General features: G+C 39.4%; 1 long non-coding RNA gene and 1 pseudogene across 1 annotated transcript; both read right to left on the bottom strand.

Annotated features, from left to right (window-relative positions):
* Positions 1–6,778: 6,778 nt before the first annotated feature.
* LOC131400834 (aldehyde dehydrogenase, mitochondrial-like) lies at positions 6,779–8,613 on the bottom strand (annotated as a pseudogene).
* Positions 8,614–37,253: 28,640 nt separating this feature from the next.
* LOC131400832 (uncharacterized) lies at positions 37,254–129,386 on the bottom strand. The gene is made up of 4 exons (XR_009217467.1): positions 129,325–129,386; positions 125,115–125,613; positions 45,233–45,400; positions 37,254–37,850 (listed from the first exon to the last, which is right to left on the bottom strand). It is a non-coding gene; the product is annotated as an uncharacterized LOC131400832 (long non-coding RNA).
* Positions 129,387–144,179: the final 14,793 nt, after the last annotated feature.

Here is a 144,179-nt window from a genome sequence, read left to right as displayed (position 1 = left end):
GACAGCCACAGACTGAAGGAAATTTCAAAATATCATCCCAGTCTCCCCAAAACCCTAAAAATCAATAAAAATAAGCAGACTAGCTTCAAAGTAATACTTCTCCCCCATATTTCCTGGTCTCACAAAGGAATTATATGTTTGCATATATTGTAATAATCGTTCCCATATAATGTTGAAATTTGGTTACAGGTAGGGAATAGGAGGCATCATATAAGCCAAATACCTCTTTGAAAAACAAAGATTTCTAGGAAATCGCTTCTCTGATACTTAACAAAAACAAAGGAAAAAACAGCAAACAAATCGATGAGTCTAAACCAAACAAAGAAACTAGTACATTCCAATGCCATAAACTTCATAAATTGATAGCAAAGGAAAGAAACAGAATTGCCAACCAAACCAACAGGGTGTGGCAAGGCTCTCCACTTAATTTTTCCCCGTCCCTCAAATACTAAATTGTGCATCATCAAAATCGGGAATTCTCACTCATATGCCCAAATTTGGAGAGAATCTAACTAAGCTGTATCACTATCTTTTCCCTTTTTTAACAGGGGCACAGTGGAAAGGCCTGCTGGAGAGAAATAAGCAAAATAGAAGGTAAAAAAGGCTAGTTGGATGAAGTAAGGCCTCCAAAGATACAGGTTGAATTGGAGAACAGATCCAAAGTCTATGGTATCCAGCCCCTCCCCTCATGTGAATGGGCCATACCTCTTATCTAGGTGGAGGAAACCTGGTTCATGGCGTTTAACAAAATATCAAAAGCCCAGGGATTCTAACTAAAACACACTCCCTTACTGAGCCCCCATCCTCCGCCATGTCCCTAGATGATAAAAAGAGATTAAGCACTAAATGTCCAATTTTCAACTGTGGCTTACAGTACAAACCACATTGATCTCAGATATATATACACACACAAAAAAAACCCTTAATTTTTCATATTCTCTTTCGTCTTAACCTAAGAGAAATCATGGGCTCATTTAGGAAACAATAACTCTGTGGTAAAGAACGTTGATTTAAATTGTAACAATTCCTTTAGGTTTATTTCATTATATTTTAATTTTGTTAATTTCAGGTGAAACTAGAATTAATTATATTTAACAAATGGCTTGAATGGTATAATCGTACTTTAAAGTATTTTATACACTCACCTTTCTTTCTATATCGGTACACAGAATAATATTTGGAATGATGGTCACTAATGTTAATATTGATTCTTTTTAGATAGTGAGATTTGAGTGATTTCTTTTCCTTTCTTGATTGCTCAAATGCTTTATAATCCGCAAGCATTAATTTTACCCAAAGAAGTGATGTTAAAAAATATATAAACCAAGTTACACATAGACCAAATTGGGTTTCAATTCAATTCTATGAATATTTTTAAGAGCACTTACTAAGTACCAAGTCTAATGTTAGGCCCTGGGAATAGATTGGCAAACAAAATAAACACAAGCCCTGCCCTCACTGTTCATGATCTGTTAAGGTTTTTACTTCATTCGGATCCATTCATCTGAAACCATTTGGACCTCAGTCTCCACAGATGACAACGTTTAATGGCAACTTCATAGAAGGCCTTCTTTGGGCTAGATTTATGAGGAGGCCATGCAGACAGTTACCTTTAAGAATAGCAACATTTTGGGGGCGGGCCCGGTGGCATAGCGGTTAGGTGCGCGTGCTCCGCTGCTGGCGGCAGCACCAACACACCGCTTGTCAGGCCATGCTGTGGCGGCGTCCCACATGAAGTGGAGGAAGATGGGCACAGATGTTAGCTCAGGGCCAGTCTTCCTCGGCAGAAAAAAAAGAGGATTGGCAGATGTTAGCTCAGGGCTGATCTTCCTCACAAAAAAAAAAAAAAAGAATAGCAACATTTTCATTTCAATATCAAAATCATTTTAATCCACTACATTTTGCACAGAGTGATTTGGGTACTTGAAGGAGGGTAGGGTTGGGGGAGAAGCTAACCATGAATTCACATCCCAGCTCCAGCACTTAATGCCAGTGAGACCTTGATGTGTCACTTAATCTGAGCCTCCATTTCTTTTTCTGTAAAAACTGGCAACATAAATGTATTGTTATAAGGACACTGTTAAGTGTTGAAGTATATAAAGTACTTAGAACAGCATCTGAAACACAATAGAAACCAAATGTTAGCTATTGTTGTTTTTAAAATTGCAATACTCCCGTCAAAAATCGTGATTTATTGAGCTAGATTCTGCCATCATTGTGGGTTCCATTGTCATCACGGTGGTCTAAAATTCACAAAACCATTTCTAAACTGTGTGAGCAGATGATGAAAACATTCAAAAGCAGGGAAAGTTCTTTCTGGGGTTAAGAAATTACCTAAAGTAAATTAGCTCTTTAACCTTTTTGATAAATGAAACTCAATGCAGCCATATTACAAATGATTAAAGGCATAAAATAAAAGGTTTGTATTCACCAAATTACAAGGTATTATTACCAAAGTACAGAGTATGTGTTTGATTAGCCTTGAGGCAAGAAGCTTGAAGTATCTTAATTGCTTGTTACTTTTCCTCCACCTTCTATTGATAAACTTGAAGATAAAAGAGGGTAAATTTGATTTACTCAGGCAAAGAGAACAGATGTTGTATGTTGTAAATTTTGCTAAAAGCCACTAAGATAAGAGATGGCATTTACATGGTTGTCTAACTATTTTCAATTTAATTTATGTGGTACAAGTAGAAAAATTAGGAAAGCTTTGCTTCTTCCTGCCCAGTACTGATTAAATCAATCTGAAGAATCCCACAAAATTAATCACCCCGAGACAGTGTTCTTTATGGCTTCTAATGTTATTGTGACAAGAAGACTACGAGTCATAGATTTCTAACAGAACCAGAGAAGAAATCAAGAAAATAAAAGGATACATAAAATAAGTGAGAAGAAAAATAATTTATAGATTAGATAACCACGACTTAGAGTTAAAAGTCACAACTATTAGCTCTCTGGAGGAGAGAATATCCTTGCCAGTTCAGCGACGAGTTGTCGACTATATACAGCTTGAAGGGGAAAAAAGGTATGAAATCAGCAAAACATAACACACAGCGAAAGAGAACTTTTAAGAGGATGTGTTGGTTTTATCGTAATGGGAGCTTTATGAGGGACTCCTCTGTTCCCAAAATTGCCATACTCAAAAATTCTCCTCAAAGGCAAGACTATCATCTACAGGTTTCACAGTTACAAGAAAAAAGAAAAGCAGTTATTCTTCCTTCAATTTAGGCCCAGACAGAAAGACCATCCTGCAATGTTAAACACCCAAACAGGAGCAGGTCAAAGGGATGCAACACAACTGAAGTTACTCAATTCACACCAGGAGTTTGATATTGCAATTTTGTTCTGTAGTCCTCTAGGAATTTTAGAAACCCAAGGTTGTAATTAACTTTGCTCTACGTCTTAGTTTAAACAGTTGAGAAAAATAAAGTGGAAGCTGAGTAAGAGGTCAGGCCAAGCTTTTATTACAAATGCAGATGTAATAATACTAATACTAATTGCCATTTGTAGAGCACTTGTAGGCTCCAGGTATGGGGCTAAACCCTTTACATACATTATTTATTTATTCTCCCATAAAATTCCTAGGAGGTAGCTATTATTTCTGTTTTACAAATGAAAAAGCATAGGATCACAACAATTAAGTAACCAGAGGTTACACATCTACAACCTCGTAATTCTATCCTCCACACTTCCATCCCTCAGGCCCTGTTCTCCTTCTGGCTAACACCTTTGGAGGCCTACCTGCCACTGAAACACTCAAAGAGGAATAAACTTATAAAAGCAACATTCTGTAAAGGGGGTTTTCTTTGCTACCTATTTTTATCCATTCTGTGTCCAGGAATCTCAGCTTGTATAGTCTCTTGGTTCCTCCCAATCTAAATGACTGTTTATAACAACTTCTAGAGGACTTAAAGCAGGGCTTTGTTGAAAACAACAACAAAGAATGGATCCCCACTGTGGAATGAAACAGTTGATAAACAATCAGTTGAGCAAGCAAAATTATATAACAAACCACAAATGGAATGTTATGGCTCCTATTTTAATTCCAAGTCCTTCCACACCATTAGCAAAGGTGGATGAGAAAATCATCTTTGATCCTGTCCATCTTTCTCTTGCCATGTCACCCAGGTTCTGTGGATCTCCTTTGGCCTGCCTCACACATTTCTGGTACCAGACCAGTTTTCACTGGGGTGAGATTTTACTTTATATGCACCTGCAGTAATAATTGCAGGTGTGCTCAATCTCTGTCTGGAGTCGCTCAAAGACCACTTGAAGTACTAAATCTTTATGGGACACCTTCATTGTGCTCTGCAAAGAATGCCTGCCACTAATTAATTAATCCCCACCACCTCACCCGAACTGGCTTCCCTCTGGGTCCTCTAACCTCCATGTCCTTGGCATTCTGCCTGGCAGCCAGCCGTGCGAGGGGTGTCTGTGGTTCCAGTTTTTTCTAGGGAAGAGTAACTTGTTGACAGAGGTCCGATGTAAAAGCCACTCCCTCAGTGGGTCAGATTTCACATGCCAGAGTACCTCCTGTGTAACACAGCTGCCCAGATTTATAGTTTTTTAAACATTTACCCCCCACGATCTTCTGGGTTTCCCTTCTTGGCCTCCCATGGGTTCCTACTTTAAATGGTCTTCAAGATGGCATAAGATTTAAATCCAACCCAAGTGTCAGAAAACCTCCTTAAACTTTGTTAATTACAAAATAGGGAAGAAGGGAAGAAGGAGCAGAAGGAAGAGAGCGAGCAGGAGGGCAAAAAGAAAGAGGTAGAAGAGGGGGGAGTTATCCTTAGAGAAATACAAACATCAGGAGTAAGTCAGAGCCAAATGTGACTCTAACAGCACTGCCACTCTGCTGTGCCTTGCCAGCCCAGGAATAGCTCCAAAGTCATCTCTGCATCAGGTCAGTGCCTCTGACATCCATCCTGCCTTGAGGGTCCCTCTACTCTCACATCAGCCTAAAGCTCCCAAGTACCCTAAGCAGACCTTCAAGTCCAACATCTGAGTCTAAAGGCATAGCAGCATGGCACTTAAAATTGCTGTCATTTGACTTGAAATCAACAATCCAAAGAGGCTTATGCACCCCTATGTTCATTGCAGCATTATTCACTATAGCCAAGATGTGGAAGCAACCCAAGTGCCCATCAACAGATGACTGGATAAAGAAGATGCGGTATATATTGTGTGTGTGTGTGTGTATATATATGTATATGTATATACACACACACACACACACACACACACACAATGGAATACTACTCAGCCATAAAAAAGACAAAATCGTCCCATTTGCAACAACATGGATGGACCTGGAGGGTATTATGTTAACTGAAATAAGCCAGACAGAGAAAGACAAACACTGTATGACCTCTCTTATATGTGGAATACAAACTAACACACGGACAGAGAGAACAGTTTGGTGGTTACCAGGGGGAAGGGAGCTGGGGGGCAGGCACAAGGGGTGAAGGGGCACATTTATATGGTGACTGACAAATAATAATGTACAACTGGAATCTCACAATGTTATAAACTATTATGACATCACTAAAAAAATACATTTTAACAAGAAAAAGAATTGCTGTCATTTGGAACCTCATGAAAAATATGAAATTGGTGGTTTTTAAATCACAATTTAATTCTAGGCCTGATCATCATTATAAAGATTAAAATTATCCAATTGATTTTACTTGAGATTTTTAACAATGAAATTAGACAGTAGAAAAAAATTTGAGATATAACTATAGGAAAAGAAAGGCAAAATTATCCCTATTTACAGCTGATACGATTGTATACCTAGATAACCTAAGAGAAGAAACTGGAAAACAAACAGAATGAAAGTGGAGTATAAAATTAACACACAAAAACCAACAGTTATCCTACACACAAAACAACAACCATAAGTCAACATAATGGAGGACAAGACCCTGTACACAAGAGCAGCAAAGAGGATAAAACGCCTGGGAATAAACTTACCAAGAAATGTACAAAACCTATATGAGAATGACTTTGAAATAATCTCAAAGGAAACAAAAGTAGACTTGAAAAATGGAAAGATATACCATGTTCTTGGAAAGGAAAACTCAGCATTATAAATACATCATTTACCCTAAATTAATCTATAAGTTTAATACAATCCTCATAAAAATATCAATAGATTTTTTTGAAGGGCAGCATTGTTGTTTTTGTGTGTGTGTGTGTGAGGAAGATCAGCCCTGTGCTAACATCTGCCAATCCTGCCTTTTTTTTTTTTTTTGCTGAGGAAGAGTGGCCCTAGGCTAACATCCGTGCCCATCTTCCTCCACTTTATACGGGACGCCACCACAGCATGGCTTGCCAAGTGGTGTGGCAGTGCGCGCCCGGGATCCGAACCTTCGAACCCCAGGGCCGCCGCAGCAGAGCATGCACATTTAACCGCTTGCACCACCGGGCCAGCCCCAGGGCAGCATTGTTTTTAATGTTTTAGTCCAGAATACAAAGCAAGTCACTAGCTCTCACTAGTTGCCTCAATGTTAATACAATTTTAAACAATGGCTTTTTCTTCCCCCATAAAGGCAAGTTACAGAAGTGTATCAGATGAACAAGATGAGACATTGGAATCTATTTTTGAAAAATCACCCTGAAAGCTAGTAGTACTCTTCACCCCACGCCCACCCTATCTATTGATTCAAATTTCTTGATCCAAGAGATTTTGTGGGAGAATTTCTCTTTTCAGACTTTTAGCACGCAGGGTCATTTTTCTTGGTTTTGTTGCTGATCTCATTGAACTTGCCATCACTGGATGAGTAAGGAAGCTGGCGTAGTTCTTTACGAGTCCTTCTGAGGAACTTGGACTGTGACGGTTTTCACTTCAGTGTATGCCTGTAGACCATACTCTCCCAGCTCCCTGCCATTCCCAGACATCTTGTAGCCACCAGATGGTGACTGGGCCCCAAACACATCATAGCAGTTGACCCACACAGCACCAGCCTGAAGGGCTCCGGACAGATACCTGGCCTTGTCCAAGTCCTTTGTGAAGACAGCTGCAGCCAGCCAGTACTTGGAATTGTTGGCTCTCCCAATGACTTCCTCTATGGTCTTGAACTTCAGGATCTACATCACTGGCCCAAAGATCTCCTCCTTTGCCATGGTCATGTCATCTTTTTTTTTGTGTGTGTGAGGAAGATCAGCCCTGAGCTAACATCCATACTAATCCTCCTCTTTTTGCTGAGGAAGACCGGCTCTGAGCTAACATCTATTGCCAATCCTCCTCCTTTTTTCCCCCCCAAAGCCCCAGTAGATAGTTGTATGTCATAGTTGCACATCCTTCTAGTTGCTGTACGTGGGATGCGGCCTCAGCATGGCCGGAGAAGCAGTGCATCGGTGCGCGCCTGGGATCCGAACCCGGGCCGCCAGTAGCGGAGCTCGCGCACCTAACCCCTATGCATGCCACAGGGCCGGCCCCACGGTCATGTCATCTTGCACATCTCCTAACACAGTGGGCTGGATGAAGTGGCCACGGTCAGCAGCCACCCCTCCACCACACAGCAGCTTCGTCCCCTCCTCTTTCCCAAATTCGATATAGCCAAGGACCTTCTTAAACTGAGTTTCATCCACCTGTAGCCCCTGCTCGGACTGGCTGTCAAAGAGGTTCTCGACTACATGAGACCCAGCCCAGTGACGCTCAGCTCCACAAACGGTATAAACATCCTCCTGCACAAAGGTCCAGGGGCCCACACAGCAGCACTGGCCCTGGGTGAAGAATAGGGCAAAGTGGGCCTGCTCCACAGCCCAGTCCATATCAGCATCTGACATGATGCTTTTGGGGCTCTTTCTCCCCAGCTCCGGGGTCACTCTCTTGAGGTTACTGCTCCTGCAGCAACCTGGATTAGGTGGCCAACCTCCTTAATCAAGTTGGCCACATGGAGGATGGTGAGTGGAGTCTGCTCAGCCACATTCATCACAACCATGTTTCCAGTCACCAAGCCTGGGCCCAGTTTCCATGCTTGCATCAAGAGCGGCAAGTTCCACGGAATGACCTGTCCACACACCCCCACAGGTTCACGGCAGGTGTAGCTGAAGAAGTCCCCATAGATGGGAATGGTTTTCCCACGGTGCTTATCAGCCCAGCCGGCATAATAAGCTATAGAGACATTTGAGTAGTGTAGGTATCCAATCCATCAGGCAGGAGTTGACGTAGTGCTTGCCGTTATCCAGAGTCTCCAAGGCTACCAGGTAGGTCCAGTCCCGCTCAATCAGAGCAGCCAGGAGGTTCAGCGGCCAGCCCCTGTCGGATGCATCCATGCGGCGCCAGGGGGAGCCCAGCTGGAAGGCCACCTGGGCACCCTTCACTGCCCTGTCTTCTTCTTTCTTGTCCCCTTTAGCTACCTGACAGATGACTTCCCCAGTGGATGGATTGATGCTGGGGAATATTTTCTTGCTGACAGCATCATGCCACGCACTGTTTATGAAGATCTGGTTGTAGAAGACCTCGGGCTGCTCACTGCGAGCCGGCATGGCCTGGGTGGCGGCGGCCAACAGGAGCCGGCGGCCCAGGTGGGGCCCGAGGCCTGTGGTGGCGAGCGCAGCGGCACACAACTCGCTGCAGCAGGCACGGACGTGTGAGGCGGCCATGGGCGGCGTGTCAATAGATCGTTTTCTTTTTTTTAAATTTTTTGTTTATTGCAGTAACATTGGTTTATAACATTGTATAAATTTCAGGTGAACATCATTATACTTCTATTTCTGCATAGATTACATCATGTTCACCACCCAAATACTAATTGCAACCCATCACCACACACCTGTGCCGCATTATCCTTTTGGACCTCCTCCCTCCCCCCTTCCCCTCTGGTAACCACCAATCCAATCTCTGTCTCTATGTGTTTGTTTATTGTTATTATCTACTACTTAATGAAGGAAATCACACGGTATTTGACCTTCTCCCTCTGACTTATTTCACTTTGTGTAATACCCTCGATGTCCATCCATGTTGTCACAATAGATCTTTTATGAAGTAAACAAGCTGATTCTAAAGTCTACATGGAAAAATGAAGCAAGAATAACCAAGAAAACTCTAAAAGAGAAGAATGAAGAGGTACTGGCACTACAAGATATCTTGGCAGCTATCAAAAAACTGTTGGATCTACATTTCACATAGTACACCAATAAACTCTAAGTGTATCAAATGTTTAATAAGCTTTAAAACCATTCAAGTGCTAGAAGAACATGTAAGAGAATTGCTTTATAACCTTGGCATGGTAAAGGCCTTTCCAACTATGACTTAAAGTCCTAAAGCCTAAAAGAAAAGATAAAAGTCAATGAAATAAAAATTTTTTCATGGAAAGAAAGTGTGTAAAGTCGAAAGACAAATAATATTAGGGAATTTATTTGAATCATGCCACTAAGTGCTAATCTCCATTTTATGTTAAAAAAAAAAAAACTTCTAGAAATTGGAATTGAGAAGATTAATATCCCAATAGGAAAATGGACAAAAGACATGTCTAGTTACAGATGAAAATGCATGACCCTTAAACATGTGATAATAAGCTCAATCTCACTCATAAGATCCAAAAATTTGACAACAGACACAGTCTGTTGGCAAGGCTGTGAAGGTAATTTATACATGGCTGATTAGAGTGCAAAATGGTAAAACTCCTATGAAAAATGATTTGGCACTATCTATCAAAATTACAAATAAATTTGCCCTCTAGCCGAGCAGACCCACTTCCAAGAATTCATTTACAGGTATACCTGCACATAGAAGAAATAACATGTGTACAAGATTATTTTCTTGGAGCATTGTTTGTAATACCAAAAGATTGAAAACAATCCAAGTGTCCAACAAGAGGATGCTGATTCAATAAAGTATAGTACATTCACACGATAAATGACTATGCAATCAGGAAGCTCTCTGTGTACTTATTCAGAAATATTCCCACCATATACTATTAATGTATAGTATAGTATAGTAATGTATAGAACAGCGCATATAGCACACTACCTTCTGTGTAAGAAAGAGGAGAAAATAAAATATATTTGTAGCAGCATAAATACTGGAAGAACAAATAAGAAACCAAAATAAGTGGTCATTCACAGGGGCAAGGGTGGGGGTTAGGGAAGACAAGGACAGGGGTGGGAACACAGATCCTGAATGTATACCATTTTATATTGTCCTGAATTTTGAAGCATGGGAATATACAGAAATTTAAAGGCAAAATTCAATAAACAATATTTACTAACTTTTTTAATGTTGTGCAAGATTTCTTTGGCTTTGTTCTGTTTCATCTTTAATTTGCTTACAAAAGACAATTTTAACACTTCCTTTTTACTTAATTCCCCCAAAATGTCTTAACCTTCCATAAGAAACCACATTTCGGGGGCTCTCTTAGCATAGTGAAATTTCCAGCCCTTTTGCCTTTTCTATAAGCTGGCCCCAAACCATTTACCCAGCTTCAATTCCTCAAATATACCCTTCATTCCAGCCAGTATACCAGCTATTTATACATGTGAAAGAGTCTCATAGCAGTGGAAAAGAAAAAGGGTTAGAAGTTATGAAGATGAGACAGAGCCAAGTCCAGATAGGGAAGGAATGTCTAAAAGGAGAGCCTGTATTAGGACAGAGCAGGTGCAGGTTCTTAGATATTTGTGACATGGGCCCACAGACCCTTCAACAACATTAACCACCAGGACGTATTAAGCCAACATATTCTGTATTGGACTTGATCTCCGTTCTTCCACTTAGGAAAGATCTTAAAGCTAAGAGCCTGTAGATAGTCTTTATGAACCCCATTACTTCAGTTTGTGGCATATTGCATTATTGGTCCTCAATTCCACTCCTTCCTGTATCTACACACCTTGGCCAAGTTACTTAACAGTCCCTCCCACTAGAGGCACAGTGAATTTCCCCATGTCATTAATGTTGGCCTTGGCCATAAGACTTGGTTTAGCCAATGGAATGTGGATGGAAGTGACTGTGACTGTTAAGCATTTTGGCTCACCTCTCTTGTACTTCTGCCATATACATAAGAACATGCCCCAGCTAACCCACTGGTCCAAGAAAGACGAGACACATGTGGAAAACTGCAGTCTGAGTCAAGCCCAGACAAGCCAAGCCTTGAGTAGCAGCTCCTTAGCTAATATACAGACGTATGAGCAATAGTAAATTGTTGTTTTAAGTCATTGAGTTTTGAGGTAATTTGTTGTACAGCGTCATTGTGTAAAAACCCTATGAATAGCAGCAGAGCATTGTCTGATAGAGCGCCAGAAGCTGAGAGGATGGCGCCAAAAGACCGGGCAGGGTTCCACTCTGCAGTACACATGGTCGCTAGAGTTGGAATTGACTCGACTGCACTAACAACAACAAAAATCATTGTGGCAAAAGCTAACTGATACGTCTGATTAATCTGGTTCTAGAAACATATAAAAATATGGTTTCATCACATTTGTACACTCATTCCATATAAAAAACAACTTTACTCACCTATTGGCTGATACTTTGAGTTCTTTTTTAAAAGAATAGAGTGTTTTATTTCACAATTAAAAATAAATGTCTCAAAATATATGTTACAAACAAAATGTTATTTGGAGGTAACTGTTATGGGCTTAATTGTGTACACCCAAAATTCAAAAGTCGAAGCCCTAACCCCCAGTACCCCAGTACCTCTGAATGTAACTGTATTTGGACATAGGACCTTTAAAGAGGTAATTGAGGTTAAATGAGGTCATTAGGGTGGGCCCTAATCCAATATGACTGGCATCCTTATAAGAAGAGGAGATTAGGACACAGACACAAACAGAGGAAAGACCATGTGAAGACACAGGGACAAGACTGCCATCTACAAGCCAAGGAGAAAGGCCTCAGAAGAAGCCAACCCTATTGAGACCTTGATCTCAGACTTCTAGTCTCCAGGACTGTGAGAAAACAAATTTCTGTTATTTAATCCACCCAGTCTGTGGTATTTGTTATGGCAGCCCTAGAAAACTAATACAGATTTTGGTACTGAGAAGTGGGGTGCTGCTGTAACAAATATCTAAAAATGTGGAAGTAGCTTTGGAACCGGATAATGGGTAGACAATGCCTTAAACTTCATACTTCTACAGGAAAGTGCACTGAGTAAAAATCTGAGGTGCCAGGAACGCCCCTCTTGTGGCACAGGGGAATCGAGATCTCTGTTCCTACCATGCCTATCTTTCCTCAGGCTCAAACTCCTGAGCATGCCTCAGCCTTGGAGGCTAGAGGTGGAGAATGGGGAACTCGCCCAACATTGGCCAGTCAATAGGGCACAGCATAGGGAAAGGTACCAGGGCCGGCTGTCTGAGGGGAATGTTTGAAGAACTTGACCTCCCTCCTAGGGTTACCATATAAAATATAGGATACTCAGTTAAATTTAAATTTCAGATAAACAACTACTATTTAAATATAAGTACATCTCAAATATTGCATGCAATATTCTTATACTAAAAAAGTATTTGTTGTTTATCTGAAATTCAAATATAATTCAACATCTTGTATTTTTATTTATTAAATCTAGACCCATCTCCCTCCCCTTCACTCTTGCCCAGGATTGAAGCTATAATAAGAAACAGTAATGGGGTGGTCTCAGGCAGCCGCTGGTCAAGAAAGTGGGGCAGAAGAGAAGAGATGTCCCAAAACATACACTTCTCATCAACAGATGAATGGATAAACAAAATCTAGTATATACATATGTATACAATGGAATTTTATTCAGCCTTAAAAAGGAATGAAATTCTCACAACATGGATGAACCTTGAAGACATTATGCTAAGTGAAATAAGCCAGACACAAAAGGACAACTACTGTATGGTTCCACTTATATGAAGTACCCAGAACAGGCAAATTCACAGAGACAGAAAGCAGAATTGAGGTTACCAGGGGCTGGAGGGAGGGGGAAAGGAGAAGTTGTTGTGTAATGGGTTCAGAGTTTCTGTTGGGGAAGATAAAAAGTTATAGAAATGGATAGTGGGGATGGTTGCACAGATAAAATGTTATAGAAATGGATAGTGGGGATGGTTGCACAACATTGTAAATATACTTAATGCCACTGATTTGCACACATAAAATGGTAAATTTTATGTCATGTATATTTCACCACAATTTTAAAAAATGTAAAGAGAATCCTTGAGGCTCCTTGCCATTGGCTGGAGCAATTTTTCCCAAGCCATTCAGCCGTTTTTCAGTAAGGGGTAAACACCAATTGAGGGCTACTGCATTATTTTTTAATGATTTGCATTAGGTATATATGATTGGATCATAAGCTCCTTGTTGTTACAAAGTCATGCTTCTTTATATCTTCCTCAGTGTAATACACATAGATATTGAAAATTACATGTTAAAATAATGAATGCCTTTGGCCATATATTTCTTTTTGGTCAGAACAAATTAGTTTATGTTAGGAAGTTTCCATATATTGAACATTTTTTACCAATGACTCATTATGACTTCTGAGTGGCTATTCTGGACCAAGTTTTACTATTCAAACAGATTTTAAGACGTTACATTAAACTGGTTTCACGAAGTCCATATCACGCACAAAATCCCAAGCCCTTGTTAACCTGCTTGCTGCTATCACAGTGGTAGTTTACAGAGCAATAAAGAATTTATATATCAAATACTTAAGAGATCAATGTCTACCAAAAGAACTTAACAAGGACCTTGAACCTGGAAAATAATACCTACAATGTTCCTGAAAACATTGATCATTTCAGTATTCAAGTAATAATTTCTCACTGCTCTGTGAACCTGACATCAGATAAAGACACCAGTGAAATAAGTTTATTATATTTTGTCTTAAATCTGATAACAGTATCCCCTAACATAACCACTGTCAATATAACTTACAAGAAGAATTTATCAAACTGTATTGACAAATGGAGAAACACTGGATGAATTGTCAGAAGATTTTGTTTAAGCACTAAATGAGTCCCTACCCACTTATTTCTCAGTTTCCACATGCATAAAAAGGATATAAAAGTATCTGCTTCACCGACCTCACAAGGTTGTTTTGAGAGTCAGATAAGACAGTAACCTTGAACACACCTTTGAAACCTATAAAGTACAATACGATGCATGTTGACATTACGAATTTCAGGAGTGAAATTGAACTTATCCCAACTACAGACAAGGAGCTGAATTGTCAGCAAAACTTTTGCATTAAAAAGTCCAACATGATGTCTAATCCTTAGGAAATTGAATTCATATTTCAGAAAATATGTTAGATTCCAGGGCAATAATTAATAGGATGGTAAATGGGATCATGTGTCTAGACCAATTCCCAGGGCTTATTCAAAAAAATCACTGAAGTAACCAACATTTGGTTTGGGAGTGTTTGAAGAGAGTATTTGACATATTCAGCAGATAAGAGGTACATAATTTTCTAGAGATGAAGTAAAAACTCTCATTTAAAAAAATGTGTGAAATAATGAAGTCATCAGATAAGTTGTCAACAAGCTTGTAAACTGCATAGTGTCCCTAGTAGAGACAGCTAATATCTAATGAGATCTTTCTCCTTGGTAGAATGCAGATACCAGGATAAAGGTCATGCTCATTAGAAGTCTGAATATTCCAGTTGGAAATAATTTCTGCTAACTGAGCCAAAAATCTTAACTGGTTCCTAACATAATTGTTTTGCTTTGGCCTCATCAACATTAGATTCTAGCCAACTAAACTGAGAGTCTCCCTCCTTCTCCATCGACCTTCAAGAATATAAGCAAGAGGCTCTCCTTTTTTGAGAGTATGACATGAGGATGCAAGGGCAGAGGCAGAAGGAAACAGCCTATAGAGTAACAATTTCAACTTTGAAAAGAAAATTACAAAGCTCTTGGACTTGTTCAATTTTTAGGGGAAAAAAAGACATCCCCAGACTCTACTAAGGAAGCAAAGAACATGGTCTAAAGGATTTGGAAATTATATTTGTTTACACTGAAAGATAAATAAAGAGGATTGACATATCTCAACTTTGGGTGTTCTTAGTGATTCTCCAATTTGGTTACAAAATTAAATTAATTTACTTCAATATTCTCAGGGTTAAAAGATTTATTCTTAAGAAGCTCTCTACTTGAAATTGTTATTGTTGAGGACGGATTTAAAATGCATTAGGTATATTCGGAAAACTAAATGGAAAAATAACAACACTAATTGGGCTGACCCTCCTGCCTTCAGAAAGTTAAGATATATGTTTGACAGGTAATTAAATGCAATATTCTAAAATGGGACTGAAATCAACAGAGAAACTCTGCAGAATACCAATAGCAGTGTGGCTTACATTTCTCTTACCTTCTTTTGACTCCCACAGAATGTTTTCCACTAAAATGGATATTTGAGCCACTGTCAAAATGAAGAGCCTCTCTTTGGGAAGAATGCATATTTTGTATGGTTAGAGAGGCAATTTGATACTCAGGAAAACATGAATTTTAACATTTGGTAGACATGGGTCCAAATTCTGGTTTTGTCACTTACCAGCTCATGATGGTAAGTTATTTAATCTCTCCAAGCCTCAATTTTTTTCCTCTATAAATTGTGGAGAATAATATGCAAGACTGTTAGGAGAATAGGAAATTTTGTAAATATTTATATAGCCCATTACAGTGCTGGAGCATAGTATATACACAATAAAAGTTTGTTGAGCTGCATATATAGTAAGAATGTCAATCTCTGAAAGAGAACATCATCATTGCAAAGATAATAGCTATTATTTTCCTGAAAAGGATGTAGTTAACTTCTATTGGGACTATTCTTAGTGCTAACAGCTTTCACACACAGATCTCACTTTGCTCTTAGCACTCACACCCAACCACAAGCAGGTTTAATCCACATCAGTCTTCTCTTTAAAAAGGGTTATAATGGTATCAAACATTGAAGGTTTTGATTGGATAACTCAAAGGATTTCCCACCTGCTGTGATTCTTATTGGCTGAATGGAAACAATAAAACGGCTACATGGGGGCCAGCCCCGTGGCGTAGCGGTTAAGTGCGCGCGCTCCGCTGCTGGCGGCCCGGGTTCGGATCCCGGGCGTGCACCGACGCACCGCTCCTCCGGCCATGCTGAGGCCGCGTCCCACATACAGCAACTAGAAGGATGTGCAACTATGACATACAACTATCTACTGGGGCTTTGAGGGAAAAAAAAAAAAAAAAACGGCTACATGTGGGTTGACCTACAAAACTCATTTTCCAACAACAAAAAAATGGACATTTAAAAAAAAGAATATCATCTCCAAATGGGAGAAGAGAGTTGTTTTTTCAATCACATTATTCATTTTCATCCTATTGTATTTCTTTAGGACCACTAGGAATAATATTTGCAAATAGAATGAAAAAGGGATGCCCATGTTACATTTAAGGGCTTGGAGAATGCTAATGAGATTTTTTTAACTCTAAAAAAAACCTCATAGAAATAAAAATATATTAAAAGAAAATCCACAAAAAATAATCAAGATAAATGCAGAAAAAAAAATCAAAGACTGAGTACATATTGTAGTCCAATGAATCAGTCTGCTTGGGTTTAACAACAATAAAAAATATATATATGGCCTATTTGTGGTGATTTCCTTCAGTTTGAGCATGGACAAATTTTCTCTCCACTAAGAATGGGTTCTTTTATTCTCAGTTTCATTCAAGTAATAGTGGACTCAACTTTTCCTTAGTATTGTGGGATGCCATGCTGTGGAAATGGCTTCAAATAATGAGCACTGGGGGGGTGAATGAAATGCTGCTCATGTTTACACTGGCACACAGGCACAAACAAAAGCCCCAGCACACCAGCAGCATTCTGTTGATCTGCTGATTTTCTCCAATATGATTCCTGCTGAGACACAATAACAAGGGAAAATAACAAAAAGTCAACTAAAAGATCTGTTATGGGGATAGGGAAGAATGTCTTTTTAAAATAAGACCATAATATGCTCATATAGTGCTGAAATTCACCCACACTTGTCAAAATAATTCATGAAGATGGAGTTTCAAGTCTATTCAAAATATTGCCACAGGGAGCTCTACTGGTGCATGTCAAATAATAGAGTCCAAGGGCGTTAGGCAGTCTAAGGGAGATGTTCGTTACCTATGCCATCCCTTCTCCCCACCCTTCTTACCCACCACCCGACTCAAGGGTATTGTTAGAGGCAGCCAATAGTAGGTCATGTGGCCAGAAATGGACAGCGTTCATAACGCATATGTAGTACACACAGGAAGAGAGTAATTTTACGACTTGTGAGCTTCACCACTATTCCTCTCATTTTTATGAAACAATAGCAATTTTTAATTTATGAGATTTTCTATCAGAAGACTGAAATCAACACCATGTATCTAATTGGCCTTCCTATCCCAGGGAACCTTAATTTTGTATAAGCATTTATCAGAGATTAAATTCCATAAACTTTAGGAAAAGGGAAGGGAACAACTTAATCTGGGATTCCCTTAATTAGTTGTAATGTTCTATATTTCTATTTAAAATCTGACATCAGAGCCTCAAAATCACTTACCATAATGAAAAGTATAGTAGATATTGCAGTTATTTGTTCTGGTATCTTAGTAATGAATCAAGAGCATTTCTGCATGCCATGGTGCTGGTAGGTACATTACAAAAAGAATCTAGGCATAGGGAAATGGCTGGCCTCAACCTCCAAATTGTTAGGAGATGGAATAAAAGTGAAAGCAACACAAAAAGCCCTGTAATGAATTTAATGACACTCAAATAGCTTGGTCTCTGCTGGATGCCACTGGCCTCGCTCTAAATGTCCTATTGATGCTGCTCACAATACCGGTACCAGTAGCATTACTTTTACTGACAATTTTCAATTTGCCGTGACTCTTTGGACCGATTCTACCACCCAATCACTGCAATTGAAGAGTTGGAACAAAGGTAAGTTAATGGCTCAAAATAATCTTTAAAATTTTATTTAAGTTCTTCTTCCTCTACTACTATGACTCCCCCGTCCCCCCTCCCCAATTCATATCCTACTTTCTATATTTGTGTATTATGGAAGAAATGTTAAAGAGAATGGAAGAATTAGGAAGATGAGAGAAATTCGGTAACAGTTTGTGGGCCCTAAGGCCCAATACCAGAACCTGTGATATCATTCCACCAAAGACATGAAGATTGGAAAAGACTCAAAAGTAAATTTGTCAGTGAGGCCACTTTGGGGAAGAGTCTTGACCTTAGATGGTAGAATTTGAATTCAAACACTCCTAAATGAAAAAGCAATGAGATCTAAAGGAAATGGAGTTTAGAAAGGATTATGGTGAGTCGATTAATCAGAAATCTTTCCAGTTGTGATGGACATAAATCTAATACAAGATGCCAAAAATAAATGGTATTTTTAAATTATGTAATTCAAAAGTCCAGGGAGACTCTAGCTTCAGGAATGGTTTGAACCAGGGGCTTAAACAATGTCTTCAGGACTCCATCTCTCTCTACCTCTCCATTCTTCAGCTCTCTTTTTCTCAGGAGGGTCTTTCCTGTCTTTCATTGCAACAGCTCAATTGTCCCAGCAGAAGAAAAAGAAAGCTTCACCTTCTCAATATTCCCAATAAAAACACCCAGGTTTGAGTTCCACTGATCAGGACAAGGTCATATAGCCAATCCCTGTAGTGAAGGGAAGTGTCGTGGGGAGAGGCATATTGGCCCAACCCAAACTTCATGGTCTGAGAGTTTTCCAAAGGAAAATTGAAGTGCCATTACCTCAAAAGAGAGGAGTGGACACAGGGCAGAACAAAGCAAAAGATATTCACTACAGTAGGGCTACATGCTTAAGGAGGAAATGTAATCTAGGTATGCACAATTTGGTTAATATAACAGAAATTGCTAATTGTCCCCCAATATCCATTTTCTCTTTCTTTGTTTTGGTAATAGATTCCCCAAGTTTTATTTGGTACACCACCCTTACAGCTAGGTGTAGCTGTCTGACTAAGTTTAGGCTGATGGGATGTGACAGAAAGTCAGGTGCAACTTTCAGATCACCTCAGAGATAAAGATGTTTCCAGGAACTTCTTCTCTCTCCCTTCTTGATGTCTGAGAAAGCCACAACTACAGCTGCCACCTTGGACCAAAATCTAGAAGCCACATATTGAAGATGGCAAAGTTGACCCAGTAGCCTGAGTCACTGAATGACCTGGTAGAGCAGAAATGTCTACCCAACCTAAACTACCCTTTGGACTTTTACCTGAGACAGAAATAAGCACCTTATCCGTCTATCTTATATGTCTTATTCAAGCCACTCTATTTTGGGGTCTTTTTGTTTAACCTGTACCCTAATTAATACATTAAAAGACTTAGTAAGGCAAACTTCTAGAGAAAAATGGCCAAAAGTATTTTAAAATAATGGACCCATAAGGGTTTGTGAGTACATTTTATTACATATATGTAGCATTTTATGTAACCACAATACTAGGATATATAATAAGAGCATATTTCTTAATCTTTATAACATTAGATCCTTACACAAGTAAAAAGATAACAATAATTACCTCTGAGTGGTAGAATTAGACATGATTTTTACTCTCTTCTTCATGCTTGTCTTCATTTTGTAAATTTTCTAAAATCAACTTATAATATGTTTAAAGTAAAATAGAGGTTATTCTCAATCTTATAAACAGGAAGGAAATGGCTTTTCCAAGGGAATTCTGTTCGGGAAATTAAGGTACATTTGCTGCTCAGTGAGAGATGATGGAGGAGTGGTCAAGAGCCAAGCACATAATCTCAGATACTGTGGTAGATTGCAAAAATGGCCACAAATTCTTTCCATTTCTGTAGCAATGTCTTTTTGCAATGTGACTTTGCAGCTCCCTCCATCAAGAGGTGGAATCTGTTCCTGTTCTCCTTGAAATCCGAGCTTGGCCACGTGACTTGCTTTGGTCAACAAGACATTAGCAAATGTGCTGGAAGCTGAGACTTGAAAAGTACTTGCACACTGAAGCTTGCTCTTTCTTGCTGTTCTTGGGAGCCCTGAAAACACAACACGTGAACAAGCCTAGGCTAGCCTGCTGGATGATGACATGTGCCCACGTTATCCCTATTACCCCAGACGACATCAAGCCAACCACCAGACGTGAATGAGGCCACACTAGACCATACAGGCCTGGTCATGCTGGCCCAGACCAGAAGAGCCACCCAGATGATCCACAGAACGGTGAGAAATAATCACATTTGTTTAAAGCCACTAAGTTTTGTGCTTGATTGTTATGCATCCTGTGAAATACAAGATATCCTCTAGTTTAATCGTTTTGAAGAGTAAAGTACATGATGTACAGGTTTTATTAGTAAAAACGATGAATTCACCAGTGAATACATATCATTACAGTAGCCCCCCCTTATCTGCAGGGGATATGTTCCAAGACCCCCAGTGGATGCCCGAAAATGCAGATGCAAACCTTATATATACTATGTTTTTTCCTATGCATATATACCCATGATAAAGTTTATAAATTAGGTGCAGCAAGAGAGTAACAACAATTAATAATAAAATAGAACAATTATAACAATATAACGTAATAAAAGTGGCCATAGATGTTAGCAACCTCAGTATATGATTTTTTTTCCTTTCCTTTGGTTGAGAACTTTTACCTTTTCACTTGAAAGAAGTACTTTACAGGCTTCTCTCAGGCATATCCCGAGAGTATGAATTTCCAGCATCACTATTCCTGAGCTTTGGGGCCATTATTAAGTAAAATAACGGTGACTTGAACACAAGCACTGTGATACCATGACAGTCGATCTGATAACCCAGACAGCTACTAAGTGACTAACAGGAGGGTACCAGCAGCATATACAGCGTGGATATGCTAAATAAAGGGATGATTCACAGCCTGGGCGCGTCGGAGTGGGATGGCTCAAGATTTCATCACGCCACTCAGAACGTGCACAATTTAAAACTTATGAATTGTTTATTTCTGGAATTTTCCATATAATATTTTTGAACCACCATTGACCACATACAACTGAAATCACAGAAAGCAAAACTGGATAAGCGAGAACTGCTGTATTTGAGTTTATTTGGCCTAAATAACAGGAATTAAAAATTGAAAGCAACATATAAAAGCAATAATGAATAATGAAGGCATTCTTAAAGTTACAGGTTCAAGTAGCATTATGCAATATTTTTCACTCATAAAATTCTCAGGAGAAATGTAATGGGCAAGAGAATCATAGATGTTTTGAATTGGAAAGGAATTTACAGTTCATAAGATTCACGCACATTTCTTTACAGCTGAGGAAACTGAGACTTAGAAAGGTGAATTGGTTTCCTATGTTTTATACAACTTATGTCAACTCCAAAAAAATGCATCTTTGCATTGTGAAGGCTACTTGATTCTAATCCCAAATCATAAGGCAATTTCACAACCTCAGAGAAAACAGGTTTAGGAATTTTGAATCAGTACCCTGCCTGACACTTAGTAAGAGTTCACATATGAAAATTGCAACAAGCAGCTTATGGATGTAACAAAGTCACAGCTAGTCCAAAGAGCACTCTACAAACATTGACTCGGTTCTAAAATAGCACCCTTGCACTCTTCCTCCAAAATATAGCCCCCCAAAGTCTAGGGTAGACAAAATTCTGAAAGTCAAGGATAGATATATACTTATTGGCTATTAGTAACAACAAGAACTTTGCTAAAGCCTTAGATTTCTTTTCTGCCACATACTCCTGATGAAAACTTTGCTATAGACTGAATGTTTGTATCCCCTAAAATTCATATGTTGAAACTGATGGTGCTCAGGGCAAGCTGCCCCAGGAAGCACCACTCTGGTATGTGGATTATTTCGAGCTGAAGACAATAAGGACATTTGACCTCCCCCACTAACTGCATAAAGAATCTGACATGGTGGCTCCTTCCTGGAACAGATCTTCTATCATGATGGCTGTAAAGATAATGTAGGATAGAGATTACAATAGCAAAGGCACCAAGCCTCTTTTATCAAAAACTCTGTCTCTCCCTGACCACATTATCTATAGATGACCCCGAAAAGAATTGTCCTCCTGCCCTCTGAAGTCCCAGGCCACTACCCACCCCCAACACGCTCGTCGCCTTTAGCTGCAATACTTAAGCAAGCAGCTTAGACAGAGGGACGAGTTGCTCATTTCTGAGTTTCTCCCATGTATACATGTTATTAAACTTGGTATTATTTTCTCCTGCTAACCTGTCTTGTTAATTATTTGGCTAGCCAGAAGAACCTTAAGGAAAAGGGCAGAGGGAGATTCTCCCTCTTCCCCCGACAAAACCTAATCCCCAGTGTGATAGTATTAGGAGGTGGGGCCTTTGGAAAGTGATTATGTCACGAGGGCAGAGCCCTCATAAATAGGATTAGTGCCCTAATAAAATAGAGCCCAGAAAGCTTCCTTACCCCTTCTACCATGTGAGGACACAGTGAGAAGATGGCCATCTACAAACCCAAAAGTAGGTTCTTACGAGACACCAAATCTTCTGGCACCTTGATCTTGGACTTCCCAGCCTCCAGAACTGTGAAAAATAAATATTTGTTGTTTAAGCCACCCAGTCTATGGTATTCTTATTATAGCAGTCTGAACTAAGACAAACGTGCACAGCTGAAATGCAAATCCTCTAGAACTGTGCACTCAATTTCTTGCTACAAACCAACCACCTCAAAACTCAGAGGCTTAAAACAACAATTTATTATTTTTCACAATTCTGCAGATTGACTAGGCGGTTCTTCTGTTCTCTCTCCTGGACTCATGCATGCAGCTGTATTTGGCAGGCAGATCCGCTGGGGACTGGGCTCAGCTGGGACAGATAGCATAGCTGAGCCTCTCTCTCCACGTGGCCCTTCATCCAGGACTTCTTCATGGAATGGTGATCCCAAGGCAGTGCTCAAAGAAAACAAAGGCTCTGGAACTTGCAAATCACATTCTATAGGTCAAAGCAAGGTACACGGTCAACTCAGACACAAGGGGTGGGGCAACAGACTCTACTTTTTGTCGGGATGAACTGCAAAACATTGTAGCTATGCTTTTCAACCTAGCGCAACACTCTGATTCCGGCTCAGCTATCTACTTTTCTGCCATTTACAACTAATGGAAAATGACACCACTGAAATGAAAATTCCCTAGAACTGCACACCTAAATCTTTTAGCTGTACCAAACTCAAATTTTTCTACAGAGGGACTGTGGTACTTGCCTTATTGTGATTGTCAAATACATTAATAACCTTCCTGAACAAGATGCTGCATTCGGAATTATACTGAACCGTTATCACCATCAGTCATTTCCAAGATGATTATAAACCCAGCGTCACCAATACACAGTGCCACAAAAGTAAGCGCTAGAGTTTTGTTATAAATGGATTTAAGATTTGAATGTTAAAAGGTGTACCAATAGGAAATATGGATGAAGCCTTTTTAATAATCATTAGGTGAAGATCTTTTTAAGCATGACTCACAGGCAGAAACCATAGACGAAAAGATTGATAGCTTTGAATATATACAAATTTATGACCCCTATATGACAAATAAATACATATATTAAACAACTAATAAAAATAACAAGTACTCATAGTGTTTACTAAGCACCAAATACTATTCTAAGTACTTTGCGTATTTTAATTCATTTGATCCTCATAACAGCCCTATGAGGCAGATACTATTATTTTCCCCATTTTCAGGTGAGCAAACTAAGGCACAAAATGGTTATATAAGCTATCAAGGTCAGGTAGTAAGCAGCAGGGCTAGTATTTGAACCCAAGCAGTATTGGCTCCAGGGTCTAAATTCTAAATCACTACGCTCTACAGAAAACCTGGAAAATATGAGCAAAATAAATATGACAAAAGCTTAATGTCATTGATATATTAAGAATCTTGCAAATAAAAAAGAAACAGAAAAATACACCATGTTCTATGGACAAGGGCTATCAACAAACAATTCACAAAAGGGAAATGTAAATGGTCTATAAAATATGAAAATGTTCATCCTCACTAGGAATCATAAGAACTCTAATGAGGTACCATTTGACTCCTGGCCAGCTTAGCAAAGACAAAAAGAATGATAATACCCATGGATCTTATCTCCTTGCTGGTAGGAAAGTAAATTGATAAAATATTCCTGGAGAATAATTTGGATATATATACACCATTCAACCATTCAACTATGCATGAGGTTTGATCCAGCAATTTTACTTCTAGGCAGGCACATGAAGATGTAGGTTAAAGAAATTTACTGTAGCATTGTTTATATTTACTAAAATATGGGGGAAAAAAGATTGATTAAATATTCTATGATTCCTCCATAAATGGAACACTATTTAGCTTTTAAAAACAATGATGCATAATTCCATTTCCTGACATGGAGTTTTTTCTATATCCTTATAATGTCATACTTTAGTTTTTGTATAACTCTTCATGTGTTTCATTTACCACTTCTATAATCATAAAAAAGCCAATCACGGGGCCGGGCCGGTGGCGTAGCAGTTAAGTTCGCACGCTCCGCTTCGGGCAGCCCAGGGTTCGCAGGTTCGGATCCTGGGCACGGACCTACACACCACTTGTCAAGCCATGTTGTGGCGGCGTCGCATATAAAATAGAGGAAGATGGGCACAGACGTTAGCCCAGGGCCAATCTTCCTCATCAAAAAGAGAAGGATTGGCAACAGATGTTAGCTCAGGGCTAATCTTCCTCACAAAAAAAAACAAAAAAGCCAATCACCTCATTTCTAGGAGCTTAGAGCACTGAAACTCTTTCAAAGCCCTGAAATGACTCCCTTTAGAAGAACCTACAAGCAAGACTTTTCTGTTCCCCATCTCAGTGGACACCTATATGATTGGTTTTGCTAGAAACAGGAGGAGAACACTTACCGTTACACAGTGAGGGCTATTTGATACTCAGAACTACCCAGGGGTCATTGCCCCATGGCCTCCAACACCATATCCCCTACCTGGTCAGCTTTCTAATCACTAGTCATCTGAGAGCTGAAAATAATGATAGATGACAAATCACAGCTCCCCAGAGCTCATCAGGCAATTCAATTCAAGGGATAAAAACCAGCCCAGTAATATATACTTCCAAATGGGTTTGAGGAGAGAGAAGGAGAGCCCAGGAAAACTGACTTCCTAAGTGCAGGCAATTAACAGTCACTGCTTCTCAGGCCTTCTTAAGCAAAGATGTCACATGCTCAGAGCCAGGGACGTCAGAAGCTGCAGAATATCCTCGCCTGCTGACTGATGAAAATGACTGACGCTGGGGTGCCAGCTGAAAAATCAATTATTCACATCTTCTAGGCAGCTGCCCCCTACACAGCCAGCAGTGGCAAGTCGTGGGAAGGGGAGATTGTTGTGGTTTGTTGTTAACATGCATCATCCATTTCTCTGGCCGTGGCAATCAACAATAGCAAAATCAATAGGCTGCTCCAAACTAAGAAACAGACAAGTTGGGCACCAACTGCATTCCAAGCACCTGGAAACATCCTAACAACTTTGCCACAGACAAATGACAAGAGGCAAGATTCCTCATCTCACCATCATCATTTTCCATATTCTGCGTCTTTCCTATTTCCCACAGCAATAAGAAGGAGAACCCAACGTTTTGTGTATTCCTCATACTAGGTCACCTTTGCTAGAAGCTGGAAAATAGGTATTCGCTTCCAAAAGCTCCTCAGCTGTTTTTCATCATTCTCATCACTTGCCTTATGTCCTGGTGGCCCAAAAAGTCCTCTTAGGTATGTGGATTTGTCTTTTCAAAGAGCAGAACCTAATAAGCTTAAGAAGTTCAGAAAACTCATTTCAGTATTTGCCCAGCATTGTGAAATAAAGAAAATACAGAGCTTGTTTTGTCAAATCATTTATGTTTAAAATGTATTTTAGGAAAATATTTATTTGTATGGTTCTAATGTCTGCTGCTCTTTTATAAATAAAAGTTACAGAATTGTGGGGATGCAAAATGGTACAGACATTTTGGGAAATAGTTTGGCAGTTTCTTATAAAGTTAGGTATACATTTACCATATGACCCAGCAATTCCACTCCTAGATAAAATGAAAATTTATGTTCACATAAAAACCTGTGCATGGCTGTTTATAGCAGCCTTATTCGTAACATCCAAAAACTGGAAACGATCAAAATTTCCCTCCACTGGGAGGTGTCGAATGGGTAAACACACTATGGTACATAAATAGAATGGAATAGTGGTCAGTAATAAAATGGAACAAACTTCCAAGATATGCAAAAACATGGATGAATCTCATAAGTACTATGCTAAGTGAAAGAAGCCAGACTCAAAAGCTACATACTGCATAATTCCATTTATAATTACATTCTGGATAAGGTAAAACTATAAGGATGGAAAACAGATCAGTGGTTGACAGGGGTTGCAGGTGCGGGGAGGGGCTAACTACAAATGGGCAGCTGGCTGGAATTCTTTGGAGTGATGGAAATGTTTCATATCTTGATTGTGACAGAGGTTATATGACTGCATGTGTTTGTCAAAACTCACAGAGCTGAGTCAAAACTAACACCGCAAGAGTGAATTTTACTGTATGTAAATTGTACCTTAAATTTTAAAAGTAGAAAAAAATTTAGGTAGGAAAAAGAACTCAAAGAATTCCTCTACAGTGGTAAACCACTTTGTCTCTCATCTCAATACATTTTCCTACTGTTTCACCATCCTTACTTATGCCACATTCTCTCCTGTTACACTTGGGCTAGAGTTGCAGTGCAATTTGGAGCTGGAGCAGACAGGACTCTCCAGAGCATATCTCTCCTTGCAAGTCTCTAGTACCATGGACAGAGCAGCAGCCAAAGCAAGTCAGGATAAAAAATGCATTTATGGCTGCTCAAGTCTCAAAGCCTTTCCTCCAAAAGCTTCCTGAAAGAGTTAGAACAAACAGGCAGGGATGCCACATAGATAGAGCACTAGACGCAAAAATCAGGAGTCCCGGGTGGATTTTTACCAAATCTGCCACTAATTCACAACGTGATCTTAACCAAGTTACTTCACATTTATATCTGTCAAGGTCTCAGCAGGAAAAAAGTCACCTCAGGTAGCTCAAGAGACTTCCAAAAGAGTTGGACAGGTGAAGGAAATCAATAAGGAGTGTTGAAACACCCAGACATTAGCAATAATGGGAAGCTGTTTCCACCCTTAGTCCTGAAGATGCAAGAGGAAGAGGTGATAGTGTTACAGGGACTCAGTGAGTGTGAGTGTGAAGGAGGGACTCTCCTGACAAGGGCTGTGGTCATGAAACAATGATGCAAAGCCAAAATCACAGCCCAAAACTTGGAAACACCATTTCCCTCCTCCTCTCTCTTATTTCCTATTGGTGCCTTCCATTGGCTAAACCCAACAGGCCAGCTGGAAAGGAAGCTTAAGTGATGTAGACTTTGGTGGTCAGCCTCCAGGACTCGGGTCAGAGCAGAGAGGGACAGAAAATGGATCCCAGAAGGAGTGGAATGGAGAGAGTAAACTAAGAACAACAAGGACCACATTATTTACTAAAGTCATATAGTTGATGACTTCTAAAATCCTTGAGGCACAAATAGTCTATGAATCTATCTGACAGTCAACTTTTGAAGCCCTCCTCCAAGTTCCCCAAGAACCACACTGTCACATGGAATAATTCATATTTCCTCAAAAATGCAATTACTTTCAGTCATTGGGCTAAAACCTGTTTTTCATCCAGCTAAATTGAATTTTACCCAGTGGCGGATGGTCAATATCCTTAGTCAAGCAGAACTTCTTTAGAAAAATTCTCAGTCACCTATCAAAACTTTGAGCAAGATGCTTGAAAGGAATAAGTATATGACTAAATCCTTACTTTTTCAGTTAAAGAGTTAAATATCCTAGAGATTTGCTCTAGAAAAGGGTGCAGCCATCTGGTAGGGCTTCCTTCCTCACTCTACCACCCCAGGATATAGAATTATGAATATAGATATGAATATAATATAGACATGAAGCAGAAATAGTCTGAAATCCTCCTTCAATTTTTCAAATTTATTTTTTACTCTGTATGTAATGTATGTCTGTCTTGACTCTGTAACTCTATAAGGGGCTATGAGACTATATTTATTTACTTATATTTATATCTATATAAAGTTCCAGAACTAAAACACAAACTACATGGAAAACTGTGTCACCTGAAGATAAACAGCCTATTTTCAGTCGTGTAGAGCACTGCTTAGGACTTATGAGTTATAAGACCTGCTTTATTTTGATATTTTTCTCACAATCCCCCAAGTGACACTCTTCATTCTTCCCTTAAACTCAGAAAATTTTTTTTTATCTCTGTGTATGTTTCTAGCTGCAACAGAAGTGAAAACAACTCTGCCATGTGAGAAAGGGAACTGCAAAGTGGGGGCAAACCAAGCATGGCCTTAAGCAGTGTAACCTCTGTTGTGCTCATAAGCCCACAAACTATATGCAGCAAGGCATTCGTGCTGCCACTCAACAAGTCATAAGCCCTGCAGCTCCTCCACTGAACTCTCAGTGGTGGTTGTGTGCAAGGTGCTTCTTGAGAGGATGTAAGTGGTCCTGAGGCTATTCGTTCTCTGTCAAAACCCTAATGTTCTTCATCCATCAGGCGTTGAGTTGTTAGACCGATGCCTAAGTGGAACAATGCATTAAGCAGGTCATCTGGGGCTCCCAAATTGAAAGGAAGGGGCTGAATAGCCTGTGAATTGCTGCCACTCTTCCACTTTAGGGTCTTCTTCCAATTTAAAGACTGTCAGAATCTATTCCCAGGAAGTACAGTCAGACAACCAGTGGCCAGGTTTGAGCCACACTGATATTCTGAGCAGTTTCGTATAAGGTGACTGACTACCTGGCTCATTTGCCCTCATAAAAAGCCATCTTTTTTCCTCTGTTTCATTTCCTGCCCTCATAATGATCTATGACTCTAAAAAGCCCCAATTTGCAGAATACCCATCAGTGGTTATCCTTCCCCCAAAGAGTCCCTCAGTCCAAAATCATTTCTTGCTCCCTAACACCCCATAAGATATGGATGATGGAGAAACTTAATATTCTCTAGAAATACCTGTATTTTGAGGTGGAAATTGTTAAACCAAAATATCTCACTCAAAATAACTAGGAAATGAGGTTCTCATTTTCAATAAATTTTGCCTCTCTAAGCTGTCCAGAGTGAAGACAGTGGAGGGGGCAGGGAACTCTCCATCATTTCAGACTTCCTTTCCGAAAGGGAGAAATAACTTCCTGTCTGGCCTCCTCCAGGAGGAGGGAATGAAGAAAGGAACACTTCTCCCTCCTTCTGGAAGCCATCATCCACTTTATGATATCCCATTTCTACCTTATAAATAAGATTTTAATGAGGTCATTAAATCTACTTGTAACAATTTATATTAAAATATCGTTTTTGGAAATAAGTTTATCAAATGTTTGTCACAGATCCCTAACCTCCAAATCTATGCCACTAATTACGTAATTTTAAATTATTGTTTTTTAATTAACCTCTCTAACTTTGGGGATCTTATCTTTTTCTTATAATTATCCTAGCTTTCAATTTTACCCCATGTGATCTATCTTAATACTTTTTTGGAAGTAAATAGGCTATGAATAAATGTCAATAAAAATATATTTTAAAGACCTCTGTAGATGACAAATTTAATTGTTATGATTCTAGCAACCAGCACTGAGTTAAGTGCTCATGTGGGGGTAAGATATTAACCTCTAAGCTGTAAGAGGACCCATGGCTGAAAAAGCTAATGTATCAATAAGATGTTAGCAACTTACTCCGTAGAATTGGACTTACCAGCTTTTACAACTCACACATACTAAGCAGAATGACCTTTGGAATGCTTCTTTCCCAGACTAAACTGTCAACTCTCTTCTTTGAAAGATGTCTCCATCTAAAATGGTATCTCGACTTCCCAACTGACTCCACCCCGCTCCTACTGACAGTATCAGAATGCCGCAAGACCATCGTAGATCATTTCTTGTTGTGTTCGTGCTTTTTGAAAGAGGGAGCAAGACCGGCAAACAGCAACTGAAAAATCCATTAAACAAATCTATCAACAAAATGCAGAATAAGCTTGAAAAATAATGAGGCCATTGCTGAATGAGGCAGATGGCTTGGCAACCCTAAAAGACTAACATCAAACAAACATTCATTTGAGTCTTCATCTAGCTTCACTAAATTAGTATGTGAATTCAAACATTTGTCTTTCGCTATTTCTTTCCCAGTGATGGGAACTGTGTGAGTAAGGACCAGTAGCAAGAGGAGGAGGAAGTGCTAGCCAAAGAAAATGGCACTTGTAAGTCATGCTGACACTAAGCCTTATGGGGGTATAATAGAAACTATTGGAGACCGTCCATCTATACCTCAAAGGCCTAAGGACATATTTGACTTCTCCTCTCATATGTAATTACCCATAATTATTGCCCCAAGTTTTTAAAGCTTTGCCACCACATTCTTTGTGCATCGCAGTAGAATCCTTGCCATGCTATTGGTGAATTGATTTTCAATGATGTACATATTCACAAACAGGAAAGACAGACGTTTACCCTCTATGAAAGTTCATAAAGGGGTGGGGATTGAGGAGATAAAATATCTTGATAATCTCATACATAAAATGAGGGATACAGTCTTACTAAAAACACAGCCCTCAAAGAGTTTACTATTTAGGAATATCAGACCTTGGTCACCAAACCATGCAAAGACTATATCGAAGGTGTGTGTGTGTGTGTGTGTGTGTGTGTGTGTGTGTGTGTGTCCCAAAAGATTCATTTAGTTTTTCTACTCAAAAAATAAAAATTTCAACACATTGAATATTTATAGGAGACCATAAAAGAACATTAGCAGTTAAAAAAGGAAGCTACTACAAAGGAGAGGATTTGGCATTCACTCTGGAAAAGTCCACGATAATCTCTCTTTTAAACGATTCACTATGAAAATAAAAGATGATCAAAATGCATCAACAGAATACGTGAGCAGGATGAAAAGCAAATTAAAAAAAACTGGCTTCATTTTCTTTTCGTGGCTGTCAGTCAAAAGTATTCCTTGGTACTGGGAGAAGAAATTACCTCTCCAGTCATCTCACAGAACTCAATGAGAAGAAATATATGATTCGTAAGCATAAAATATAGACACATGATGTGAGGCTGTCTTCAGTGAAGAAGTACTTCCAGTCAGACAAGACCTGAAGTACTTGTAAAAGGGCGAAAGGCATTATAACCTTTCTTCCCAGTATCCAAGTTGGCTCTGTGGGCTAGAATCTAGGCCAAAAAACCTGAAAGACTCACCCAAGTGTGTACGTTATAGTCCAAGAGGAAAAATTACCTCGAAGGAAATACACGAAAATGTTCATTTATAGTAAATGCCCTCGGGTAGGTCATGGACATTTACCAAATTTCTGCAGTTTCCATATTTTTTATAATGAGCATATGCTAACTTTATAATCAGAAAAAAAGACTTTGCATATTTTCAAAATGGTAAGATAAAGGGGCCGGCCTGGTGGCGCAAGCAGTCGGGTGCACGCGTTCCACAGCGGCAGCCTGGGGTTCGCCGGTTCGGATCCTGGGCACGCACCAATGCACCGCTTGTCAAGCCATGCTGTGGAGGCGTCCCATATAGAGTGGAGGAGGATGGGCATGGATGTTAGCCCAGGGCCAGTCTTCCTCAGCAAAAAAAAGAAGAGGAGGATTGGCAGATGTTAGCTCAGGGCCGATCTTCCTCACAAAAAAAAAAATGGTAAGATAAATTACAGAGATAAATTCCTTAAGTTGTTTTCCATATTTGCCAGTTAGGTAAATTAGGCCAGCTTCTACCCTGAGGCTCTCTCGTGAAACACTCTTTTCCCAGTATCACTAAAACTGCTGTTTCTCATCCTTTTAAAACCCATATGACTTGTCAAACCAAGAAGTTGTTTCCCCATTTTAACTTAAAAAAGGTCTAAAACATCCTTTGCATATAGAGTTATTAGTCAAAGCCTAAAATTACAAAGGCTTTCTTGCTTTAGCTCTATTTCTTAGGGAACATGGAACCAATAAAGGAGGAGTTAATAGATGAAAGGTTTTCCCTCTAGATACCAATTGCGTTACATCGATTATAATGTAAAATTCAAGTGCATAGAAATTCACTTGACAGCTACTAAACAAGACAGCATGAACAAGAGTAATCTAATATATACTAATTTCAGCGGAGAAAATAAATGTTTGTGGGAGGGGGGAGTTTAAAGTGGCATTTAAATATAAGTACTATTGTAAGTATTATTTCACTGTAAGTTCCCACTGTGCTTCATACAATGCTCGGCACACAGTAAATAGTCAAGTAGTTTAGTGGAAAGAACACTGGATTAGAAGTCAAGAGGCCTGGATTCTCACTCCAGCTTCACCACTATGTAATTAGCTAACTTTGAATCTATCATTTTATCCATTTCCTTATCAGTAAAACAGGAATTGAATCTACCTCGCCTGCCTCAGAAGCCTGGGTTAAAATAATGAGGGAATGAATAAGAATGAACATTTTATTTAAATTATAAAGCATTTTTGGTTGACTAATCTACCCCCTTTATATAATCCTGCTACGCAAAGAAAAACTTTGTTATAGAATTACATCTCATCATCACTATAATCCCCCGAGGTCAACAATAATCAAATTCTACCTGCTTTTATAAGTAAATTTCAGGACATGAAATGGTTGGGTGTTAATAAAGCATCCAAGATATTTGAAGGGCTGCTCTCCAAGTTATCAGAAATTCTTACTTAATGTAATAAAAAAAAATTCCCTCTTCTGAGAATCAAGCCACAGTCGTTTAGGGTTTTAACAACTGGCACACAACATAGGACCAAGCAAGAACTTGGTTTCTTCTGCCAGACTCCCACTGCAGAAAATTACAGCCCCTCCCTTGTCTTACAGAAGAGTGGTACTGGAAAATCCTACATAATTCACTTTTATTTCTACCTAGAGTGACAAAACGACACGGGAAAGAGTTAAGAGTGACATAGGATATTGAACAGACTTAGGGACTGATGGGCAGGCAGGCTAGTGGTGCCAAAGCCTTGAAAACGCTCAGAACATAAACCACACAAAGCTGGTTCATTTTACACCAGTGGTCAGCAAACTTTTTCTGTAAAGGACAAGAGAGTAAATATTTAATGCCTTGCAGGCCATGTGGCTGTTGCCACAACTACTTAACTCTGCTATTGTACTGTGAAAGCAGCCATAGGCAATACAGAAAGAAATACGTTCCAATAAAACTTTATTTATGGACATGGAAATTTGAATTTCATATTTTTTCATATATTATGAAAAATTATTATTCTGATTTTTTCAATCATTTAAAAATACAAAAACCATTCTTAGCTTGCACACTGTACAAAAAGAGCCTACAAGCTAGATTTGGCCCACAGACTAGTTTGCTGACCCATGTTTTAGACAAAGACATAGCATGAGTTTAGGCCAGGCTCCCCAGAAGCAGATCCTAAGACAAGAATTAGTGTACAAGTAATTTATTAAGGCAGTCCTGCCATGGAAAACCAGTCAAGGAGAGGAGGAAGCAGGGAACAGGAAAGGAAGAGAAACTGTGAGAGTTAGTCCTCAAGATGGCCCCCAGTGGTTCCCACCTCCTGGTATTCACACCCTTGTGTAGTCCTTTCCCACAATGCACCAGGGCTAGTCTCTGTGTGCAACAGACAACAAAGGTGATGGTATGTCATTTCTAAAATTAAGTTATAAAAGACTGCTGCTTTTGTCTTGGGTTCTTTCTCTTTCTCTCTCTCTCACTAGCTCTGGAAGGATCCAGCTGTCACGTCTTGGAGAAACTCAAGCAGCCCTGTATAACAGCCCATATGGCAAGGTCTTGAGGTCTCCAGCCAATGATCACGTGAGTGAGCTTGGAAGCAGATTCTCCAGCTTCAGATGACTGCAGCCCCAGCTGACAGCTCAACCACAACTTCATGAGAGACTCTGAGCCAGAACCACCCAGCTAAGCCTTTCCCAGATTCCTGACCCTCAGAAATTGTGTTAAAACATTTTTGTTTTAAGATGCTAAGTTTTGTAGTAATTTGTCACACAGTGATCAGAATTCCAAAGCCAAGCAAGGAGGTGGTCTCCAGCATAGTTCCATAGAGTGTCGCTTCAGTCTGATCCTGCAGGGGTGCTCTGGAGTTTAAGTTTCTCCTCCGAGTTGCCCTGACTGGAGAGATATGGGAGCTGGACCTTTCAAACTCTAGCTCAATCAGGTAAGAACCACCCCAGGGAAACATCAATGCCCAGGCAGTTCCATCTCTCTGCATGTGAGGGGCAAAAGTGGAGGCATTCCGTAGAGAATGAGCCACAGGTGCTGGTGGTTGGAAGTTAAATGATTAGAAGATTTTTTGGGCAATCTGGATACAGCACTGACATTATCCACTATATGCTATTTTTTGAAATTGAGATAGAATTGACATACAACATTGTGTAAGTTTAAGGGGCACAATGTGTTGATTTGATACATTTATATATTGCAATGTGATTACCACCATAGCATTAGCTAACACCTCTATCACATCACATAATTATCATTTCCTTTTTGTGGTGGGAACATTTAAGATCTAGTCTCACAGCAACTTTGAAGTTTATAATACAGTATTGTTGTCTATAATCTCTATGCTGTGCATTAGATCTCCAGGACTTATTTATCTACTAGTTGCAAGTTTGTACCCTTAAACAACATCTCCCCAATTTCTCCATCCCCACCCTCAGCCGTTGGTAACCACCATCCTACTCTCTGTTTTTACGAGTTCAGCTTTTTTATATTCTACATATAAGTGAGACCATTCAGTATTTGTCTTTCTCTATCTGACTTATCTCACTTAGCATAATCCACTAGAGGCAATTTTTATGAGTTTGTCAAATGTACAGATACATGTTTAAAGCTGAATTTGAGTGTGCAGGTTTGCAATATGTTGTAAATGAATTAACTTACCAACAAGGCTCAACATTCCACTTTCACATTCCATACATGTCCCAAAGACAAGCTGAACATTAAGAATGCTCACCAGGAAAACCAGGTATTGCTGCCTTTAGACAATCTAGCATGAAGACAATCAATAAAATCACTTTGCCAGTTACAGATGTTAAAATAAATGATGAAAAACAGTAGGAAACTCTTTTCATGGCCACAGATATCAACTTTCCCACATATAGTGTTCTAGCCTCTAAATTCCCGAGTAAACTTAGGACAGTGTTATAAAGTGTATAATAAATTCTTCAATACATCAAATAACTCTTAAACTAAGGACCTGTTCCCTAACCAGTATTAAAACTTTTAAATCAATCTTGGAATTTCTTAAAGGAAACTGCAATAGTCATCATCTCTAAATCTTAAATATCCTTCCTCATCCCTGCAAATTATCCCACTTTTCTTCTAATTTTTAAGAAACTCAAACTGGACCAAAAAACTCAGCATGACTGTACTCTTGCCAAGTATTGATCATATCAGAGCCTGGCTGTTTTAACCTGCCAGAAGGGCAAAATGAAAATAGCATGGACTTAGCAGGGGCGACAGCCAAGCCACAAAGCTGCCAGTACATGGCCCTGGTAGGTCAAAGTTTAGGTCCCCAGAATTCTGCAAAATACAAAGGGCATGTTGAAGCACCAAGGATGATGCCAGTTCACATAGACCCCTTTGAGATCCTTCTCTATCCTCAAGCATCATACACACACACACACACACACACACAGACTGTGCCGGTCATTTGCTAATTGCCCTCAGATCCGTTTCTCGTACTTGCCCTGCTATGCTCTATATTGCAGAGAGGCTGACCCCTGCAGACCAATCTCTGCAGTCAACTGGCCTCTGGCTTGCTTCAGCCAATGGGAGGCACAGGCAGAAGACTGGAGGGTAGGAGAAAGGGAGAAGCCAGGGTACTTCTGCTCAACTCTCTCTTGGCTGCAGGGCAGCAACTCTGTCTTCATGGCTCTGGCTCCACTGGAAAACTCTTCCCTCCTAGCTCCTGTCGGGGACCTCAGCTTCTGTGCTCTGATAACACTCCCGATTCCCGTTGCCTTACATTCAAGGGGTGGTAGCAGCTTCCTAATGTTGCTCATTTCTGTGTTGCTTCACAGTCCCGTTTGGCTTCTCAGCTCTTCCACCACCCGTGTAACCAATTCCTTGTATTGATTGCCCTCTATTTGAAATACCTGGAGTGATTTCTGTTTTCCTGACTGAACTCGCATCCACATACTGGGTATGTCTGGACTCAAATGTGGATTTCAACCCTGGTATGTGGGTTTCAACAGCCAAAGTATTTTTATTAATTCAATATCTATTGAACAGGAAGCAACAAGCTGTTTTTGAGCCCCAACGATGTGCCTGCCCTCATGCTGGACACAACAGGTGAAAGCTTCTCAGAGACTTTGAGAATCACACCAGTTACCCAAAAAGCTTTTGAGAATAATTCACTTCAGTGCTTCCAGTTGAGGTCTCTAAGATCTGCTTCCTTGGCCTCCTGGAGGCTGCAGCTTTCCTGACCTTTGTTCTCACAGTTTCTCAACATTCATCTAAGCTCTTTTAAAGCTACATTAAACCACTTCACTCCCAAATTATTTAGAATGGCTCTGTTTTATTTATCAACGCCAGATTAATATACCATTTAAGTATATTTTAAGTGCACTGTGTCAAAACCTAGACAGTCTGCCATCTGAAATTTCAGTTGTCTTCATATGACATTCTTCATATGTCTTCTCTCAAAGTAACAAACATTATTGAAGCATATCCTGTAAATTGTCCAGCTCAGTATAATTCCAACCCTTTCTTACTTGTCTTCCTTTACTATAAAGTCAGGACAGCTGAAAGGTCACTTCTCAGACTCCCTCACATCAAGGGGTGGCCAGGTGACTCAGTTCTGTCCAACGAAACACAAGTAAAAGTCAAGTAGTGCTCCTTTCCCTCTTCCTTCTGCCTCTTTTCTGGATCTTACGTAGTACTCAAGTGAAAACGCCAGTGGTGAGACAGTACAGCAGGAAGAGAGAAAGAATTTTATTCCTTGATGGTATCCTTAAGCTGCTTTCTCCCAGACTTTTGAGGCATTAGACAAATAATCCCATTAATTGTTTAAACCACTGTTTGTCAGTGTTTCTGGGATTTTCTGCCAAATGCAATCCCTAACTGATACAACTGTATACAGAGAAGAAATTGTGCTTTTTTAAAAATCTGATTATCTTAAATTTATTGAGTCTCAAAATACACTCCCTGCTGGGTAAAAGCTGTGTGTGTCTTCTAATTTCTCCATTGTAATCATTATTTAGAACAATGTGTCTTTAGCAAGCATGAAAATAACTTTCTTTGCAGTTGGAGTTTACTTTACAAAATAGACATGTTGCTAGTGAAGTCAACTGAGAATTTAATTATATTTTAATGTACACCAGAAAAAGTTACTATTTAAAGTAAACAGTGAACATTTTTATAATGAAAACACTATTTTATCTTAATCCAAATGTTCAAATATCAGATTAGCTTAGTGTGGGACATGAATATATGACTCTATTTTACAGATTTTCATATTAAGCTAAGAATTAAATAGAAATATGTTTTCTTCATAAATGAATATCACACAGGGAGGAATATATGGAGCTGTCCAAAGTCTACAACAGAATAGATTTTCCAACCTTAGAGGCTTCTCAAGCTAAGAAGCAGATGTTGTGTGCTGCTGGATGCTCCCAAGTGCCGTTAGGAAGCAACGATTTCTCCTTCCTCTTTGGTTTTGCCATCTCAGTGAGTGCAGCCCACAGAACTGGTAGGGATAGCGCTGTTGGCATCTCAAAAAGAATTCTTCTTTGATCCTCTATATCCCACTTCCTGGGCATTCATTCTTCTTCTTGATAAGCCAGCAACCTGCTCCTTGATAACATCTTTTATATTGAAGACTTTGCCCAAATGATATGCATCCTGTCTCAATAACACGAAGTTCTTCTCCACCAGGCCTTATAGGAGAAAAGAGAAAAGAAGGAAAAACTAAACCAAAAGTACACAGTAATTTCCCCTAATACAAGATTCTGGGCCAGTGCCCATTGTTTCATACTTGGACCACTGCCAAATTTTTTAGCTGGTCTTCTTAAATCCAGACTCTTTCCTTCATTATTTTAGCCATCATATCATTCTCAAATAAATCTTATCTAAATGCTACATTCATTAAGATCAGTTTCTTCAAAAGTTTTCTGCAGCTCCCTGTCATCAACCACACCAAACTTCACCTCTTCTATCTGGTTTTCAAAGCTCTTAATGGCATTCCTCCTGACCTAGCCACATTAATTTTCCAGTCCAGCCAAATAGACACTGGTCTCTGTTGTATCATTTTGCATGCTTTGGGTTACAAGTAAAAAAAGAAAATCCACACAGTTCCATTGGCTTTATTAGTTGAAGAAGTTTGGAGAGACAGAAATTACAGAATTGATTAATTCAGCGTCTTCACAACATTTTCAAGCACTCTGGTTTCTTCCTCTCCTCTCTGACATTCCAGGCCCATCAGCCCATCCTCAGCAGGGAGCTTGACCTCAGAATCACTCTCCTGTGCTCAAGACATCGCATGCAACAGTGTCTGGTGCAAGAAGAGAAGGCATTTCTGCCTCTTGTTCTCTTTTCAACAATGAGAATAGCTTTTCCAGAAGTCCCCACAATGTCCCCTCATGACTCCCTGGCTACAACATCACATGCCGATGCCCAAGCTTGGCAAGAGGAGAGGGACAACCACAGCCGTATAAAGGAAAGCAGACACCTGAAAAAATTGGGCTCTTCCAGCCAGGAAGAAGAGGGAATGGCTGTACAATAGGCAACTGCAACATCTGCACTATCTCAGCTTGTTCTTATCCCTACAGATCACCCTGGTTCCAATATTTGTGCCCTTGTTCTTGCTTTCAGCATCTTACGCCCTCCCTCCTCCTTTCCACCCATACAAATGCTTTGCATTCCTGTAGATCACAGAGATGTAAGAAAGAGAGTTTGACACTGAGAGGTCAAATAGCCAAGGTCACATAGCCAGAAAGAGGTCAAGCTGGGATTAAAACCCAGAACTTTCTAACCACAGATGATGTGTGCCCCTTCCACCATCTAAGGCCCACCTCCTCTGTAAAATCTCCAGCTACCATATCATTTTCTCCTTTCGTTTCAAGATGGCAACTTGATCCCATGCAATTAAATTCTTTCTCTCCAAAATTCCCATTATAATAACCAAAGAAATAGAAAATATGGGAAAATCTATATCAACCCTGGGTGGCATGTTGTGTAGATAGGACTGGATTAAGGAAAGGATTTACCAGCGGGCCAACAAATGGGGAATAATGGATGAGATTTCACAGAAGCTCCCAAGGTCAGAACAGCTCTAAATAGGAACAGGTAAGCTATGAACTACATGGGAAAGAGAAAACTCAAACATTTCCGGAAGTACACAACTACTTGTACATGGGGCAGAGAGAGACTAGTGGACATCACTGCCAGGGTCGGCTTGGTGAGACAAAGGGGCTCAGAAAAGCAAGGGCATTGCCCTAGCACCCTGTTAACAAGGACAATCATGATCTTGGAAGAAATGAGGCAGGACTCACCATTTGCTACAACAAACACGGAAGAGAAAAAACCTGGCCCTGCAGTTCACTTTCCTGCCCCATGTCTGTCTCCTTTAAAAAACACTCGTTCTATTCCTTCCAGTCAAATGAAACCCCTATTTATCAAAGTAAAAGCAGAGAAAATATAAACTTTTCCTTGTGTCTTGGATTAAAATATTTAAACTGGGACCTACACAGTCTCTGGCATGTCAATCCCAGCAATGGTTAAGCATAGATATCAAGAAGAACAAACAGAAAAAACTTGATGGAGAAAAAGAGAGAGAGAGAATAGTTCAAAATATGGAGATCCTCTGAGGACTCAGAACTAAAAAAATTAAGGACATTTTTTTAAAAAATAAAGGAGAACAATATAAAAATCTGTCATTTGGATTTATAATAAAAATTGAAATGACATTTCATTTCTAACAACAGAACCACCTAAGGTCAGGAAAGATTGCTTTCAGATGAAAAATTTACTTCAGCCAAGTGGGCTACTGTGGAAAACTAAACTAGAGATTTAGAACAGGAGTTTGAGAAATTTTCCCCAAACTCAGAAGAAATTGATAAAGAGACAAATATGGGAGAATGTAGGAGACGTGGAGGATGAATCTGGGAGGCTACATATCTTAACTGTAAACCAGATGTCAGCTGGCCTCATTGCTCCTTGGGGACCTAGGTGTAATTGGCTTGGAACCTGCTGTTTCCATGAACCAAGAGAGTCCAACGAAATCCCCTCAATTTATGCTCACTAGGGGTTTAAGCTCCCAGGGCTCCTCTGGCCCCAATTTCCATATTTTGTCTCTTGCCACATCAAACTGGACAGGAGTAACCCCTTTACCAGCTCCCACCAGAAGTTCACTTAGTAGTAGATTAGTATGTTTGAGACCCATGATCATTTGCCTTTTCAATGCCTTCCTCCCATTTTTCCTTTTCCCATCTCTGTTTCTCACCCCCTCCCTTCAAGATTGCCCTCATTCATTCATTCAATAAATTTCCATTATGCTGGCAATACACCAGTGACCAAGACAGGCAAGTCCCTGCCCTCGCGGAACTTACATTCTAATGAGGGATATGGAAGACAACTAACAAACATATAATGTCAGGTAGTGTATTCGTTATCCAGAGCTGCCGTAACAAAGTACCACAGAATGGGTGGTTTAAAACAACAGAAACTTATTCTCTCACAGTTTTGGAGAGAACTAGAAGTCTGAAATCAAGATGTTGGCAAGGCCATGCTCCGTCTGAAAACTCTAAGAAAGAATCCCTCCTTGCTTCTTCTAGCTTTTGGTGGCGGCCAGCAATCCTTGCCATTCCTTGCTTTGTGGCAGTGTAACTATAATCTCTGCCTCCATCTTCACATGGCCTCCTTCCCTACATGTGTGCCCCTAAAATTCATATGTCAAAGTCCTAACCCCAGTACCTCAGAATGTGACTGTATTTGGAGACAGGGCCTTTAAAGAGGTGATTAAGGTTAAATGAGGTCACTGGGGTGGGCCCTAATCCAATAGAACTGGTGTCCTTATAAGAAGAGGAGATTAGGGTGCAGACACAAACAGAGGGAAGACCATGTGAAGACACAGGAAGAAGAAGGCCATCTACAATCCAAGGAGAAAGTCATCAGAAGAAACCAACCCTGTCTACACCTTTATCTTTGACTTCTAGCCTCCAGAACTGTGAAGAAATAAATTCCTATTGTTTAAGCCACCCAGTCTGTGGTATTTGTTACGGCAGCCCTAGGAAACTAACACAGATTTCAACATATATTTTGAGGGTACACAATTCAACCCACAATAGGTAGTGATAAATGCTACAAAAACCAATGAAACAAAGGAGGATAGTGAAAGGGAAGGGGTGGTCAGAGGAATTCAGTTCTCTCCATCTCTAATCCCAAATTTGCTTACCCAAAACTATCAAGGTATGCAGCAGACCAGAAGCTCTTTATATAACTGGATCTACTTTCCTTGGAAGGTAATTGGAAAAAAATAGCACAAAGTTGTGTTATATTACATGAACAATTATTGAGCACTTATTGTTAGGCACTGTGCCAAATTTTAATCACATGATCTCATTTGATCCTTATAACAACTCTATGCATTGAGTACTATTATTTTCTTCATTTTACAAATGAGAAAACAGGCTTAAGAGGGTCCAATGGCTTACCCAAGACCAAATAGCTAGAACCTAGACCTTCTAGCCCCAAAGTACTCTTTTCAACCACTATAACATACCACCTCCTCTTTATGTATAGATTATAAATGAGGACTTGTTACATAGAACTGCTCTTTGGAGTCAAGAATTTCCTTCAAATGTCAGAGTTCTGCGTAACTGCATATCAGATATGTGTATGGCTTACCACAGCTCTCCCTGTTTTCTGTCTTCAAATACGAAAGGAATTAGTGGAAACATTTAGTGTCCTTTCTTATATTATGAATCAATTTCTTTTAGCCACACAGAAAGACTCAACAACCCACGTATTCTCAAAGTCAAAGTCAGGACTTCACTAAAGACAAGCTCTTTTTCAGATACTTGACCCTCCTGTGACAAAGTGATCCCAGACACAAGTCCTCACCACACTCTAAACGCACCGAGGAGCTGTGAGGGTATTGACGAAGGCAGATACCTTCAAAGAAAGGATTTCAATAATCAACCTTATGCCCCCCAAAATATATTTATTAAACAGCTTGGACTGAAATAGAAACCCTAAAAATGCGGCTCTCCTAGGGGATTCTTCAGCTGATTGCATTACTGTGCTGCTGAGGAAGACTAAAGCAAACCAGGAAACACTACAATCCCTGACTTAGCAGGTGTTCTTCAGGAAACACAAAGCTGGGTCTTCCAAAGGAAGACAGTCCCTCTAGAAACAAGACAAAACAGAAATCCTATACCAAAGACCTGGAAAATGGTCCCACCACCATGAAAACTAAGAGTCATAATTAAAACAAAGGGAAAGGAAAATAGAGGCAGAGCAGCTCACGCTGTGAAGTGATGGAGCACCAGTCACAGTTTCAAACTGGAGACTAGGAGGAGGGACCTCCATTCCCAGCCCTTCCCACTGAGTAACATTTAGAGCTATTACTCTCTTGCTGTTTGTAGCAAGCCTTTATACATGTCTTGAGAATACATCCAATATAGAAAAGGGCCTGTTGTTCTGCCTTTCTTACTGCTAAGCTATTGATATTTTAGGAGAGTAATTGAACTTCTCAGTACTAACTTGTTTTCTCCGTGAACTAGTATCCCCCGAAGATAAGTGAGTTTCAGGGCATACACAAAAGTAACTGTAAATCCAGTGCCTAAATGGCATTTGCAGTTTATCAGCCTTTGAGAGAGAAGGAGCCAGCCTAGCTTTAAAGCATTTCCTCTAGTTTAAATTTGTCCTTGCCTCATCTTACACACACACGCACATCTTGCAATTTGGCATTTTTTAAGAACGAGGACAAAAACGGGGATTTATTTTTGCAAACTAACAAGTGATATTTCTCCAAGAGAACTGCTATGATCTGTTTGCTTGCACTGAAAAGATGCTTTCATCCCACACAGTCCAGCTGTTATTCTCAGGTTGCTGGAATAATGAGCAACATTAAATAACAGAGTCGAAATCAGCCACCAAGACTCATGACCACATTTGGTCCCATGCAAATTAGAGCCTCATTCGGAATAGTGGTATTCCTTTTAGCCAGTGTCCCCACCCTCGAGCACCCAGAGTATCCCCCTTTCAGCACTATCAGGTTATTAGGGCAGCTGGGAGAAGCATGGGTCCGTGTTCCCCCTAGAACTTACTGCCCGTAGAAAAAAATTAGTCTTAGTCTTACGCCACCCTGATGTTTTCCTTCATGCCTCTGTTGCAAAGCGGCCAGTGTCTGAGTTAACGAAACAGCGCTTCTTACACACTACACTTTTCATCCAGACAGACCACTGTTAAGAGTCTCACCCTCCTCCAGCCATGTGACCAATTCTCTTGTCACAGTGAGTTCACTGCATTCATTCAGCAGCTGTATCTTAAGTGCCTATCAGGTGGAGGCCCTATTATCATGTTATCATCATCCCTAACTATGTGGTCCCTGAACCTCAGAGAGTTGACCTTTTGGTAGGAGAGATGGCCAGTTAGACAAGCAACTACAGCAATGGCTTCCATGGTGAACAAGGTAAAAGTGGCCATGGAAGCACATACCCAGGGAGCTAACCTCTTCTACCTAACCATAGAAGAGGCTCCTTAGAGGAAATGCATCTAAATTGAGGCCTGAAGGATGAGTGGGAACCATTGGAGGAAGGTGGCAGGAGGAGTGTTCCAGGCAGGGGTAATGACAGAGGGGAAAGCTCAGAGGAGAAGGAATGCATGGTAGGGTGCAGTAACGGGAAGAAGTTCAATATGTCTGAAGCATGGAGTTAAAAGGAGCCATGGCTTCCTATGCTTCCTTGACAGCTCATTCTCCCACTCTCTATAGCGTTTGTTTCCTCAAACTTCAGAGGGTTCCCTAATCCAACACTCCTTACCGCCCCCCCTTAACTCTCAGAACATGATATCACCTACTATTTTATATACAATATAAAAGCCACCAGACAGGAACTCTCTCAACTTTCTGCTATCAAATGAAATCCGCTGAGTCCATCCTGAGTGCTCTCCCCAACCTGACCCTTTTTTAGGGTTGAGGCTGCCTCCCAGGTAAGGCCAGTCCCTTGATGCTTTGGATCCCATTTTCCTCTGGCCTTCCCTAGAAACTTACTTTTACATTATTCCTTCTTTCTCTTATATATTCAAGATCCTCCCTCAAATAGACCATTCCCATAAGTTTTTAAACATGCTCAAGTTTCTCCCATTTAAAATAATGCTTCCTTCTATCCCATATCTCCAAGTAAATAGTGACCTATCTCCATCTTCCGCTTCATAGCAAACCTTCTCCTGGGAGTTGTCTATACTTGTGATCTCCATCTGTTCACCTCCTAGTCATTCTCCAATTCATTCTAACCTGGTTACCACTTCTCTACTCAACTAAAGTTACCAATGACACCCATGTTGCTAAACCCAAAGGAGATATTTTTCACTCTTCATCTTCTTTGATGTCTCAGGAACATTTGACACTGTGATCCAATCAATTTGTTTTAATACTCCCTGTCCTTGGCTTCCACAACACACTCCCTTCTCCTGTTTTCCTCTTATATTTCTGTTCATTCCTTCTAAGTCTCCTTGTCATAGTTTATCCTCTAACACGCCATTAAATGTCTGAGTTCTTCAAGACACGGTTTTGGACCCTCTTTTCTTCCCAGTACTCTCTATATAAAATTATAACCATGACTTTGATTACCATCTTTACGTAGATAATTCATAAATTTATATCTCCAGCCTAAAGCTCTCCTGTAGGTTCCAAACCTGTGTATACGTACATCTGCCTACTTGACATTTCGTTTAGTTATCTCAAATGCACCTTAAGCTCTACGTGTCCAAAACTGAACTCATAACCTCCTATGCCCTTCCTTCTACACACAAACACACACTCAAACATGGTCCTCTTCAAACATTTCCTACCTCAGCAAATGGTACCACCATCCACCCATTTTCTCAAACCAGAATTATAGGAATCAACTTTTACATGTCCCCTTCATTCCCTGCTTCCAACTTATTACTGAATCCAATTAATTTTGCCTCCAACATGTCTCTTAAAGCCATACCTTTCCCACCATCTCAGCTGCTACCTTCCTAATCCAAGCCATCACCATCTGTTAAGTAGACTATTATAGCAACCTACACACTCACCTCATTGCACCCCTCTTACCTTGGTCCATAGATTGATCTTTTCAAAACACAAATCAGGACTTCCAGTGCTGGCCAAGTTGCAATCAGCCCACTACCTTCTCTCTCTCCCAATGATTATAACTAAATACTTATAATACAGTGATTACAACTAAATACTCTGGATACAAAAGGCAACTTGTCGAGGACTCTGAAAAGTAAACAATGCAAGAAAAATTGGAAAAGAAATCAAAATTTAAAGAAGCAACCCATACAGTAGTGATTTTCCACATATTTTTCCCTCTTACCTCCTCCAGCTTTGACACCAATTACAAAACTGTGCAGTGGATCCAGGCAGCAAAACCTCAGAGAAACTCCATATTCCTGACCAGAGGTTCAGGAAAAGGGGTGCTTGCAAGTGGAAGAGTATAGCAGAATTCCTATTTTTTTTTCTTTTTTCTCTCCTTGCCTTTCTCTATGGAGGACCTCAGTCATGGAACTACGCATTGGCATCATAGACAGCCAAAACTTTGAGAGAAACTCTGTCTTTCCATACAGAGGAATTAGAAAAAGAGGTGTATGGTGCGAATACTGTGGGAAAATGCTTGGTTTTTGTCTCTCTCTCTTCTGTCACCACTTTGTCCCAAGGGAAGTTGTAGTCACACAGAAATGCATGGCAGCAGCACAGGAAATTAAAACTTCAAGAGAAATGCTATCTTTCTGGCAAAATGACCAGAAAGAGGGACATCTGCGATCCGCAGAGCACAAGAAAAATTCTGGAAATGAAAGAGCTGGACGAGGGGATCCCTTAACTTTGTGTGTAAACTCCCTAGTTCTGAATCTGTGAGACAGACCCAAAGCAGCTAGGGTGCAGAGGACTTGAACAATATTATCAATCAACTTGATGTAATCGACATTTGTAAAGAACTCCACCAAAAAACAGCAGATACTACTGTACAGCTATTGGAATGGTTAAAACAAAAAGCTCCTTGACATTGGTCTTGGCAGTGATTTTTTGGATATGACACCAAAAGCAACAATGCAAAAATAAATAAGTGGGACTACATCAAACTAAAAAGCTTCTGCAGAGCAAAAGAAACAGTCAACAAAATGAAGAGGCAACCTATGGCAGAAGATATTTCCAAACTACATATCAGATAAGGGGTTAATATCCAAAATATATAAGGAACTCATACAACTCAATAGCAAAAAGACATCATCTGATTAAAAAATGGGCAGAGGACCTGAATAGACATTTTTCCAAAGAAGACATACAAATGGCCAACAGGAATAGGAAAAGATGCTCAATATCACTCATGATCAGGGACATGCAAATCAAAACCACAATGAGATATCATCTCACACCTATTTGGATGGCTATTATCAAAAAGACAAGAGATAACAAACGTTGGCGAGAATGTGGAGAAGAGGGAACCCTTATGCACTGCTGGTGGGACTGTAAATTGGTGCAGCCACTATGGAAAACAGTATGGAGATTCCTCACAAAATTACAAACAAAACTAACATATGATCCAGCAACCCCACTTCTGGGTATATATCTGAAAGAAATGAAATCACTATCTCGAAGAGATAATCTGCACCCCAATGTTCATTGCAGCATTATTCACAATAGCCAAGACATGAAACAACCTGAATGTCCATCAATGGATGAGTGGATTAAAAAAATGTAGTATGAAAAAAAAAATGTAGTATGGGGGGCTGGCACCGTGGCTCAGTGGTTAAAGTTCTGTGCACTCCGCTGTGGCGGCCCAGGTTCATGGGTTCGGATCCCGGTGCAGACCTACTCCATTCATCAGCCATGCTATGGAGGCATCTCACATACAAAATAGAGGAAGATTGGCATAGATGTTAGCTCAGGGCTAATCTTCCTCAAGCCAAAATAAAAGACAGAGGAAGATTGGCGATGGATGTTAGCTCAGGGAGAATCTTCCTCATAAAAAAAGAAAAAAAGTGTAGTGTATATATACAATGGAATATTATTCAACCATAAAAAGTAGGAAATCCTGCCATTTGCGACAATGTGGATGGACCTTGAGGGCATTATGCTAAGTGAAATAAGTCAGACAGAGACAGACAAATACTGTATGATATTACTTATATGTGGCATCTAAAAAAAGCTTAACTCATAAAAGCAGAGAGTAGAATGGTGGTTGCTAGGGGCTGGAGGGTGCAGGAAATGAGGAGATGTCAGTCAAAGGGCACAAACTTCCAGCTATAAGATGAATAAGTTCTGGAGATCTAATATACAGCATGGTGACTATTGTTAACAATACTGTTTCATATACCTGAAAGTTGCTAAGAGAGTAGATCTTAAATGTTGTCACTACAAAAAAATTGTAGTTATGTGAGGTGATGGATGTGTTAACTAACCTTATTGTGGTAATCATTTTGTAATACATATGTATATCAAATCATCACGTTGTACACCTTAAACTTATACAACGTTATATGTCAATTATATCTCAATAAAGCTGGGGGTGACAGAATGACTAAAACAAAAAAAAAATGACAGTACAAAGTACTAGTAAGGCTGCAAGCAACTGGACCTCATATATTGCTAGTGGGAATGCAGAATGGTACCACCATTCTGGAAAACAGTTTGGCAGCTTCATATAAACATACACTTACTATGACTCTTCTAGTTTAGGAGCAGGAGTGGGGATGAGTAAGGCTTGGAAAAAGACATGGCATGTACTAGTCAAAGAGGCCAGAGGTTTAGAGTGCTTATGGATGCTTTGAAGCAGCTGAGTCTAGATGAACAAGAAGCCAAGTGTAAACAGAAGGGAATAAGAGACCAGATAAAGATACATTCTACATTCCACACATGTTGGAAAGTGAAGGAATTTACAGTTAAAGAGGTCATGTCTGAGGGATAAAAATCAAGATCTTGAGCTGACTCGGTCTTAAGATGATAAAGTCCAAGGTGTATCTGGCTTTGGTCCCAATGCCCAAAGAGATAATGTGTTTTGCTATAAGTTGTGAAGGCTTAGCAGGACATTTTCTTAAGATAATTGGCGTGACTAGTTCCTGTATATAGTTACAAATTATAATTTCTTTGGCAGTCTTTATCCCATTTATTTCCTACCCTAATTCCCACTTTGTGTATGGAAGTGATCCTAAATATTTATTGCAGACTCATCATTAAAAATACATAATATCTTCAATATACTATATTTATTTTATTTATAAATAATATAATATACAGCTGAAAATGTCATATACATCACGACTTTCCCAAAAATAGAAATTATTTTAAAGAAATAAACATTATAAAAACAATATTTTGAAGTAATTTTCATGTCATTTCTTAATGGTACCAAAAACCTATTTCTCTCCCAGAAATATTATGCTATAACTGTTCTAGGAAGAGTGATGTGATTGAATATGCTTCATCTTTTTAAATCTTAGTTTAACACACTCTAATGTAGCAATTTGAAGTTCGGATTCTAAGTTCAGTTTATTATAATTCTTAGTTTTAATAGTGCTGTAACTGAAAAAGACATATTACAAAAATACGTACTTGGGAAAAATGCGTCATTGCTCATGCTTACCAAATTATGATACTTGCTTCCTATTCCCAACAATCATTTACATACAATGAGTTTGGGGGCAAATAGGCCAGTAAATTTCCACCTTCCTTAAGGCTCATCAGTTATTCTTGCAAACTAATCAGAATGTGCCATATTTTTATATCTTTAACAAACTGTTACAAATGCCACCCAAATTCTTTTTTGAAAAGTTTTTCAGGTGTTAGAAAATTACAACGTGTGTGTGTGTGTGTGTGTGTGTGTGTGTGTGAGAGAGAGAGAGAGAGAGAGAGAATTATACGTGATGCTGGTTTTCAGTGACAAAAATCTCATGAGGAAGGAAACATTCCCAAACATCTATTTCCAAAATGCACTCTCCATTACACGTTCGTTTTGAAAATCAATTACTTTCTCGCATAGTGTTAAAACATCAACTTTACATTGAAGATACAGATTGTGTGTGTGTGCTTGTGTGTGAATAAATACTGGTAAGTATTATACTGTCAGACATGATTAGCATCATTGCTCATACCCAACAGTGCAGCTAAGGAAGAACTCATACAAGAATAGAAGAGTCAGCTCTGCCATTTTCTTGTGGTTCACTGTACTTGTATTCTGAGTAGTCTCTTAATCCTCAACTTCTTGGCAGAATTCCTTTTAATCTATTGGTCTATTTGCAGACCAACAGATTAGTTAGTATGTAATATAGTTAACATATAATCCAATCCATAAATCCTATAAACAGGGCACAAATCAACTGAAATCAACAAAAGACTGAAACAACAAGTGAGTGAGTCACCATCAAGCCCCTTTGGAATTCTGTCTTCCTCCTGGATTCCCCTTGGCCAAACAGAACCCATATTCATTTCATATGTAAACTGAATGGATGCATCTATGTCAACTTGCATATTAAATAATAACAAAGCCTAACTTCTTTCTTATTTTTATATACAAAATAAATAGAAATAGAAACTACATTTGCACTCTATACCACCCTCTGTGGTGCACACATTCCACTATGGAGAGATTCACGAAATATATCATAGCAAATCCATTTAAGGAACCATTTTACAACAAATAAAATAATGTGATAGAATAATAATTACGTATGGGGAAACACAATATGCAATTTGAGTGAAAAGCAGTTTACCAACAGTATTTTTCATATAGATGGGACAGAGGAAATATGTTTATGTATGGGTGAATGCAAGCAAAGAAAAATTACTAGAAGCATATACACCAAAATATTGGCAGCAATTATCTCTGGATGGTAAGGGTATGGATAATTTCTATTTCCCTGTGTGTTTTTTTTTTTTCACATTTTCCAAAATGGTCTTCAATCATTTGGTAATCAGAGGAAGACATTACTTTTTATTTTATATTTTTACAAGAAGTATGTCTTACCTTGTTATTTCAAAACAAGATTATTATGAAATATGATGACCGTACAAACAGTGTTCATTCCATTCATTCGTCAAAGGGTTGATAGTCCACTGTGCATCAGGCACTGCTTGAGACCACAGGGGACACAACAATGAGCAGAAACAGACTCTGTCCCTGCCGTCATGAGGGAAAGGCAGACAATAATCAATAGATTAAAAATACAACACTAGTCAGAACTATGAATGGAGAGTATAGTGTCATAAGAACACAAAAAGGGAGACCTAACCTAGAATGAAGGCGAAAAAAAAGATACTGCAAGTTTTGGTAGATGCCCAGATCTCCTACTTAAAACATTTTAAATGAAAATGCTGTAATTTTTCATTCAAAACCAAAGTGTAATAATCTGTGGGTTATTTGTGGGTTTCTATTATTCGTGTCTCCATTCCCTTCTATTAGGATAATAAACAGTTGTTCCAACTTCCCGAAGTATCAGATAATGATCAACCTGAGGAAAGAGTAATTTGGTGAAATCAAAATGATTCTAAAACAATCTTCAAGCCTTCTCATGGTCTTTCCAAAAGGTGAAAATCAAAAGTAAACTTTTAATCTAGCCATAAGAAATGATGAGAAGACAGAAATCCTAACAGAAGTAGAAATTCTAGTGAGCCAATCCCTAGACAGATGGGTCCCATTTACTGTGTTTCCTTGGTTACCACTAAAAAATTGGTGAAAGACATTTGGGAACAGTCAGGTTTAATGGGAAAGATGTGACAAGACAAGACTGAACTTACCTCAGATAGAGTTAGACAGACTGTCAATTTCATGGTCCTGCTCTTCCCAATTTATACATTTTCACCAATGCACAAATAACTTAAAAGAAAGATGCATAAAAATTTGGCTTCCATATTGCACTCCCCAAAATGCTAGACAACTATACATTAATACAGACTATTACCTCATCTGCTTTTCTAATATTGCTCTCCCAAGGCATTTTAGAGAGTCAGTGATTTTTCAATTCCTTAAATCCTTTCTGCCAACACTGTTCTGCCATGTTCTTTGCCTTGATGAAAATGTAAATCTTTCCAAACATATTGATTTTATCGTTGTAAAAGCAGAGCATACTGTCAGGCATTTTACAAAGCTCTAAGTCTCACTATATGATGGGAATTTTAAAGAGAGATGCCACCACTTTGCCCATCATTATCATTTCTCCTTCTGGAGAAATGATATGGTCCTGGGCAGTGGACCGGATCACACCTGGGGTACACCAAAGGTACGACTTGCCATTATTTTAAGAAGACTTCATGATTAGGAGCCCATGTGACAGACAGCACTGTGACACTGTGGACAATTGAGTTGCTGAATTTGGGGGCAGAATTGAATGTTGATTAGTGTCTGTTTCCTCTTTGGGTGAAGAAAGACGATGCTAAGGTGTTCTTTTTTCTGCCTTTCCCAGAAATATGAGAGAAAAGGCAGCATGTCATAGTTAAAGACTCTCTCAGCTCCATTACTCCTGGCCTAGCATCTGAGAGGGGTAAATGATTTCACTGATTAGAAAATGAATCTTGAAAATGCAAGACCTGCACAGAATACTGGCCCAGAATTGTACAATTGAATGAATGCTGGAGAATAAATTCATTTAAAATTACCACCCAAGAAAATGCACTTTTAAAGATATGTGTTTTGGTCCAATGATCATCATTGACAATATCACTAAATACTCTTTTATGGTACTGAATTCAAGAATAGTTTGTATGTTTAAATATGTACATTTTTAAAAATTAGAAATCTAGCTCAATTCACACAAATCCATGGGGATAGAGATGCCTTATTTCTACAAATGAGCCCCTTTTTTGGTTGAGGAAGTCATATCTTAACAGTATAACAAAGTTAAAGAGAAGCTGTAAGGGTGAAGTGTTGATAGTGATGACCATACCGACATTTCTATAACACACGGGATGTGATAATATGGGGAATTAGTTTCTCCCTGGGTATAAGGTAGGCATTTTGAGAGGTGCATTAACTTGTTCAGTCTACTAGTGTACCATTTAGTAATTGTATCTCCAGGGCATTAAATAGCATCATAATGGTCAGGAACAAATTTAGGAAAATGGGAAATGCATTATCTGCTGTGCTGAGAGTAGTTCATTCGCCTTGTGAAATCTGGCCCAATGATTATCTAATCCAGTGTGTTGAGAATTACTAATTTGGTACACAAAATGTGTGCACTATATACCTTTGTCTTTGGTGCACTGAGACAAATATTCCCTATAGTAGACATTTCCACATACAACACCTAGGAAAGACATTAGACCACATATGTTAAACAAGAGATGGTTAGAATTAATGGATTTTGTTTCTATCCCATCTCTATCAGTCATCCCTTTTGTCTTCCCTCCTTTGTGGAGGAAACTATAGAATTATTTCCTCCAGATTCTTTCCTCATTCAATGAGACCCTTAGCCCCAAAGGATGAACCAGGTAAAAACATCACCCAACAAACGTGGCTGCAAAGAAAATTCAGTGGGATCCCAGTAGTAGCTACGCTGCTTGCCTTAGTTAAAGTTATCACATATCCACTGGGACAGATGCAAAATCAGTTATTTTGTGTTACTGATGAACATCAAATAATATAAAACAAAGATAAAATACAGCTCAGGTGAATAAAAAAGAAGATAGAGAGGAGTAAGATTACAAATAAATACATTTGCAACAGTCTTGATGCCAAAGTTATATGGGAAGCCAAGGATAGGGATTCAGATGAGAAAACCAAGGCTAGCAATGGAGTTGTGGAATCAGAATTCTAATACAAGATGGGGCCTCAGGGAGCTACGTTTTCAATCCCGTCATTTATCAAACGAGAAAGCTGAGGCCTCGAGGGGCAGAACAACTTGTTCAAAGTCACACGGATTATCAGTTACAGTGACGAGACTAGAAGCCCATATTAGTTCTGTCTTTTCCTCTTTAGCATTAAACAATGGCAATGAAATGCATAAATTGAGGAAATTGGTTCCTGTCCTAGAGAAGCTGAGCTGTCCTTCTGACAGAGTTTGAAGACCTCAGACTCCTTCAAGGGCACCATCGCACACCAGAAAAAGCAAAAAAAAAAAAAAAATTATGTGCATAACACACCTCTATTTATACATAGTCTTTAAACACAATTCCAATGTATTAGTAAATTCCTTGAAGTGAACTCAACTTGCTGTGTGAGACAATGCAGTTTTATGGTTTTGTTGCTATACTGTGTATTTAGCCCAGGAAAACAAAAATAATACTGTTTTATGAACACAGCCACCAGATTGTACTACTTAATACTCCTGATAGATGATAGTCATTTTTTGCAAGTGGCATCTGGCCAAGATTGTGGGTCTCAAAGAGTGTGTCTCAACTGTGCTCAATCATTGCATCTCCCTCTATTAAAAAACCGTATTGAGATTTCTAGAACCCACAGCAATCAATCTGCTTGATTAATGAATTTTTTTTAAAGCTTTTGTTTTCCTGGCACTGGCTCTCAAAAAAATTAGACACTCATTTCCTCCTCCATTTGTGGTTGCTAGAAAAGAGCGAGATTCGGTGATAAATATTTATTATCTTCCAATTCCTGTCTCCCTTATGGTGGGGTTATTGCTTTATTCAGTTCCAGAGCTAAGGAAAATGTCTACCATGTCATTAATAATAAACAAAGCTGTAGTGTGTGTGCAATAATGAATTAAGTTCACCCCAGCCCATCTGTGCATCACCATTCACAGGCATCTTGTCAAACGAAGGTTCTGCAGAATCCACAGGTCCTTGGTCCTCTCATTATGAAAGTAATCTGTGGGAGGAGGCGAGTTAAGTTGTAAAATATTATTATATAAAGCGAGCAACCTCTTTTCTCGAAGAACTGTCTGGCAATGAAGCAAAATTCTAGCTATTGTTGCCCCAGGGTTGAGGGGAATAAAAAGGAAAAATCACCAAGTCTCATTTGATCTTGGCGAATCAACAGAGCAGCTTCCTATGAAAATTAAGCAGCTGGAGAGAGGCAAGGATCAGTCTGGACCTGTTCACTTTTTCCATTTATTGGCCAATTCAGAACGGCTCCCTTGATGTGCTGGTCAGCCTTTTCCAAACTGCTTCATAAAAATTTCACTAACAACATTTCCACTGTTTCCCTTCATTAATCGTTCTCTAGTAAACAACACTGTAAGTATTGATTGTTCTGACATAAACCTCCATTCTCTTCTAGAAATAAGGCTTCCACATATCCTTGACCTATTGCTAACACAACAGATTCCCTAACTCCGTCCTTCTCAAACTTTAATGAACGTACGAACTGCCCAGGAATCTTGTGAAAATGCAGATTCTGATTCAGCAGGTCTGAGATGGAGCCTGAGATTCTGCATTTCTGGCAAGCCCTCAAGCGATGCCAATGCTGCTACCTCCCCTTGAGCAGCAAGACTCTAAACGATTCATCTCTCCTCTTGGAACTTCAAGGAGTCAAGCGAAGACAAATTAAGAAGCTCACAAAAACAAAGACAACATTTAAAAATACTTTATATATTTTAAAATAGATGAATTTGATGTTTTCATCCAGGGTTGCCTCTCAACATGTTGTTTCTCTTTAAATTGTAACATCCTGTGACCGGACACACAGTTAAGTCCCACAAACTATTGAAGTAAATATCAAAGTGCTCTTACCAATGGTACTGCTGTAAGAGTTCTTTTACTGTTTGTTGTCAGTATGCCTTCTCCTCATCTAGATCGTGAGCTCCCTAAGGCTACAAGAGACATCTACTATTCTATCTTAACAGCCCCTCACTTAGCATGTTGTCATATCCAATCCAATCAACATTACTGAATACCTACTGTACAATCGGCACCATGCTGAGCACTGGAGATGCTGAAAGGAACAAGAAAACATCAACATGCTCTCAGGGAGTTTAGCAGTAACTATAATATTCCCCCTAAGTCACTAAACTATAGCATTGTTTGAAAGCTAAATAATGTCAACACTAGGCAGGCAAGATCATATTATGACATAAAGGTAAATATATTCATTTCCAATTCTAATACTTTAAATCCAAATATTCTCCTTTGTAAACTCCATATAACTTTTTGAATTCTTTGGAAATTGCAAACAAACTTCAAGGACCATAACTTTTTTGTGAACCCAATGCTTTATCATGTCTTTTATACACCAGTAAGTGACAGCATTTCAACTGACCAGATGTAAACAAATGAGAAAAATGAAAATAACAAAAAATGTATTCTTAATTCTTGAGATGATTTGACATCTTTAATATGGATGAATTCTTTACCACTGGAGTGGAAAGCTTTCACAAACAAACAATCAAAAGAAAGATGTTTTCTTCTACTTGTTACTTAGCAGTCCAGTCACATCAAGGTTAAAAATATAATTTCCATATTCCTTATCTATGGGGACTCAATCAAGCAAGACTCCTTTCAACCTTCATTGGGACAAGAAGGAACAGATGTAAAAACATCTGCCCTGCTTCAAAATGATGAAAACACCACCGTGATATCAAACACAGCTCTGGGTCACTCCACAAAAGTCTCTCTAGTCTCAACATGAAAGTGTTTTATCGACTGTCATTGTGGTGAAAATCAAGGATGATACAGACTAACGTTTTAAATATCAACCTGAAAACCTAGCTATTGGTCTTCTCTGTTCCATCTCACAGCATTATCACTGATATCTCTAATTGAAGCTTCCTTATGCGCCTTTTGGGTGACTGAAAAAACGCTTGAAAACTTGACATTTTTGGTGCAGCAACAGTGACATCCAGTGGGTAGCAAGATTAACCCCAAAATTCTGTGTAAACTCAATGAATGAGGGTTAGGATATCCCAAAAAATGTTTTTGGTTATTCACGGTCATTTAGTATGAGAACCACACGTTTTTAACTCCCTTGGGATAAGAATCTTTTTCGTTGTTATAGTAGTAAATTGACAAAGCAAAGTCACATCTTGTCTAACTGACCAAGATGTTGCTACAGTTTCTTCCCAAGTCAATGCCATTCATTGCAGCAAGAGAAACTATTAGTCAGAAAAGTCTTGTTAAATTAATTTTACTAATAACATTCTTCCAACATTTACTTAGATTCTCAGTAAGTTATTTAACTTAACCTGGTTTACCACCTGAATGCTTCCAATTACCAAAAACTTCCTAAAATTCAAGTGGAAAAATGTAATTATTAGGTTTTCTTTATGTATATTTCCTTTATATTTTTTTCTTTATGTATATACTTATAAATATATTTATATAATATATAATATATACTTTAAATGGATATATTTAAAATAAATTTGCACCTCTTGTTGAGTTGATGGCTAATAGAATTATACAACACCAATACAATGTTCATGGATTTCCAGACTTTTTATTTCAGGAATCTGTTTCTATCACCGCTTCATACCATTGCTCACATTTCAGTTCTAAGCCACTAAGTGTACTTCAATCTAACTTCTGGCAAATGAACACCACAGAAGTATAACAGCTTTGGAGAAAATAATTGCTCCACAGATATGGATCCCTCAGGCTTAGTGGAAAGAAGTTAATTACCTAGACCCTGAGAACCTATCAGAAGAGACATCGATATTTCTGAAATTCCTCTGAAAGTAGAACTAGATTTTAAGGTGTTTTGTGGAGGAGAAAAGAGATCAGTAAATTCAGTTCATTAGCCCAAATGGGCTCCCTTGCAAGAAAGAAAGCAGAGGCTTTGAAACAAAATAAAGAGTACTCAGAAATTCATCTGTGTACACCCCAAAAAAGCGATCTGTCGAAAAACAAGATCAGCTTCACTGTATAGAAAAATCAAAATGTATACAGTTTCAAAGGCAGCAGAAAGTCCAGAATTCCTGGGCTTTGCTATTAACACAGTAGTTTTCATAAGACATTGGAATAGGCCCATAAAATCTTTTAGATGAACTAAATGACAGTATATGATGTACATACATACACAAAAAAAGTAAAGAAACTCAGATTAATGCATGAAAACAAAAAATAAGAGATTCACTCCTAAGACATTTAGTCTGCCAAGCCCACATTGTCCAATACAGCAGCCACCAGCTACCTGTGCCTATTGAGCACATGAAATGTGGCCAGTCCAAATCGATATGTGCAGTAGGTGTAAAATATACACCAGATTTTAAAAACTTACTATGAAAAAAAGAATATAAAATAACTCAATAATTTATATATTGATTACACATTAAAATGATAACATATCAGATGTATTTGGTTAAATAAAATATATTATCAAAATTATTTTACCTGTTTCTTTTTACTTTTTAATTTATTTTATTTATTTATTTATTTTTGCTGAGCAAGATTTGACCTGAGCTAACATTCGTTGCTAATCTTCCTTTTTTTTGTATGTGAGCCACTGCCACAGCATGGCCACTGCCAGACAAGTGGTGTAGGTCCATACTCGGGAACCGAAGCCCAGCCACAGAAGCAGAGTGCACTGAACTTAACCACTAGGCAACCAGGGCTGGCGCTCTTTTTACTTTTTTAATCTGGCTATTAAAACAATTAAAATTACATACGTGGTTTGCATTATATTTCTATTAGACAATGCTTCTCTGAACAAATATGAAAGAATGAACATGTTACTTCACATGAACATTTCCATCATCATTTTATATGCTATCCCATCTTAATATATTCATCCACTCCTCAATTCTCCTAGCCTTCTCTCTTGCCTTTTCAAATTCACATCCGTGATTTGAATATATTTTAAAGTAATGATTACAGTTTCTGCTACTATCCGTTAGTCACATAGGAACAATACAAATAGAAAGGCATAATTCAATAGTTAAACTTGCAGATTCTGAAGCCAAACTGGTCCAATTCAACTCCCAGGTCTGCCCCTTACTAGCTGTGTAACTATGGGCAAGTTATTAAAATATTTTTCTGTCTCGTTTTCCTCAAATGTAAAATGAGAATAACAATAGGCTTATTGAGGGGATAAAACAAGTTAATATATTAAATCATTCCTGACAATGCCCAGCAATTAGAAAACATTATTATTAATTATACAGCTGATTTAGTTTTTATAATTGACAGCTTAAAAGAGAACAATGAACATCTGATACCTTCAAATATTCTTGGAACTTTAAATAAGCATTAAATATACATGCATTTAAAATTTCATCACACTAGTCAAATAATATGATTCATAGAGTAATCTTTCCTAAAGAAATTAGTCACTTACAATACTATTTCTTCTTTTTTTCCTTTTAAAGAAGACCCATACTGTATTTTCTTCAATCACTCTGTAATCCTTTTTTCTAAGTCCTACTTTCCTTTCCTTTGGTTAATCTCTTATAACCATGTTTTCCCGCCCCATTACTCAGAATTCAAAGCTCAGTCCTTTAGACTCTTCATTCTTCCATTTGGGTCTAGACAGCAATTTTTTCCTATTCTTTCCCTTCCACTCCTAAAAATCCCTCCTTCCTAATCACATCCACCATTTTTCAGACCTGGTCCAAGTTCCATATCTCCCACAAGGCCTTCTCCATCTGCGTCAGCCTGCATTATTTTTCTCCTTAAATGCTCACACTGTTGCCCATTCATTCATTCAATTAATGTTTATTGCCTGCCTACATCAAAGAGTTAGCCTCCTGGGACACCAAAAAAAGTGAAACATACATGTATTCCCATCTTCATGGAAATTATAGTCTGAACAGGAAGACAGACATCAAATAAGTCCTCATAAGAGAGATCAGTGTCATGAGATATAAGCCAGGGAGCTAAAGGACTAATTTATTCACATGCGCATGTTTGCTTTCCTAAGCAGACTGCAAACCACCATGTCTTTTATTTCCTTAATAACCCCTCCAGCATCCAGTACAGTACAGTCATATAGTAGGAGTTTAAATACTGGTCAAACAAATACAAACAATATTTTTTATTATTTAGACTCCATTTCTTTCTTTCACGTTACCTACCATTTGACCCCCTAGGGTTCAAATTGTACCCTTCATTATTGCATTATATAGAGGAAAGATCACTCCATTCAGATGACTTAGGCTAGATCTCGGAACCCAAACCCACCAACTGTATATTTATATCTGTTAGCCAAAGTGTTGTGTAAATATAAGATACTGGTATTTTTGATCCATTCCTGAAACATCTTCACCTCTTTAGAATTCAGCAACTTTTCCCCAAGGTCCTCTTCTTATATAACTTTTAAAAAATTAACTGTAATTCGATAACCCAAATATAACCACTGCTGACATTTTCATGTAGATCTTTCCAGTTTTTTTTCCACGCACATATATACACATATTTTGCTTTCTAAAATTGTGGTCATATGGTACATACATTCTTATAATCTAATTTTCCTTTAACACACAATGAATATTCTCTCATATTACTGACTCTTCATCTACGTGATGATTTTTAACAGTCACATAATATAAATAGAGAGTAATCATTGAGCATTAGTATTCCTTTTACTTCACCATTTTCTATTTTTCCATTGTGCTGGGCTCCCTAACAGCTGATTCCCAAGTTTAGGACAAAGGAGGGAGTAGGTAATGATAAATTAAGGTTCAATTCTTCCTCCCACTCCTCAGTTTAACCAAACAGTAAACCAATATTTCCTCCCTGAAATTTGATTCCCCATCTTATGGCAAACAGGCTATACACCACTCTTCTCTAGCTGTCTTCATTCACGTTCCTTTACTATCAAATGAGATGATGGCTATGGAAGCACTTTGTAAAGTAGTAAATGATACAAAATTAGAAAAATAAATAATTGATTTTTCTGAGTTATAAAAATAATGGCATGTTTAAGATGCAATGCTAAAAATAAGAACTGGTCACAAAGCCAATGCATATAGTATAATCCTATTTGGGGAAAAATTATCTATTTTACATAGTTATGTTGTCAGGCTATGCCACAAAATTTAACAATGATTATCCCTGGGTTTAGAACATGTGGTGATCTCTAGTTTCTTTTGTTCTTTTTTTTTTTTTTTTGGCTTTCCTTACCTATAATTCCTCCCATAGTTACATATTATTTATATGAAGAGAAAGATTATTTTGAAGTATTGTCTAAATACGATTTTGTGATGCTGTTTATTTTTATAACTTTATTTATTATATCATTTCTTTATTTATGCTCGTACTCTGACACATATCAAAAAGGGTAATTCTAAACACTGGATTAGCTTCCTGGGGCTGCCATAACAAATCACCACAAACTGGGTGGCTTAAAACAACAGAAATTTACTGTCTCACAGTTCTGGAGGCTAGAAGTCCAAAATCAAGTGTCAACAGGACCATGCTCATTCCAAGGCTCTAGGGGAGAATCTGTTCCATGCCTTTCTCTTTGCTTCTGGTGTCACAATCCCTGGCATTCCTTGATTTGCAGCCGCATAACTCCAATCTCTGCCTCCATTGTTACATGGCATTCTTCCTGGCATTCTTCTCTGTGTCTTCACATTGTCTTCATATTGGATTAAGGGCCCATCCTACTCCAGTACGATCTCATCTTAACTAATTATATCTGCAGCAACCTCACTTCCAAATAAGGTCACATTCTGCGGTACTAGGGATTAGGACTTAAACATATATTTTTGGGGGACACAATTCAACCCATAATACTGATCAAGGAATTTTGTTTTTAATTTTTATTTTAAAACCTACACATGTTAAATAAATTATGCCCTTAGTATTTTATATGTCTTGCTTTTCAAAAATTGATATAGTAAATCACTTGACTAGGTCTAAACTTCTCAGAACACCATTCCAGAAATGTTGCTACAATAGTGTAATTCATCATCTTTACATACTGCATTGGGAAATTATCATTATAGAAGGAGTTTGAAAACTAAAAGCCTCATGTATTCGAACCATTTATCAATGCCCTGCCAGGAACAGATACAGCTCTTCAGTCACTTGGGAGACTAAACATTTCATAATGCAACTCCTTGTGAATTTGAAATAGATTGACAAAATATCTTTTTCTTCTTTTACCAAGACTAGAATTTGTTGTTCAAACTCATACTAAAGTATCACAAGAAATAAAACACATTTTTTCTTTTATTTTATGCTCTACTCAGAAACCATTTCTTGCAAAGAAAAAGTGGAGAACCACAACCCTTAAGTAATCAGGATGACCTCTTGAAGAGCAAAAAGCTACTGAACTCTAAAAAGCAGTGGATACACCACACTGTGAACAACTCCTAAGTGTATTTAAGCAATTTTTTGAAAAAGCACCTTTTCATGTACAGCTGATGATGATCATTCTCTGAAAAAGTGAAACTCCTATTAAAGAGATACCATTTGAAAAAGTATAGAAAGCCAGAAGGAAATTGTCATGGTGTTGTTTCAAAAAGTAAGGTTACCATTCCCTTTTCCCAAAAGATAAAGTTTTCTCATGATGGCCTTGGTGACCTGTAAGTGATAATGCCATGCGGTTGAGAAATTTAATCTTGGGGCAATTCTAACTAGTAAGACTTCAACTTGTTGGATTATTTCAGTGAGAAATATAATCACTGAGACTTAAGTATTCTTCAATAATAATCTCAGTTAGCCCCTGCCACAATAATGCTGCATAACAAACATCTACACAAATCTCAACGGCATTCAACAACAAGCATTAATATCTTGCTCGTGCATCTATGAGGCAGTTGGGTTTTACTGATATAGGCTGGGTTCAGCCGTGATTCGAGGCTATGAGTTAGGTCCAGGTCTGCTACACATATTCCTCTTCCTTCTTGGACAAGAAGCTATCCAAAGCATATTCTTCTCATGGTGAAAGGCAGGAGTTCAATGGGGCAAAGTTAATTACATAAGCACATTTCAAGTCTTTCCTTGCATCATATCCACTAACATTCCATTCACCGAAGCAAGTCACATGGCAAAGCCCAAAGTCAAGGAGCAGGGAAAAAGTTTGGGTCTCCCACGAGGCCATGACAAAGAGATTGAAGAAATGAGACCAATGATTTAATCTACCACAAACAGCATAAGAATTTCATTACTAAACAAGATATGCTCTTTTTTTGAAATATACAAAGCAAATAAAGACCTATCCCTTAAAAGTATTTTGTCCACCAGGAAGCCACGAGATCAGGATGGCCTACACCATTCTTAAAGATTATTTTGTTTAGTGCTGTAAGTGTTATTACACCAAACAATTCAATAAAGAGTATCATGATGGTATAATTTAATCTCTATTATTTTGCCTTGTATCTTTATTTACATATTTATAAATCCTGTTGTTCCAAAAAGTATTTAATGATCTCTCTAAAGTTATCTGGCTGACATACTCTTACTATTCATATTATCTATAAATATCCCTATTTAACTATTTGAAAGATCTTAATAATTGATTTGTGCAAAAATTAATAGTTTTTACATCAGTCAGTAACTATTGTAGCATCTTACTCTTACAATACTAAATACACATTTAAATTTCAACTGATGATATAATTTAAATATATCTGCTATAAGTTGAATTGTGCCCCTAAAAAGATATTAAGGTCCTAACCTCCACAACCTGTGAATGTGAGTTTATTTAGCAAAAGGGTCTTTGCAGATTATCAAGTTAAGATGAGGTCATTATAATGGGCCTTAATTCAATATAACTGATATCCTTAAAAAACGGGAAAATTTGTACACAGGGACAAGCACTTACAGAGAGAAAACAATGTGAAGACATAGGGAAAATGCCATCTACAAGTCAAGGAGCACCTGAGGCTACCAGAAGTTAGGAGAAAAGCAGAGAACAGACTCTCCCTTACAGCTCTCACAATGAACCAACCCTATCAACACCTTGATTTCAGATTTCTAGCCTCAAGAACTGTGAGACAATAAATTTCTGTTGTTTAAGCCACCCAATGTGGGGTTCTTTCTTATGACAGCCCCAAGAAACAAATACAATCCAATATAAGGAGATTCTATACTTGAAATGAAATAGAACACTAGATATTAATAATAAATCCAAATGATATATCTTTTTTATTTTACTGATATTATGTTCAATATGTGTAATGGTAACCTATATGATCACATGATCAGTGATGTCACATAACTTCAGGGGCACCAGAAATGACACTGAAGTAAGCATTTGGCTATTTGGACTTCAAAAGGCCAAAGACAAAGCCAATTTGGGACAAGTAGTGCAGCAGAAGCTAAAAGCTAGTACATCCCTATTTATCACCATCTAAAATACTACATATTATTACTTCTTTATTTTGTGTATGGTCTGCCTCCCTGCTACTCCTATTAGAATGTAAGCATCATGAGGGTAGAGAATTTTTATCTGCTTTGCTTACCACTGTATCCCCAATGCTAGAACTATGCCTGGCACATAATAGGTATTTAATAATTATTTGTTCAAAGAATGAAATGAATCTCCAAGCAAGAGTTCTCCTCTTAATCATGCTACAACTATTTTTTGTCATGTGTTCGGCTCCTCCCTTGGACAACCAATTATCTACACAGGCTTGATTTTTGTCCTTCTCAAAGGAAACAGGGAAACTCTATAACAAGAATACATGCTCATTTGCCAATTCCACAATCATAAACTACAAAAGTAGGTCTACCATAAGGAAACTCCCAAGAGAGTCAATTATTTCAATACTGTTCTCAGCCTGCAATATTCCTGGGAGAGAAGTTCTTTCAGATGGACAGCAAGAACTGCATGGTAGAGTTGGAAATGCACAGGCCATAAAGTCAGACTAAACTTGGTTAGAAGTTCACTGCTACCATTTAAAAATCTCTCTGATTCATGGGTTCCTCCCATGAAATGGAAAGAATAATGCTTCCTTCATAGGGTGTTATACCGTTAAACAGGATATATCTAAAGACCCCAGTATTATGCCTGGTAAGGTGAAAGATTCAGGCACAAATCTAAGGAGTGATGGTATTATAGCCAGTTGAAGGGAGGCCAGTTCTGTCAAGACAAAATATATGCCATCAATGGGTTCCTGAAAGTTTACTGTATGATTTCTGGCTTTATCTAAAACTGTTGTAAGCAAAATCATTGTAGTCTTCACAGTGAGAGCTATTTGCCTCAAAGGTCAAAGGAGAGTTGTTGTGTTTTTCCTCCAGTTTCTAGAGATTGCGTAGAGATTGTTCTACACTGAATGGTGGCATTAGCTGAAGCAGCATTTAGCAGTTCAACACATGGTTGAGTAAAGCCTGGGGGAGAATTAGATGATAACATTTCAAGGGGAAATTGCCAATGGACAAAAATAGCAAGGAGGCAGGGCAGCCTAGGGCTTAGCAGTAGAATTTTTAAAGAGGCAAAGCCACACAGTCCTGTTCTTTTCAGCAAGTATTCTCCTGAGAGCCAGCTGTTTACCTCCAATCAGTGCTACAACAGCTGAAGGCTTTGGCCTTTGAAAGCTAAAGCAATTGCTCACAGACAAGCTGAACTAACTAACATTTAATTCTGTATTTGCCATTTCTTCCACTCAGACTCTGTAGTGCAAACCCTGTTAGATGGCAGAACCAAGGATTACACAAAGCTACATTTGCAGATGTGGTGTTTACCACCGTAAGAGGTTCCAGGAAGAAAAAGGGCTGTTGACTAGAGCTCCCATTTTTGCTGCCATAGAAATTAATCCTATAAATTGACAATAATTTGGAAGATGATTATCCAATCTGAGGATGATCCAAGCCTCCCCACTGCTCACTTTTGGAACTTTAATAATTTTGCAAGTCTTCACAGAGGTTATGCATTGGACCAGAAAAATGAAATTCAAGTAAATAAATTCTGCTATTTATTAGCAGCTCCAGATAGGTCTTTAATAGAGGTCATTCTTTAAGTTTTTCTTGACTCCATTTTTGACTAGAGACATGACTGTTATCACCAAAGTCAGATGTGTCAATTTTATATTTGACTTTCCCTTGATCCTTAGTTGTTGGAAATGGTTTTAGGACCAAGAATTAAAGTAGCTGAGCTATTACCAACAAGATACAATTATTAAGTAGTTTAAGATTGATGGCTTCAACATGCATGTGATTATATGAGTGCAGCACCAATTTTGCTAAAGTCTTGCTCCCTCCCTCTGTCTGTCTGTCTCTCTCTCTCTCTGTCTGTCTCTCGTTCTCTCTCTGTCTTTTGCAAGCTTCCAAGAATCCTACAGAAGAAAATAAATGAATTCTGCCAACAACCAGAGTGAGCTTAGAAGTGGATTCTTTCACAGTTGAGTCTCCAGATAAGAACACAGCCCAGCCAACACATTAATTGCAGCTTTGTGAGACCCTGAGCAGAAGACTCCACTAAGTAGTGCCCAGACTCTTGACTTAAAGAAACTGTGAGATAATAAATGTATGTTGTTTGGAGCTGTTAAAAAAAAAAAAAAAGATTGATGGCTTCAGGTTCCTTTCCTCTAGTACCTCATTAAAAGAAATATTCTATGTAGTCTCTAGCACTGGCATGGCCCCTAGCAGATACTAAGTGAATATTAGTTCACATTCACCAGTAAACTTGTGTCCCTCTCCCCAAACCTATCACCAGATCTTGTTCTCCACATCTACCCCTTCCAACAAATGTCCTTATTGCTAGAATACCTAGAAGGGCCTACTGCCAGGGCCATTACTTTCTCATCTTCAATCCTTCAGAAACTCACCTGGCTTATATATCATCTCTTGAGAATAGGTTCTTTGCTTTCTGAAGTACCATGAAGTAATATAATAAATTAATTTGCATTAAGGTGAAGATAGTAAAATCCTAGAAGCATGCAGAGAGGTGTTAGTACCTCTCAATGGCAATTGACATACCTAGTGGGTTCAAAGAGTTTCTTTGAACATGGGGAAAAGAGAACTGAGAAGAACTTGGATTAATTAAATCCACCAAGGTTTAAAGAATTATATATAATAATGTCTTAGAAATTATTACATATTTCCTTAGTAAATTCACCAATACTCTATACTCAAAGTGAATATAAATAACCAAAGTAGGACTGCCTGTTTCCAGTAACGGTATGCCAGGTTATTCAGATCAAACCATCTTTTGAAAACAGGGGGAAAAAACTGGACAAAATTGTTTTAATCACCTTAAAAGCATCAAATTGCTCAAAGACTAAATTTTGGATGAAAGACTATCCAGAGAGACAAGGGTACTACTGGAGTTCCAAGCCACTTTTGCACAGACGATTTGCCTATACCACACTACACGTTTGGTTCAGAGGGGACAGAAATCAAGGCCCAGGGCCAGCCAAGCATGAGAAATCTTATAGGAGAGCCTCCAGATATTAACCTGTGATCACAAAGGGTTACACGCTCAGATCCAAAATCAATCCCTGGTTCCCAAGACCAGGAGAGTAAAGAGAAGTCTGCCTTGTCAGAGGAAAAAATGAATACAAAAATAATCCCCGAGACATTTGGCCACAGACAAGTCCTTAATGGATTTGCACCTGGGTCAGCCAAAGAACCTGGTTTGAGATCGTCTCTCGTTGTTAACATCTGAGCACCTGGCAGAATCAAACCCAAGGCACCCCTGGAGGAGGGCACATCCACCCCAGGCTTCAAAGAACCTCACAAATCATTTTCTGAGGTCAGGGACCCATAAGCAGTCACAGATGACAAGGGACACAGGAAACAAAACAACATTAACTAGAAAAAGCACAAAAATAGACAACAGACAGATATGCACAGACTTCAGATACTGTAATTGTCAGAAATCGATATTAAAATAGCAATGTTTAAAGAAAAATAACAAACGAAAATATCTGCAAGGAACAGGATGTTAAAAAGTGACAGAGTAGGTAAAAAAAACTTTTAAAAATAAAAAATATGATTCTGAAATTAAAAATTCAATGGATGGGGGCCAGCCCAGTGGCATAGTGGTTAAGTTTGCACACTCTGCTTCAGCAGCCCCGGGTTCACAGGTTCAGATCCCAAGTTCAGACCAATGCACCACTCATCAAGCCATGCTGTGGTGGCGTCCCACATACAAAATAGAGGAAGATGTGCACAGATGTTAGCTCAGGGCCAGTCTTCCTCACAAAAAAAAAAAAAAAAGAAAACCTCAATGCATGTACTTGGCATCGGATTGGACAAAGCGGAAGAAAAAAATGTGAACTGAAAGATATTTCAAAAGAAATAAAAGCAAATGAAACACAGAGAAAAGAATGAAAAATAATGAAAAGAGGGTAAGAGATATGGAAGACACAATGAGAAGGTCTATTTGATCTAAGAAGAGAAGAGAGAGAATGGAGCAGAGGCAATATTTGAAGAAATATTGGCTGACAGTTTTCCAAAACTGATGACAGAATCAAATGCCCAGGGAATCTCAATCAGGATAAATAAAAAGAGGTCCACACCTGCACATATTAGAGTGAAATGGTAGAAAATCAAAGGCAAAGAGAAAAACATTTTAAGCAACCAGAAGAAACGATGGCAGTTATCCTCTAAAGGTTAGCAATTAGATCAAGAGTTATCCTCAACAATCGAAGCCAGAACACAGTGGAATGATGTTTTCAATGAGACAAGAGAAAGTAACTGCCCATCTAGAATTGCATACATTGGGAAGATATCTTTCAAGAATGAGGGTGAAATAAACACACTTTCAGACAAACAAAAACTGATAATGTATATCACCATAGACTTTGCCCTAAAGGAAACTTGAAATACTTCAAGCAAAAGGAAAATGATTCCAAATGGAAGGTAAATGATGAAAGAGCGAAGATCAAAACTCAATGGTAAATATGAGAACTGATATAACTGAACATGGATTATATAAAACATTACCAAAAGAGGCAGGCAGACAGAGAAAGACAAACACCAAATGATTTCACTCATATGTGGAAGATAAACACATGGATAAAGATTAGTGGTTACCAGAGGGGAAGGAGGTGAGGAGAGGGCAAAAGAGGTGAAGGGGCACATATGTATGGTGATGGATAAAAACTAGACTGTTGGTGATGACCATGATGCAGTCTGTACAGAAACTGATATATAATAATGTACACCTGAAATTACACAATGTTATAAACCATTATGACCTCAATAAAATAATTTAAAAAGAAAAAAGAAGAAAAGAGGCAGGACTGAAAATTAATGAACTAAATATTCATATCAATAAGCTAGGAAATAAACATCAAAATATAACCAAAGAAAGAAGGATGAAGGATAAAGAGAAGAAATTAATGAAATAGAAAACAAATATGTAATAGACAGGAGCAGGAAATCCAAAAGTTGATTTTTCAAAAGACTAATAAAATTGATAAATCCCTGGGGAGGCTGATAAGTAAAAAGAAGACACGAATATCCAAAGTCATATATGAAAAAGTGACCATGACTACAGATTCTGAAGACATTAAAAAAAATAAGAGGATATTAAGAACATTTGAAATTTAAATAAAAATATGTACCTTATTAAAATTGACTTCAGAAAGAGAAAATCTGAAAAGTCCTCTCATAATTAAAGAACCTGAATCTGTAGTTAAAAACTTCTTACCAAGAAAACTTCAGACCCAGTTCTCTTCATTGGTGAGTTCTACAAAATATTCAATGAAGAAACAGTCCAGTCTCACACAAATTCTTCCAGAGAAAAGAGAATGAAGGAGCACTACCCCCACCTTATTTTGCGAGACTAAAATAACCTGAGAAAGAAAACATGAGAAAAAAAACTCAGGCCAATTTCACTCAGAAACTCATGAAAATATTTCAAACAAAATATATCAAACTGAATCCAACAGAATATGAAAAGGAATAATGCAATATGAACAAATTGAGTTAATTCACCTTCCTCCTCTCTCTCCTGCAACTCACATTCTAGCCACATTCAACAATTCGCAATTCTCTGACCACCACAAATATACCATGCCTCTGTAGCCTTTGGACGGGCTCCACATTCAATAATTTGCAATTTTCTAACCACCACGAATGTACCACACCTCTGTAGCCTTTGGACACGCTCTTTCTCTCTTATTCCCACCTGCTCAGCTCATGGCATCTCCTTTATGATGCTTTTTCTAGCCCACACAGGTAAAAGCTACCTCTCCTCCTTTGGCTTCTACCATACCTTGTGCATCCTTCTAGCATCGTATCTATAACACTTTATTGCACATATTTATAAACTTCCTTGTTTCTGACTTAATAAACTATAATCTCCCTGAGGGCAGAGAATATGTGTTCATCTCTGTGTCACTAAATATTTGTGTAAGTATATACAACTATGATCCCTCTTTCATAAAGGAAATGTCATGTTCCATTTATATGCCATTAAAAAATGATCAAAAGACATGCTAACCTTATTTACAATAGCCAAGATATGGATATACTCTGTGTCCGTTGACAGATGAAAGGATACAGAAAATGTGAGATTATAAATATACAATCATGCATCGCTTAACGACAGGGATATGTTCTGAGAAATGTGTCATTAGGTGATTTTGTCATTGTGTGAACATCATAGATTGTACTTACACAAACCTAGATGGTATAGCCTATTACACACCTAGGCTATATGGTACTAATCTTATGGGACCACCATTGTATATGTGGCCCAACGTTAACTGAAACGTCATTATGTGGTGCATGACTGTGTATGCACGTATGTATACACACACATATACACAGTAGAATATTATTCAGCCATAAAAAAGAAGGAAATCTTGCCATTTGAGATACCATGGATGAACCTGGAGGGCATTATGCTAAGTGAAATAAGCCAGACAGAGAAAAGCAAATACTATATGGTATCACTTACATGTAGAACCCAAAAAAAAGAAGTCAAACTCATAGAAACAGAGAGTAATGGTGGTTGCCAGGGGCTGGCAGTGGGGAAAATGAGGTACAAACTTTCAGTTATGAGATGAACAAGTTCTAGGGAAGTAACGTACAGTATGGTGATTACAGTTAATAATACTATATTGTATACTTGAAATTTGCTAAGAGAGCAGATTTTAAGTGTTCTCACCAAAAAAAAAGGTAGCTATGTGAGGTGATGGAAGTGTTGATTAACTTGATTGTGGCAATCATTTCTCAATGTGTATATATATATCAAATCATCACGTTATACACTTTAAATATATACAATTTCATTTGTCAATTAAACCTCAATAAACTTGGGAGGAAAGACATGTTAACAATGGTTATCTTTGGGTGGTGGAACTATGGGATATTCATTCTTTCTTTATTTCTAAAATTTTTATGATTAACATGTATAGCTTTGGAAATAAGAAAAAAAGACAAAAAAAGAACTGACCATAAAGTAAAAGATTGGTAAATCTGACTACATTAAAATTAAGAACTTCTGTTCATCAAAGATATAATAATTAAAACAGTAAAAAAGGCAAGCCACAAAATGGGAAAGAATATTTTTGCAACACACATGAAAGCAACTCCCACAAATCAACGAGGAAAAGGAAAACAAACCAATAGTAAAATGGGCTTAAAACAAAGGAATTGAAATGGCCAAAGAATGAACATATATGCATATGTATGTGTGTATATATTTTACATGTACATATACATACATACTTTAATATGTATACATGAAAATATGATTAAAGTCATTAGTAATTCAAGAAAATGCAAATTAAAGCCACAATGAGATATCACATCAGTTTGGCAAAAAATTGTAAGACTTACAATAACAAATGTTTCAAGGATGTAGAGGAATAGGAACTCGCACACTGCTGGTGAAAGTGTAAATTGGTTCAACTGCTTTGGAAAATAGTTCAGCATTATCTAGTAACATGGAGAAATGCACACTTCTTTACATCAGGATATATATACAAGAATATTCACTTTCATAATTCTCCCAAACTAGAAATAACTGTCCATCAACAATAAAATGGACAAATTAATTGTGGTATAGTCATACAATGGAATGTTACACAGCAGTGAAAATGCATGCATCAGAGCTACACAGGAGAACATGAACAAGTCTTAGAAACACAATGTTGAGTAGTAAAAGCAAGACACAGAAAAATACATACAGTATGATTTCATTAAAATAAAGTTCAAAAGAGGCAATACTATATTATTTAGGGATAGCATACACAGATGATGAAATAGAAAGAAAATCAAGAGAGTGATTCCTATAAAAAAGCAGTATGATGGTTACATCTAATGGTGGGAGGAATGCGGTTATTGGTTGGAAGGGACATCTGTGGGGCTTCTGAATTGCTGATAATGTTCTATTTCTTTGTGTGGGTGGTGATTAACATGGATGTTTGCTTTATAAAAAGTATCAATATAAAAATATAACTAGACAAGTATAAATTGTACATAATTTCTCTAAAATGCTTTTTCAAAACTACAGAAGATCCTATGTGCTGACAAAAATTAACCACTTAAAATTAGAGACCTGATACCCCAGAGGCCCAATAATAAATATAAAAGAGTAAATACAAACAAAACTGATGCGAACCCAGGTGGGCTGAAAGCTTAGTAATCAATACCTCTCCCCATTACTGCTCTCAATTTTGATCTCCTCAAAGAAGCCTATGCCATTGTTCTTGCAATTGCTAATTTCTTGCTTTAGAACATTTCATTGAAAGTCTAGATTCATCTTTGCTTGGTACTAGTTGCATGGGTGCAATAGGCAAACATACTCTGATATATAAAATTCCCAAATTTAGGATCTTTTACCTATGGCCTGGAGTGCCACAAAATCTGGTCATAACCTGTCTGGAATATCACAGGCATGACAAGGCCCAATCCCTTTTTTAGTATGCAGGTGGCCCTGTGATGAGAGTAAGATTTGGATATTTGTTTATTTATAAATATTGTAAATTTGTGATTGGATATATAGATTGTAAAACCGGGATTGATAAAAACTTTGCCAAAGTTTTTCTATCAAGGAGTCAAGCTTGCTCTGGTACATTCCCTGACTCAAGTTGTGCCATGAGATGTGGCCCACAGAATCTCCTGAAATCTTCGAGTTAAACTATCTCTGCCTCTTGGCATTATCCTTTAGCCCAAAGGGGCCCATCCAAGAGACTGGCTGGGTTTCATTTACTTGAGCCTTAGTGATAAGCTTCTCCGAGTCCTTTATGCTTAGACTCAAAGATTTCGGAAATTAACCAAAGCAGCCTGAAGACCGATTTAGTTTGGTCAGCATACAGTATCAAAAGCATTTGAATTTGATTGCTTTAACTGGAGCTCTCTCTCTTGAGTTCACCACTTGGGCCACCCCTCCCTATAATATGAATCAATATTAAATACCTTCCTGGGCCTGTTGGCATTTGAGTTTGAGAATCAATTTAGGGGTTGTTGACCCAACTTATTTTCTTTCTTTTTTTTTTTTATACACAACTTTATTTTTTTTGTTGTTTATTGTGGTAACATTGGTTTATAACATTGTATAAATTTCAGGTGTACATCATTATACTTCTATTTCTGCATGGATTACATCATGTTCTCATGTTCACCACCCAAATACTAATTACAATCCATCACCACACACATGTGCCGAATTATCCCTTTCGCCCTCCTCCCTGCCCTCTTCCCCTCAGGTAACCACCAATCCAATCTCTGTCTCTATGTGTTTGTTTGTTGTTGTTATTATCTACTACTTAATGAGTGAGATCATACAGTATTTGACCTTCTCCCTCTGACTTATTTCACTTTGCAGAATACACTCAATGTCCATCCATGTTGTCACAAATGGCTGGATTTCATTGTTTCTTATGGATGAGTAGTATTCCATTGTGTGTATATACCACATCTTCTTTATCCATTCATCCCTTGATGGGCACTTAGGTTGCTTCCAAGTCTTGGCTATTGTGAATAACGCTGCAATGAACACAGGGGTGCATGTATCTTTACGCATTAGTGTTTTCACGTTCTTTGGATAAAAACCATACATCTGATAAGGGGTTAATCTCCAAAATATGTAAAGAACTCATGCATCTCAACAACAAAAAAACTAACAACCCAATTAAAAAATGGGCAAAAATATATGACAAACCCACAGCCAACATCATACTCAATGGGGAAAGACTGAAAGCCATTCCTCTGAGAACAGGAACGAGGCAGGGCTGCCCACTCTCACCACTCCTGTTCAACATAGTACTGGAGGTTTTGGCCAGAGCAATTAGGCAAGAAAAAGGAATAAAAGGAATCCAAATAGGTAACGAAGAAGTGAAACTCTCACTATTTGCAGATGACATGATTGTATATATAGAAAACCCTAAAGAATCTGTTGGAAAACTATTAGAAACAATCAACAACTACAGCAAAGTTGCAGGGTACAAAATCAATCTACAAAAATCAGTTGCATTTCTATATGCTAATAATGAACTAACAGAAAGAGAGCTCAAAAAGATAATACCATTTACAATTGCATCAAAAAGAATAAAATACCTAGGAATAAATCTTACCAAGGAGGTGAAGGACCTATACAATGAGAACTACAAGACATTATTGAGGGAAATCCACGATGACATAAAGAAATGGAAAGATATCCCATGCACGTGGATTGGAAGAATAAACATAGTTAAAATGTCTATATTACCTAAAGCAATCTACAGATTCAATGCAATCCCAATCAGAATCCCAATGACATTCTTCACAGAAATAGAAAAAAGAATACTAAAATTTATATGGGGCAACAAAAGACCCCGAATAGCTAAAGAAATCCTAAAGAAAAAGAACAAAGCAGGAGGCATCACAATCCCTGACTTCAAAACATACTACAAAGCAATAGTAATCAAAACAGCATGGTACTGGTACAAAAACAGACACACAGATCAATGGAACAGAATTGAAAGCCCAGAAATAAAACCACACATATACGGACAGCTAATTTTTGACAAAGGTGCTAAGAACATGCAATGGAGAAAGGAAAGTCTCTTCAATAAATGGTGTTGGGAAAACTGGACAGCCACATGCAAAAGAATGAAAGTGGACCATGTGCTATCGCCATTCACAAAAATTAACTCAAAATGGATCAAAGACCTGAAGGTGAGACCTGAAACTATAAAACTCATAGAAGAAAATATAGGCAACACACTATTTGACATTGGTTTTAAAGGAATCTTTTCGGATGACATGCCTACTCAGACTAGGGAAACTAAAGAAAAAATAAACAAGTGGGACTTTATCAGATTAAAGAGCTTTTATAAGACAAATGAAACCAGAATCAAGATGAACAGACAACCAACCAGCTGAGAGAGAATATTTGCAAAACATACATCAGACAAGGGGTTGATCTCCATAATATATAAAGAACTCACACAATTGAACAACAAAAAATCAAACAACCCGATCAAAAAATGGGCAGAGGAAATGAACAGACACTTCTCCAAGGAAGATATACAGATGGCCAATAGGCACATGAAAAGATGCTCAACATCACTAATCATCAGGGAAATGCAAATCAAAACAACACTAAGATACCACCTCACGCCTGTTAAAATGGCTATAATCACCAAGACAAAAAACAACAAATGTTGGAGAGGATGTGGAGAAACAGGAACCCTCATACACAGCTGGTGGGAATGCGAATTGGTGCAGCCTCTATGGAAAATGGTATGGAGATTCCTCAAAGAATTAAAAATAGAGATGCCCTATGATCCAGCCATCCCACTACTGGGAATCTATGCAACGCACCTGAAATCAACAATCCAAAGAGGCTTATGCACCCCTATGTTCATTGCAGCATTATTCACCATAGCCAAGAAGTGGAAGCAACCTAAGTGTCCCTCGACAGACGATTGGATTAAGAAAATGTGGTATATATATACAATGGAATACTACTCAGCCATAAAAAAAGACAAAATCGTCCCATTTGCAACAACATGGATGGGCCTGGAGCGTATTATGTTAAGTGAAATAAGCCAGAAAGAGAAAGACAAACACTGTATGATCTCACTCATATGTGGAATATAAACCAACACATGGACAGAGAAAACTGGACTGTGGTTACCAGGGGCGGTGGGGGGTGGGGGGCGGGCACAAGGGGTGAAGGATGTCATATATATGGTGATGGACAAACAAAAATGTACAACCCAAAATTTCACAATGTTAGAAACCATTAAAACATCAATAAAAAAAATAAACATAAAAATAAAAATAAAAAAAAAAAATGGGCAAAAGACCTGAACAGACATTTCTGCAAAGAAGATATACAGATGGCCGACAGGCACATGAAAAGATGTGCAACATCATTAACTATCAGGGAAATGCAAATCAAAACTACAATGAGATATCAACTCATGCCCATCAGAATGGCTATAATTAACAAGACAGGAAACAAGTGTTGGAGAGGATGTGGAGAGAAGGGAACTCTCATACACTGCTGGTGGGAGTGCAAACTGGTGCAGCCACTATGGAAAACAGTATGAAGATTCCTCAAAAAATTAAGGATAGAACTACCATATGATCCAACTTATTTTCTGCTGTGACAAAAAGTGTTGGGGGGGGGGTTATTAGTTTTCTATGGCTGCCGTGACAAACTACCACACACTTGGTGGTTTAAAACAACAGAAATCTGCTCACTCACAGTTCTGGAAGCCAGAAGTCTGAAATTAGCATCACTGTGCTAAAATCAAGGTGTCAGCAGGACCACACTCCCTCCAGGGGCTCTAGGAGAGAGTCCGTTCCCTGCCTCTTCCAGGTTCCGGTGGCTGCCGGCATTCCTTGGCTTGTGGCTGCATAACTCCAATCTCTGCCTCTGTCTTCACATAGCCTTCTCCTGTGTGTGTGTCAAATCTCCCTCTACCTCTCTTGTATAAGGACACTTGTGATGGCATTTAGAGACTACCTGAATAATCCAGGATTATCTCCTCATCTTAAAATCCTTAACATAATCACATCTGCAAAGACCCTTTTTCCAAATAAGGTAATATTTACAGGTTCCAGGGATTAGGATCTGATATCTTTGAGGCCGCCATTCAGCCCACTATAAGGTCCAAATGTAAAATTCCAGCCCACCCTGGTGACACTGTCTTGTTGCTCACTCTGCCAAAACAACTCAACCAGTTTTCTTACAGTCAGTCCATGAATTATCTACACTGTGCCCATGAACCATCTTTCCTGACTTCCCAACTAGCAGTCTCCAAGTAGTCTTGATAGTGTGTCTCTATTGGAAAATAAATGGAGCATGCTCCCCCAATACATGATGTTTATTTAGAAATCATGGGTGCCAATGTGTCAGCGTATTATTATATTATCATATATATAAAAATGAAAATTTTTTAAAGATGAGGGGAAAAGAAATATAAATATAATTACCACCATTTTCTTCCAACACCCAAATGAATCATCTTGTCAACTTTCTGGGGTACACACATGCCACTACCAAAAACATTCTTGTTGTACATCCTTGCTCCCCAAAACTCCAAGGAGGAGCTTCAAGGACTGTTGCTTAAGACAGGAAAAGCTGAATGAGTCCTAGGCTTCCCACTCTAACTTCATCCACAGCAAATCAGCTTGGATCTTGCTGACACATTTTGGGGTTTTGCAAATGATTTCAATGGGAAAAACGTTCCTCTGCAATAAAAAAAAAATACCAAGAAAGATAATAATAATCATAGGTCTGAAACCCACTTCTCTGGGGCACTCTCTTTTGGTGTGAGCCTCTGGGCAGCCTTTCATGCAGGTGGCACATGACATCACTCAGCCCCAGCTGTTCCTTATTAACTCAGCCTCTCAGCGAAAGATACAGCCTTTTATAACTTGACTTTTTTAAGGAGACAGCCCATTTTGCGAATCAACCAAACACATGAAGCACAGACTGCCGCACTCCACAAATATAAATTTGACAAAGAAGTTCTGTGTCTTCACAGCCTCCATGAAGACATGGATTAATTTGAAGTTCTGAAGGACACCAGATTTGGTGGAAAAACATCCCTGTTTTGTCACCCTAGAGGAGATGGCTGCAGAGCCAACTGCACCTTCGAGGTCAAAGCTCAAGAATCACCCAGGAGCCTATACCCTTCACTGAGGCCTCAAAACCATTTCCAACATGAGCGAACTTTGTAAATATGTTCTTTGCCTGCTCACAATGCCTAATTAGGCCCTGACCATGAGGCTAAGAGGTGGAGAAGAAAAGCCAGGATGCCTGCAGGCTGCCACTTGAGTTCACAGCAAAATGACAGGCAGCGTGTGTGATCCAAGGGAAAGAATCTGACAGTCACACTTCAGTCTTTCAGCCACATATTTTTTTTTACTTCGGGAGGTTGTAGCATCAATAGTGTCATCTTCTAATAGAAAGGACAACTACAGATAATGCATAATTGCCAGTCTAAATGGCTTATTTTGACTGCCTACTTTAAAATGTCTGTAATTGCTTCCAATGAGACTTGGAATAAATGATAAGTCAGCACAGGCAATCACTGGTGGAGACATCGCATGGCTTTGGAAAACTTAGTACAAATTATTTTGTCATGTGTCAATTTCCACCAATTGCTGATTATGATCACAAGGCATTCGTACTGCTTTATTGGGTATTTCTTCCAACTGTGTCCCACTTAAGCAACAGAAGGAGCATCATATGTAGGTGTATAAAAGACAAGGCAGTCTATTTTCAAGGGCAATGAACAGAAGCTGGCTAAGCCTGATAAATTAGTTTTACAGCATTTTAGCTCGTGCCAAATCCTGGCCCTTTCTGTAAAACAAAACAAAGTAAGGTAGAAGCACACTTCACCAAGAGTTATTGCCATCTCTCCAAATGAACTTTTTTTCCCCCTCCTATGCTTGTTTGCCAAGTCTTAAAATAACAAATCACTTTTTTATAACAAAATTGTCTCCCTGGAATAATAGGCTTCAGTGTGAGTTCTGATAGAGCAATAGCTCCTCTAAATGACAGCAAAGGCTTGCAGCAAGGATGTGAGGCACATCTATTTCAGGGCTTCCCATTAGAGAGAAAAGCAGTTCAGTAAGAAATGAAGTCATTTCCTGCCTCATTGGAATGCCATGTTTAAACCACAGTTTTCTGCTTGTGGATACACAGGTTGGAAAAATGTGGCTGAGCCTAAAAGAGATGAATCATCCCTTAAGGATTCAGGAAATCAACTTTTTAAGGTCCTTCACACACTACTAAAACATATTAGATAGGGAAAGAGGCATAGCCAGAGCCTTCACCCATTCCTTTCATAGTAAGAAGGTTCTCCATCTTACACATTTTGTTAAAGCCAGTTCCATAAATGATCAGCTTAATTATGATTACTTTAAGTGTCGATGCAATAGAAACAGATCAATGTTCAGGCATTATAAACATCGAGGGATAGGGAAGAAGATGAATTCAAAGCCTGTTGAGTTTGTATGTTTCTAAAATAAGTGAGTCAAAGTACCAAAAACACTATTTCTGAAGGATGATACACAACAATTAAATAAGGATTCCAAAAATTTATTTTACTAGAAAAAATTTTGATATTCAAAGATAAATTCTACAATTTAAAACAACAATGAGATACCATTTTCCCCTTCGAATTAGCAACTGTCGACATAATAAAGGGGGGCTGTATATTACTCAGAGCTGCTGAGGGACTACAAATTGGCTCAACTCTCTGGAAGGTGATTGAGCAACACATCAAAATCCCTTAAAATGTTCACACACCTTAACCCAGTAATTCTGCCTCTAGGAGTTATTTTTTTCTTTTTCTTTTTTTATTGAGATATAACATTGTTTAAGGTGTACAACACGTTGATTTGATACACTTATATATTGCAAAATGATTACCACCACAGTGTTAGCTAACACCTCCATCAGGTCACATAGTTACTATTACTTTTTTATGGTGAGAACATTTAAGATCTACTCTCTTAGCAACTTTCAAGTATATAATACGGTATTGTTAACTATAATCATCATGTTGTACATTAGACCTCCAAAACTTATTCAACTTATAACTGAAAGTTTGTACCCTTTGACCAACATCTCCCCATTTCTCCCACCCCCCAGTCCCTGGCATCCAGGGTAGAATACTCTGTTTCTATAAGTTGGACTTTTTGAGATTCCACATATAAGTGATATCAGACAGTATTTGTCTTTCTCTGTCTGACTTATTTCACTTAGCATAATACCCTCAAGGTCCCTCAACACTGTCACAAATGGCAGGATTTCCTTCTTTCTCATAGCTGAATAATATTCCATTGCATATATATATATATATATATATATATATATATATATATATTCCCCATCTTCTTTATCCATTCAGCTAGGAGTCTATCTTAAAGCAATAATCTGATGTTTGGACAGAAATATATTCACAAAACTGTCATTACAGTATTGTTTATAGTAGAAAACTCAAATAGCAACTTAAATGACCAACAATAGGAGAATAACAATATTATTGTGGAACACTAATATGGTGGAGCATTATACAACCAATTCAAACTATATTTGGGGATTATCCTTAATAATAAGAAGCCATATCCATGAAAAAAGCAGTGTGGAAAACTATATATACAAGAAGAAAAAATATGCAAAGGAATTCCTAATTGAGTATGACTCTGGAGAATGAGCTGGAAGAATCTTCCCCATTTTAAATATACCAGGTTATTATTGGTGTATCCACACAGTGAACCTTTAAAACCCTAGTGGTATTTCTTGATGAACTTGAGTTGGTAAGTATCTGCATAAACTTCTCAAAGAACACTAGAGCTGAGCTGTCTGCTAGTTGACCCTGCCTCCAGGCCCCTGAAAGCCTAGAGCCAATGAGAAGAGGGCAGTGTTGGGAGCAGCCAGTCTGCAGACTGTCCAATGGGTTATAGTCCCCCTTTCAGGAATATTTTTACCACACTCCAGTATTGCCATAGATGCCAAACCCCCATTGAATGGATGCTTATTGAGTCTTGGCTGATTTCTTACAAAATACTAACTATTGGATGGAAATGTAGGAGGGATATCGGAGAAATATATGTAGAAACAGGGACCAAATCCAGAGAAAGAAGCAAATTGGGTCAAGAAGAAAAATCTAAGAAATGCAATAGAAAAGAAAGAAGAGGAAAAGGAATAGAGAACAATGATTTCCTCAAAACTATTGGATTATAGCAAATTATTTTACTAATTTAAAAAAATGAAGTTAAAATTTCAAAACATAACTTTAGAAAGTTGTATTCCCTAACAATGACTAAGATTTATTGACTGCTTTCCATATACATATATATACAGCTTTCCAGATATCAGGCACTAGTAAATGAGTCAACACACATAGTGAGATATTTACATTGACTCATTTAATCCATATCATTGCTTTCTGGGATAGGTATTTCTATTGTTATCTCTTATAGAAGAGGAGAAGTGAGGCGCAGAGAGGTTAAATAACTTGTGCAAGCACTCACAGCTCTTAGGAGGAAGAGTAGGGATTCGGCCCCAGGGCTTCTGGCTCCAGGTCTTCCTCACTATAGTAGAGCCTCTACCATTCAAGCCACGAAGATTCCTCCTTTTGAAGTCCTACAGTTCTTACCATCGGTTATGCATATTTAATATTGAACATGTACAGTTTTGCATGTTTGTTGCATTTCATCTTAGTACAACATGTCCTTCCAACCAGACTCTAAAACACTGAAAGCAGGAACTGTAAATAATACTTCTCTATAATCCTCACAGTACTTAGCACTACCCTCCACTCATTAAATAAGATTTAATTGGATCTTTGGTAAAGAGACAACTTTCAAAACGACTATTCCGATAATTTTGCAATCAAATAAACTCTACCAACATTCTTTGCTAAGAAGCAGTCGTCTTTTGAGATTGCTGGAAATTTAAGTTTAGAAAAAAAAAAAAGAAGTTAATGCTTTTTTATCTCATTCTATTCCTTTTGACGGATGAAACCAAAAATAATCACTTCGCATCTCCAAAGTGCTCCGCCCCCGTGGAAGCAGGAGGAGAGTGAGCCGTCACTAGGACACAAATGTGTTCTGCTCAAGGCAATCAAATAAATCAAGCAACCCCCAAAATATAGTTAAAGCAAAGTGACTCAGACACAGTTCATGTTTTTAGTCACTTAGAATCCAAAGTTACTCTGAAATACGAATAGTTTTTAAAGCATTACTCATTTTGCTTTCTCTGATAAAACTAAAATAATCCAATACAATTATCTGAATGGTTATAATTTAAAGATTTAAAATACACACTCAAAACCTAACATTTCAAATTAGTGCCACTCTTTAGGACAAACTCTAACTAATAATAATGATCTGGTATAAAAGTATCCTGGAGAAACTAATTTCCTACCATTTTCTTTCTATTAAGCTAATCTGAGAAAAAAAAAAAGAGCATTCTTCCATGGGGCTGTCCTAGAGAAAGCACAGCACTATAGAAACCATGCACCTAAAAAGTCATTACTCAGAATTAAAAGCTGTTTTCCTATCTCACCTAAGAAAGCATTTATTCCCACACTGGAAAATTAAATACGGTTCAAAACTTTTATTTAGAAATAATTGGGTTTCACCAAATCAATAAACTAAAACAATTTCTAAGTGACCTTATCAGTAGCTCAAGGATGACAAATATGTTTAATCATACATTCCAATTCCTACTGGTTGGTAGTAGAGACCTGGATATTGTGTTGAGAAGGATTCTGAGGTCATATCCAAGAGAAGACATATTTGGATCAATTAGCAATCAACAATGCATGTGTACCAGTACCAAAAATTTGGGCTAACTACCACAATTTATGAAAAGTAAAATACAAACCCTTGATCTGAAATGAAGGATGTGGACCAGGGGTTTCAAAGGTGCTATTGGATTGTTTGGTTCATTTTAAGAGAGAGAATTCATTGCTAAGTAGTGCCCCAGATTTATGGCGCTCTAATCAAATAGCAGTAGAGGAATAGGAGAGAGACTAAACATTTATTGACAGTCTACTACGTGTCAAGCACTGAGACTTGCCTCAACCACCCACTCTCATGGTCATGTCCAACATTTTTGTCATTACCCATAACAGCACTCCTCCATTATCTTAATTTCAATCATGCTATTCCCCAAACACCACTTCCTAGCTTTCTGGCTTACTCCCTTCAGTAGCCAGTCTCCCAACAATCCCTCTACCCCACTGATTATGTACAATCCATTGGTCCTACCACCCTTTCACTGTCCCTCACCTCCCCACCATATCCTCACTTTCCTACTTACCCATCATAAACTCCGTGGTCAATTATTACTCGCTTGCATCCATTGTCAACTCCACCGCTGTTTCCTCTCTTCATCATAATTGCCTAGCAAAACTCTGCACTTTGTTAAATTCAGATCTCTGCTGATTCCAGACCTGCATCCATGCAACCCAAACATTGCCAGAGAAAAAAATTTACAACGGTAGTGACTGGTCTCACTCTAAATTCATGATTACCTCAAGCGGGTCCTAAGCAAAACTAGCCATCCCACTGTATTTTCTTCATCCATTCACTCTGCCACTAGACGTCAACTTCCTTCCTCTCTTCCCTCTTCAAATCTCAATGTCTCTTCCTCCTTACTTACTCTCAGCTGATGGCCCTGCTTCCTGCTTCATGAAAAACATAGAAACAATCAAAAGAGAATTCCCACAGGCTCTCACAACGCCTTCTACTCACCTACCTGCATCTGTTTCTGTACGCTCTAACTTCTCTTCTGATACAATGAATGAGCTGTCCTTGTTCTGATCAAAAGCCAAGCCCACTCGCACACTAGATCCCATCCCTTTTGCTGCATCAGGAACATCTCTCCAGCAATTCTCCCCTGGCTCAACATAATCACTTTTTCCCTTTCTACTGATTTATTCCCACCAGTATTCAAACATTCTGTAAACATATCCATCTTTAAAATAAAATTTTTTTAAAAAACTTGTCTTGATCTCACATCACCCTCCAGGTACTGCCACATTTTTCTGCTCCATTTTGTAGCCAAAATCTTTGGAAAAACTCTGCATTCCATTTCTCTTCCCAGTCTTTCTTGAATCTACTTCAATCAGGCTTTCCTCCCCACCGCCACCCTACCCCATATACACCACTGAAAGAATTTTAGCAAGGTCACAAATGGCCCTTTCATTGCTAAATTCAATTATCAATTCTCAGAACTCATCTCTCTTGACCTATCAATAGCATTTGACATAGTTGATCACTCCCTCCTTAAAAAATAATCTTCATTGGCTTCCAGACACCAAACACTCCTGGTTTTCTTCCTATCTCACTAATGACAATTTCTCAATATCTTTTGCTGGTTCCTTCTCATCTCTCCAACCTCTAAATATTGGAATGTTCCAGGACCTTGTCTCTTCTCTATAAAAACCCAATCCTTTGATAAGCTTATTTTGCTATGACTTCCAAATATGATCTCCAACCCAGACTTCAGACTCGGACATTCCCCGAACTTCAGACTAGCACGTTCAACTGCCAATTCAGTAACTCCACTGAAATATCTAATATGTATCTCAAACTTTTCATGTCCAAAATTAAACTCCTGATATTTCCACCAAAACCCACTCATCCCATAGTCTTCCCTATCTCAGTAAATAACAGCTCCATCAATCCAATTGTTCATACCAAAAAAAGCTTGGAGTCATTCTTGAATCCTCTCCTCTCTAGCCCCTCATACCCAATCCATCAGCAAATCCTCTTGGCTCTGCCTCTAAATCTGACCTCTCTGCATCTGACCACTTCTCACTACTTCATGGTTCAAGCCACCATTATCTCTTGCCTAGTCTCCTTGATACTGCCCTTGCCGCACTATAGTCTATTCTCAACACAGCAACTAAAATGATCCCTTTTAAAGAGAAAGCCAAGTTGTACCATCCTTCTGCTTAAGACCCTCCAATGACTTCCTATCTCACTCAAAGTAAAAGCTGAAGTCCTTTCAGAAGCCAAGACCCTACAATACCCTCCCTATAGTTACCTCTCTGACTTCAGCACCCACTATCTTCCCCCACTGACTCCACTTGAATCATATTAGCCTCCTTGTTGTTCTCTGAACACAGTATTCATCCTCCCACCTCAGGGCCTTTGCCCTTGCTATTCTCTCTTCCTGGAATGCTCTTTATCCAGATGTCCACTGTTTGCTTCTTTACCCTCTTAAGGTCTTTGCTCAAAGGTCATCTTCTCAATGAAATCTTCCCTGACCACCCAATTTAAATTCTGAGAAAATTCTGGCATGCCCTTTCACCTTGCATTGTTCCATTTTTATCTACAGTAGTTCTCACCACCAGACACAATTTCTATTTCATTTATGCATTTGTCTGTCTGTCTACTCCCACCAGAATTAAAACTTTATGAGAACAGAGCACTTTTTTCGCTGATATTTACCTGGGACCCAGAACAGTACCTAGTACAGAATAGCAATAAATATTTGCTGAATTAATGAAGGAATGGATGTTATCTCATTGTATCTTCACTTAAACCCTATAAGGCAGATCTTACTATCCCTGCTTTACTGATGCAGAAAGTGAGGCTCAAATGGATTAAATAATTTATTCAATAGCATACATCTAGTGAATACAAGAGTCAAGATTTGACCCCGTAAGTGTACTTCCAAAGCCTATCCTTTTTTTCATGACACTGAATTGATTTTCTTTCAGAAGTAAATACTTGTCCATGTGGCAAAGGCCTAAAATGAAATAAAAAGTCCATAAGCCCCAATCATGTCGTACCAAAAAAATATAAGAGATTCTGGGAAGATGGTGGCAGTGATGGTATATTTTTTGACTCTGCTCAAATCTCCTTCATAAAACCAGACAGAGAAACTCAGCAAAACCAAAAATCCATGGACAACATCTATAAAAAACTAGGTAGCAAGATATTCCCAAAAAATAATATAAGGAGGTGAGGACAATGCATTGACACCCACAGGACCTACATGGTATCAGCATCTGCACAGGATGCACAGATAATACAATAATAACAACAATAATAATAATAATAATAATTGTGTTGCCTTTGGAAGATGATAGGAAACCAATTCACTATTGAACACTGGTAAATGAAGGGAAAGAATCAAGTATTTATCCTGCCTTTCCTCTATGAACTGTACCACTGGTTAACCAAATGATAGATGAAGGGAAGGGTCTTATATTGAAGTATTCCAACTAATAAATGAAGAAGAAATTAGAGAATTATAACATCACTATTTTGCAACTAGTAATCTAGGTATTGAGCATCAAAAGTTGCTAACATCACAAAAACAGAGACATCCAGATGTTATGTGCCTGCTGATGAAAGGCCACACCACCTATAGTCTTGACAAAAAAAAAGAGAAGTTGAACCTGAATCTGAACAAATCTCTAGATTGGGATTTCTCAACCTCAGCACTAACGACACTTGGAGCTGCATAACTCCGCGCTGCGGGAGGTTTGTCCTGCGCATTGTAGGACGTGCCAGTAGCACCACCCACTCTATTGTGAAAATAAAAACTGTCTCGGGGCCGGCCCGTGGCTTAGCGGTTAAGTGCACGTGCTCCGCTGCTGGCGGCCCGGTTTCGGATCCCGGGCACGCACTGACGCACCCCTTCTCCGGCCATGCTGAGGCCGCGTCCCACATACGGCAACTAGAAGGATGTGCAACTACAACATACAACTATCTACTGGGGCTTTGGGGGGAAAAAAAAGGAGGATTGGCAATAGATGTTAGCTCAGAGCTGGTCTTCCTCAGCAAAAAGAGGAGGATTAGCATGGATGTTAGCTCAGGGCTGATCTTCCTCACAAAAAAAAAAAATGTTTCTCAATTAAAAAAAAAAAAACTGTCTCTAAACACTGCCAAATGTCCCCAGGCAGGGGGAACCGAATCACCCCCCGCCCTGAAGACCACTGCTCTATATACAACTATCATTCCACAGGTGAAAAAAAGAGGACGGCAGAACGTGTTCAACTAGACCATGTGGATGCAATCAGCAAAATACAGACTGTGGAAAACTGCACAGACCAAAGGACTCAGATTATTCCATGAATAAATTTTCAAGGAAAAAGGTGGAGATGGAGGGGGGGGAAGCTTTAGATCAAAATAGACTTATTAGACATACTTTTTTAAAAACAGCAAACTATAGGGTTCACATAAACTTAGTTAAGTGATAAAACTATGAAGAAATAGAAGGAAGTGATTACTATAAAAGCCCACTGGGGAGAGAGGTAGATGGTTGACGTTGAGACACGTCTTTAGGTTGGCCTTCGGGTTTCTTAGGTGACTGGCAAGATTCTATTTCTTGACTTGGGTGTCATTTAAAAGGGTGTTGACCTTAATAATAATTCATTAAGTTCTGTGTTTGTTTTATGCAGTTTTCTGTGTCTATGTTTTTCCAGTAAAAATGCATAAATAAATGAGTAAAAACATAATAAATAAACAGAAGACTCTGCCTTCCTCTCTACTTCATTCAGGTTGAAGCTCTGTGGGAACTGTCCTTGAGAGCGGAACTTGGAATTTATTAAGTTCAAGTCAATGTTTATGTTCCCTTAGCCCAGAGGTGTAAATCCTAATCATTGCTTCAACACTGACTTTGAAAATCTCAGCAGGACTTATCACAACTCCACACAAACCATATGTGTGATGTCCATATCTTGGCCTACTGTTTAAGGAACGTCTCGCATCAAATCAGCAAATACCTACGAGGGAGCCTGTTGTGATCCAGGCGATCTGCCAGGCACTGTGAGGAGAGCAAAATGCAAAGCAGTATAGTATTGGCTAACGTGAACAAAGCTCATGAGAACTGCGTGGGCTGAGTAGAGATTTGTGGGACGAAGACTTTTAGAAGTATTTACAGACCCAATAGACAGAAACACTCCACAGGTGTATCTCCTTTCTTGAAAAAGATATGCTCCTGAAGAGTTCTGTGGTGGTTAAGTTTTTATAAATTTAATTATATTTTCTCATTGACTTATATTATAATCAGAGAGTGGGTTTATCTACATTTTGGATTAATCTCCAACTGGTGGTGGCTCCCAACAGTTTAAGTTTCCCTGCTTCTCTGTCAAGTAGTTAAGAGTTTATAAACAAACATTTAAAGGCACTATTTAAAGGAACCCTTGAGTGAATGCTTTTGAACAACAAAGGATTCCTTGGTAACGTTAATAAATAGTCATTAGGTTGAAGGTTCATCAAGCTTTCTTAAAGTAAAGCATATCTATTCACAAGTCTCCAATGTCCTTTGATAGGATGTCACTGAAATTGTACCTCTTTACCTAAGGATCAGAATCTATCTTATGTGTGTTTTGCATTACTGATCTTGCATTACTGATCCTCCCTCTTTTCCAATAGCGTTTAGAAGAGCATCTTGTTCAGAGACTCATGGGAAACACTACTAAATGTAGCTCATATTACTGAGACATGTGATGTAATAGGACCTTGGCTTTCATACCTCCGTCAAAAATTACACAATAAAAACAAAATGCTACTAAAACCAGGAGAGAGGCAATTTGAAATGACTGGCCTGCTGGTTGGATTCTTTGGACAGAAGATGCTTAGGCTGCTTACTTTAGAACTGTCTCTTGAAGAGTGGGCCGCCTGGAAATCTCAAGTAGGTCACTGGAAAGCTTGAATTGAGGATGGAGCTCATTGGCCCCACCATGCCCAACCACTTCACTACATCTCTCCCCTGCTCCTCCATAGTGCCTCATGTGCCTACCCCCACAACACCTTCTCACAACTCTGTATCTCTGTCAACACTCGATTCTTACTCAGCCTTCCTGAGAACTCCTCCTGAACAAGCCAAAGAAAGACGTTGTCCCCAGTGCCAATAGCATGAAAGCTCATCACACTTCACATTGGTCAGGTCACACTTTAGTCTAGGACATGGTAAGAGATTCCCAGGCTGCTACAGAATGGCAAAACTCTATTGTCACTAATCCTTCTCCAGTTGGTTTAGGTAAGGTTGCTCTCGCATGTCACCTTGACTGGGATCTGTGGACCGGTTCTTAATATAATAGCTCACCCTGCTGGTTACACATACCCAAAGGGATGTGATTTATGATGAGTTTCAGTCTGACTAGCTTTGTTATTTCTGATTAAAGACCCAATTGATTTCAGAGTAAATGGGTAAGAGTTGGTTCACTTTTTCTGTCTTTGGTGACAAGAACATAAGTTATAATTGGTTTCTTTACAAAATATACTAGAAATAAAAAATGGAATGCAGCACAGAAGAATAAATCAAGAGTCAGTTTTATTGTAGAAGGGAAAAACGATGCACTTGCCAAATGAATTACTTTCCGTGGGTTATAGAGCCACTTCCCAAGGACTAAATACTGCTTTCCATGCTATGCTCAAGAAGCTTCATTCATAAGGCATTTATCTGAATATAGTGATATGGTCTCATAGTTATAGTTCTGGAGTACCTATGGGATTCTGCAGCTTTTGACAAGCATTTCACTATAGTCATTGTGGTAGGCAAAATTCTAAGATGAACCCCAATGACCCACACCCTTTTAAAATCCCCTCCCCTTGAACATAGGCAGGACCTACGACTACAACCAACCAAAAGAATATGGCAAAGGTGGAGGATTTTACATATGTAATTAAAGTCCCTAATCAGTTGACTTTACACTAATCAAAAGGGAGATTATCCTGCGTAGGCCTGACCTAATCAGGTGATCTGTTTAAAAGAGGGTCTAGAAGTCAGAGACTTGAAGCAGCAGAGACTCTCCTCTCTCTCTGTTGCTGACTTTGAAGAAGCAAGCTTCCATGAATTCTACGCCTCAAGGAAATGAATTCTGCCAACAACCATACTTAGAAGCAGATCCTTCCCTAGTGGAGCCTCCAGATGAGAACTCAGCCTGGCTGATATCTTGATTTCCGGCTTATGAGACCTAGGACAGAGAACTCAGCTAATCTGTGCCCAGACTTCTGACCTACAGAAACTTTAAGACAATAAATGGCTTTTGTTTTAAGCCTCTAAGTTTGTGGTAATTTGTCATGCAGTAATATAAAACTATATAGTCATGAAGAATCAAAAATGAAATAGAAGTCTTCTGCTAAGTGGATTCCTAAGCCACAAGAGTCAGTGAGCAGAGAAACAAAGAAATCAGAGCATCACAGATTAGAACAAGTGCTTCCACTCTCACCCACTCTCATCTACCTTTCCATGTCTAAGAGCAAAGGATCTAGAAAGGAGGCCTAATGTATGTTTCAGGAAGGTTTTCCCTGCCCCAGCATTGTTGGGTGACTACAGACCATCATTCTGTATCTACCTTTTCCTTGCAAAAAGCCCACATGTACAGCCCCTAAGTACAAGGAGCTGGAGGAACCAAATATGCCTCAGGAGAAATGAGAAAATCCTCAACTCAGCAGGTAACTATGAGTGCCAAACTAAAATGCATGTCAATATCAAAATCAACCTCCAAAGGCAAAGACTAAACCAGGAGTAGTAATGGAGGCAGCACAGCAGCTATTGCCAATAGCGTCTGGATTTAAAAGGAAGACACAGGAAGACTGCCCCCGGCATGTATCAGGTGCCTGGGAATTGTCTACAGATGAATGGGGGGATAGATGAATGAATGAATGAATGAGAATTAAGAGGAAAGGGTTTATCATTGCAAAAGAACAAGAAATGAGAGGAAAATAAAGCAGCAATGAAAAGCAAGGACAAGGATGGTGTCAAAGAAACTCTCAGTGCAGCAAGCCATCAGAGTTTATGCAGCCATGGATCAGTGATTCTCACAGTGTGGTCCCAGGACCAACACCATCAGCATCACCTGGGAGCTTGTTAGAGATGCGAATTCCCCAGCTTCACCCCAGTCCTACTGAATTAGAAACTCTGGGGATGGGGCCCAGCAACCTGTTTTAAGAAGCCCTCCAGAGGATGCACACTCAAGTGTAAGAACCACTGACCTAGAGAAATGAAGGAATCTTATGGGGATGGTTTAAAAAAAAAAAAGCCTTACGGTCTTAACCGTGGCCACACATTAAAATCAGTTGAGGAACTTTAAAACTACTGATGCCCAAACTGGCCCAACACCAGCAACTGATTTAATTAGTGTGAGGTGGAGACCAGGCATCCAAATTATTGACCAGCTCTCCAGGTGATTCAAATGTGCAGCCGGGGCTGGGAACCTCTGATGTTAAAGGTAAAGCAGGGTAGGAGGACATGATTCAAGACTGCTACATAGGGCCGGCCCCGTGGCTTAGCGGTTAAGTGCACATGCTCCGCTGTTAGTGGCCCGGGTTCGGATCCCGGGCGCGCACCGACGCACCGCTTCTCCGGCCACATCCCACATACAGCAACTAGAAGGATGTGCAGCTATGACATGCAACTATCTACTGGGGCTTTGGGGGAAAAAGATAAATAAAAATTAAAAAAAAAAAAGACTGCTACATAAATGACCTTGAAAAGAAGGTTGGAGTCTCTCTGATATGGTGTTCTGCTGCCTTCAAAGTATTCACACATATATTCTCAGCTGTCAACGCTGCTATGCTTCTGCACAGGGCAGGGAGTTTGCTTTTGTTTCAGCAGCACAGAAAAAATCAGCAGCAGCCAGCCCTTTTTGCCAGTCCCTTGCTCACCCTCTGGGCTGGCCTTGTACAAGCAACACTTCCCTTCCCCACTCTCCGTATATGGAGTGCCCCTGGGAGACAGGGAGGAGGAGAGGCTGCACTTTTTCTATCACAGTGGCAGCAGCCACCACAGGGTTGTTGGCATGTTTATCTCCCAGACCTCCCCCAAGCCTGAGCACACCCAGGCAGATGCCCCGAGAGTTCTAGATGTCCCATCAGCAACTTGAAGCCTCCCAGCCACTCAGCTACTCTCCGGAGACTGTCTTCTCCTGAACCTGGCAAGTGAATGAGGGTCTCCAGTGGGAGAAGAAAGAAAGCACTGAGTCAACTCCAGCTGGGGGGGGGGGCAACAAAAGAGGCTTTTAACTGCTCGGGAGCACAGGACTCTCTCCTCCCCAGGGCTTAGCAAGAGGGTCGTCTAACTGTCTACATAACCTAAGTCCACTTGGGTTAGCGGGTGAGAGGGAACACTCAGGAAAGGACAAGCCTCCAGATAGAAACCATAAAGATTTCTGTGGTGTCCAAGAACACCACAGAATCTGTGTACCTTTGCGCAACTTATAGCTGGCTTCTCCCCAGTTCTATGCATGTGCGTGGGGCCTTTGGGGCGACACCTAGTGGAGATTGCTTCACATCTAAATGGCACAGTGGTAACTTGACTGGGCAGGTTCACATTACACACATGACAAGTAGAAACACACAATAACGCCTTGTCACAGAGCCTCAAAATGTAATATATAATAGATGACAATGATAATGATGATAGTAACCAGATTCCTCATGGGAAATTTAAGTTTTCCATAAAGCTCAATCAAGCATTCCTTAAAAAGGCCAGAAGAACCTCTAACCATTTCAGCATCTGTAAGCACGTTGTCTCAATGAAAACACCCAAGAGCAACCAAAGGGTGGATGCCAGAGCAGGAAAAGGAGGTAGTGCAGGGGAAGTGTGAGGCCTTATATTTTCCAGGACCTGAACAGACAAGTTCTCAGGTTGGGGACTGCTATCTAGAGCAGTGGTTCTCAACTAGGGGCAATTTTGCCCCCCAGGGGACATTTGGCAATGTTGGGAGATACTTTTGGTTTTTACAACAGAGTAGGGGGTGATACTGGCATCTAGTGGGTCGAGACCAGGGGTGCTGCTAAACATCGTATAATGCCCCCCCACGACAAAGAAGTACCCCACCCCAAATGTCATTAGTGCCAAGGTTGAGAAACCCTGGTCTAGAGAAGTCCTCACAACAAACCGTCTAGGAGAAAACATTGATGGATTTTTTTTTCATAGAGGCCCAGATTCTACCCAGTTTCCATTAGCATCCCAGAAGAACACAGTTGTTCTTCTCAAGGAGACAGATAAATTAATCTTGACAGATTATCTTGTCCACCTCCTGCTTTCAGGGAACTCAAGGTCTAAATCACCTGGGACAAATAATTGTCTAGTCTCTTACCAAGTATTTTCAGGAGTAAAAACCCCACAGCCTCTCTGTAGCAACTTGTTCCAACTTTTTGTCTTCCTAGTGGACAAAATGTTAAGTTGAATCATTTGAAATTGCCAATATTTGGCTGATTTTGCCTTCAAAAATGGCAATTTCATGTGGTCCAACCTAATATTATTCCCTTCAACAAAAATGTGTCCTACTTTTAGAAGCCATTTTCTTGTGTTGACTCTTCAGTCAGCACCCAAACAATGTTTTTTGGTGACAATGATACCTGGCCATCTGCTGTCCAAGACACTTCCCCTCCCACCCCGCTCCCTACCCCCAACCCCCCAATCTTTGTTGGCTCTTTCTCTGGACAAATTATTCCCTTTTTCTCCAGGTCAACTGTTACTCCTTTCTTCCTCCCTCCCTCCCTCCCTTCCTTCTTTCCCTTCTCCCTCTCTTTCTTCCTTCCTTCCATTTTCAGTTCTAATTCATTTCATCTTCAGGGAAAGAGCTGAAATAAAGTTGCTATACTGCTATACACACAGGGTCTTAATACTTGAGCAGACATGAAAGAAAAGCCCAGAAGATCTAGCTCTCTTGGGTCTTATTTTCATATACAGTGTGGCTTATTTAATATAGGCCTTATATTATATACCATACATACATTTAAATGACCCAACCTCAAATTGCTGCTGTGTAAGCCATTTGAAGGGGGAACTCAGAGTTATTAAGTGGCTATGATGTGCCAAGCAGTGTGCTACAAGCTTTCACATTATACATTATCAATTTAATCTCTAAGACAAGGCTGTGAGGAAGGCATTCTTACTCCATTCCATAGATGATAAAACTGAGGCAGCTCGACAAGGTTAAATAACCTTCAGTGCCAGCATTTATGAGCCAAGATTTGCACCTGTATCTGCTGGACACCAGTGCCCACACTGTCACCATTACCCTAAGCAGACTGAAACAAAGCTCTACAGAGATTTAGAATTTCAAAGTGACCACTTGAGAAGTACATTACATTGTTGAAGGTGAATTTACCTGTCCCATTATCTCTACCCTTTACCACAACAGAGTGCCCACTTAGCAAAAAACCCACAAAATTATTGCATGGTAGATACGATCTCTTTTAAGATATCAGCATCATCTCCTTTTCTCATTTCAGGATAAGAAATGAAACTGCCTGTGAGCTTTTTTTTTATTTTACAAGTGTCTTGCTATATCCGTTTTCAGCAGAAAACATTATCCATTGCTTTTCATTCAGCTCTTTCATAAAAAATCATAAATTCACTGATTAAAGATGAAATCATAATTATTCTTGTCTTCCAAAAACACTGCTTAACGTACTTAAAATTCCCTTCATGGTAGATGTGGAAAAGGGGCGATGGGGGCAGGCAGGCAGCGGGAGTGCTTCTGAGCAGGTGAAGGGGTGAGCTGTGGCCACCTTGTGGCTAATTGCTGAAGGGAGCACTGAGCGCAGCCGAGCAGCTCAGGCGCTTCTCCGACTACAGAAGGGTCAAAGGCAGCATGCCCCACCCTTCAGTCCCTGGCATCTGCAAACTTGCTTCTTATTCTTAATTTATTTCTGAGTGCAGTAAAGGAGTACTTATTGAACAGAGCCACGGTCTCCACAGTGGGAGACAGAGAAGCAACAGAGTTTCATAATTCTTCTACAATCACTATGTTTTAAAAGTTTCATAATTTAGGGTGTTAGATGCAATCTCTAAGGGGCATTTAAAGGGGTATTTCAAAGCAAATTAAATTTTCTTCTCGTGGCTGCTAAGGACTTAAATTCTGCACATCATTGGGTGCAACTTTCCTTTTTTCTAGAAGAACTGTGTTTTATTTGCCTATGATCTGAAGTAGGAATATGTCGAGCACAAATGTGTAATACAGTCATCCTAAAGTAAATTAATTTGCTTCTAAATGTCAGTTACAGATAAAGAATCATTTTGCCTGCATGGAAAGTCACTGGTTGGGGCAACAGAGGATCTGGGTTCCACCACACACTCCACCACTAACTAGGTATGTAACTTTCACTCACTCATCCTCAGTTTCCTTATCTGTAAAATGAGGGATTACAAGATCAGTAGATTTTCACATATTTTTAGCAATGAAGCCCCCTTTCTTTAGAGTTTCCAGAATCCTCAATGTCAAGTGATCGAAAGGCAGCTGTTATGGCTATGTCGGGACAGGCAGGCCAGACTCATCTACCACCACCATCTCCTCCCCTCCTCTCCTCCCACCCGCCAAACCCCTTAACCCACCTCTGCAGAATCCTGGGCATCAGGACTCAAAGATCACTGGGCCAAGTGGTTGCTAAAGTCCCTTTGTGCCCTGTCTGTTGGACCAAATGGCCAAAGTTTTAAAAAGGCAAACATTTTATGAAGACATTTTATAGACATACTTCCAACCTATCAGCTTGGCTGGGAAAAGATTTCGCACACTGTGCAATTAGAGAACAATTTAATGGTCTACATTAAGCTATGTGTCCCTGGCTCAGAATAAAAGAGAAGGTCCTTTGAAGAGCACTAGGTGAATCACACTTACAAAGTGCTCAGAGTACTTGTGGCCCAGGCAGAATCACTGATCTGTTCCTCCAACTGCCACCCTCATTGGACTTAGCGTGGCCCCTGCAGGACGTGTGAATCGGTCACAGATAAGACCTGATCCATCAGTGTTGATCTCCACTCAGAACCACGCATGCACTGATGCCTCCTTTAAACCTAGTGCTTTCCCTACTCAAATGACAACTGCTGCCTTTATTAATGGCTGTTTTCCTGCCTGAATGATAAAATGTGTTTGCATTTGCCCTTTAGCCCTGAAACCTAATTATTGAGTGACCTAGGATGCAGAGAATTATATTCTTTTTATGGGCTATGAGGCCCCAAAGAAGGACTTAATATGAGAACAAAATCAACAGAGACTTGACAGAAATTAGCAAGATTTCCTCATTTAGAATGATATCTACCACTGATGTAAGTTAAAAATATCTTTCAAAAAATTACAATAAATTCCTTTAATAATTAATTCAAGCAGTTTTTATTGTGCATTGACTCTGGTCCAGGCACTTGGTTAGGTGCCAAGGATACCATGAATAGTAAGACATTGTCCCTATCCTCAAGTCACTGAGTCCCCCACTACCACTTAGGTAAAGAACTAAGTGAAACACATATGATGCGAACCACAACTGGAGTACAGTACAGTGGGGTTACAAAGGACGGAGTGCATAGCCTGGGCTGGAAAGGTTGGGAGAAGTGACTTCTGAACTAGTTTCTAAACAATGATGTGGCAAAGATTGTTTCTCTTCTGCTCACTGTGGCAGAAACTGCTAATGTTCCTCTTCTTTAGGGGAACGTGGCCAGATTACATTTCTAAGCCTCCCTTGCAGCTTGCAGTTACATGTTGCCATATGACTGAGTTCTGAATGTAAGCAGAAGTGATGTGCACCACTTCCAAACCTGGCCCATAAAACCCTCTCACACTCAACCCTCGTGCTCTTTCCCCACCCGCCATCTGCCCAAATGGAAAGGCCTTTGCTCTCTTCTAGGTCCCTAGGAGTCCTCTCCATTGCATTGGAAGATGAGGAAAAGTGGAGGATCAAGCTTGGAAGGGTTTTATGAATCACTTCTGCCTATACTTTATTGGCTTGAATTCAATCATATGGCCACACCAGACTGAGTGAAGTGGGAAAATGTATTTCCAGTAGGAAAAGAGAAATGGTTTGGTGAATAACTAACCAATCTCGGCCACGAACCTGTTGGCCTCCATTTCCTCAAGGATATAGGAAGGAAGGGTGAATTGAATGGTGATTTGCTAAAAACGTGCAAGCTCAGAGATTGGGAGCAGGCTCACAGAAAGTGAATAAGGGCTGGAATAATTCTGAGAGAAGAGTAAACCAATAAGTCAAAGGATTAACAAGAGGCATTAAGGGATCGACCAAAACTGGAAGTCCTAAATTTCTGTTGGCAACGATCAAATGTGTAATGCCCTTGAACCTCTAATTATAAGCCTCTACAACACAGAGCACCAAGTACCTAGCACAAAGCCTGGCACATAGTAGGTACTCAGTTTTTAATGAATGAATGAATGGATAAATAGATGAAAAAATGCAGAAAACTTTAACCAGAGAGCCACTGAGGTTGACACTAAGTCCACAGGACTCTCATCAGTCCCGAAGAGAATCTGCATTTTGGGGTCTCCAAGGATGTCAAAAACCAGGTGGTAGCATCCTGACCCTCTTAGATCCTTCCTGTTCCTAATGCCTTAACTTAAAGGCTCTACTGAGGGCAACATTTCCGCTCACCTACTGAGGTTTAGAAATGGCTTTTTTTCAAACTCTCCCTATGGGGATGCTCACTGTAGACTGAGAAGTGCCTTGACTTCTCAACCACTGTCAGATCATCTCTAAAGGCAGTGAATTCTGAAGCCCCTCCTGCCTTAGTTCACTCATTTCTCTTGCTTCCCTGGGTTTTCCAAGTGAATATTCCAAGGAAAGTATTCTAGGAGACTTCAAATCAGGACGGCTATATAAGCTCAAAGTACTTTCAGCACATAATAACAACTTGATACAGTTAGAGAAGAGTTCCTGAAAGCAGGTCAATAGTTAACAGGAATCCACAGACTGTCTCTTACACCAGCAGCCAACACTCTCTGCCCAGAGTGTTGGGATCTCCATTGAACACTGTAAAAAGTGACCCCCAAACTACAACATAACCTCACCTTGTAGGAGGATCACACAAAAAAAAACAAAGTGGAGAAATTAGGATTGGAGGCAAGAGCATTACAGGAGGAAAAGTATTTAAAATAGTGTTGCTATAATTTTTTGACAACATAATTTAGAGGCTCTTTCAGTCAAGTACATCTACACCTCAGTCCCTCTCCACCTCCTTTCCCCCATAATGTTGTCTTGGCTGTCAATTATTGGGAGAGAAGGCTGTTCTTTAAAAGGTTTTTAAATGGTATTAGAAATGATTGGAATCTCACCTAAAAGCTCTCAAAAAAAAAAAAGAATTCTTCATCTTGTGCTTGTGTTGCATAAAATGCAAGGTCCTAGTCTGTTTGTTTGTTTGTCTGTGTGAAAGCTGGAAGCAAAGACGAGTACAGTTCAGTAGGTTAAGTGAGAAACTAATTACCAGCAGTGTTTCCGACCTGTAGATTGAGGGCCCTCTCTGACCTTTTGTAAGACTAAAATTCAGGGAACCATGCGGGTGCACCTCTCTTTAGAGTCTCAGTGTGTCACTGAAATGTCGCATGCAACCCTATTCCCACCAAATGCACTAAGGAGCGTCTTGCTGTTTAAAACTGTTGCTTTATAAAAGAAAAAATTAATTCACTCTTAAAAAAACTTATCCAAAGTAATCACTCCCCTAACTTGTGTTTTATTTCAAATTTCCATTCAGCAGGGGGAATGGAGGTATTTGCAATCGTTGAAGCACCATCACTGTTGGTGGTAGCGTTTGCAGTTGACTTTGCACCATCACCAGCAGTGTGTTATTTGCAGTGACTGATGCTCACACTCCTACGTTGTTCTTGCGATCGACATCTTGGAGAGGGCTGGCAGGGTTTTAAACGATGCAGGCTCTCTCAAAGACGCTCGCTGGGCTAGCCCTTCCCTGTTGTCCACCCCGAAAGCTCTTCATCTTACAAGACGTCAAAGGTTGCCTTCATGCCTCCTGACAGATCATCTCAGAAAGTGTTGGGCAGATCCTCTTCTGCACCTGAACATAGTTCTCATGAGCTCTTATTGCATGGTTGCAATCACTCATCTGGTTGTTTGGCTTGCCCACTGGACTCCTTGGAGAGTGATTTTTGTCTTATTCTCCTTTGAATCCCCTCAGCTAGCCCTTTAATGTGGGCAGAGAGAGCCCTTGCACCAACTAAAAAAGGCGTGTCTGACCTCCCCTCTGGGATGAGTGGGTCCCCTTCTCTGGCCTGATTCCAGAGACAGCCATGCTGGCCCGCAGCTGCAGACTAGAGTAGAGGGCAGCTGGAATGTGAAATAAATTGCATACCTGTGATGACAGCAGGGAGATGAGATGTATTTTATTATCATCTTGAACATTCATTATGTTGATAAGAGTTGGGCAATGTAAACCACACCAGTCCATCGCAGCTGCTAACATGTGCAAAAGTTACCCACAGACATAATGTCTTGCAGTCCTAGCAACACGGATGCACTCCCCTAAGTGACCTTCAGAGCCACAGAGAACACAAAGGATATAATGCATCTATTACACAAACATCTAGACAGATATTCATCCATTAATTCCTTTATTCATTCAACAAATATTTATTAAGCAGACTGTACTGGGTTTATGATAAGTATTGAAGATATAGGATTAAACAAAAGGGACCAAGTCTTTACCTTCATGATGCTTATATTCACACAAGTGGCACCTATATTGAAATTTATACCTGTCTTATATAACCAGGACATTTTTAGGGCTAGTGATACTGGGGTTTAGATGTTGAAGCACACCTGTTAAGGGAATCCTCTCTCCTTCACATTATGAGTCATTCTAATAACCTCTATTTCAAAATTTGATTTATTATTAATAATTAAACAATATCAAGATTATGAAATCCAAATCTTAGAGTAGAACATAATAGATTTAAAAGCTGCTTCCTCAGTTCCAGACACTTTGCAAACATTATTTAACTCGCTCTTCACAACAATAGTAGAAGTTGATGCTGCATACAATCTCTGCATAGGAAAATGAGACTCAAAGAGGTGAAGTTGCTTTCCCCAAGTCATATGAAGCTAAGACTCAAACTCAAGTCCATCTGGTGCCAACGTCTTTGCTTTTTCCACTACACCTTTTTAAAAGTGACTTTCAAACCATCCATTTTAACATTCCTTTTCATCAAGGAAACACCACTAAGTGCTTCTAATGTATACCTATTTGTTTCAATCTCCTATTTAGTTACACCAGTTCTACGAACTACACCTTATAATCTCCTTCTAGCTCTACAATCAATGAGAGTATTAAATGGATTGAGCATCTGCCCTCAGCATTATTATTCTAGATAGGAAAATGATTGCCAAATTCATGCCTATGAGTTCACCTTTCAACACTCATTTCATCAAGATGAGTAATTACCCTAGCGGGCAGTAATTAGGTAATTAGTAAAACTAGTTAATACAAATAGCATATTAATATAACCAAATAAATGCTAGTATAATTTTTATAATTATTATGGCATATAGGTCTACCTGATTTTTTTTAGTAAAAGACATAATTTCTGGGCTATGTATTGTACAATTTCAACACGCATGTGGGAATGCCTTTTGACATCCGTGACCCTGCAGAGTAAAAAGGAGATTGAGACAATTATCTCGGGTACTGAAGCAAAAGCCTGCTTGCACTAAAATTATCTGCCTAGTCTTTGCCTGATTTTCTCTAAATGGTTACTCCATTTTTTAAAAAAGAGCCACTTCGTAGCATTGTACCTAAATATCCTTTTGTGCTTAGAAAATGAAAATATAGTATTCCAAGAATAATTTAATCAGGATAAACAAACAGCTCTGCACATATGCAGAGTATTCTCTGATTCTGTAATAAAATTCTAGGTTTGATATTTATTTCCCCCAAAAGAAAAGATTTATCTTTGTCAACACCACCCTGTGATTCCCCAATCCCTCTAGACAACAGAAAAACCTAAAGCAACTGTAATGAATAAACATTCACGGGAAAAAGTAAATATCTCTTCACATTGTGGTACACACACACACTCACAACACTAATCCATGTTTGTATTTTCAGTGGTAAATGTTATTAAGCATTATTAAGATATAATTAACCATATTCTGTGATTATTTCACTCAAAATGGTTATCAGTCTTAGGATAGTCTTGTGATAGATATTGATACATACCCAGGATATGTAACAATTTGTAAACACTATCTAAGAAAAATTTTCATCTCCCCTAAGCATGAACTGCCAACTGATTTATATGCATTTATAAAGCCTGTGACCAGCTAATGCCCAAAATATTAGAATACCAGCAGCATGAAAAATAATTTGCAAACTCTCTAATTGGGGGCTAGTTTACAGTTCTCTTGTTTGAGCTAACCTCTTATGACTGCATTAGATTTCATAACTGTTTATGAATATAAGATAACATGCTGGACCTTCAGGCCTTCCTTTAATGGCAGAAACCCAGGCTCAGTCAATATTTTTACATGCTGACACATGTAATGAAGGCATATACATGAAAACTGATTCATTAATTTCCTTGATAGTTGTTATTCCTCCCTATTAGCCAAGGTTTCATCTTTAGCCACAACTGTATATATGACAATATACCACAATTGAATTAAAAACTCTTTTTCTTTCTAACAAACTCTAATACAATTATATCTGATGGTTCAATGGTAATTTTTCTAAAAGCGACTGATCCCTCCTATGCAATCCAATCTCATCATCAACTTGCACTCAAACCTCAGATACACAAAGCAATCCAGAATTTTGCCTGGCTTCTCAAGCCCACGAAGTTCCATTTTTACATGGTTTTTCTGCTTCCAAGAAGAGTGATCATTTCTGGAACTATAAGCTATTCGTTTGAATTTCCAGTCTGTAAATTGTGAAGAAGGCTGTGGGTGTGAAACAAGAGAAGATAAATTGCAAATTGGAGCTAAAGAAAAAATAAATACAAGATTTTCGTGGAATCTAATTGTTTTCCACATATCATAGTAACAGCTATTATGCTTCCTTCTAAATTTATGTCATCTGCACATTTATCTATATTCCTATTTGTCTGTCATCTATCTGTCTTCCACCTGCCTGTTAGTGTCTATTTATTTGGCATGGCAAGTTGCACTGTCTTTGTCTGCAGAGAAGAAAAGAAGGGGGAAAATGATGAAAAATCTCGGTGTCGCATGAACAGCAACAAGGTGAGGCTGATGCCTGATGTGCGGATGAATCCTGTAAATGAAGTGGCCCTTGAATTAAATTAATTTAAAATCTGGCAAATATTACCTGGCATGTTTGTCAATGTGCTGTATAATTATTAATTTGTTCATTGAGGCAACTGTATAAATAAATAGAAAGCAGAATGCCATGATTAAGCAAGCATTGAAAATCCAGGGTCACGGAGCCCCGCAATACAGGGATCTCAATAGTTTTCCTGGGTCCTGCTTTTACACCGCCTCCTAAACCCATACGTCGATAACAGCAAATTAATTGGCCCACATTTAGATGCCAACAGGGCTTTTGTATTCTCAGTGCACATTTTTGTCTTCTTGGAGTGAGATGTTAGTAAGGGGGGTTTTAATATTACCCCTAGGGGAGCGCCAGAAAATCTTAACAATTTCCTTCACTGGAGTATTTTCATTAGCGCTAAATGCCGTGCAATTTACATTTGAAATCAGGTGTAGGGGTGAGCAGAACCTGACAAGACATGTTGCAGCGGCGCTTTTTTTTTTTTTTTTTTTTTTTTGTTCCAGTGTTCTTGATTTACTGCCGTGGAGTCTCAGAAGAAAAGCATGCAAGTCAAAAAGGAAATATTTCTTGATTTCTCTTTGCCCTTACTTTTAGGAGATGAAAACTCTATCTCATTCAAATACTCAAAGCACACATTTAAACAGCCCTCTTTCACCAAAAAAAAAATACACTTAAAAAAATAATAACAATAATTCACCTAAAGTAGAATTAAACATCACCTGACAGCTGTGAGCAGATATTCCGGTAAGGAGCAAAAACCCTGTAAGGGGAGGATTAGCAGTTAATGCAAACACTAGGCTGCTAAGTTTACGTCTATGCAGTTCAATTGCCCGACTAATTCAAATCTAACTTAATGAAAAATTTACCTAGTATTATTTTTATCATAAATCTAGACTATGAGTGGAATTCGTATTGAGAATGTGAGGGTAAACTAAACTCTGGCTAATGTCATTTCAGTTTAACAAATATTCGAATACTTCTGGAAAGAATAACAATTAGCATATATGTTAAATCTGGGCTCTGTTTATACCATTATTTTGCACACTAACCGCTTGTTAGAGTAAGATCTTACAATCTGATTGGATATTCAGTTCTTGAATGCTTAGTTGAGCCTAAATTCTGAGGAAATCAAAGCCAGGTGAGTAGTTGTAATACCTAGCACTTACAAAGAGCTATTTAGTACCAGGGAGGGTTCTAGGGGCTCTACGAAATTTATCCCCTCTGACTTTCCCACTAGCTCCAAGAGGTTCGTGTTGTTGTCACCATTTTACAGGTGTTGAAACTGAAGCACAAACATGTTTGTCAAACGCAAGAACAACTTCTTATTGCATTCACTAATGGCTTTCATCAAAACAAAGTCTCAACTGCCATGGCATTAGAAGAGCAAATAAAAGCCTCACTGACGATGGTGGAAATTAGCCAGCATTTGAACTTTATTATGACATGTTCAAGAAGGTCTCTGGATGAATGAAAGATGAGGCTAGCCTCCAAATTTGACTGTCAAATTTATGTTTCCCATTTATAAGCGTGAGTTAGCCAGGTTACTCCCTGACTTGCTATTATGCTAACAGATCACTGAAGGTGCATTGTTTATAGCCTCATGTTCCCAAAAATGTCCCCTAAAGAGAGCAAGGGCAAGATAGAGCAAGAGAGGGAGAGTTTCCTAGTCCAGTGGTTCTCCCTTTACTGCACATCAAAATCACCTGCTAAAAATCCCCAATCCCAGGCCACACCTCAGACCAACTAAATCAGAATCTCTGGGCTGGGATTCAGGCATCAATAAAGCCTTATTTAAATCACTAAGCATAAACATTAGCCAGCATTAGAACCAGTTAATACAAAAGAAATACACAGTTTATAATAAGATTTAACTATGTACAAATCCCCACATATAATTAGGTACTGTGTTGTGAGAGGAAGGAGTGAAGGAGTTGTGAAGGAGTCAGAAAATTCCGGTCAGCTCTGCTACTCTATCATCTCTATGACTTTGGGTAAATTCCAGAAACTTCTTAAGCTTCAGTTTCCTCTCTGTAAAATAAAATCATACTCGTCTTACCTGACAGAGAAAACAATATGTCAAATAAAACTTTTCAAACTTTAAAGCCTTTTATTAAAAAAAAAGTTTCTTCATTTTCTCATATCTTTCACGTGTGATCAGTCTCTGCTTAGTCTAAACATAACCCTTCCCCAGGCCATGGTTGATCTAACTCACCCTGAACCTTTCTTGGACTTTGCACCTCCAGGGACCAGGAGCCAGTTAGCATTAAAACTACATCCAGGATTATTTCCTCAGCTGTCAGTTCATCTCTTTCACAGCTAGTGATGGTTTATTGCCTCTGCTTAAACCATTTGAGAACAAAACAACCTCATTCGGTCTTCTGATCAACTAGCTCATCTTTACTGTCTTCCTTTTGCTTTGGTTCCTTCCTATAGTGTGACTTTACCAGATTGCTACAAAAAAACTTCCAATGTTATTTTTTCTCTATCACAAAATGGCATAGAGAGGAATTCGTGGGCTTAAAAGTTATTTTCAACAAACAAAAAACCCTTTGGGAAAAATATTCAAATCTCAGGTTGACCATTTACGAGTATAGGCAATTTACTCAATTTCTCAGCTTCCTCATCTGAGAGATGGAGATCAAGATACCTACCTCCCCAAAGCGTCAGAGTCAAAAAGCACACACAACTTTTTTGAAATTAGAGCTGTATTGTTACTAATTTTAAAACAATAATATGTACCCAATACAACCTTCTCCAATGAGTCTTGCAACCAATTTTTAGCTGCTATCCAAAGTAGCCAGAATGTAAACTTTAATGATATATCTTACTAAACCCAATAAAAACTGAAATAAAAATGAAGTTGGTTCTTTACATTTCTCTCCCTTATTGTCTTAACACAAGGTCAAATACACTTAGGAAAAATAAAACCCCCAAATTCCCAGTTTGTATAGCTTTTTTCGGTCTTCCAATCCAGGAGCATGTTAAATGCTCACCTGGAATTCCCAGGTTTTCTGCTATCTTCTCTGTTAGTTTGTTAGAACCTATCAGCTTGTATTTTTGTCAGAGCATTATGAGCAGTACACAGAAGCAGCTCCGGACCAAAAATGCCTCTCTCGGGTTTATTTAAATCATAACTGTCAAGCCTCTCCTTCTCCCTGGATTAACTCAGCGGTTAAAAAGGTGTTGTTGAGGGGCCCGGCCCGGTGGTATAGTAATTAAGTTCACGTGCTCTGCTTCGGCAGCCTGGGGTTTGCAGGTTCGGATCCCAGGTGTGGACCTACGCACTGCTTATCAAGCCACGCTGTGGCAGGCGTCCCACATATAAAGTAGAGGAAAATGGGCACGGATGTTGGCCCAGGGCCAATCTTCCTCAGCAAAAAGAGGAGGATTGGCAACAGATGTCAGCTCAGGGCTGATCTTCCTCACAAAAAAAAAAAGGTATTGCTGAGAGTGGTGTGGAGATCTTGTTACAGAGTTAGCTGTCCAAGACTTACCCATCCCACCTCCCAGAATCTGATTCAGTATGAAGTGGGGCACAAGACTCTGCATCCTCACCACTATCCCAGGTCACAGCGTTTGGAAACTACCAGGTGAAACGCTTTCCAATGGCAGTATTCTACTGAAAATCCCACAAAAGACCGCCATTAGAGGACCCATATGTTTGACTTCAGAGAGGCCAAATTGGACTTTACTGATCTTCACCACAAATGCAGATTTCAGACTCTGTTTCACCTCAGCCTACAATCCTGTGCACATGCCTCTACTCTCTGGATAAATCATCAGCAGTCCCTATAAGTGAGGACACATTCATGGGGCCTTTTCACAAGCTATTAACCCATCGGTTTTCAACCTTGGCTGTACTTTTGAACCATCTGGGAAGTTTTTTTAAAGTCCAGACACCCGCACCTCACCCCAGACGAGTGGTTCTCAAACTTTAGCTCCATCAGAATCAGCCGGGGCACCTTATTACAACACAGACCATGGGATCCCACCTCCAGAGTTTCTGATGCAGTAGGCCTGGGGTGGGGCCCAGAAATGTGCATTTCTAACAAGTTTCCAAGTGATCCTGATGTTGCTGGTCCAGGGACCACACTTTGAGAATCCCTTGCCCCAACAGATTAAGTCAGAATTTCTGTGGTTGAAAGCCCAGCATTAGTAATTTTTAAAGTTCTCTAGGTGATTCCACTGTGCAGCCAAAGGTAGGAAACACTGGCCTAGACCCAGATCACATGACGTTTTCCTCAGACAAGTGATACCAAAAAAATGGCGGTGGGGGAGGAACAGGCAAATATCCATCTTGACTCAGCTATAGCGACAACACCTAGTTTCCAGGGGAAGCAGGGCCAGTGGCACCAGTAATGGACTCAGTGCAGTGGTGTATTGATAAAATAAACCAGCTCTCTAAAAAAAAAAGCCTTGATTTGTAGTATTTGCTGATTTCCATGGGGTAAAAACTCCACCACAGCTGATATCACGCTCCCTAATGGACTAGACATCACTGACGGCAGAATTAGGAAGAGAGGCAGGCAATTGGCCCTCATGAACTGGTACGAGCTGGCTCCAGCACAGCACTGCCTCATGGGAACAGCAGTGGCCTCGATGATGTTGGCAGCAACGTCCTCACCAAATTGGTTCTATGGCGTAGCTTTGGTTGAGGTCCTAGCTAATTAGCAGCCCTTGCTGCAGTTTCTCAATGTGGTTCCCCATCCTTCTCAGTCCTTCTGAGAACTATAAAATAGTCTTTCTAATCAATTACTTTGATCAGCCCAAGAATGTTTCTGTTGCTTACAGCTAAGAACTCTGACCTTCTAGAGGTCACATCTGGAGGTTAAGAACCTAAGACGTAGAGTTTAAACTCCTTCACTCCTAGGAAGGATTTTGCTTTAAGACATTTGCATCTTAAGAAGGATGAAACTCTTAAACCAGTGCTTCTCAAAATTTAATGAGAATCCCCTGGGGATCTTGTTAAAATGCAGATTCTGATTCAGTAGGACTGAAGGGAGGCAGAAAATGTACATTTCTCACGAGCTCCCTGGGGCTGCTGCTGCTGCTGGTCCCAGAACACACTGTGGAGCAAGTCCTTAAACCGTAGAGTTCAAGTGCTAAGGGTGGGGCCTTGGGCCTGGATTCCTCTGGGCACCCCTGAGTTCAAGCCACATAAGAGCCTGCCTGCCCTCCTTATTCTGGTCAGTGCCCCAGCTGACTCTGAAAATTTGTCATGGCTGACGCAGGCTGGTCCCAGCTGCTGTGGCAGTCTACCTCTGAATGCCTGAGTTGCCATGGCTAGTGTCACCTGACCATCCCTGACCACCTCTCTTTGTACACAAGCCATAAATTTAAGTTCACTTATTCATCTGTTCAACAAATATGTGCTGTTTACCTCTTATGTGTAATGCTCTCGGCTAACTTTAGATCATTCTAGACTCTCCATCTGTGCATTTTAAGTAAACTGAATTGGGAGCATTCCCAGTGCCATTAGATGAGGACTGGATTTAGCACATGTAACAAGAAGTTAAAGGTCAAGGGGATCTGTGTGGGCAAGGAAAAGTTCCAAGCCCGTCAGCAGTTTGGCTGTGGGAAAATGCGATTTGATAATGTCAACTCAAGCTGTCAATCAAAGCCTATTATTACTATTATACCACCCATCTGACACTAGATCAATAGGATAAGTACTTTCTGATGTCAGATCAATGGTATGACTAAGTTTGGGGGTGACAGCTAAACAATTGCATCCATCCTAGGTATGTGAATGTTATTACCAGGAACATCAACTCAAAGCAAAATCATAAACCAGTTCCTGCACAGTGTTGTGAAAGAAATGTTCAAATCCCCAGAAATTCTTGGTGCTCCCGCCTACTAAGACAGAAAAGGTAAAGTGCGTGTTTATTGCTAAGACTTCAAGTACCAATTTTACAACTGAGCTTATGGGGAAGATACCTTTCACAGAGCCATAAGCTAAAAATTGAGCCCCCCGGGGCTGATAGGTAAGAGATTCTTGTCATGCCATAGAATTTGAAGGAAATTCACATGAACTGTGAGAATTTCTTTTTTTTTCCTTTTCCAACTGTAGCAGTTTCCCCTCCTTGAACAACTTCTATCCTAGGGGTCCAGGAATGAATTTTAAACAGGATAGAGAAGAGTCAAATAAAGGAATCCAATGTCAGTTTTCTTCTGCCTCCTCCCAATTCTCACCATCCACATAACACCCACTTGTTTATTCAACAGGAAATATTAACACACCCCATGTGCTAAGCACTGTGTTAAGCTCTGGGGATATAAGGGTTAAAAGTTTTAGAACAAAGTATTATGAGGCACATAGTAGAGACACAACCCTAGTGTTGGAAAGGCCAGTGAAGTCTCCTTAGCAAGTGACATTTGAGCTAATGCCTAAAGGGTAAGTGAGACATAGCTAGGCCAAGAGTGGGGGAAGAGTATTCAAAGCAGAAAAAAGCATGTGCAAGGGTGCATGAGGTTAGAGAAAATGTAGCATCTTGAAATAAGATCCATGATGTAGGAGTACAGTGAGCAATGGGGAGAGTAGAACTTCCAAGGTGGGTGAAGTAGGCAGGGGCAGGAGTGCAGAGATCTGCGAAGCCTTCCATGCGCATTCCCCTACTCAGGTGACCGAAGGCCCAAGACCAAAGATGTGCTGAGACACAAGATTCTAAGAAACAGAGGAAAGAGCTCTCTAAGACATGCACCACAAGACAAGGTGGCCTAGCCTCCACTCTGTGACAGCCCTCAGCACACTGTGAGGGAGGCAAGCACCAATTTGAATCTGCTTCTATATCCCACTCCTATTCCCAGATGCTTTCCTACAACCACTGTGCCCCGGAGCCTGGTGCTCCGAATGTCCCATCCTACCCCCACCCCAAATCACAGTGAAGCTCAGATGGTAGAGAGTAACCAATCTCAAGGACATTATTAGTGCTTTAATGGGGATGACCACCCACCTTAAGGTAAAAGTGACAATGAGTAGGGAAAGGTGTATGCAGAGAATAGTTCGATATACCCTGATCTGATCATTCCTATTCATGGAATAGCCTATAATTCCAACAAATATTAGTATATGTGGGTGTTTCTGTGTGCGTGTGTTGTACGTGTACGTATATGTGTGTATATATGTAAATATATGTGTGTGACTGTATATACGTGTATATACATGCAAGAGCATATATGTATGTGAGTGGTTATGAACATATGTGTGTGTGTGTGTGTGTAGTCACATCTACATGCGTACATTTTTAAATGGCTCCCAATTACTGAGCACATACATGGTTGCAGACACTCTGCTGGGTACTTTACATGTATCATTTCACTTCGTTTTCACAAGAACCCTAGGCTAGGCATTCCCTATATTATGCCCACTTTTCAGATGAGGAAATGAAAGCTTAGGCTCAGTAACTTGCTCGCAATCACACAACTATTAAGTAAATTTTGACTCACCATCCATCTCTTCCAAAAAGCATTTCTTTTCCTTAGTGGCCCCACCCATTTTCCAACCCACCAAAATTTTGCTTCAACATCTCCATTAATTACGTGTCTGGCCTGTTAGACTCCTTAAGGAAAAAAAAAGTTTGTGTGTACCCTCAAATGTATCATAAATGCCAGGGCCCGCATTCACCGGTGTGTGTTGATTCATAAGATGAATGGTGGTCTGACCTTTGGGAAAACAGCTTTACCTGGGGCGTCGTGAGGCCTATGCTCCTGCCAGGTGGTCATTAAGTCACTCCTGATCCAAAGGACACGTCAGAACAGTTAGCCACTATGTTGCAATCACAAAACATTCTGCAAAGCACAGGCTGGGATTCCAAACCAATTGAAAGGGTGTATAATAATAGACATGAAATGTTCTGATTTGGAGTGGAAGGGAGAGTTCATCAGAGTGAATGTTCCAGCCACACAATCACAGTAGCAAAAGATGGATAAGAGGAGCTTGTCTCCCTTTATTTATATGCCTTTATATCTACACTTACCAAGAAACAGTTTCACTTACCTTTTAAACAGTCAGAGTACCACTTTATCATTAAGCAGAGATGCCAGGGAAGAAATGAGTATTATTTAAAATGCAAACAGAGTGTAAAGGATGACTGCCAAGAAACAGCTCATCCCAGATGCCTCAAAGCTACCGCCGTCTGCTGCGACAAAATGCCCGCAGGAGATAAAGTTCATAGAGGCTTGTGGTTCTCCAACTTTGGCACGCGGCAGAATTACCTGGAGGACTTGTTAAAGCACAGAATGCTGCCCCCCCCCACCCCCCGCCCCAGAGTTCCTCTTCCAGCAGGTCTGGGGTGAGGCCCAAGGCCTTGTGTTTCTAACAGGCTTCCAGGGCTGCTGCTGCTGATGATCCCAGGACCACATTTTGAGAACCACTGGGGCAGGCATTGTTAAGTCCAGCCAATTAGCATTGCTAACAGTTAAATCTATAAGATGACTAAAACTATCCTGGACAAGAGGATTCCTTGACTTGAAGAGAGATATCCAGGTCGTCATGGAGGCTACAGATCCCTCAGATAAAAGGTAAGTTACTTCCTCCTGGAGGCCCAACATCCTCCAATACCCTGGGGTTCAGTCCTTTAAGAGTAGTAAAGAAATGCTTTGGGCCAGATAAAGGCAGATGATTACATCAGGCCACCAACAGGAAAGTGGCCTCATTGAATTACAGATGTCACATAGAAATCCCAAGAGCGATCAAGATAATTTTTCTAAGTAGCACAGAGAAACCCCAGCAAGATAGAAGTTTGGCCTCTTCTTCCCCCAGTGAAAAAGAACTATTCTGTCAGAGAAGCTATTGTGCTGAGGAGGTGTCTGATAATGAACTATCTTTCCTCTACAGCTCTTTCAAATAAAGCTTGTCAAAACAAACTATGCCTGAGTGCCAAGGACAGGTTTGGTCCCTGGCCAACAACAAAAGAGCTAAACTCAGGAAAATTGGGCTTTTACTGCCACCCTGTTCAACCAGCAGGAATGTGCAGAATCACATTCCTATCTTGTTTTGTCCTGTTGTCCGTGAATTAGCCAGCCCTGGGGTTAAATCAGTTGCAAAGATGCGAGACTCGGAATAGTACGTTTGACAGCATTGTCCTCCTGGAGAAGTGCAAAGGGAAAGGGCACCATACAGGGCCTTTGCTACTGGAATCTTGGAGGGACACAGAGAACCGAACATTGCCCCAGAGATCTAGGAGAAGTGTGACACCCCTTGGGTTTAGCGGAGCCCTGTTAATCCTTCCTACGAGTATCTATCCTGTCAGGATTTGTGATTGAGAGCTGCTTAAACAGGTGAGAAAATTTCAGGAAGCTAATATGTCCCATCTAATCAAGGCTAAGTGTTCCCTCTTTGCCCAAGCCCTCTTATTTGCACGAGTACCACATGGTAATGGGTAAATAATTTTTTTCAAGGTTGTTTGAGATGCGGGCCCTTAAATAAGTGATCTAATGCTCAGTTTCATCTAAAGGAGAGGTTACCTAGCAAGCCTCAAGATTTGTGCCCTCATCAGAACCATTTCCAGCTCAAACTCATCCTTCAGAAACCCAATACTACAAAATTGACTACAGCAGAGTTATAAACCGAGCGATTATTTCTTCACGCACACCTGGAAACCCACTTTTCACCATCTTGAAGACCTGTAGCAATGAGCTTTAGTTGCTTAACACTCCCATCTGTTAGTTATTTTATAAATACATTCTGAACTTTTTTTCTTTGATTTTGTGGCTTTTCCTTTCTTTGGTCAAGATACATTGTTTATTTACAAAAACTTACGTCTTCCACTTAGCACTTGGAAACAGATTTTGAGCAAAATATCTTGCATGTGATGCCACTAGGGCAGTGGCTCTCAAAACATGGTCCCAGAACCCTCAGCATCATCACCTGGGAACTTGTTACAGATGGAAATTCTCGAGCCCCATGCATCCAGAAACTCTGGGGGTGGGGCCCAGCCATCTGTGTTTTAACAAGCCCTCCGGCTAATTCTGATGCAGGCTAGTGTGAGAAACAGTTAGTAGAGAATATGGAAATAAAGAGTAAGTAATGAGAAACCCAGTTCAAGGTAAGAAGTTCTCGTGAACCATGGACATATTTTTCTTTAAACCTTTATATTATTGTGCCAAGTAAAAAATAACCCCGATACTACATATATGTTACTTTCTTATTATGATGGTGTGATGATGTCAGCTCCCACCAGCTCTTGAGAGCCGGATAGTTAAACATTCAGGCAGTTTGCAAGCCAGCTGTTAAAGCATCGGTATCTTGCAGTCAGCCATGGTGAGAGTATTTACACCACGGAAATCAGCAAACGCTACACATCAGAGCTTTTATTCAGAGAGCCAGTTTACCAGCGCACCACTGGCTGATTTGTAAAAGGGTGGCCATGGGCTGTGTTGGGACACAAGGCAGTGACAGATAAAGGATCACCAGGTAAGGAGCCAGGAGTTGAGGCCGGACAAGAGCACAGGAGGGAGTATGCACTGAGGGGCAGCCCAGTCTAGGAAAGGCCAGAAAGCCAGGAGTCGAGACAGAATTGGATGCTCAGAACAGTGCTCCCAGCTGGAACTGGGGCAGGTTGATTATGGAGTGAGACAGAGCCAGTTTAATATAATTTTATATTTTGAAAGTGAAAATAGACCTTTTTTGTAATCTTCTTGACTGGTGGTGATGTATTGATTCATTCATTCAGTGAATGTTCATTGAATGTCTACTGTATACCAGGCGCTGTGCTAGGCTCTGACGATGCAGCGGTGAATAACACAAAGTCTCTACCATCACATAACTTGCAGCTTACAGACAACAACAACATAAAGCTAAGTACACACAGTTTTGTATTCCAATGATGATGAGTTATTTGATATAAGGGATCATGAGTGGGTATTTGATATGAGATGCTCAGAGCGAGCTTCATTAACAAAGTGACATTTGAACAGAAAGGAAGTGAGTGATCAAATCATTGTTGGGAGACAATTCCCCATGGGTCTCGTGCATTTATGCAAAATTTAGGAGCAAAAGTACTGACTGACTTTGTTCTGGATAGTATTTCAAGGATGTTTATATAACAAACATCCATGGAAGGCAGAGATAATGTCTCTCTCCAAAGTTAAGCACAGATTCACTTACTGTCCAGTATAATAAAGATGATGCCTCCCCCTGGAGGAAAGGACAGCCATGCTTACTACCCGTTTTAAATGATTCAGGTTTCCTAATCTCAGTGTTCCTCTCCTATAAGACAACCCGCTGCATGTGCAGGTGTTACCTGGCTCTCTTCACAACTCCTTGTGGGAACTGGGACTCAGGGAACCAGCATAAAAAACTGCTGATACTCTGGCTACAAATACTGCTGTGAATAATAAAATCCTTTGTATCTGACCCAAGAATGTCTTCTGCCAGCATCCATGCAACTGCGGCAGGCTAACTCGATAGCTTGCAAGCAAGGTAAAATGTCAGGCCCTTCAGAGTTCATGACAGCCATGAGAATAAATGAGGGAAGGATGGTCCAGGCAGGGGAAACAGCAAGTGCAAATGCCCTGAGGTGCATGATAGTCTCCCCCAATCAGACTCTCCTCTGTGGCTTGCCCTCGTCCTTGATAGCTATGTAAATTGACTCCATCTTACTCAACTCGCTTTGCCTAACTCTAACATTTGGGATGCCACGACTTCTTGCAGCAAGATCTGTGATTGCCAATACAGGAAGAAAGGGGAAGCATCTCCCACACCACCCTGACTCCCAGTCCCAAAGGGAATCATATTGAATCTAGGGATCCATGAAATTTGTTTAATTTATAGGTTGAGAAGAACAGTCCTAGAAAGACTTGTAGTGCCCAGAACAGACACTGCAAAGAGCAAAGCAGGGTGACAGTGACCAACACTGCCAGGCAGCAGCTAGAAACCCAGAGTTCAATGGCAGAAAAGCAGAAAAATCAAGACACAAGCGTACAGACACAATCTTCAAATAGGAAGGGCTCAATCTCAGAGCTTTTGTGGGCAAGGCCATGCAAATCACAGCAAAACTAGCCACAATCACAAGGGAGAAAAATACTAGGACAACCTGACTTATATACAGAATATGAGAGTTGAAGAAAACCGCATCTGGTACATAGATTCTCAAAACCACATTTGAATGCATTTAAAAATTTTTTTTCAGAACACATCTCCAATTTGATCATGAAAGTCACTGAAAAGAGAGAATTCTATACACAGACATTTGCATTATGAATCACTCCTTAGAAATGACTCATTTCCTTAAAATTAAATAAGTCAGCACCTCATGAGGAGCAACACCTCTAAAAATCCCTACTGTCATCTTTAAGAAAAATTTGAACTTGGCTTTAGTTTTTCAGTGTAAAAAGAAGAGTGTTCTCAGCTAAGTCTGAGAAAATAGTCAATACTTTCCTATGTATCATGATTCAATTTGCCAGCCACTCTGATGCTGATAAATCTTAAATGACAAAAACAAATTGATACTGTGATTTCTGTTTTAAAGCACTTTATTTTCTCTCCTATCTCAAAAGAAGTTACTTCCCTCCTCCATAACTTTTACAAACTCACCATTCCAATGAGTAAAATAAATGTGTGAGTAGGTTAAATAGTTATTGCAATAGACTGAATGTGTCCCCCCAAAATTCATATGTTGAAACCTAACGCCCAGTGTGATAGTATTAGGAGGTGGGGCCTTTGGGAGATGATTAGGTCATGAGGGTGGAGCCCTCATAAATGAGAGTAGTGCCCTTTTAAAAGCTGAGGACACAGCAAGAAGATGACCGTCTATGAACCTGGAAGCAGGCCCTCACCAGACACCAAACCTGCCAGTGCCTTGATCTTGGACTTCTCAGCCTTCAGAAGTGAGAGAAATAAACGTTTGTTATTTAAGCCGCCCAGTCTATGTTATTTTTCTTATAGCAGCCCCCATAGACTAAGACAGTCGTATACAGACACATAAGGTTTCAAGCACAATTTGATCACGAGGTCATCAAATCCATTTCCCTGCTTCCATACAGGACTGCAGCAAAACTGGCTAAATCAATATTTGCCATGTTTTCAAGATCTTCAGTGAACAACATCTTCCCATGCCTTGTAATAGTCTCGTTTTTTAAATTCCTGTGAATAAGGATTTATGGCTGCAACTAGGATTACTGCTGTATTGTTGGAAATAGCAAAGACAGGATACAACCTAAATGTCCCCAAATAGAAGAATGGTTAAAGACCTGAGGTCGCATGCATATGGCAGGACACCTTGCTACCATTCAAGTGACAGTGTAGAATATTAATGACACGAAAAGATTGTCACAATATTTTGCTAAAAGTAAGAGAGTTATGGAACAGCATATACAGGATGATCCCATTTTTGTTTAAAATATTATATCCATATATATATATAATATATATATATATATCTCCCCCATGTGTGCATAAAATGTGTGTTAAGCACCTATTATATGCCAGGCACTGTGTTAGGCTCTGAGAATGTAGTGGTGAAAAGATGAACAATTCTCGCCCTCATGAAGCTTAGTCTAGCCAGGAAGACAGACATTAGATAAATAAGTATACAAGCCATTAGTTAATTGCAAGTATGAGAAATGCTGCAAAAAACAAGATGTTGTACTTTCCATCTAAGAAGACCATAGCTGCAGACATTCTGTTCATCCTCTCCATTCCAGTTCTGTGAATCTCCTCTGAGCGAGAATGTTTTAGCACATGTTCTGCTTCCTAATTTTTCCTATGAATATACTTTTACAGTAAGACCAACAAAAGAGAAATTCTAGAATTCTGGGGAATCGTTTCTCATGAAGCATGCCATCCCACCAAGAATAACCTTGCATTGACTGGAAATCCTCACTCCTCATCTGCTTTTTGCCAAGCTAATAATGTGAATGGTTTTAACCTTTCCTTATAGGTTTTATTTCCCAAGGCTTAAATCATCTTCATTGTCCTCTTACGAGCTGCCTCCAAGTTTTCCGTGATTAATGTCTGCTCATTAGATGCTGAACAAACTTGTGGACAGATGCACTCCAGTAACTTTAAAGGCTTTGGTTTTGTCAAAGAAGGGCTGCACCCAGTACACAATATATATCATCTGCATCTATGATAAACATACCTCTTAAAGTTGGGTTCTCCATAAAAGCATTCAATCTTCCTATTTCTTTATAATTAAGATTTTCTTCCCATCTTCAAAGGCCTGGATTGCATCCACAAACCCTAAATAATGTGTTTCATTTCTTTAAAAATAGCATTTCCCTGAATCAGCATTACACAGACATTTCAACGTGTTTTTTTTCCCCTGTCCAAACCCGTCAGCAGATTTGCTACTGCTCTGGCCATCAGACACGATGCATCAGGTCCAAGCAATTTTACCAGCACAGCATTTTTATTTTACCCCTGGAAGGCAAGTGAAGACACTGCTTTGCTTTAAAGATCCTAAATGGCCTGGGTGATTTTTTGAGTATCTAATATTTCTTGGGTACTTAATATGTATGCAATGTTTCTCTCGTACAACTAAGCAAGAAGATGAAGTTCTTATGTTCAAAAGATTGACACCTAACAGGAACGATAGTACAAACAGGTGGGTTTAAACGTGAAGATTTAGTGGCCTCTTTAAATACACATTAAAAGGCCTAGGTCACTGGGAAAATACACACCAGCGGCTAACAACCCCATACAACCTTAGCAGAGCATTAAGATTAAGCTCTGCTCAGCTGTGGGAAGCTTCCATGGACCAGATGACTTCTATGTGACATTTTTATTACTGTTGCAAATAGCACACAAGGCCTAGCCAAAGTTGCAGTCAACCGCCAGGCCAAAGCACTTTCAGAACCAACACAGCTAAAATTAAGCCTGACCCCTTTACTGCCACTAAGAACTTAGATAGCTAGAATGATGCATACACATTTTTCTTTACGTTTCTGTCCCCAGCTGAATCTCCTTTGGCAATCATAGTGGACAGAGCCAAAGCTAGGGATCCAAATAAATAAAATGCCAATGTCCACACCTTTCAGTACATAATCTGAAATTTGATCCACTTTCTCCACTACCATTAAGGCACTTGAATTTTGCTCCAAAAGGAAAACTTGGTACTGAAACTTCTGTTCTACAAGGATTTGCATTCTAGCTTGTAACAGCATGAATAGAAGTTAAATCATTCAGTTCTGATTTCAGGTCAATTTCATCAGCATCTTCAGTGAGATTCAAAGTTATCCAAGAGACAGTGCCTGTCCTCTAAAAGCTAATTAGAATTGTGAATATTCATAGAGTTGTGAATTCTCTAGGATATAACAAACCAGAAATCAGCCTGAATCCTTTTGTATTTTTATTATCTTTACATAAGGACACTTTAGTGTAGATTCCCTGGAAGGAACAAGGGAAGTGAGAACTGCTTCCTATTCAGGACTGCCATGTTAGGCTGCACAGGTTTTGCACTGCAGAATTCCAGGGGCTGCCATTCACATAGTCTGGAGTTGTACAATATGGCAGCCTGGGTCCAGCAGTCTCCATTAAGCAGAGATCCAGGAGAGGCTGTACTATAAAGGTTGAGGCTTGGTCATGTCTATTGAGCTAGAGTTCCTTAAAATCTCCCTGACTAGGGTTACCTTTGGTCCCAAAGCCTAAATAGCTGAACACACAGGCTGGGGTTAAAAGGCATCATCTGGAAAAGTTAAAAGGATAAAGGAACAGAATGATTATGTCCAAGCTCAAGCCAACAGGCTGACCACATTTCTTACATTCATAACATTGCTCCTCATAGTGCAGAATCACTAAATGTTTGTTGGATGGATGGACAACTACATAAATTATTTCATAAGTATAGCCTGGTCCCAGCTTACAATTTGCCATTCTTCTAGGGTTCTGTGCTCTCTTGTTTCTTATCACTTATAGAAATGTGTTTGTAACTGATAATAGATAACAGAGGTTTGCTCTTCACCTTCAAGGATTCTCCTTCTACACTTAAGGTCTTTTCCAAATTATCATCTAAATATTTATTGGGGAAAAGAACAATAGCTCCATTTGTTGTGACTTAGCCACAAATTATTAACTTGCCTATCTATTGACTCCAACAAAGTCTATACACCTTCATTTGGATATTCCTCATCCTATTTGATGTTACCTTTCAGAGGATCCATCCCCTGCACAATGTAATGAAGAAAGAACCTTAACCTCCAACAGGTTCGTTTTCACTTGAAGCCTCACCTTTAGAGAAGCTCTATCTTCTTTGGCATTTCTCTCTCTAGGCCATGTGCCACTGATCTGTTTCTCATACTCTAGAGTAGCTGTCGGCTACCCTCACTCCTTTGGAAAGAAAAGTTGGTTAAGGAGGAGGGCCCGTGCCTTCCTCTCACTTGCTTCCTTGTCTTCATCATATATGTGTTACTTCCACAAATATAAATTCAGTCCTCCAAACAACTGGTGCATGTTTGTCTGGGAACTGCTCAGTTTTGCCAGTTTTAGGCCATTGCTTCATCTGGTTTCAGCCATTTGTGACGAGATATACACACATACACACACACACACACACACACACACACACTTCCTGTGGGCATTGTTTTCACAGTGCTTTGAATCAGCCTATTCTATATGTTATATTTACCTTGGTACCAGTCAGTAACAAACTTTTACAACATGCACACACCTGCCTGTAAACCTAGAATAGGGCCACATGGTCTCGCTCTTGCGAGACTGTGAATTTGGAGAGAATTAAAGTTTGTACTTTGCCATGATCTCTTACAGAGAAGCAACATTTCACAGAGGAGGGCCAACCTCACATGTAGAGGAACAGATACTCTTCCATCCACCATAACTAGAGATATGTTGGAAACCCATCCTTTTTATGTGTGCCTCTCACACTTCACTAAAATATCCAACTAATAACTCACTTATTCGTTTATTCATTCATCTATTCTACAGCCATTTATGAGGAATCATTCTTGGCAAAGTACTAGGGAAACAAATGTAAGACAAACTCTGACTTAGGCAAGTCATGAGCTAAGCTAGGTGGTGAGGGAACGAGGACCCCTTACATAGCTAATTATGCTGTGATCAGTACAATGAAAGATATGTGAATGGGGTATTACGGGAGCATAAAGGAGGAGTAACTAACTCAGGCTGAGTGGAGGGGTGGTTCTGGGAAGTTTCTTCTTGGAGGAGGAAAATTGTTAACTGATCTGAAGGGATGAGTTAGTCAAAGAAATGGGAATGATATTCTGGTCAGAAGCCACAGCACGAGCAAAGCCCCAGAAGCAGGAAATAAGATGACATGAGTAAGAACTCTATCCAGGACAGTGGTGGTGCAAGACAGAAAATGGCAAGGGAGGAGGCAGAGGAAGCAGGCAAATTAGGGAAGGCTAGAAAGCTGTGCTGTAGAGTATGGTCTTTACCCTGTACACAAGGGAGAAAAATAAAGCAGTTTGCATTTTAGATAGACTTTCTGGCAGGTATTGGAGGGAGACAGCACTGAAGGCAGGAAAACCAGTAACAGGCTACTACATAACTCCAACAGCTGCATAACCCATGTGGATGACACATCTGGGTAGGAGGATGCAGAAAGAAGGTGACTCGGCTTCTGATGTCCCTGTACAGGGAATCCCCAAATCAGCAAGTATTCACAGCAGGCCAGTCTGGGAACAGCCACCAAAACTGGGAAGGCACTCTGCTTGATTTAATTTGTGACTGAGTGCCTTCATCAAGGGGCTCTTGATGCACAAGATATGACAGGGCTGGAGCAGTCTGGGCCCCATATACTTCAAAACTAAGAAACCAAATCTCCCTCCCAAGACAAAACCCCACAATGAGGATAAAACATTGAGAGGAAAATCCAAATTGAGCAAGACTGGGACAACATGGACACCTTTGATGATGAGGTCAGATAAAAGTGTAGGAGGGGAGCAGAGGAGAAAGATCCCAGAAAGAGTGAGGTCTTTTTATCACTTCGAAAAAGCCAGAGAAGAGGGGTCTGTAAATCTGTGAGGCCAGAAAAGCTACGTGGTCCACCCCTCCCTTCTAAAAGTATAGGAAAACTCATTCACAATTGACTCTCTACAGAGTTATTATGATAAAAAAGAAAATAAGGAGTAAAATAGGATTCCTACAAAGAAGGCAATCCAGAAAGTCATGCCCACAAAACTGATTAAAAACTATAATCTGATATTTCAACACAAGTGCAAAATTTTTAGAAAATGATAGAAACTATGAAAGAACAGCATAAATCATAATTACGAAAACTCAAAAATAAGGAGATTGGAGAAAAGGAAAATTTGAAAATTTTCTTAAATAATTTCAATGAAACACAATATATCAAAAAATGTGAGGTACAGCTAAAACCTTTATAAGAGGAAAAAACATGCAAAACCACCTCTGAAGCTGCCACGCCCTCAAAAATCAAATATAAATCTGATAGGGCCTCCAAATCTTTCAATTTACAGGAATTCAGGGGACAGAAGAGCATACAAAATGACATTACAAGGGTTGATCAGCAAATCCAGATGAATAACAGGACTAATAACAAATTTCTTCAACAAAAGAGGGAGGGTAAGGGAAAGATGGGGAGAGCGAGACTGAGAGAGAGAAGGGAAAACCAGATTAAGAGACTTAAGAGACATCAGCCAACCAAAATGTATGAACCTTAATTGGATCCAAATGCAAAGAAAGTATATAAACTATTTTTAAAAGTTGTAAGACAATCGGATAAATGTGAATGACTAGATACTTGACAATATTAAGGAATTGTTAATTTTTAGGTATGATAACAGTGGGGTGGTTATGTATTTTTAAGTCTTTATCTTTTAAAAATATATCTTGAAATTTTTATAGGTGAAATTATATGTTATTTAGGATTTTCTTCAAAAGAATCTGGGAGGGAGGAGTAGGTGGGGCTCTATATTAAAGAAGATTAGCTGTGTATTGATAATTATTGAAGATGAGTCCCTTATAACAGTGTCTCTGATTTTAAAATCCCATTAAAAAATTCCATAGTTAAAGGGTTTTTTTTAAATTATCTTAAAAGATAATGCATTACACCAAATTAGTCACTTACACCAAAGAGTAAATTCATTCATTGGGTTATTTAACCAGTCACCAAGCCAGGCTCTTACACTGGGAAAATGAACAAGTGTTGAATGCAGCAATAAAGCCAAGAAACTTCCCAAGTGCTGAGAGAACTGCCCAAGACCAAACATAGGTGAGCTGCCATAGGGTGTTTCTGGGCACCTAGCTTACGAAAGAAGGAGAAAGCTCCAAATAGGAGGAGGAAGAAAAGATAGGGGTGCCATTTTCATTCTTTCACCTGTATATAGCACCACCTCTGCTGACAGAGTTACAGCAGCTCAAACACCCCTCTTGAGGCCAGAAGACTTTCATCTCTTATGTTTTCAGACATCTTTGTAGAAGTCACTGGGATGAAAAAGAGCAACCTCATACTTGTTCAGCAATATCATCAGGATTTATTTAAATGACATACATTGAACGTAACTCAATGGAGACTTCTCTGCTACAGATCCCTAGAGATCAGAAATGTTTAGCCCATATTCATTAGGTTTCTTGCTTCAAGATTTGAAAAAGCCAAGGAAATGATGCTAAAAGTGTGGCTTCTCCACAGTACATTGAAAGGTCTTCTCAGTTCTCATTTTTCAGTATTTACTTAGCAACCCATATACTTCAAGTTCTCCACTGATAAATAGGAAACAAATCTCTATCACATCATAACCACTTGATGAAGACGAATAAATTGTGTCAAGCATGGTCTCTGCGTCCATATATAAACATTGAAGTAAGTAAATAGGCTTCACTTGACTTCAATCAATAGTCAACATCTTGAAAACACTGGGTTCTAGTTTCCACCGATCTGGATTAAGGTTCTTCAGAGCTTCTGAACTTATATCCATTCCTTTCCTTAATTTTACTGTTGAGTAGCCTGTCAAAGTAAGTTATATGAGATGTTTATGTGCTCCCAAATGTATGCTGGGAGAAGGTTCTCTGTCTGGAACTCCTTCATCACCTTTGTCCTTAAAGCATAATTTCAACAACGCGAGTATGGTTCATGGATCTAGTAAACTTGACAAGCCTTTAAAATGTCACAGTCCTGCAGGCTTCCTAACAAGGCAAAATAGACGAATGGACAACCACCATGACAAATCTTCCTGCCAACGAGGACTAAAGTTTAAAGCCTTTGGGATCCTTTGCTTCCAGTTTGATCTGATCCTGGAACCATCGTGGTGTCATAACATTGTGGTGTCAAAAGAACATGGAAACAGGGTTGAGAATTGCAACCTGCACTGCTCAAAACTATTGGTGACTTTTTGGTTTTGCCACCAAGACAGCTCACACCAGCTTATAAGTACCAACTTCCTGTGAATGGAACTAGCATCTCATTCTCTTCCACTTACATCATCACTCTTATTCCGTTTCTATTCCCAGTACTTCATGAGCTGTCAAAAATTACACCAAAGATAATATGAGTGTGGTAGGCAGGTGCGGTGTACAAAAGACCAATGGCAATGCCAAGAAATCTGAAGGAGAAAAGGGCAGTCAATGGCAACTCACAGTGAGCTTTAAAAGTAAACACTCGGAAATACCGTGTATCTCCACAACATGGACCATGGCAGTATTCAGTTCAATCCAATTCCTCAAGAATTTATTGAGCATCCATTATGCATAGCACACTAGGTGGCACTGTGAGCAGAAGAGTGGGTGGTACCCGAGTGCGTGCTGAACCTCAACTGTGAACCAAGCTGTGAACTCATAGCCTAGCAGAGTGAGGGCAAGTGACTAGAAAATAATAATATTGTATGATAAGCCAAAAGGCAGTGCACCTAAATAAAACTTGGAGGTTCTAGAAAGGCTGTCAAAACAAAACCGAAATGTTCCCAATCTGTAACTGGGAAAATATGGTCTGTATATTAGATAATAGTGTTTTATGAATGTTAAATTTCCTGGGGGTCATAGTTATATTGTGTTTATATAAGAGAATGTCCTTGTTCTTAGGATGATGTACTTAAGGGTAAAATGTCATGATGTCTGCAACAATTCTTCAAATAGTTCAGCATAAAATAATGCATATGAGTGCGTGTGCGTGTGTGTGCGCGCGCGTGTGTGTCTATGGAGAGAGAGAGAGAAACATAAAGAAGAAGAAAAAGTTCCCAATCTAATCCTGAATGTTAAATCTAAAACCATACTTTGCCCAGCTATGCTGCTAGCTGGTTGAAAGAAAGTGATTTTACATTCTGTTTTATAAAACAGAAATAATGAGCTCACTTCCAAAGACATAAAAAGAAGACCTTATAACCAAACTGAAGGAGAAAATCACTTCCCAGCTGTGGACTCTACAAGAGAATTCCCCAAAGGCCAATCTGCACGTGAGAAGAAATTCTCTGGCCAGGGAGTGGGATGCAAAGACTCCTGGTCATGATCATCTCAGTGGGCTGTGAATTTGGCCTCATCCACATCTTTCCTCATCCTTTTAGCAACCAGATACGAAGACTGTAATCAGACAGAGGCCTCAGCACAAAGCTCTATCATAATCATACAGAGGGGGAGAAATTTCCCAGCCATTCCAACTCATATTTCAGACCTCACTGGAAAGTCTTAGTTCCACAGCACAATTAGCAGCTATGGGAGCGATCCAACTGATACTAGACATTTCTATAAAGTGGGAAGTCTCACAACTTAGAGCCAGCCACTCTGCTTAATAATAATAATTATAATTTTTAACAACTTTATTGAAATATAATTCATATGCCATACAATTCACCCATTCACAGTGTGTAATTCAATGTGTTTACTATATTCACAGGTTTATGCAGCTATTAGCACAATTTAACTTTAGAACATTTTTATCCCCCTAAAACAAAACCCATTAGTAGTCACTCCCCTCCAGATGCTAACCCCCACCAGTCCTAGGCAAGCACTAATCTATTTTCTGTCTCTATAGATTTGGCTATTTTGGACATTTCATATAAATGGGATCATACAATATGTGGCCTTTTGTGACTGGCTTCTTTCGCTTAGGATGTTTTCAAGGTTCATCCATGTTGTAGCATGTCTCAGTACCACATTTCTTTTTATTGCTGAATAATATTCCATTGTATAGATAGACCACATTTTCTTTATCCATTCTTCAGTTGATGAACATTTGGGTTGTTTTCACTTTTTCGCTGTTATGAATAATGCTGCTATGACATGGCATGGACAAGTTTTTATGTGAATGTATGTTTTTATTTCTCGTGGGTATATGCCTAGAAGTGGAATTGCTGACTCATATGGCAACTCTATGTTTAACCTTATTAGGAACTGCTAAACTGTTTTCCAAAGCAGCTATGCCATTTTACATTCCCACCAGCAATGTATGAGGGTTCCAGTGTTTCTACATCCTCTCCAGCAGTTATTATTTGTCTTTTTGACTGTACCCATCCTAGTGAAAGTGAAGTGATATCTCACTATGGTTTTGACTTGCATTTCCCTGATGACGAATGATGTTGAGCATCTTGTCATGTGCTTATTGGCCATTGGCCTATGGAGAAATGTCTATTCAAACCCTTTGCCCTTTTTTAATTAGGTATTGGATTATGTCTTTTTATTATCGAGTTGCAAGATTTCTTTATATATTCTGGATAAAAGTCCCTTACCAAATATATAATAATTATAATTTAAGATAATATTTATTAAGAATCTACCATGTGTCAAGCACTATACTAATTGCTTCTCACTTATTATCTCATTAAATCCTCACAACAAATTTACAAGATTACATACTTTAATTATCATTCTTCTTTATAGATGAGAAAACTGAGGCATAGACACTCAAGCTTACACCGTTAGTAAGTGGTAAGGCAGAATTTGATTCCATGAAGTCAGGTACCATAATTCACATGTACCTCACTACTACGTAAATTTACATAGGCACGCTCCCCTTCTGCACCAAGAAGAATCTGGCCAATAAAGCTTATTCTCTACTTATTTCACTCGATATTATAATAGGGTAGACCAGGGTCCCCGAAGCAACAGGATTTCATTAGAGAAATATGTCAGAGCAAAATTCCCCAATGTATATTCTGTATCACTTTAGCCCTGGGAGTTACTCCTTGAACAGTGTTCATGAACAAATAGCCTACGAAATGCTGCATGTTCCACCCCTCTCTGGAATATTCATAATGCATCTTAATACATTAAAGTCTAGAAGAATTCCTGCAATAAAGAAATTTATTGGGCCGGCCCCATGGCTAAGAGGTTAAGTGCGTGCGCTCCGCTGCTGGCGGCCCGGGTTTGGATCCCGGGCGCGCACCGACGCACCGCTTCTCTGGCCATGCTGAGGCCGTGTCCCACATACAGCAACTAGAAGGATGTGCAGCTATGACATACAACTATCTACTGGGGCTTTGGGGGAAAAAATAAATAAATAAATAAAATTTAAAAAAAAAGTTAATGTTAAAGATATTTATTAACTTTTTGAGTTGACTATGCATTTGTAAAACCTATACCCACAAAATCCCAAACTCTCAGAATATATTTCAGGAAATACCACGTGAAATAAATGTACAGTCCATGGGAGGAGGCTAGACAATCACTCTGTGTTTCTAAACTATATAATCTCCTTCACTATTTTATGCCCTAAAGCTTCAGGGATCGAACATAGGAGAGCTCAAACCAAGACCTTGACCTGCTTTCCACTTCTCTCAGCCCTGTTTTAAATGCATAAGATCAACATCTTAAAAGGTGAAAAACAAAGTCTGTCATTGCTCAGGTAGCTATTGTCCACATCTCTATCTAAATTTTACATCTCTGGCCCATTGGTGCAGAACAAACCTCTTCACATTGTTAGTTATTTTTATTGTAAGTATCCAGTTTTCCATTTCCTTCCCTGTCATTGCTTTTCTGTGGATGGGAACCATTTGTGTCATTCAAAATGTGTTCACTTATCCATCTCAGATATTGTTTCAGAGTGGCAGACATGTTCCCTAACTCATAAGTGGATTACATCTAGAAGCTGAGGACCAAGAAATGTGTACATATAAGCTGGGTGAACTGAACATTAAACAAAACCAAATATCTGTATTCTTAATTTTGAAAAGAAGTGAGAGAAAGAGATATGAAGACATGTAACTTCCAGAAAGAATACTTCTATAATAGTATGTATCACATACTGTTACAGAGTTAATCATTTAAGACAACTGGCACGTCTTGATTTAGTTGTTTTAGAAAAGTCAATTTAGGAATAATTCCGAATTTGATGCATCAATAGTGATTAATAGTGCAGGTTCTTAGACTTAGATTGCTCTTTGTCAGTTAGTTCTTGCTGTGTAACAAACTGCACCAAAATAAGTGGCTTAAAACAACAATCACTTATTCTTACTTACCCATCTGTGGGTCAGCTGGCGTGGCTCCGCTGATCTCGGCTGGGCTCAGCTGGGCTTAGCTTCACGCTGTTGGCTGAGTCTAGGTCTGCTTGACATGTCTCTTCCTCTTCAGATCAGTGGGTTAACTAGGGCATGTTCTTCTCACCATGATAATAGCAGAAATGCAAGAGGACAAGCCCAATCACATGAGCACATTTCAAGTCTCTGCTTGCATCATTTCTGCTAATATCCCACTGGCCAATTCAAGTCTATGGCCGAGATCAAAGGCAACGAGTGGCAAAGTACAGCCCACCTACCAGGAGACCAAAGCAAGTCACGTAGCCGAGCCCAACATCAGTGGGATGGGCTAGTATACTCCTACCCTGGAGTTGTGGGTGAGAACATGAGTATGTTTGAACAATAATCCAATCTTCCACAGGTTCCAGTCCTGGTTTTGCCACTCATCACCTATGTGGCCTTGGAAAAGTGTCTTAACCACTCTGTTCCTCAGTTTCACCTTCTGTAAAATGGGGATAAAATAGTGCTTACATTACAGGGCTGTTGTTAGGAGTGAATGAGGAAATGCATATAAAGTGTTAGCAATCATTATTTCGTTATCTATCACCACCATCAGCAGTTGCAAGAATGGTCTAAATATTATAGAGACTTTGTTTTTCCTTAGGAAGTGAAACAAGGGTTCCCTAATCGTTAGACACAAATGCCAAAGCATTTTTACAATGGCTAAAGGAGATACTCCAACCTCCTTTTCAATATGGAAAATGTCTACATCAATACAATGGAAAATCAGAGAGAGGAACCAAGGCCACATTGGAAGCTCTGACTCAATGGTAACCTTATAACAACTATCTAGAAAAACCAAATATATATATACATATGTACCTTAGTTATCTGGATAATTTATACAAAATCTTACCTACATTTTTTTACCTAAATTGTAGAAAGCTGGGTTACCCAGATAGTTGTTTCAGTCCTCCATAGCATTTTGTATAAATTTACAAAAAAAGGGAGAGGTGGCACTATATTTTCACTATAACAAACAAGTATTATAAGGAAAAACATTTTAAGACTATTAAATGAACCTTTATATAGGAGTTTTGACAAAAGCAAGAGAGCTAGCAATAAAGCATCCTACATATAAACAAACCTATTGTGGTCTGTCTTTTCATAATTCAGTTGTAAAAGTAATTCAGTCCAAACAGGTCAACTTTTTCTGAGAAACTGACTTAAAATTGAATCACCTTCCCGAGTATACATTCTACCCATTTGACTCCTACCCAAACAGCTTGAATTCTGAATCCTGCTTCCTCCTCAGGACTTCTGAAGACCTTACTATCATTCCCATTTATTCAACACTTACCTACAGCTCTGAACTGTGACAAACCTTTTTCTAGGTACTGTAAATATGGCTCATTCCCCAACACAAAAGGAATCAAGTCAAGGGCTTATGTCTCTTCAAATTGCCCTAAGGATTTAGCCCAGTAACTTGGGCATAGAGGGTAGCCCATATATTTTTGACTAATTGAACTAGTTGTCACATAATGACCCATTCCTTCAATCCACAGTAGATGTACAAGCAATGTCCGGAGAACTTTTATTAATGACTAGAAAAACCATCATGTTTGTCTGAATAGGTGAGAGCTATCTGCATCTTCTCTACCTAGTAAGATCTGTACTTCTAGTTCTCTTTCTCATATTTAGCTGTAGGGTCAAGTAGAGATTAAACTTTTTAGACTAGTCTAATTCAGCTACAAATATATAAATGTATCAATAAAGAATCCCCAGAGGACTATCATAAATCTAATTTCACTCAGAAGCTCAAGCCAAAAACATGAATAGCATGGTTAATTCTGAACATACTCCCCACCCACCCACATACACATACACTATCCTTAATTGCCAGGGTCTGTTAATCTTATCTTCTAAATATTTCTTGAATTCTCGACATCTCTCTAGCTCTATTGCCACTATCCATTACTACCATTCTTTTAGATTATTGCAACTGTCACCTACCTCTACTTCCCAAGGGCTTGCCATGTTCTAGTCCATTGTCCATAATGCAAATTTAATTGTGATAGATCAGGAAAAACAATGACTACAATATTTATAGTTCCTCCCATCAAGTGGTAGAATCTATTCCTTCCCCCCTTGAATCTGAGCTTGGCCACGTGACTTGCCTTGGCCAACGGGAAATTAATAAACAGGACACAGAGGCTTCAAAAGTGCTCACACATTGGTGCTGGCCCTCTCTTGCTGTTGGGAACCCTTCAGCCATTGTGAGAGCAAGCCTGGGAGAGCCTATTGCAGGATGAGAGACCATGTGGAGAGATATCCCAATCACCCTACCTGAGGTCCCTGATATATGAGGCCTTCCTAGACTATCCAGCCTCAGCTGAGCTGGCCTAGACCAAAAGAATAGCCCAGTCCACCCACAGATTCATGATGAATAATAAAAGGCTATTGTCTTAAGCCACTAAGTTTTGGGTTTATTATACAGCCAAAGCTAACTGATCTTTTTGTCTCCTGATTAAAATTCCAGAATAGATTCTCTCAAGATAAAGCCCAAACACCTTGATTTATTAAAATGTGGCCCTTCACAATTTAGCACCAGCTAAACTCTATAGTCTCATCTCTCACCATTCCCTCTCCTCCTCTCCCAACTTTTGCCATATATAACATTTTTTAAACCTTTAAAACCCCACCTAATAATAAATCCGTTTCATTTATGTCCCTGGCTAAACCCCCATTATTCTCTGAGTCCTTCCTGCATCCTGGTAAATAGCCATTTCCTGTTGACTTTAATTTATTAAACACACACCACTCAATTTTCAGTGCCCTGTCGGAGGTTCTTTCACTGTATAAAAAGTTGCTGCTGTTTATTCATATTTTAATGATACTGTGAATACAATGGTGCATATTCTGACTCCTATTCTTAGAGAAATGGTCTCTGTTGGATTCTCCCTGCCATTCATTTTTCTATTTATTGTTGGACTTAGCTATTATGATAATTCCAGATACATCAAAATAATATCATCATGGGCCAGTTGCTTTGTTCAAAAACAAGCCACCTTGTCAATTTGTTTCCGCTTATATTCAATAACAGAGCTTATAGCCAGATTAATGTTTTAATTGAGCCTCACATGAGTTTGTAGCTCCCTGTAGAAAGTCAGTAGTCCTCAAAACACTGAACTCATTATTCTTCTCCAGCCGTTCTAAGCTAATCCACCATCACTTGGTTAAATGTAGTCATATTCCTTCAGGCCAACACACATATGCGGTGTATATATAGAAAAGGTCATCATTCCCATTGATTCGATAGTTACCCAGTTAGCCTGATAAATGTATACAATCAAACTGGATCATTCTGGCTCCAACACAGATACCCAGTGACAGTGACCTCAGATTTCCACTTGGAGCTATGCCATAGGGATCCAAACCACTCATTCATCTACCTTGAAAACCCTAATTCCCATGAAACCCAGCAGAAAGTAGTAAACAACTTCCTTTAAATTCCAGGTACATGGTAAGTGTTCATTTACATGGTTGAAATGGCATCCTAGAAATGTCTTCTATTTCTCTATTCCACTGCCCACACACACAAAGCCACTTTTAGCAAGACTATTACATTTTCACAGTGATACTGCTGGCAGAATGTGACTGCAAAGAGACAAAACTAAATGTGAGCCAAGAAAGTGGTCACTTTGACAAGCTGTTTTTACTGTGTTTCCCTGTCATCCACCCCCTGGGATCACTACCCCAACTCCTAGGGACCCTCCTACATTGACCTACTGAGGCAGCACACATAACCCACTGTGATGAAAAGGAAACCGGTTTTTAAAAATAGCCCTTTCGGTTTTATAGCTAAGTTACAATTATGCTGTGCAACACATTTATATGAACAGCCTAGCTATACTCCTTTATTAGACCAAAATTCATTCACAGAGTCAATAAATATTTACCCAATGCCTGCTAAATGGCAGCCATTCCATATTTTCAAAGAACTAAATGAAACTCACACCATGATTTACATTACCCCAGTTAACGTGTCTCCTGTTCCACATAATTCACCATAAAGTCTTCCTATATCCATCATCCTCTTTCAGGCCCCACACCCAGTCACCAAGTCTTGTCAATATCATCTTCTAAGTATTACCTAATTCTGCCACTTGCTCTCCATCTCTACTCCCAGCACTTGAGTCAGGCCAGGACTTACCACAATCTCCTAGTAGATCTTCATGCCTTCATCTTTTTCCCTTAAACTCAGAATGACCATCTATAAAAAGCAAACATGAACATGTCACTCCCCAGCTTAAAATCCCTCAAAGAGCCCCCTATGCTATAAATCCCTAGATCCTAAGCATGGCCTAAATCCCCTTTTATCACTACCTTCGAGGCTTTCTCTCTCTTTCTGGGGCTGTGAAAAGAGAACTTGTAGGGCTTTGGGAAGTGGGCAGAATGGCGTAATAAGTGCACCAAGGCCTGGGCCACGCCAGATTCCCTCTCCCAACAAATCTCTCTTACTTTTCTGCCTCCCAGCTCCTCTAGATATCAGGGGCAGCCAGCAAAGAATTATACTATTTTTGGTTTCCATGAGACAGAGAACCAAGCTTTGGCAAATGACAAAAGAATTGGCTAAATTGTTGGCTTTCCCTCAGTCTTTGCTTCACTTAAGCTGAAAATCAATGACCAGGAATTGACTCATGAACTACTGCACATGCTCAGCGCAGCTTCTGTTTTCCACACAGTTCTAGAAACCCAAAAACAAGCTTCATAATTTGGGGCCAGGCACCAACACTGAGAAGATTCTACCCTAGTTATAAAACTCCTTGAAATACACCTTGAAAATATAGCAAATCAATACATTTTCCTTGAGCATCACTTTCTCTGTGGTTAATATTAAAATAACTGGCCAATCAACAGCATTTAGGAAAATTAATTAGATTATTAAGTTTCTCAGAAAAAGGTTATGTTTTTACCTTTAAATGTATACCACTTGGTCACAATGGGGACTAGATGAGAGAAAAGTATAAATCAAATAAAATGTCTTTCATATAGATCACAACAGCTATAAAAGGATGTTTAATTGGGAGTTTTGACTGAGACACTAGGACGTCAGATACCGAAGAGACTTGTAAGACAGACTACCATGAGGAAATTTTATAGTAGGAGAATGAGTGCCAGTTAGATATTTCATCCACATCAAGGATATAAAAGGAAAGTGTTGGAAATTAAGATAATTTATAAGGAGAATAATTTTTGACTTCTTGGAGAGGGCTGAATTCCGAGTCTCACCATTGCTCCCTCCAAGGGGATGGGATAGGATGGGAGCAATACCTCCTATCTCCAAGCCGAGTGAGATGGGCTCCATAGGCATCACTTGGAGAGCTCAATATGTGTTCAACAGAAGATGAACATATTGAACCAACTCAACAACTGGTAGTTGGCTCGCACTTTAGAGAGCCAATGTAGCCAGAGACATCAGATTAAAGGGCTGCCTCTGGGAAGTAACTACACTTCCCTCTGTGACAGATCAAATGTGTATAAATCCTGGGGACCAGATGTGGACCCTGCCCAAGAGGGCAGCCCACAGGGGTGTGGAGCCTGCAAGACTAAGAGGCCATAGGGTGTATCACCAGGGCAGAGACTGAGAAAGGATAGGGCAGCTGGCTGAGGGACGAGCACTGCCTGAATCAAGGGAGGCCCAGCAGGGGGTCTCTGCAGAACTCAAAAAACGCTCTGAGAGGATCATCTTCAAATATTGGACCAGAGATCGCAAAACCTAAAACACAGCCAGCAAATAAGAACTCTCCTGCTCCTCTTTCCTGGAATCCCTAAGTATCAAGCAGGGGAAGATAAGCAGGGAACAAAGAGAAATTTCACATCAGAAAGCAGGCTTGGACTATCTGGGACTGGACAAGTTTAACTGAATTGAGATTGGGTTTGCAAATTAAAGTCACCTTAGAACTTGCTTTTTTCCTATGAGTAGCCAGGAAATCTTGGGATTTGACTGAATTTTTAAACAGTGGGAGAAGAACGTTTTCCACAAAACAAAATGTAAAAGGACAATGGAAGACAAAAAGAAATGCTGATGCTGTCTGAGTCCATCCCAAGATTCCTGTCTAGTCGATGTACCACTTACACAGCTAATGTTTCTAGAAGTTATATGGGCCAATTGGGATAAACTCTTTTTTTTTTTTGTGAGGAAGATCAGCCCTGAGCTAACATCCATGCTAATCCTCCTCGTTTTGCTAAGGAAGACCAGCTCTGAGCTAACATCTATTGCCAATCCTCTTCCTTTTTTTTTCCCCAAAGCCCCAGTAGATGGTTGTATGTCATAGCTGCACATCCTTCTAGTTGCTGTATGTGGGACACCGCCTCAGCATGGCCAGACAAGCGGTGCGTCGGTGCGCACCCGGGATACGAACCCGGGCCGCCAGTAGCGGAGCACACGCACTTAACCACTAAGCCACGGGGCTGGCCCGGGATAAACTCTTTATGCATAATTTAACTAAATCCTTACAACTCCATGAGTAGGTACTATAATTATCCCCATTTTATAATTAAAGAAAACTAAGGTCCAGAGACAAGAAATAACTTACCTAAGAGCATACATCTACTAAGGTCAAATCCAGGTCTGTTTGACTCCAAAACCCACACTTTGAACCATTACTCCAGTGAGTTATTGGTAAACACTTTGGTATTGAAAGAACAACTCTCAATTATAAGGATTGGATTATCAAACAATTGTTAACTTGAATATATTGCATATATAGGAAAAATTACCAAAATACAATCTTTAAAATCAAAATGGCAAGCAAAATGCTTGATTTTTTTTGCTACTAAGGGCTTAGAGAAGCTAAAAGTTTTCACCAATGTTATATTGCATACAAATTGCAGATTAAACATGTCTGTGGAGTGTCCCCATGCAATCGCCATAATATTCTATTGTAGAATAACAGCATAGGTCCTGATCCCTCACTCTTGGTAAATATGAGTAGCTGGAATCCATTGTTGTAAGGGCTTAACATCCCCCACGCTTGGTCTTGGCCTGAAAGCAAATTTTCCAAGGCCTGACATCAATAGAAACTTCTTTGCTATAGATTTGATTTTTATGAATTGGGATAAATGGAATGAGCATACAGTGACCACAGTTATTAGAGAATGCTTTCATCAACTAAAGCCGGCTAGAGGATGGAGAGAGTTATCCAAACAGCTCAGTTGTACATTTCTGCTAACTGTGACTTAATCCCAATTTATAAAAGCACCTGTGTTATTTGTCATGGGTCTTAGTCCTGCCAACTACACCAAACAATGCCAACCTCTGTGCAGGGGGTGAGGGGAGAGTGTTAAATGATGTGTGTCAATGTCTAAAGGGATTGAATGATGTAGGCTCATTTTCACAAACATCCTGGACTACGTTTTCAATATGCCTTTCCAGAAATAAAATTCTACAGCACCATCTACCACCTCCACTCCTCATGGCAGGCTTAATTCATCTCAGGGGACTGGGCTGTATTTTCTCCCCTGCCTTCCTTTTTTGGAATAAAAGACTGGAAAGTGTTTTACTCCTGAGAAGCTCTTAACAAATTGTTAGTTTCACAACTTCTTTTGGTTTCCTTTCACTGACATGTCAAAATGTAAATCATCTTTCTTCCCAGGCTCAAGGCAAAGCGGCGCTTGAGCAGAAGATCAATCTGTTCTTCCCTTCACTGGTCTCCTCAGCCCACCCTCCTCCTCTTTCACTGATTTTATTCGTTCTCTCTCCATTGCCTTATCCAGAGCAGAGGGCAATTGCCAAACTCCCTTCTATTTCACATAACCAAGAATTAAAAGCATTTCTGAATTAAAAGTATTTCCTGGGACTAAGGAAAGATTTTTCTGCCTTCCATAGTGGGACAAAGGTTACATTAAAAGATATGCCACAAAAAACGAACCTGGATGTCTGCAAACTTAGCCAAGGAATCAGAGTCTGAAAATTTATAGTGTGTCCCCAGTAACTCTGAATCCTTCAGCCTTCTCTGAGAACCGCTATGCAGAGCTTTGAGTACGGTGCAAGCCATGATTGCAAATCTGCTTGCCTCATTCTTTGCATAGACAGCATCGGGCTGATAGAATGCAACTGAAAACATAATTTAGATGGGAAAATACAACACGTTTTTCCCAGGAAGGGGGGCGGGGGAGTGGGGGAAGGACAGGGACATGGCTTGATCCAGCCAGCAGAGGGCGCAGCTTACACATATAAGTATAAACAAGGCTTCACTGGAAGCTGAAGGGGCTCCTGCGATTTTTGTCACCAATTTCGCTTTTTCGAAAACCATATCCAAGCTCCCGTGGACAAAACTCTGGTACAGTCACTCAGTTCTCTCTTCTTGTTCAAATAAGACTATCTTCTACTGCCCCCAGGTCCAGCCACTCAAACTGCCACTTTTCTGCCCCTGGCTCTGGCATGGGAAAGAGGGAAGATAAACTCCCTCAAAAACAGCTTCCCAGAAAGGGTGACCTGTATTCCCAAGCAGCCTTCATTTGTTTAAGAGACTTGCACCTAGAATTTCTTGATCAAAGCTAATGCGCTGTAAATTTCTTCATTTAACAGACTTAGTCTGTTCAACTCTTGACACTGGGAATTGGGATTTCCCAGAACTATTAGCACTGCACAGTAGGCGCTCCACGCCGGCCAAGAACGGGGGATTAACAGGTATTTGTCTCAGCTAATTTCACTCTCTATACCGGGTCTATAGAGACTGGGGCTTCTTGGCGGAGTGTATGCCACCCTGCTAATTGGCTACGAATGTAACCACTCCAGCATGCCAATGGAGCATGGGGTAGTCCAGTCTTAAGAGGCTTCAGGCAAATGGATCCTTACACTGGGCATTCGGGAACGTTGAGAGCAGCACTGTAATTGTAAATGGTTCATTCGCCAAGTTTTACCTCCTGCTGACGATCAAACTCTCACCCCTGTAGACCATGTGGTGATCGTTTGTAAAAATTATGCTCAATGACAACCGCATCTGTGAAATCTTGTAGAAACAAAGAATTTCCATACATTCTACTCAGGAAGCATTTGCAGAATCAAAGGTCTTAGAGGTAGCTCCCATAAAACACATAATTTCCTGAGTCAGATAAAATCATTATACTCATCAGGATATTCACAGATTACATAAATCATTTCTAGGAAGAAGACTGTAAATAGAGAGAGTTGTTGGTCTCTTTTCAAATGCCCTATTCTTCCACTCCCTGATGATAATCAGGCTCTCTTAGTGATGGATCCTACTTCTGAAGCTTCTAATATAGGAATTGAAGAGTCAAATATTAAATAATATGATATGTATTAATTATCTATTGCTACATAACAAATTAGCCCAAACTTAGCAGCTGGAAACAATGAACATTTATTATTTCATAGCTTCTGTGGATCAAGAATCTAAGAGCAGCTTAGCTGAGTGGTGCTGATTAAGTCTCTCATGAGGCTGCAATCTAAGTATGGGCCAGGGCTGCAGTTATCTCAAAGCTCGAGTAGGGCAGAAGCCACGTCAAAGATCACTCACAGGGCTGTTGGCAGGCCGTAGAAGATCCACTTCCAAACTCACTAACATGCTCCACAGAGCTGCCTCCGAACACAACAGCTGGCTTCCCCCACATTGTGGACTGAATGTTTATGTCCCCTCAAAATTCATAAGTTGAAGCCCTAACCCCCAGCATGGCTGTATTTGGAGATGGGGCCTCTAAGGAGGTAATTAAGGTTAAATGAGGCCATAAAGGTGGGGCCCTGATCCAACAGGATTAGTGTCCTTGTAAGAAGAGACACCAGAGAGCTCACGCTCTCTCTCTCTCTCTTTCTCCCCCCACACACAAAGAGGCCATCTGAGCACACAGTGAGATGGTCGTTGCCTACAAGACAGAAAAAGCGCCCTCATCAGGAACAGAATCAGCCAGCACCTTTATCTGGGACTTCTGGCCTCCAGACTCATGAGAAAATAAATTTCTGTTGTTTAAGCCACCCAGTCTGTGGTATTTTGTTATGGCAGCCCAAGCAGACTAATACACCCCAAAACAAGCAGTCCAAGAGAGAGCACTCCAAGATGGAGTCACAGTCTTTTCATAACCTAACATCAGAAGTGGTGTCCCATTACTTCTGCCATATTCTATTCATTATAAGCAAGTCGATAAGTCCAGCCCATACTCAAGGGGAGAAAAGTACACAAGGGCGTGGACATCAGGCGGCGTAGATCACTGGGAGCCATCTTAGAGGCTGCCTGCCATACTACATAAGAGCCAATTTATTGACTAAAAACATATCTACAGTTACTATTACTATTATATATATTCCAATACAAGCAGTGCTTGTTATTATTAGCATTTTTAAGGAGACAAAACTGGATTTCACATTACGGGTGCATTTTGAAAGTTGGCTCATAATTTGGGAGTCCACTGCTTTATAATCCCGTTCACACACATGCTCTTATTTCTCTCCCCTCTCCCACTCCTCTGAGTAAATATGTGCATGTGGATCCACTTCCGGTGCCACAAATGTTGCCAGTGGGATGTGTGGTTCACCATTCCAAGCTTGTTGTCTGGGCTGTCTGCCACATCTGCCACCCAATAGTAAACCTCTTATTACAAATCCCATCTTTCTATCAGATGGTTACACCCTTGATTGATTAATTGAGCCCCTCTCAACACTGTCATAATGATAATAATAACAATAATACATTTCCAAGTGTGTTTGCTTTACCATGATGAACTGTAGTGGTTTCATTATCATTTAACCACTACATAGACCTTGGGATATGCTATCTCTCATCTCACCTTTATTTTTACATCTGTAATAATACTTGAAATAGAAACTTTTTCAAAGATGAACATTGGGGGAATAAAGTAAGTAAATGGTAGGATGAAAATTTTCTATGTCAGGTTTACTCTATCTTGTATAATTTTTTTCAACAGATGAGCTTCTTGATTATGGTTCCTGAATTTCCTTCATTGTATACATTGAAATGATATTAAGTCTTTTAAGGCATATTTACTAATTGTATTGTGTCAAACTAATGTAAGTGTCCTGTGTGTCATATATAATACATTTGACAGCATTCATTAAGTTTTTAATATTTAATTTGGCATTTAAACATAATGCCAACATAATGGAATACTGAAATACTAAATTATTACTTAAAATAAAGGATTGCTGTTTGGAGTAATGAGATGGTATATGTAAAAGTACCTGATACTATAGCAGAGAGCTCAAAGTCATAGTCCAAATAAATGCTAGTTGATATTAAATTCTAGCCCTAAAATAAAGTACAAACAAAAAGGAACTAAAGAGAAACCCAAAAAAGAAGGTGAGGTTGACCCTGCATAGCTCCAGAACTTGAAATAGGAAACAGGTTATACCGATATGCAATGCTTTGGCCTCCCAATCCCATTAACATACAAATCATCAACACTATGCAAATCAGTAACACAATCAAGATTCCCAGAGTAATTTCTATTCCCACCTCTGCAGAGAGATCTAGTCTAGTTAGTTGTACAGATAGAGCTTCCAGAAAATTTGATTAATGAGGGGAAAACATGATAGTCACAAGAGAAAACTTGCAGTTAATCCAAGTTCAGTTAGTCAAGGTTACAAAGAGGAGAATCATATAGGCTACTTAACCTTGTGTAGTGATAATTCCATTCCATTCCATAGCCACCAATGTACCTATGACTGCAGCCAACCAACTTATAAAACTAGGTCATGGTAAGGCAGGCATAACGATGGATTTGATTTTTATTTTTTTAGCATTCCTACTGGAAAGTAACCCCACAGAGCAGTTCTGCTTACAGGGGAGTGAGATGGGGGTGAGACAGTCACATCATCCTCTCCTATAAATACTGGCACCAATAGCTCCCAACTCAAAACCATGGTGAGTCAAACAGTAAAATAACATTTAGGAGAGAAAATTCCTGTTTTAATTTGCTATTACCACCCAAGATTTCTATGGGACAAATTTCACAATAATGGAGAAAACTAAAAATAATGTTCCATTTGGAAAAAAATACTTATTAAATGTAAATTTTAAAAAAGATGAAATATTTTCACCAAATAAGTGTGAGATTTTTTTCTCTTTTTAAGATTTGTTTATTTTGATCTAATCGCATTTATAGAAAATTGTAAAGATAGTAAAGAGAGGTCTAGCTCGTATCTCCTACACCCAGTTTCTCCCAAAGGTTACATCTTACATAACTACAGCACATTATTAAAACCAGGAAATAGACATTGGTTCAATGTGTGTGTATAGCTCTGTGCCATTTTATCACATGCGTACATACGTGTAACCACTACTGCAATCAAGAAGCAGAACTATTCCATCACCACAAAGATTCCATCAGGCTCCCTCTTTAGAGTCACACACACCCATCCCACCACCCCTAACCCTTGGCAGCCACTAATTTGTTATCCATCAATTTAAGTGTGTCATTTTGAAAATGTTACATAAATGGAATCGTACAGTATGTGACCTTTTAAGATTGGCTTTTTTCTCTCAGGATAATGCCCTTGAGGTCCATGAAAGTAGATGCATACATAAATAAACTTTTAGTGGTTGCTCTAGGTATTACATTATACATTCATAATTTATCACAGTCTATTGGTGTTGAAATTTTACCAGTTCAAGTGAAATGTAGAAACCTTACCTCCCTTTAAGTGCCTTTATCCTCCTTGGCTTATAATATAATTATCTTAAATATTTCCTCTACATACATTGTGAACCACATCAAAAAACATTATACTTTTTGCTTCAACTGTCAAATATAATTCAGAAAACTCAAGAGGAGAAAGAAAGTCTACTGTTTGTACCCATATTTTTGCTCTTTCCTTTGTTCTTTCTTCCTTCCTGATGCTTCAAGATTCTTTCATTTCCATTCTATTTCAAGAACTTCCTTTAGACATTTTTTAAGTGTAGGTCTACTAGGGACAAATTCCTTTAGTTTTTCTTAGTCTGAGAATGTCTTTATTTACCTTTTATTCCTGAAGGATAGTTTCACTCAATATAGAATTTGTAGTGATTTCTTTCAGCATGTGAAAAATGTTGTGCCATTTATTTCTAGCCTCCATGATTTCTGACAAGAAACCCCTGTCATTCAAATTATTTTTTCCCCTACCAGTAATGTGTCATTTCTCTCTGGCTGCTTTCAAGCTATTTTCTTGGTCTTTACTTTTCTGAAGTTTCATTATAATGTGTCTTGGCATGGATTGCTTTGGGTTGATCTTGTTTGGAATTCTCTAAGCTTCTTGAATCTGTAGGTTTATGTCTTTTGCCAAATTTGGGGAATTTTCAGCCATTGTTTCTTTGAATACTTTCTTATCCCCATCCTCTTTCTTCTCTCTTTTTGGGACTCCAATCACACATATGTTACAGCTTTTATTATAATCCCACAGGTCTCTGAGTCCGCTCAATTTTTTCAGTCTACTTTCTCTCTGCTCAAATTGGGTAGTTTCTATGGTTCTATCTAGGTTCAATGACTCTTCCCTCTATCCTCTCCATTTTCCTGAATTTTTAAATTTTAGTTATTTTATTATTCAATTCTAAAATTGCTATTTGATTCTTCTTTATATCTTCTATAGGATATATTTCCTATTAATGGATTTGCTGAAACAAAAAATAACAATCCCAACCACCTGGGTCTCATACAGGAGAAGACTTGTTTGTTTTGACCAAAAGCTTGGAATGGAACAATAGCAAATATAGTCTCACAGCATTAACTGAAGATAGGGGTAGCCAAGAATGAGAAAACAGAAGCTAATAGTCTGCTGGCAAGGAGATACATAGATTTCTATAACCTGGTCCTGAAGAAGCCATGGAATTTCTTTGTTTAAGCTTTAGTGTTTCTGCAGGACTAAAGGGCTGCTACACAATTATTCATTGGTCTATCCAAGCACCTAATGCCTCTCCAGTTGTCCAAAGGAGAAGAGGCTAGAGGGATGACTTCAGGCATCTGAGGAAGTCTGGGTTTTCACAGCCAGCACTGCAATTCCCATTGATATTACAAGCAGACATGGGAGTTGAATATAATGTATCATCTGAAAAACAGGGACAAAATATAACCTTGTGCTTTACTCTATGCTGAGATTCCTTCCCATCATTTCTTACTAACCACATAAAATGAATTGGGGAATTTTCCTACTATTTCTAGTCTCTAAAACAGTTTTTATAAGCTAGGTGTTACGTTCCTCTAAATTTTGGTAGACCTCATTTGTAAACACATCCAGGCCTGGTGTCTGTGTTTTGTTTGGTGGGAAGGGTGGGCTATTGGGGGGGATTTTATGGGCAAATTTTTGACTACTAAGCAAATCCCTTTAATGAGTATGGACTTATTCATGTTTGGTATTTCCTTTAGAGTCAATTTTTATAATGTGTATTTTTTTAATTATCTATTTTGCCTAAGTTTTGAAATTTAATACCCCCAATGAGTGTATCTTATACTAATATACAGAGAGCTTCTAAAAGTAGAGAAGAAAAAGTCCTATAACACTAAAGAATCTGCATGACAAACCAAAACAGGGAGACTGCCTGCTAAAATAAAAGATTTAATAGGACCCAGAGTTTCCTAACATAATAGCCAAAATGTCCAAAATACAATAAAAAATCACCCATCATACAAAGAACCAGGAAAATCACAATTTGAATGAAGGAATACAATCAACTGATGCCAACACCAAGACAAATCAGATGCTGGACTTATGTGACAACAATTTAAAAGCAACCGTGATAAAAATAGTTCAATGAGCTATTACATATTCTCTTGAGACAAATGAAAAAGTAGAAAAATCTAAGCAAAAGAAATAGAAGTTATAAAAAAGAACCAAATGAAAATTATAGAAGTGAAAAATACAATAACCAAAATTAAAAACTCAACCAATGGGATAAACCAAAAAATGAGGAACAGAGGAAAGAATCAGAGAACTTGAGGACACATCAGTGGGGTTCACTCAATTTATATGACAGAGAGAAAATACACTAAAAAAATAACAGAGCTTCAGGGACCTGTGAGACTATAAGAAAAGACCCATTATTCCTATCATTGAAGTCCAGAAAGAGAGGAGAAAATTCAAAATAGAGAACATGAGGCTGAAAGAGTATTCAAAGAAATAACAGCTGAAAACTTCCCAAATGTGGAGAAAGATATAAACCTATAGATTCAAGGCTGAACAAACCTCAAATAAGATAAACTCAAATAAATCTATGCTAAGACACATTATTATTAAACTTCTAAAAACTAAAGACAAATAATGTTGAAATCAGCCAATGAGAAACAATCTATAGGGGAAAATAATTCAAATGGCAGCAGATTTCTCATCTGAATCCATGGAGGCCAAAAGGAAGTGGCATAACATTTTCCAAATGCTGGAAGAAGAGAAATGTCAACTATGAATTCTATGTCTGGTGAACCTATCCTTCCGGAATGAAGGGGAAATAAAGACGTTCTCAGATGAAGGGAAACTAAAAAAATTTGTCACTAACAAACCTACCCTTAAAGAATGGCTAAAGAAACTATTCCAAACAGAAAGAAAATGATTATATAGAAATGTATTTGTTAGTTTCCAAGTGATCAGAGAGGAAGTCAAAAATGAAATAAATTACACATAGAACTGAATGAAAATGAAAATAAAACATGACAAAATATGTGGGAATATATCTAAAGGAGTGCTGAGAGGGAAGTTTATAGCACCAAACACATTAGAAAAGAGAAAAGGTCTCAAAACAATAATCTAGAGGCGGAGTCAAGATGGCGGCGTAGGCAGACTCTGAACTCACCTCCTCCCGTGGACACAGCCAATTTACAACTACTCGTGGAAAAATTACCCCTGAGACAGAACTGAAAACTGGATAAGAGGAACTCCTGCAACAACGGACAATCCTAACTGGGGTAGAAGAGGCAGAGACTCCCTTCTGGAGAGGAAAAGCGCCACCTTCACAAGCCGCCAGCTTCACGGCCGCCGAGAGCAGCTCTCAGGTCCGCAGCCTCCCTGGAGGCACGGGGCCCTGAGCCGGGGAGTGCCCCCGCTGTGGGCATTTTGTGGACCCAGCACAATCGACACCAGCGGCATAATATCTGACTTTGCCTGCTACTAAAGCATTGGGGAGCACCCCCAGAAAACCCGGTTCACAAAGAAACTAACACTGGCTCTTAAAGGGCCCACACGCAAACTCACCCGTTTCAGAAAACATCCTAAAATCACCAGAAAGAAAGGTGCACAGTGCTTTGGTGACAAGAGACTCACCTAATAGGCCCTAAGTGCATCTCGGTGAGGGGTGAGACCTCTCCAGGGACTGGGACATTGGCGGCGGCCATTGTTGTGGCCTGGTGTGGGTGTGCTGACACAGACACCATTGGAGTTCTCCCTGAGGCCTGCTAGCCCAGAGTCTGCCCCACCCGCTAGAGCACCGATTTAATCCAGCTCAGCCAGGGCAGGCAGCCCAACCTAGAGACTGGCCCCACCCAACAACAAGCCCTCAGGCGACGTGTGGGCTTGCATATATTGGTGACTGGATTCTCTGCAGCCTGGCAACTGAGCCGACTTGAGCGGGGCAGGGTGTGCACAAGGAGCGGGTGGAGAGTGTGGGGCGGAGGAAGAGTGTGTGGGGCTCCCGCCGTGGAGAGACTGGGTCTGCTTGGGGAGGTCGGGGCGCTCACATGGGGCAGGACTGTGTTGACTGTGTGTGTGGACCTGTGGACGGCAGGGCTTGTCAGCTGCAGAAGACTTGAGCTTCTCAAAGACCCACATAGGAGGTTTGCCCCACCTTCCAAAGCCTGAAACAATTGGGTGCTTCTGTGCCTGAGGCCAGCCCCACCCAGCTGCAATCCTCAGAGAGCTGACAAGAGACCTAATAGGCTAGAGGCTTACAGCAATTGTAAGGCCCTGAGCCTAAAAACCTGCCACGCTGGGGGCCTACTCACTTAAAAGAAATACTGCAACACAAATGTGGTATTAGAACTTGCAGCCAACTGTGCTGGGGCTCCCCACACCTGATAAAGAGACTGAAGGGCCCACAACAACTACAAGCAGCTGAGCATTACAACAGCTGGCCAGGAGCATAACTCAGCCTCCCTGGGCGCCTACAGGGAGAGCAAACAGGCCACAACAGAAGGACACATGTAGCCCACATAGGGGTCAACCCTGGAACATTGAGAACTGAGGGAAGCACACTGGAAGCCTCCTAAGGCATCACTTACATAAGGTCACCTATCCAAGAGCAGGAGACATAGCTGACCTACCTAATACGTAGACACAAGCACAGGGAAAGAGGCAAAATGAGGAGGCAAAAGAATACATTCCAAGTAAGGGAACAGGACAAAACCCCAGAAAAGGAACTAAGTGAAACAGAAATGAGCAACCTACCCGACAGAGAGTTCAAACTAAGAGTGTTAAGGATGCTCACTGATCTGGGGAGAAGAATAGATGAACTCAGTGAGAATGTCAACAAAGAAATGGAAGATATAAAAAAGAACCAATCAGAAATGAAGAATACAATACTGGAAATGAAAAATTCATTAGAGGGACTCAAAAGCAGAGTAGAGGATACAGAAGAACGGATCTGTGAGCTGGAAGAAAGACTAGAAGAAATTACCCAAGGTGAACATGTAAAAGAGAAAAGAATTAAAAAGAGTGAGGACAGTCTAGGGGACCTCTGGGACAACATCAAGCGCACTAACATCTGTGTTATAGGTGTCCCGGAAGGAGAAGAGCGAGACAAGGGGGCAGAAAATCTATTTCAAGAAATAATAGATGAAAACTTCCCTAAGCTAAGGAAGGAAACAGACATCCAGGTACAGGAATCACAGAGAGCCCCAAACAAGATAAACCCAAAGAGGCCCACACCAAGACACATCATAATCAAAATGTCCAGAATTAAAGATAAAGAGAGAATCCTAAAAGCCACAAGAGAATGTCAAGTTACATACAAAGGAAACCCCATAAGGCTATAAGCTGACTTCTCAGCAGAAACCTTACAGGCTAGAAGAGAATGGCACGATATATTTAAAGTGCTAAAAGGAAAAAACTTACAGCCAAGAATACTCTACCCAGCAAGGTTATCATTCAAAATGGAAGGAGAGATAAAAATTTTCCCAGATAAGCAAAAATTAAAGGAGTTTGTCACCAAGAAACCAGTGCTACAAGAAATGTTAAAGGTACTGATTTAAGGGGAAAAGAGAAGACCACAAATAGGAATAATTATCTATTTCCATGATTAGAACGTAATGGATACAAATGCACAAAAAAGAGGTTAGATATGATATCAAAAACATAAAAGGAGGGAGGAGGGGAGTTAAGAGTACAGCTTTCAGACAGAGGTCAAACTAAAGTGACCATCAATTCTGTATAGAAGAAGAAAGGAACAGAGAAGGACTACTAAAACACTGAGGAAAAAAAAGTTAAAAAATGGCAGTAAGTACATACTTATCAATAGCTACTTTAAACGTCAATGGACTAAATGCTCCAATTAAGAGGCATAGGGTGGCTGACTGGATAAAAAAACAAGACCCATGTATATGCTGCATACAAGAGACACACTTCAGACCTAAAGACACTCACAAACTGAAAGTGAAGGGATGGAAAAAGATACTCCACGCAAATGGCAATGAAAAGAAAGCTGGGGTAGCAGTGCTCATATCAGACAAAATAGACTTTAAAACAAAAACTGTAAAAAGAGACAAAGAAGGGCATTACATAATGATCAAGGGAACAATCCAACAAGAGGATGTAACACTTGTAAATATCTACGCACCCAATGTAGGTGCACCTAAATATATAAAGCAATTATTAACAGACATAAAAACAGAAATAGACAGTAACACAATAATAGTAGGGGACTTTAACACTCCACTAACACCAATGGATAGATCTTCCAAATAGAAGATCAATAAGGAAACATTGGCCTTAAACGACACACTAGAACAGATGGACCTAGTAGATATATACAGAGCATTCCATCCAAAAACCGAAGAATACACGTTCTTTTCAAATGCACATGGAACATTCTCCAGGATTGATCACATATTAGGTCACAAAACAAGTCTCCATAAATTTAA

Source organism: Diceros bicornis, chromosome X (assembly GCF_020826845.1).
Source record: "Diceros bicornis minor isolate mBicDic1 chromosome X, mDicBic1.mat.cur, whole genome shotgun sequence".
NCBI classification, from domain to species: Eukaryota; Metazoa; Chordata; class Mammalia; order Perissodactyla; family Rhinocerotidae; genus Diceros; species Diceros bicornis.
This window is presented reverse-complemented; position numbering and strand designations above follow the sequence as displayed.